We start from the raw sequence: 144,179 nt of genomic DNA, 5'->3' as shown, positions 1-144,179 counted from the left end.
GTGTTTATGAAATTTCTTACATTTTGGAGGAGGAAGAGTAAGCAAGTTGGTTTTAAGAAGTGTCAAAAAATATTCTTTGGGTAGATGGAAGGTGAGGAGCAAGAAGAAATATTTCTTTTGTGGAGAGAGGTTTTACCACTCATAAGAAGAATAAATAGATGCCTTAGACAATGGAGGCGGGAATGTAGACAAAGTAGGAGGTTGGAATCCTAAACCCTATTTAGCAAAGTCCAATGTAGGTTCAAAGGAGCCTTAATACTTTGTTCTATACACCCTAAACTATTTCCATTATATCCAAGTTTAGAAATGATTTAAAAACCAACATCATAATGTGTTTCCAACTTAAATATAGGATCAACAATACAAAAAGAACTAGTTGGTTTTCAAGCATGTGGATCCTTATTGGGTGTTGAGATGTTAGGATGAGAAGGGTTAATTTTAGATTTAAGTGGCCCATGCAAGGTGAATTTTAAAGAGCCTCAATCATATTCAAGACACGCGTTAGAAGAAGTAGTAGTAGATTTAAAAGTAGCTAGTACAAATGAAACATAAGGCTCCTTCTGGGCTTCATATGTAACTTGTGGGACTTTGTATTCTCTAGCAAAGAAGGGTGTAAAGTATAATGAGCCCCAATCATCACCTAAGAAGGCATTATCAATAGGAGACAATGTGTATTCTTTGGTTATAGAAGGAATCATAGCATTAAGGGAACATATAGCTCCTACTTCTGTTTGGACAACATTATACAAATTAGGATCAACTTCCATTATGTATAGATTATTATCATGCATGAATTTTATTGTGTGATGAAGAGTAGACAGGATTGCTTGCATAGCATGAATCCATGGTCTACCTTGAAGAAGGTTGTTTGTGAGAGTATTGGGTATGACATAGGTGTGGGTAAAGTCACAAGTCATACTATAATAGGTAATGTGGTTATACCTAATGGCTATCTACCAAAATTATCAAAGCCATGAATAGAGATAGAATCAGGTTGAATAAGGGAGGTTTCCATATTGATTTTATGCAATAGTTTAAGCTAAAAACGTGAAGTTTTGATCCATTATCAACTAGGGTATATCTAATTCCATGTTTATTAATCAGAACTATAATCATGAGGGGATCATATGTTGGATATTGTTGCTGCTAGGATATGTTATTGTCATTGATGTCAACATATTCTTGCATTTTGGTATTGCGGAGAGCTATTTTGATGATCCGGTGATTGTAGTGAGTTGATGAGGATTTGTGGTTTAGTAATGAAGTATCTCTAGTGTTGGTTCCAATGATCTAGAAGTTTACCTGATCATATCATTTGATCCGGTTTAAGGTTTGGTCTTTATGTTCGGTGATTGGTAGAGTCTCGTATTTGATCTGTTGTGCTCTGGTACGATCATATTTTTGGTTGCGGATTTGAGAGAGTATTTTGGATGTTCAAGTGTATCCTCATTTCAAATGGTTCATGATTTGGTGCTTCGCAATTTAACTTTCTAGTCTGAATTGTTGTTGTTAAGTGTTCTTGAGTGTTAGCATGTTGATCGATGAAGATTTGGATAAGTGGTGTTGGTGCAACTATTGCAGATGATTCTAATGTGCTTGTTGGTGTTTCCTAATCGTGTCCTATTTGTTTTGGTGGTCCGCGTTGATCATTGTGCATGTTATTGAAGATATTATGGGTCTGGTGATATTCTTCGTGTTATGCGGTATTTTCGGTGATGAAGTGTGTTGTGGTTGATCTTGGTGAGATTTCTAGTGGTGTTGCATGTTCGAGGATTTGATTTAGGTCCATGCTATGTCATCCATGGCATTGTATTTGTTCAGTGGTTTATTTATGTATCGTGTGATGTAATTTTATAATTAAGGGTTGAGGGTTTGGCCGACCTTGTAGTCAAGGTTGATGATTTGTATAAATAGGTGTTAGATTCATATAATTCATGTATGGTGGGTGTGTCTGCATTATTAGAGAGTGGTATATGTGATCTTAAGATAATTTATCCTTCGATATGATGTATTGAGCAGAGAATACTGAAGAGCAGACAAATGAGCTTAATTGGAACTGTCATCACGCATTAGAAGATGCTATTCTTTCAGTTCATCTTAACTGAATTGTAGTTCGAACATTGTTGTAAGGTAGTAAATGTTCCTTGAGGTTTGGAGCATTCTGGGTCATTGTATTTGAGCAATGAGCTCTAGGTAGTGTGTCTGAATGTATGTGCATTCCCCATTGCAATATTTACACATACTACTATAGATTATCATCTTATTGGGGGTAGGTTCCCACAGTGTTTTTTCCTTTACCAGGTTTTCCACGTCAAAATTCTTGGTGTTATGTGTGTTGTTGTTATTGTCTTTATCTTTATTCTTGTTGCAGTTAAGATTGGGCTGATCCGGTGAAAAATGATTCACACCCCCCCCCCCCTCTCAGTTTCCCTTCATTGTTTTTGCCAACATTATATTGATTTTGAACTTCCAAGGAAGGTAATTTATGTTGGGAGAACACGATATTTGACTTTATTGTATGCATATAATGGAACAAGGCTACTGCAACATTCAATCTTGTAGAAGGTGAAAAAAAAACTTCTATAAGGCTTCTTGGAGCATCTCATGGTATGTAGGTGAAGTTTGAATCAAATCCTAAAGGGATATCTTAGCTGGAGTAGCACAAGGCTTCTCAACAAGATCATACTCCTTACCAATGTTGTGAAAGAAGAGGGGGGAGGAAGAAAATGTTGATATGGAGGAAGAAAATTTTGATCTTGTTTATTGTTATGAGTGTTATACATGTGATAAATATGCATGATAATGAGGCACTTGTTCAATTAGCCTACTATTTTGAGTGAGTTATTTTGCATAATGTAAGTAGTAACCAAGGGGTCTAAGTGGGTTTTTAATACCTTAGACAACAATCTTTGGTTTAATTTGCAGTGGGGATTTTGGATTCCTACAACAATAATAATTGGTCTGGTTTCAGGTTGAGGACAAAGATGAACAACAATTGGAGGTTTCACATGCATATGCCCAGAAACATGAATTGTATTAACTTGACTTTGATTGAGCTCCTCATTCACTAAGGCTTCATATTTAGAAGAGAGAGCATTTGAAAATGTTGGAAGTATTGCATTGATGTGTTGATGTGGTTGTCATTAATGTCAAACTTGTTGTTCGAGGTTGGTTCAGAATGTCTATAGTAAAGAGTTATCTTGCTGTGTTGTTGATGTTGTAGTTGTTCTATTGGTTAACCCAAAAGTGCTTGGGTCTATAATCTATTGCTAGTGTTGAGTGTTGTTGTTATCTTCATTGGATATAGTTTCAGTATCATGGATATGATGGTTGGTTATGTGGTTTGGAAACATCTTTGTGTTCTTCAGGTGTTGTGGCATTGATCATTGTTGGTTGTGAGATTCTATGTTTGACCTATCCTTAGGTCCATATATCATTTGTGGGAGCATGTTTGATATGTTATGAGTCTCACCGTACTATGTGGAGATTTGAATTTGAGTTATTTGCATTGGAGAGTATGTCCTTGACCATTATTTGCTTATATGCATGTGTAGCATGTGGATATGTTGTTGGTTATGTTCTAGTGATTATGGATAGGTGAATTGATCATTGGAAGATGTGTTTTGGTCCCCTCTCTCTCCTAGAGTGGATCAATGTGTGTATTTTTGGTTCAGAAAGCGTATCTTGGTTTAGGATGACTTGGTTTAAGTTTTGATGATCTATCTTGTATATAAGGATGTGTATGATTGAGTTGTGTATATTAAGAAGAAGAGAAAGAAGTGAGAGAGAGGCAAGGGAAGAAAAGTGTGATGAATACAGATGCAAGGATAATTAGAGAGGTTCAGTAAAGAGAAGAAGAAGAGTTGTGTTCGAATGATATGCAAGTTGTGTTGAGATTGTTAGAGAGATTTGAGACAGAGTGTTGGTAGTTGAGATCAGAGTTGTGCGTGTTGATGTTGAGATCAGAGATATGAGATATTAAATCTTTTTCTTCATACCTTTCTTCATCTGATCCATCTTTGATAGCCACATAAACAACTTCCTCTGTATCAGTTTCATCTGATTTATCATCATTAGATTCCTCATCAACTATTAGGCATGTCCTCTTATCTCTTCTCCTGAAGTCTCAGTGTCCTCTGTAATGATTTTCTTTCTGTCTGTCATCTCGGTAATCTCTCTTTTCACTAGATTCTTTGTCAGGATAGTTAGAAGCCATGTGTCCAATTCTATCACAGTTAAAACATTTCAAAGGCAACTTTCCTTTGTACTTACCTTTTCCTCTCGGTAGCCTTCTGGCTAAAAGTGCTTCAAACTCTTCTTGCTTTATGATTTCCTCATAGAGTTTGTGTACCTCCTCCATGTTTTTGCGAAATCTTTTATTTGCTCCACTGTGATTCCCTTCAGAGTACTTACACTTTCTATCATTGTAATCATCAGATTCATCAAGATGAAAAGAACTAAATGCAGACTCAACTTTATTTACCGATGACCCACTGTTATCAAAGTTACTTAACTCAAATGCATGTAGCTTACCAATAGTGGCATCTAAAGAAACTGGCATATTAGGTACAAACCTCAATTCATTGATTGCAGAGACTCGGATTGCATAAGCTGGTAGAAGGGTTCTTAACAACTTACTTGTTACATCCTTTTCTTCAATAGTTCCTCCTGCTCCTTTGATTTGATTGACAATCTCCTTTAATCTTGTACTGTACTGGGTTATATTTTCACCTTCATTCATTCTCATAGATTCAAGTTGTCCTCTTAGACTATCCACTTTTGCTCTTTGAACATGTTCATCACCACCATACACAGATATGAGCTTGTTCCACATTGCCTTTGCATCATTGCAGCCTTCTAGGTCATTCAACTCTGAGTCGATCAATGCAGATGTTATTTCAATCATTGCTTGGATATGTTCTTGCTTTGCCTTTATCTCTTCCATTGTCAATGGATAGGTGCTTGGTGTGATGAAATCATTCTCCAGATAATATACAGCATATTCTCCAATTCTTGATAAATGCAGCTTCATCCTTTTCTGCCATGTAGAGAAACTTGACTTGCTCAGCTTCGGTGCATCCCTCTTATACATCTTTGGATCTTTGCCTCAAGTACCTTTAAACTTTTTTTTTCTCCTGAGTCCAAAGCTCTGATACCAATTGATAGTTCTGATACTAAATGTTTAGTACAGATGCCAAGTTAACAAGATGAGAGGGGGGTGAATCATACAAACTTAATCTTCTATAAAATCAATAGATTCGACCTCGGTAACCTTATCAGAAAAGCAGTAATACATGCAGACTCATAAACAGATAAGATCACAAAACATATAACACCAGATTTAACATGGAAACCCAAATAGGGAAAAACCACTATGGGATTTCAGACCCACTAAGAAATATACTCTTCTAGAGTATGCTCGGTTAAAAGCAAATCCTGTTAAAGATTACAAACACATTGCTAGATGTGACCCAGTTAAGGGATTTCCCTCAGATCTGTTGGGATCTTCACCTTGTTAGAAGTGACCTTGTTAAAGGATTTCAAACACTTAATCTAAATGTCACCTTGCTAGAGGGTTTTACAAATAAAACTATTAAATCCACTCGGTTAAGAGATTTTCTGTCATTTTACAAAATAACAGTAATAAAATATATCTGCAACTTCACATCTAAAAATGCTAAACCAGATTCTTATTTGCTCAATATAATCTAGTCATAGGACTTATCTTGTCCCTCTGCTGGGCTCTATACTCTGTTATCAAAATAGGTCTTCAAGCTTCAATGCTCGGTAATCACTATGTAGCATCCTTGTGCTTACACTTGCCCGCATACATTGTTTATCAATAGTTCTTTATTTATAAACAATTTGCCAACCGCTTAATCTTCTTGATCACATTTCCCATGATCAATCATAGCCATCAGATCTTCAATCTTGACCAGGTTCAATGTATCCTTCGATCTGAAAATGTTTTACCTCGCCTTGGAACTTGCATACATTTCTTGGAACTTGTGCTAAGGTATTGCGGTTCAATCTAAGCTGCAGATCTTCCTGTCGATCTTCCATTGCCATAGATTCTTAACAAACTTCATGCATGGCTTACCAATCATTTAATCAACTCCGTCTCATCAGCTTCCTTCTTTAAATAACGCATTTAATCATTTAATGCATTTTGTTACATCTCGGTTGCAACTCGGTAAATACTAAACTTCACTCGGTAGACATTCTGCCTTCATTAACCGATAGCGATAACCTTAGGGTTTACCGACTAGGTTCTTTGCTCGGTAACATAGTATAGTATTAACCTTACAAACAATAGCATATGTAGGATATCAAAACAATCTAAACATCATGATCTTATCATTGTCTAACTCGGTAATAATTGCCCATTGAATAACTTATTCTTCCCCTTATTTATCACATTTTTTCTGTGTCTTTTATCGACATCTTTATACTCATCAAATCATACGTCTTAAGATATGGCAACATCATACTGAATTAGAAAATCAATTTCTTGACATCGATGACAAAATAATAATATTAAGACAGTGAACATTATTAATCAATTATATCCATAGTCATCAACAACCTTCTTAATATCCTTATTGAAATGCCAACAATCTCCCTTGTTTGTTATAATGCCAACAATTATTATTGTCATAGAATTAACTTGTATCTCCCATGTCATAGTATTTGCTAAAACAAAATTCATTCCTTCCAAAATAAATAAATATTATATTCTCCACTTGTCATAGAATATGCTAATAATAAATTTCCTCTTCTAGCATGCCATGTGTCTTGGCCTTCCTCTTTTCTCTGACACCATGTCCTTAAATAAAAGTATATGCATTAAAATAAGTATAAATATTTATCTATTGTTTTAAATTTTAAGATTAATTCTAGTTAATATTATAATGTAAAGGATATATATATTTGTATATATGTATTTTTGGTTTCTTAGTAAAATTAGTTTTTATATATTAGTCTACTATTATATTTAATCAAGTTTATTAGATAATTTAATGCATTTATAATTTTTTGAGTTTTTGCTTGATTTATTGGTTAATTTTTAATTTATTATAAATAAATAATCGATCAATACCAACCTTATCCAAAATTAATCAAATATTATTTTTTTTGAATATTCCAAGTAAGAGGGTTATGACAATCATTCTTAGATAGCTGAGAAAATCCTAGTGGAATATGTGTGCCATTACATGGAACAAATTTGTTGTATTATAACCTGAGTGTGCCAAAATTCCTTATTAGATAGCATAAATTCCTACCCTGTCATTCTCTTTTGTGGAAATTATTTGGTCTTGTAGGGTTCCTGGGGATGTTGAGGAGTCGCCTATCTATTCCTACATCTGAGATCCATGAAACAATACTTAATATAGGAATTGGACTCTTACAAACATCAATCATTCATAACTTGAAGAAGAATGTCATTTCTTTAAACTCTAGAGTCCAACATGTAGTTGCGGACTAGCCATTTGTTGATTAGCCACATGGTATAGAAAGGTTCAACACTAATTTGATTGTTGACTAGGGAATTTAGTAAGTATACCTCAATGGTCTATTTAACATACTTATTATTTGAAACACTGTCAAAGATAAAACAAGGTTGCTTCACTTATTTCACAACAGTTATACATGATAAAACTCTTTCGTTGTGTTTAGGAATTCCAGGGAGTTCTACTTGTTATGTCTCAAAATAAGTACTCCATTTCCTAGAACACAAGTCTCGATCACAAGGCTAGAGTGTCAAAAATAAAGTGAAAATAGTTCATGAAGAGAATTATAGATGATTTTGAAACACTGTCAAAGATAAAACAAGGTTGCTTCACTTCTTTTGCAACAGTTATACATGATAAAATTATTTCCTTATGTTTAGGAATTCCAGGGAGTTCTACTTGTTATGTCTCAAAATAAGTACTCCATTTCCTAGAACACAAGTTTCGATCACAAGGCTAGAGTGTCAAAAATAAAGTGAAAACGGTTCATGAAGAGAACTGTAGACACCCAAAATTGTCCAGTCTAATTAAATAAATATTTTATTTATTTAATTATCTAAGCTTAATTCTTCTATTAATTAAATAAATCTTTATTTATTTAATTAATTCATTTATCCTCTTCTAGCCTTATTTCTCATTTAAATAAATACATTTATTTATTTAAATTATCCTTTTTCTAAATTAAATAAATATCTTTTTTATTTAATTATCCCACTTCTTCTATTAATTAAATAAATCTTTATTTATTTAATTAATTCATTAGCCTTTTCTACCCATGACACATGTCATTCATCTCTTAATTCCTACACTACCTACCCCTTTCATTATTTTATTATTTTCTTTACCTACCCTCTAATCATAGCCGACCTCTTTTTACACCTCTCAATCTTATCCCTCCATTTCATATAGTGTCTTCTATATAAGGACATGCTTCCTTCATTATCAAGGCCCCCCGTTGACTACTTGACTACATTACGCTTTGCACTTTCATATGCGATCCTACTTGCAACCACATTTCGTTCTTTGTTGAGCTCTTGTGCACATAAAATCTGAGAGCAAATATATCAAGCAAGATCAATGGAGATAGGAAGAATGGAGATCCAAACCCTATTGGACATGTGATGGTATAATCTTTGTGATTTCATTTGATTTGCATTGTCTTAGGTAATTTTCATATGTTATGGTGGATCTTTATTGTTGTTAGGCTAGGGTTTTGTGGTTGAATTCATTTAGCCTTTCAATATCATTATTATTGTTATCCATTTTCACCATATACATTTTGGCACGCCCGGTAAGACTCTTGTCCCTTTTGCATTTAACATCCTTGTTGCAAATTTTGTGTTTTGAGGTTGCAGATCTGACATTTTCGATAGCATTTTGATATTTTCGCGTCTGCGTACTTTCGAATCGCGTTTTTGATTTTTTGTCGCGTCTGTGACATCTAGAATCGCGTCTATATCCTCGACAGTATTTATTTTGCAAATTCTGAAAACCGTGTCTGTGTTCCTCAGTCACGTCTGCGGTGTTTTTAGACGTGTCTGTGTCCAGAAGTCGCGTCTAGGTTCTGGAGACGCGTTTGTGTCTCAGAGAGTCGCGTCTACGTCAGAGAGTCACGTTTGCATCAGAGAGTTGTGGCTGTGTCGAAGGTAACCGCGTCTGTGTGCATTGGTTTCATTTTTGGAGTTTATTGATTTAGTTTTTGGTCTTGCATTTAATGTTTCAAATCCGGTTTATTTTGAGCTAACATTTTTAGATCTAGCTAACGAAATTGGTGCAGCTTGTCTTGAAAGCAAAATCGTTTGGTTGAAGGCCCCTATTTTCACAAAGTCCTTTGGATTTAAAATTTACCTAACTTGTGTGCTTGCAAGAAGGGGTGATTATTTAAAACAATCCAAACTATTGATAAATCTTTGTTGCAAGTCCTTGGCAAGGGTTTTTGGATTCTTATTGTATGTCTTGTTTTCATAGACTAGCAAACACTTCAATTGGTGCACTAAAATTGAATCATTGTCTTTTGTGTCTTGAGCAATAAGCTCTTTTTGTTTAATCTTTAGAGGGCGTGTCTTCCCGTGTGGTCATTAGGACTACTAGTGAGAAGAGAACGACCCAAGTGGTAGCAAAAGAAAAGCCATCTTCTTCCAAACCACTATAAATAACTGTATTCATGGTGAAAACTATGAATAACGTGTGCTGATTAGTTCATACCGACACTATGTTTCCCCATAAACCCATTTGATCAAATTTATTTGATCAGTTGTAGGGCGTAACCCCTACCGGCTGGGAGCCTTCTGTATTTATAGAGCTGAAAGTGCCGCATGTATTGCCACACGAGCAGATGCCCTTACTAGCACCTTTTTGTTTTAGAAGCCCAAATCCTTCTAGTTGTTGGGGCAGGAGGTTGGACCTCTGGTAGCGGCCCACACACATATGGTTCTTAGTAGAGATACAAAGTTCGCCACGGGGAGTTTTCGTGGGGACTGATGCTTGGCTGACCTGAGAAGTGAGTGCCGAGGGTGGAGCCAGTGAGGTCAAGCATCTAAGTATCCACTCTGAATAGCGTAGCCTAGGGGGTAAAACCTCATGTGGGATCAACAACTATTGTCTTGGCCAGCCATAAGAATTGTGCTTGACTTATTTTAAACATTCAAGACCAAACAGCAAAACATTGTGTCTTTTGTGTCTTCAAGTGTATGCAAAACATTTTTACATCAAACAACACACTTTTCTTTGAGTCATTTTGAGTCTAGACACTTGCAAACATTGGGTCTTCATCAACATTGTGTCCTCTTGTCATGAAAAATAGTCAAACAGTCAGATTTGGTCACAACAAAAACGAATTCACAGATTGGAAAAAATTGCACAAATTTTGCAGAAATGCGTCTGTGTCTGATATAATAGCATCTGTGTTGTATAACCGCGTCTGTGAAGGGCAGAAATGCATCCATGTTTCCAGAATCAACAGTGCACTTTACAAAAATCTCAGAAGCACGTCTGTGTCAGGAAATCGCATCTGTGCAGTATACAGGCGCATCTGTGTTCAGAATTGAAAAAAAAAGCTTTACAATCCAGCAAACAAACACAGTCAGTTTCAGAATTCTTGAGCTTCCTAGGTCATTTCTCCAAGGTTCATTTAGCATTCAACCTGTCTTTGGGTCTCACACAGTCCATTATTGCTTTACATCTTGCATTACATTCACATTTGTCTAAACTTGAGTCAAAAGGTCACTTGCTTGTCCTCATCATACTTTGTCAACACACTACATACAACAACATTTTGCTAAGTGGTCCCTCATCAAGGTCTATCACCTTTCGGTCTCATTTGGTTTTACTTAGAGTCAAGGTCAACTTACCTCATCAAGAGAAACTATCCTCTCTTTGGAAGTCACACCTACTCTACTACATACATACTTGGTCTTACACTTTGGACATTGCAAGTACATCTCAGATTCATTTACATTCCATCCACTTCTTTGTCTTGCATACTTTTTCCATTTTCATCTAGTCTAACACATCTCGGTCAATACCTAGTTCATGGTTGAAACCCATCTTCAAAGATCTAGGAGAGAAACTAAAGAGGCTCAAGAGTCCGCAAACATGAGTTCTTATGAGTATGACAATGATATCTTTTTCAATTCTGATCAGACTACATTACCTGACATGGATGCCTATAGAAACATTCCAAATGTTGAGAACATCGACACTACAAACAACAATGATACATGTGGAAGAATCCATTATGGACCCCTGCTTCAATCGATTGATTGAGGAAATAATGAGGAGGGATAGACAATACTTCTTACAAATGATGGCACAAAGTGGAGCCAAGATACCTCATGATTTTGACATGTCTCAAATAATGGAACATAGACCTTTGCAACAAACTCACTCCAACATGGATCAAAGGAGACCTAATAGTGGAGGCAATAGAGGACCACATATGGTACCTGAATCACCATCATCTTTGTTTCAAAAACCAGAGGTCCCACATACACATGGTCAAGCATATGATACTCACCTTCACAGACCATTATGGAAGTCTTATGCAGAAAGATATGCTCAATCACATACCAATGCTAAGGATCAACCACCAAAGCAATTGGATATTCAAAGGCATGCTCAAAATTTGGACACAAGGAAACCCCATGTCAAATTTGGGGGTAACACATTAGAACATGACATGCCTGTAGAGTATGGTATACATGGACAAAATAGATATGGCGTTCCTCAACATGAATCTATACCAAGTGGTCCATATATGCAACATCACTATAGACCTCCTCCATATGAACATGTGTATGATCAATATCATCCATATATGCAACATGCTCCTCCTCCAGTTGGTGCCTCAAGCATGGGGTATGGTCCAAGAAGTCGATCTCCACCTAAGAGCAATTTGGAGCAACAAATCAGGGACTTACAAAAGAAAATGGAGGACATAAATACACCAAAGCCAACATACACAATGAGAGACATATGTCCTTATCCATTTTACAAGAGCATTCCAATGCCTCCTTTTCCTACACACTTTGTGACACCTAAGTTTGATAAGTACAGAGGAAAAGGGGATCCTAAGGCACACATAAGACAGTTTTTCATAGCTTGCATTGAGATAGCAGCAAAAGAGACATATTTGATGAGATTATTCCCACAAAGCCTAGGTGATCAAGCTATGGAATGGTTCTCCCAACTTCCACCTGGAATTAAGTCATGGGGTGACTTAGCAGAGGCATTTATTCAACATTTCTCCTACAACATAGAGACAGACATATCAGTCACTACTTTGTGCAACACCAAGCAAAAAGAGGGAGAGTATTTTTCATCATTTTTACAAAGATGGAGGAATCTAGCTAGCAGATGCTCTTGTGAAATTCCACAAAAACAAATGGTAGAGATGTTCACCCAAAATGTTAACAAAGACATTGGATATGATCTAAGGAAAGCTTGTTTTTCCACCTTCAAGGACGTCATTGAAAAAAGCTTAGCAATAGAGAAGGTCCTAATTGAACAAGGAGTCATTAAGATATTCAAGGAAAACAAAGATGACTTTAAAAGAAAAGATAAGCCAAGATTTTGGAACAAAAACAAGAACACAGTCAATGATGGTGTTGTTGATGCCAATACAGTGCAACCCAAATTCATTTTTTTGGGATCAAGTTCTACAAACAATCAAGTGAATACTCAAACAACTTCCAGATCACGAAGGAAGTACACTCCATTGGGAGAACCACTTGAATTAGTTTTCAAGAAGCTAGTGGCAAACAAGGTAATCACAGTTCCAGATTTTCCTCCATATGAACCAAAGGTTAAACCAAATTGGTGGAACGATGATGAATATTGTGAATTTCATAAGAGAAAGGGTCATAAGATAGGAAATTATCATCGATTGAAGAACATCATACAGGATTTCATTGATAGAGGTGACATTGAGATTAAAGGACACTCATCCAATCAAGAACATGAGATGTTTAAGGAACCATTCCCAAAACATGACAAAGGAAAAGTTAAAGCCACAGATGACCAAACCAACTATACCAGAGCAACCTATAACTATGATTCAACTATCAATCACATTTTGATGGACAATTATGTCTCTACCATTATCATCAAGGACAAAAACCCTGAGAATTCCACCTAGAGACCCAGGATTGTCCTAAAAGGTGTTGGATCTTCTTCCGAACCAACCTTTGAATGTCATGTTACAACCCGTCGAGGTAAATTCACTTTGCAAGGTGCTCCAGCCAAAAACACCGTTTCTTCATCAACCAAGCCTGAGTACGACCTTGTAGAACAGTTAGGGAAGACACCCGCGCTCATCTCCATCCTTGAGCTCTTACGCATATCCCCTGAACATAAGGCCATTCTTGACAAAGCTTTGAGAGACACTGTTGTTCCTACTGATCTGAACGTGGACCAGTTTCAAGCCATGGTGGGATACCTTTCCGTTCCACATTCCCTTACATTCACAAAAGCCGACGATGCCTCCATGAGCCAACCACATAATGCACCATTACACATTGAAGCCTTCATACACAAACATCGAATAAAATGAGTCCTGATAGATGGTTGATCTGGTCTAAACATTTGTACATTGAGCACAATTAAACAATTGGGATGTTCTAATAAAGCTGTGAATTCTACAAATAAAATCACCATCAAGGCATATTATGATGAAGAGCATTCATCCAAGGGCACAGTCACCTTACCTCTCAGAGTTGGGCCAGTTACGAAGGATGCGGTTTGTCAAGTCCTAGATCTAGATCTCACCTACAACATATTGCTACGACGTCATTGGATTCATGAAATGAGGGCAGTCCCATCTACATATCACCAATGCATTAAGTTTCCTCACAATGGAGTGGAGGTAACAGTTAACGGTGATCCTAATCCATTCATATACTGCATTAACCTGAGATAAAAAACTGAGACCATTATTCCCAGTAATCGCGAAGTTGTCCCTTCTTCGACATACATTGATCCTGAGTCATTAAAACCTTTGACATCAAAACAAGGTGAGCTTAAAGGCAAATTTCATGACAAGGGCATGGGGGAATACACTTTAAATCAGACCATGTACTTACAACAAGTCATAAGTTCACCAAAAGAATATGGAAGACCACATCCTAACAAGCAAGTATCCATCATTGTACCATACCACATCCTAACAAGCAAGTATCCATCATTGTACTCAAATGGGACCCTACTACCTTTCAAAGATGGGGCGAACTGGAAGAGGAAGACTTATACAAAATGCTTTACAAAGACATTGAAGATGATACACAAGATCACATCAGTCTACCATGTGAGAAATACAGCAAAGGTTTCAAGATCCTACAAAAATTCGGGTATGATGGAAAAAGCCCTCTTGGGTTACGAAACGAAGGCATCATTGAACCTTTACAACCTGAATTGACATTCAAAAAGGAACGCTCGAAGGGACTTGGTTTCCTGACTTCCAAGGTCCACACTCAAAGGACATAAGAAACCTTACAAATCAAAGCTGCCAAGATTCAACAAGAGGATCGCTATTCCACAGATTCCAACAAATGGGAATGGGGTTCAGACAAATCCTCCAGTGACTATGAGCTCACCGAGACATTCAGAGAGCTAGATGAACCCACGGAAGAAGAGGAATTTTATAAAAGATTCAAGGTTGGTCAAGAAACAACCCATGAGGATTCCACACAGTCCTTGTCTCTAGGTCCTAGGTTGAAATCACATAGGATGAGAACACCTGTCCCAGAATGCACTACTAGTGAGGATAATTTGGATTCGTTCACGATCAAGACTGATGAGGAGAGTGCCATCGATGACCTCGATAATTACCTTGACATACCTGAATATAACTACATCTTCACTCTTAGCCCCGCTAACTTCGAAGACATTAAAGGTCTTCCCCTTGTTCACCACCAACTCATTGACTGGGATCATGAAGGACCTGCACATTTTGACACATTCCAAAATGATGAAGCTTTTATTGACTATCTTGGCATACGAGATGATCTTCCCCCTGGGGACCATAAAGCATGATACACTATAGAACTCAATAGCGTGGCATATTTTGGTGAGGGCATCGGACCTTCCAGTCACAAAAATGTGAAAATAAGAACAAACCAAGGGTCTTATGGCGAAAACCACACTGTGGCACTGTCTGAACCCAAAAAAGTAAAAAGAAAAGACGTATCTGAGGGTGAAAACCTCTCTGAAGCACCTGAAGATGGAAGGCTTGACATTCTCCCAGCATCATATGAAGAAAAGTCATCCATGTTGGTAGACTATCAAAACAAACATTGGTAGAGAAGAGGTTCCACACAACATATTCCTGGCTCAATCGTTGACAGAGTCAGAAAGGTCAAAATTCATAAGTTTCTTCAAAGAACGACAAATCAACTTTGCCTGGTCATACGCTGATATGCCTGGATTAGATCCGGATTTGGTAATGCATTATTTGACAGTTAAACTGGGGGCAAAACCAGTGAAACAGAAATTAAGAAAGATGTATCCACAAGTCGCATTATTGGTCAAAGCAAAGCTTGAGAAATTATTGGACATCGGATTCATACGCCCAATTGATTATCCTGAATGGATCTCCAATTTAGTGCCTATCAGTAAACCAGATCACAGCATCAGAATATATACAAATTTCAGAGACATCAACAAAGCTTGTCCTAAGGATGACTTCCCATTACCAAATATTGACTTGATTGTCGATCTCACAGCAGGTCATGAAATGTTATCGTTGATGGATGGATTCTCTGGTTATAATCAAATAAAGATCACGTATGAGGATCAACACAAAACATCATTTACTTGTCCTTTGGGAACCTTTTGCTGGAATGCCATGCCCTTCGGGCTAAAAAATGCAGGTGCTACATATCAAAGAGCCATGACTACTATCTTTCAAAATCTCATGCACGTAACTGTGGAAGATTATGTCGACGACCTCTTGGGCAAATCAATAGATAGAAATACACATTTGGACATACTTTCAGTCATCTTTGATTGGTTGGAAAAATACAAAGTAAGATTAAACCCCAAGAAATGTGTCTTTGGAGTAACCTCCGGGAAGCTCCTAGGATTCATTGTATCAAAAAGAGGAATCAAAGCTAATCCAGCCAAAGTCAAGGCCATCCTGGAGATGCAACCACCAAGAAATATCAGTCAACTTTGGTCTTTGCAAGGGAGACTCCAGTCCATACGAAGATTCATAGCACAACTTGCAGATAAGTGTAATCCTTTTCAGCACTTGCTACATAAAAACATCAAATTCAAATGGGATGATAACTGTCAACAGGCTTTCCAGACACTCAAAGATTATCTTCTGAATCCGCCAGTTATGATGCCACCAGTTCCAGATCAGCCTCTGTTACTATACATATCAGCTACTCCAACAGCGCTGGGGGCACTCTTAGCACAACAAATTGCTGAGGGCAAAGAAAAAGCAGTATACTATATCAGTCACACATTGGTGGGATATGAGCTAAACTACACACCAATTGAGCGTGCATGTCTCGCCGTGGTCTTTGCTTCATAGAAATTATGACATTACATGCTCACTCATAAGACTAAGTTGGTTGCAAGAATCAATCCATTGAAATACCTTCTCAATAAAGCAACACTTACTGGGTGACTAGCCAAATGGGTAATGATCCTGAGTGAATTCGACATCGAGTATGTGGATATAAAAGTGATAAAAGGACAAGCCATTGCAGATCAATTAGTAGATGCTCCCATGATAGATGATGTTCCTCTAAGTTTAGAATTTACATATGAATCTATTTTAACAATGTCACATGCAAAGCCATGGCAGTTGTACTTCGACGGCTCATACACACAGCATGGGGCAGGATCTAGCATCCTCTTTATAAATCCTCAAGGGGATTCTATACCAAAATCATACCGCTTATCATTTCCTTGCACTAATAATATAGCGAAATATGAGGCATTAACAACTGGATTACAGATTGCAGTTCAGTGGAAGATCCAGGAACTTCGTGTTTTTGGGGACTCTCAACTTGAAATCCGTCAAGCAACTGATGATTACCAAACAAAAGATGAAAAATTAATGCCTTACAAACAAATGGTGGATGACCTGAAACAACATTTCACAAAGATAGACTTTGAGCAAATACCAAGAGAGCATAATCGAGCTGCAGATGTCGTGGCTACAATTGCTTCACTGATCGATCTACCTCCAAACGAGACCCGCTATGAGTTCTTGGTGGATAACCTTTTGGTTCATTCATATGAAATCATTCCTATTGAGATGATATGTGTCGTCGGTCCTGAGTCCCAATTATATGGTTCCATCTTCACATACCTTCGTGACAATACCCTACCTCTTGATCTATCCAATAACCAACGTTGCACTTTCATTCGCCAATCCTCTCGATATGTCATTTTAGCTGATATCCTATACCGGCGAGGTCTAGATGGCACTCTTCTTAGATTTTTAGAAAGCGACGAAGCTCATATTGCGTTATGTGAAGTACATGAAGGGATATGTGGTCCACATGCTAGTGGTCCTACCTTAGCCAAGAAACTCATCAGGACTAGATATTACTGGCCCAATATGGAAAAAGACTCATATCAGTTTGTCAAGAAATGTAAGCAATGTCAAATTGATGGAGACCTCATCCATGTGCCAGCGCAAGAACTTCAACCAATTGCGTCTCCTTGGCCCTTTTGTTAGTGGGGACTCGATCTCATAGGCAAGATTCACCCTCCTTCTTCCAATGGTCATAAATTCATTATCACTGCCACAGAGTATTTCACAAAATGGATTGAAGTCGTGCCTCTCACACAAGTCACTGGAAAACAGATTGCTACGTTCATCCTCAACTATATCGTTTGCCGGTACGGTATTCTTGTTTCCATTATCACTGATAACGGGCGTCCCTTCAAAAATCAGGATGTTCATGAACTTTGTGACCGCTTCCATATTTCCCATCGTTTCTCCACACCATATTACCCCCAAGGTAACGGTCAAGCTAAGACGTCTAATAAGATAATCTTTAAGATCCTAAAAAAAACAGTTGACGACGCTGGCCGTAATTGGCATATCCAACTTAATCCTGCACTTTGGGCATACCGCACAAGAGTCCGCACACCTACAGGAGCTACACCCTATTCACTTGTCTACGACGTTGAAGCCATCTTGCCTATTGAGGTTGAGCTACCCTCTTTATGAGTCTCTTTGCAAAACATTATCAGTGATGAAGACTATAAGGTCTCTCACTTACAAGAACTTGAACTACTGGATGAACTAAGACAAACTGCTTTTAATCATCTCAAGGCTTACCAACAACGAATGAGTCGTAGCTACAATCACAAGGTCAAGCCTCGCACATTTGAGGTAGGTGATTTGGTTCCTAGAGAAAACCCCCAAAATCAGCAAGACAGAGAGAAGAAGGGCAAGTTCGAACCAAATTGGCTTGGTCCTTACATCATTACAACAACATATGGATCTGGGGCATATTAGCTCTCAACTATAGAAGGTGAACCTTTGGAGGATCCTATCAACAACATGCACCTTCGCAGGTTTTACACATAGCTCTTCAGGGTATCCTAATTTCAAAAATACAAAAAAAAAAGCAAAAAAATTCAAAAATACAAAAAAAATTGTTACTTGGTGAAAACCTGGCAAACAGGCGGCTTGTGACACAAAAAACATTGAAAAATCGAAAAAAGTAAAGAGAAATAATTTCATCCGACGGTGAAAGCCACTTTGGTGGCGCCCTCAGCAAGTACCATGGTGAAAACCAGGTCACCAGCGCCATGCGTAGAGACATTGCTCCTCCCTCCTTCAGGATTCACTTTCATCCTTTCACTTTGCACACACTCACAACCTATTCATTCATAATAAACTTACCCATTCCCATCATGGCTTGTTATTGATCTACCCAAGATTGATTAGCCATTCATAATAAACCTCCCTTTTCACCTCCCTTTCCATCCATAATAAATCAGATCCTATCTGTGGCTAAGGCAAATCCTAGGTCTAGTGATGGGTGTGGAACTGAGAACATCACATGTTTCGAGGAGTACAGTTTCTTCCAGCTTCCTTCAGTCTATCCATGTACAATCCGCAATAAAGCAGCATCTGCATCACCAATCCGCAATAAAGTTTCATCTTCTCTGCAATAAAGTATCAGTTTCATGGATTCAGTCAGTTTCAGATGAGACACAGCAGCAACAATGGGCTTCAACAAATCAAATCTGTCAATAGACTCAGACAACATATGGTTCAGTGCTATCTATCCTTTCTGTGAAAGTAAAGATTGTGACCACAATCAAATAAGACTTATACAAGTGACAAGAGACACTAAATTTGAGGACTACAGTGGATGTTGGTGTCGAGTCTTAGTTTTCTTTTGATTTTATCTTTTTGGTGACATGTGTTTTAGCTTTTCCAGGATGTCTCGGACTAGACATTTTTATCTCCAAGATGTCTTTGACTAGAAAGGCGAGGATGGGGTATCGTCACCTATTTGTATTTTCTATCTGTGGATTGTCTCTTAGTAATGCTATGACTTGTCCAAGGATATGAGGACACTGAGAGTCTAGTATGAACTGGGGCATTGCTTGTTTGTGACTGTCTTATCTCCATGCAAACAGGTACAATGATTTTCTGGGTCAAACATATGCCTCGATTGTCATAACCTACTTGCCATAATAAAGCTCAATGATGATAATGCACAAGAAGCTCTTTCACTTTCATATCTTTTGTCTTCCATCCCCCTTTCTTGATTGACTTCCATTGTCCTTCTCGAGTCCAAGTAGCCTGCTATCACATGACTGAGTATAATGACACACCAAAAACATTTGCATTTCATGTAGTTGCACCTGCATTACCATGTATAAGCATTTCATACATACATATAGATATCACAACTGCATCACATCCTGCACACAACACCTGTTAGCACAATTTACATTTGCATTATCATATTCATATGCATTCCATACATTCATAATTACATCATGCATACACATTTTAAAACATAAAAGAACAAAAATATTGCATTTCATCATGTACATATTTGCATCCATATCATAAGCATCACATAGAAACATACATCATCGAAATACATAGAAGCATCACATAGGTATGCATGCATATAGCTGCCACAAAGAAGAATCATCTCATATATATAATCATAAGTGTCATGATACAATGATGTCAAAATCATATGGCTACAATCACCTGCAGGTGTCTACGTCATCATACAAAATGGTACAATACTGATACATAGGGAGCCCTCTATGACTATGATGAACTCCCTCCCTCGGAGCTGCCTGGTCTCGATGGAATTTGAGCCCCCGAAGGACCCGCCCCAGGATCATCCCTCTCGTCCCCTCTATCTGGTGGTGGTGGAGGACCCATAACCCCACCACTAGACGCATGTCTCCTCCGGCTCCCTCCCATAGTTGTCGTTGTCCGCGATGGTCTATGGAAGCTCCTCGCCCATTGATCAGCTGGCACCGCACCATAATAGAGATCCCGCCAGTAAGCAATCTCCTCCCCTTCCCACAGGACGTAAGCATATCCAGCCCCTGTGTCCTCTGCCACCTGCCTCCCAGCCCTCAGTGTTGTCTCAGCCTCTGTGTAGCACTGAATGGCCTGGTCCCGCTCCCACTCAGTATCTCTGAGATGCCTCCTGAGTCTATCCCTCTCCCTCTCCAGGTCCTGGATCTCATCTGTTTGTCCCTGGCAGATCTCCCTTAGCTTAGTCAGCTCATCCTCCTCCGCCTCCGCCCTCTGTGGCTCCCCCTATACGGGTGCCTGCCCCTATGCCTGTGCCTGTACTGGTGGTTGTACCTATACCTGTTCCTGTCCCTACACCTGTCTGGGACCCTGTGATGCTGGCACCTATAGCAGTAATCCACCGCGACCCCTCACCACTTGAGCCTGCTTGTCCTCTCCAATCTCCCTCCGCGGCGCCACCCTCCTCTCTCCAACTGCCTCCCTCCTCCGTCGACCTCTACCCCCATCATCTCCATCATCATCACCATCCCCACCACCATCTCCATCTAATGGCTCTCCTGGATCTGTCAGGCATGGGAATGGATGCTCGGCCCAATATGTTGTATACTCTGCATCCATGCCGGCATCCTCGATATCTAGCCATATGTCCCAGGGTAAGGGCATCATCTCCACTAGCTGTGTAACAGCCTAATCATATGATAGTAGTGGCCCAAACTGCACCTGATCCCTGACAGTCAGTGCATACATGCCTGAACCCTGTGGCATCCGTTGGATCTTGCCAAACTACTTGCCCACCCTGTCAACCAGCTGCCTCTCCAGTACATAGGGCATCCGCCCAATCAGATACCTACTCCGGAAGGCATAAGGTAGCTCTACTGCATCATCCTCCCACTGCTCACATCCTAGATACGGCCTCCATATAACCATATCAATATCATCTATAACCCGCCGCCAGTGCTCTAACCTGCCAATCCGTGGATGCGAGGTGATCATATCGTACAAATGCACGAAACTGCATCTGTCACCTCTACCCCTAAAGTGTATCAGTCGTGTCACTAGTAGATTCTCATAGGCCCGCACCTATAACAATGTGATCCCGCAGCCCAATCCCACTGACCCATGGTACACAAACTGATGTAGCTCGTAATATAAGTGCGCTAGCACGCACGGTCCCTAGGCATATCTAGTGTGTTGTGTCACCAATATCTCCAATGCACCTCCCCAGCCCACAGCCAACCCTCGTGTCGCTCTATCCGGACACAAGAACCCACTGATCGCTCCTCCTATCATTGCTGGTAGTGCCAATCCTGTCTGTGTCATGGTATCCCATGCCACATGCCCTACCCTCATCTCTAGTCCTGGGTCCTAGAACACTCGTCTCAAGGCCTCCTTGTCTCCATCTCGATCATAGGGAATCAGCTCCCCATCGATCGGTATCCTCAGGATCCGGTATACATCCTCCAGGGTGACTGTCATCTCACCCATCGACAAATGAAATGTGCAAGTCTCGGAGTGCCACCTCTCCGCCAGTGCAGTCAGCAGTCCCATGTTCGCCTGAAACTCAGGCACATACATAATATGTCTCAGACCCATAGCCTCAATAGCCACTTGGTCCTCAAAGGTCAGCTCAGGTCGCAACCTCTGAGTCGATGGGAATCTCTCCCGTGACTCCAACATAGGCAAATACTCCTGTAGTCAAGCAAATCAATCATATCAGTCATAGTGGCATTCCCTATTCATCACAAAATGCTACTTTTAATCTAAGTGCATATGGTACTCTATCCTAGTGACACTCTTTGTTCATCACAAAGTGTTGCTTCTATCCTAGTGGTACTCCCTGTTTATCACAAAATACTACGTGTTTGGCACTCACTGTTCATCACAAAGTGTTGCTCACATTTGCACTCCCCGTTCATCACAAAGTGCTCCTCACATTTGCACTCACTGTTCATCACAAAGTGTTGCTCATATTTTAGTACTCCCTATTCATCACAAAGTACTATATCTTGGTACTCACTGTTCATCACAAAGTGCCTTGATCTATCCTATCCTGGGGCCTCTACTTGAGTGAATCCTCTTGAGTAGTTTCCTAATTGGGAACGTATGTTCTATCATAGAATTGTCGATCCTAGCCCTATTTGCAATCCTAGTCTTCCTTAGAGGACTTGCTTGAGTGTATCCTCTCAGCAGCTTATCCAATCGACAACATATGTTCATCACAGAACTACCGATTTGACCTAGAAGACACAAATTCACATTTTTTTGACACAAATGCGCTTTCCTGACATAAATGCGCTTGGAGACTGCATAAACACGCTTGTTTTACACAGACACGCCTGAAGCACATAGACGCGCCTATGCTCTGCATAGACGTGCCTGGAAGACACATACGTGCCTGCCTAGCATAGACGCGCCTACACAGCGCAGACATGGCCGCATTTTGCACAGATGCGTTTTCCAGCATAGACGCGCTTGGCACAAACACAGACGCGCCTGGCACCAATGCAGACATGCCTGGACGTTTTTGACATTTTTTGGACCCTAACCTAGAGCGCATTTATTACCCTATCTAGCATGCATTAATGACAACAATAAATGCAACAAAGTACGAGGAGGTTTTGTGATACTTACCGCCTCTCCTGCCTCTGCTGGCCTCTGGAATCGACGAACGCGATTGAATATGTGAACAAAAGCCATCGTTGCTGACTGCTGCTGCTCTATTTTCGCTCTGCACTCTGCTCCCATGGATGTCTGAATGACAATGAGGATGTATTTTCCCTCGTGGTCTATCTTATAGACTACCCTAGCCCTAGCCCTCATCTCCCGAGTCAGTCTTCATTATCTCGTGACTCTGTCACTTTATCCGGTCAGTCCATTCTAGCCTTTCTTTCTCATCGAGAGATTGTATGCGATCTTTTCAGACATTTTCATCCAATCTCTTGAGGGGGTATATCATTCCCATTTTGGGGCAACTCTGTATCAGTTCATCTTATCTTCTTTGAAACAACGTGACAAGCCACATTGTCTCAAAGAGGGGCAAAAATGTAGACACCCAAAATTGTTCAGTCTAATTAAATAAATATTTTATTTATTTAATTATCTAAGCTTAATTCTTCTATCAATTAAATAAATCTTTATTTATTTAATTAATTCATTTATCCTCTTCTAGCCTTATTTCTCATTTAAATAAATACATTTATTTATTTAAATTATCCTTTTTCTAAATTAAATAAATATCTTATTTATTTAATTATCCCACTTCTTCTATTGATTAAATTAATCTTTATTTATTTAATTAATTCATTAGCCTTTTCTACCCATGACACATTTCATTCATCTCTTAATTCCTACACTACCTACCCCTTTCATTGTTTTATTATTTTCTTTACCTACCCTCTAATCATAGCCGACCTCCTTTTACACCTCTCAATCTTATCCTTCCATTTCATATAGTGTCTTCTATATAAGGAGATGTTTCCTTCATTATCAAGGCCCCCCGTTGACTACTTGACTACATTACGCTTTGCACTTTCATATGCGATCCTACTTGCAACCACATTTCATTCTTTGTTGAGCTCTTGTGCACATAAAATCTAAGAGCAAATATATCAAGCAAGATCAATGTAGATAGGAAGAATGGAGATCCAAACCCTATTGGACATGTGATGGTATAATCTTTGTGATTTCATTTGATTTGCATTGTCTTAGGTAGTCTTCATATGTTATGGTGGATCTTTGTTGTTGTTAGGCTAGGGTTTTGTGGTTGAATTCATTTAGCCTTTCAATATCGTTATTATTGTTATCCATTTTCACCATATACAAGAATTATAGATGATTTTGAGCAAAATTAACAAGAGTGGGTTTTATCTTTTGCACCTTAATCTTAGTTGAAACTCAAGAGGGTATTCCCAGGGGCATACCTAAATAGGTATTGAAATCATATAACATAAAAAATGAGTAAATAGGAATAGCTAAACCCAACTTGATTTTCTGGTTCCAAATATTGTCATTACACCAAGAACAAGTAGTTGCCTTAATAAGTCCTCTATAGCTAATTAAATTGTGTAATCATGCCCATATAAAATATATATGTTGAGTGTTCTTTTAAGAATAGTTCTCTGGTTATATTAATGGTCATGGATGCACATGAAGGACTTCCCAAATAAACCATTGATTTATTTATTTGATTTAATGTGATGATATTTAAGGATGGCTTCAGACCAGTACCTTTTCATTGGGCAACAAAGTCACAACACATTGATTGGAAAGAGAAAAAGATATCTTTAGGCATTCTCTAATCTCTAGTTTGTTCTCTACTTCCATTCTACTAAAAGTATGTGGTAAAGATATCGTTTGGAGTTCCAAATGCCAAATATGGTTGTAATACAAAAATGTATTTTAAGGTGCAAAGTATTCAGTTTGAAGGGAAGCTGAAAGTCGAATTCCTTAACATAAACCCAGGAAATGACATGAATGATAGGGAAACAATCTGACAATGAAGTAAAATAATCAACTTTCACACAATACCCACAAGAGTGTTGCGATAAATGTAACTTCGAAGTGATATAAAACCTGTCCAATCTAATAAGATTTCTATCTACACCCAATCTACAATCAATCCAAGTGAACTAGTTATGGTGATAGCTGGAAAAAAAATTGTGAAGAGGATCAATCACAACCAATGAGCTTCAACAAAAAGAGTCATTTATCAAATTCATCATTACTTAATTTTAACATGGTTATGCCAACTACAATCTGAGTCATGTTCTACCATGTTAAAATCACCACCAATCACCCAATCATCTTGGTGTAAATTATTATTCATCCATTCCCATAGTTCAAATCTTTCTCTGGCTATGTTAGGAGCATAAATAGAACAAAACCAAAAATTTGCCCATTGACAAAAAGAAAGATCCACACACAAATGTGTGACGGGTCCTCCCTTTTATTAGTGGTAAACTTATTGATCCATAAGCCTGCACCAATGCATAACCTAGGTACCATATGCTTGAATTTACATGATACATACATTTTCCCAATCCTCTTGGTTTTTATTTCCCATCCTCTGTCCTCCCAATTAACTTTTGCCCATTCAAAAAACTGAGTCTTAGATGGTATGCCTCCCAAAAAAACAAAATTATAGACCTATATTGACGCTCAACAATGTTATTAATCACATCATCAAGCAATAGAAATTATAGGGTTTTACCTTTATCTCCATTGTAGGTTGCTAACATTCCTTTGTCTTTATTCCTTTTTCGTCAAACAATTACTTCTCTACAATTGAATGCTTTATTCTTTTGCCAATTTGTCATTCGCCATTTCTCTAGCTGCCAACTGCCATTTTCCATCATCAACAAACTAGTCTCTCATTCCTCCTTTCACCTCACAAACATCATCCATTTCCATGAGTTGTTTGTCTAGTTATGTTGTTTAACTTCTCTTTGCCAGACGTGCTTCAGATTTCAGTCACATCGGTGGCTCTTTGTTCTCATTTGCATACTCTGCCACCAAAACACCACAAAAATCTAATGTTTCAACATTGTACTACCAAAAACATCCGAACACTCGGTTGTCTCAATATTCATCAATGTTGATTCCATTTGAGTCCCTCTTCATAGATCAAAATGCCCCAACATATGCTCATAGAAAACAAGTGAAAATATGTGAACTCTGAAAGTAATATTTGTTAATTTTGATGATTGCATGACAGTACATTTTTTATTCGAAGAACTAGTACAATATGTTTGATATTATTGCATTGTGAGTTGCCAATACTCTTTTTATTCGAATTACTCAATGCAGCGATAGTACCACTATATGAATATACTAATTTCTTAATATACAACCAAATCAAGTAAGAATCAGTTAAATCACCTTCATAATTAATCAAGAAAGAATCAGATAAATCATAATCAAAATTATACGGGTGTAAAATATTATATAGTAGTTAAAATGTTTTAAGTCGCACTTTTTCGAAGAGAATTGGTTGCCTATATAAATTCTTCATAGTTGCTTTATCACTTTTTCTTGCAGTCAAATGAAAAGTGTGATCTAGAAGTGCCCTTTAATCCATCTACTAAAACACAACATACTTCCCTAACAATTTCTAAAAATTTACTTAAATTGTTAGAAAATCTCACTATGGAAGCACATTGAGTGTTTTTGTGAACTCATTAGTCCGTTCATGATTTTCCTCATCAAGACCATTTATCTTGATAAAATGGAATGAAATTTTATTTTCAACCCCATTTGACCATATCCTCTGGATACCTCATTAATGTTGAGTTGAAGTTTAAGAACCTCAACAACAACATTAATTATTTTATTCTTTGCAATCATCCTTAATTTCAAGCGAATCCATTTCTATATGTGTAGCGTCCTAAAATTGCGACACTTGCAATTTCGACTGCATTTCGGTCTTCACGATGGCGACGCAACACGCAACCTGAATGGAAACCTCGAAACCTATTTTTGACACTAAAAACTGCATTTTTCAAGCACTCTGGCCTGAACCTCCTTTGCACCCTGCTGTCCCGGGAGGTGGGACCAGAGCGCCCAGCGCCCTGGTCCCCCAAGACCATGGCGCCCAGCGCCCTGGTCCCTGGGCCTATTTTGGGCCCGGCCTCCTATGGGGTCTCGGGTCTTTTTGTTTGCAAATTGGAAAATTAACTTTCCTGGTCGGCCTAAGGTCGGGAAAATCAGTCTTTTAACCCTAATTGGCAAGTATATAAACTACATTTTTCTCTCTCATTTGGACATGAGACATATATACATACATGACGGAAAAAAGCGTGGAAACTATACTCAAGCATTCAAGCATTCAAGCATTCATTCCAAGTCTCCATTCAAGGCTAAGTGTTGCATTCAAGACAAGGATTCAACCATTGAAGAAGAGATCACTTACTACATGCTACATACAACATACTACATACAACAAACAACAACATCTATACCTTCGCACATAAGGATACAAACATCCTTAGAACAAGGTATTAGTACTTGTTTTACATTACAGACATTTACATTTACAGCATTTCTCATTTCTTGGTTAATTCCAAAACTGAGGTTTGACCTAAAGGCAAACCCCTAATCCCTAACCCCCTAATCGTCTTCGCTTTTCTGTGTGTAGGTTGCAGGTACGCGGCTGAAATTGAAGATCTGGAATCCTTGTGCAGAGACGAACAGATCCCCCTTTGTTTCATGGATTTTTCGGAGGACCGTGGCGCCGGGCGCCATCGTCCCGACAACTTTTGCTCAAATTTGCAGGACAGCGCAGTATCGACATTTTATTGCTAATTCCAGGTCCGCAGCTTCATACTATATCCCTATCTCAGTTTATAAGCGAATCTTTGTCACTTTCTATGCATTCCTAGCTTAATCCTTCTATGCACATTCTTTACAAAAGAGGGTAGCCTTGTTGTCTTAACCCTTGAAACTCATTTAGCATCCAATCTTGCATTGCGTGGAATTGGATCTTGTGGGTTTCAACCCCTCTTTTGAATGTAAAGTCTCTCCTCTAAGTGAAAACCATCAACCCTAGCAACCTCCCTTCTCTCTCCTCGGAGTTGGAAGAGGGGAGTGCAACTAGGGTTCGATTGCGATTTTCCGCTTTACAATATGGTTGTTTTTTTGGGTGTACTGGTTTAACATTATCTCCTGGTTCGGTATAGGCCAAAACAATCTTTAACAAATAAATTTGTGATAAAATTGCACTGTTACAAACAAAACCTAACATTTAAAATGGTAAACAATGTTGCACAATTTCAAGCTCAAGCTCCTGCCTTGCATACTACACTATGGTGAGGCTTTAATTTTATGCTAGAGATCACATGTGAAATTGTAAAGGCCTAAAGAAGTGGGTTAAACATCAAAACAACATTATGCTTTACTCCTTTCACCCCACTACAAGGTGATGTGAAGAAATCTCATTCAAGTTAATTTTGATTGTTCACAATTAGAAGAGATAAACACAAGTTCTTGAATTCAAATATTTCAACCCTCAAACATAATAATAGAGTGACCCATACAAAAGTGTATCTAACTCGAAGCAACACACAGTTCAGACTACCAAAGTATACATGTTGACATACAAAAGTTATACTTAAATACTAGAAAATTTTTATCCATAAATTTACCTTCCAAGCCAATTCATGATAACAATGGTAAATACATCCATAAATCTAACCTTCTGAGCCGAATTCATTATAACAAAGTGGAAAATACATTAAATCAAAATAAATTCAAATTGATACTGACAACAAAGAATATGAATCAGACAAGAAACCATTAAAATTTGTGAGTTATATAGTCCACAAAATTTACATGTAATTTAGATTTGTTCTTTTCCTACAAATGGAAATAAAACTAAATTGCAGGCAACAGATCCATCTTTGGAAGCATCTCTTTCTAATAACCTAAACAACCATAAACCTATGACTTAACCCAAGTCTATCATTATTAGATAGCTAAGAAATTTCTAGTGGAATGTGTGCCAATACATGGAACAAATTTGTTGCATTATAATCTAAGTGTGCCAAAATTCCTTACCAGATAGAATAAATTTCTATGACACCTCCACGGATTAACATGAATAGATTGTTGATAACTTGTTTGTCCCAGTTCATGGTATGAGAACTTATATATCTTAACAACCCTGGTTATTACTTCCAGGTTGTGCATTGCTTTTTACTGGGTGTTCCATGTTACTTGGTGATGGCAGTGGGGGTGGTGGTCACATGTAAGAATTATTCCTCATTTCCCTTCGTCTCTCAAAGTTTCTTCGTTTGTCATTAGATCGTCTCTCATTGCAATGTGCATTGTTCCTCACCTACTCCTCATGGTACTTAGGATTATAGGGTACTGCTTGTCCATTCATGAAGGGCTCCCCTTAAGATCACATTACAATAAAAAAATAAGTCATGCCCAAGATGATCAGAGTATCAATAACTTACATAGTAAACGCATTACAAATATATTTCCACAAATTAATATAAGAGGCTAAATATGTGATAAAGTACAACAGTTAAGTGGACAATTTAAATATTTGAAGACAGTTATGACTTTGATATTCATAAAATATGCAAGATTCATCAAAGTAGCGATGAAGAACCTAAAATATAGGTACAAATGAAGTCAAAAACCTTGAATAACAAATACCCCAAGATGTTTTGTGATATTTTGCCATAATGTTCAAACTTCCAAATGTCGGTGCAAACAAGGCTCAACAATTTAAACTGCAGAAATATATGTCTTCTGCAGAAGTAATTTATACTATAGGTTATGAAAAACAACAAAAACCATATATACTATAGGCAATGAAAACAAAAAGTACAAACAAAAACCGATATTGTTAATCTACAGGAGTGTATATGTTGTATATATGCAACTTAAGATTCAACAGATTTTTAAAGAAATGAATGATGCACTACAAGAGTGTATATATTGTATATATGTAACTTAAGATTCAACAGATTTTTAAAGAAATGAATGATGCAAGTCGCAAGATGAATTGTTTAAACAAATTGTACAATCTATGACAACAGATTGCATAATTGGAATAGAATCAATAGATGAATAATAATATTGGAGACCGATCCCACCAATATTCATGATACATATTTAAACAATTCTCAACAAGTAGAGAAGACATTGGATAAGACAATGCTACGTCATTCATCATTAAATGGTATGGCTTGCCATGGGCATAAACAACCTACTCTGAGTAGCAGTGGTCCCCAGTTCACCTAGTGAAACGAACTCATAAAACATATCAAAACAACTTTGGCAAACCATTTTCATCGGTGAATTATCAACAAGTTTTCCTAGCTTTGGTATTTCTTAGTTTCATATGCCTTTTCTTGATGTTCATGATTCGACCCACTTTTGCAAATGCATTACAATATGGACTCAACTTCTCCCCATGAAGTTGTTCACGACTAATGCATCTAAAATAAAGGCTGAAAATTCAGAGGTAGTTCCAAATTAAAAATCAGATGTAAAGAAGGTAAGATGGATGAGTGAGCACATAGATGATTCCTTAAATGCTTAATGATATGGTGTAATGTCCATGGCAAAAAGGGTCGATTCTCCTATGAGGCTTTCCTTTTACATGTGACCCACATTGTATTGGCACAACACTCAATGTTGACCATGGGCTTCCTTATACTTCATGTTGGTTTTGGTTTTCTAGAAGTTGTCATTAATTGTGGTACTCATGTTGAATTTTTTCTTATTATTCATTCCCAGCCACTGTACACAACATATAAACTATTACCTGCTTCACATCCCTATTGATACCCCCAACAAAACTTAACCTGCAATCAAGTTTGTAGTCACTAACAATGTCATTTTTTGTTGTTTTATCAAAGTCAAGTAAGCTTTTCTTTCAGAATAATTACCAACTCATCATTTAGTCTACTAACGATGTTTCCAGATTGCTCCTGGATAAGGAATAATGCAAAAAGATGATCAAATTCTTGAGAATTTGATAGCTCTTGCACAAAACAGAAGAGGATGCAAGGTTGAAGCCTCGAACTAGCATGAAGAAAGAACTCTCCAACATGCCATCTAGATAGAAATGTCAATGCCACAGAACATGAAGGAAAGATAATGAATTCACAAATCCAAACACAACTTTTCAGTGGCTTACTCATGACAAAGTCGGGGCTCAATATCAAAGTGGCAAAAATCAGTGCAAAGCACGCCTTGGGAAGTGGCATACCAAATCAAGCAAAGGAGGCAAAACTTTAAGGTGGTTTGACCAGCATAAAATGGCTACTAAGTGCAAAGGATCAACACAACCCCTCCTAAGAAGGGTAAGATAACTGAATTTAGCACTAGATGAGGGTGGCAAAGCTAAGGCAGAAATGCAACCAGCAACTAGCAAAGCTTTAAATATATGTGTTGATATTTATTGGATTTTTGGCATAAAATCTCACACTGTCACCACCCACAATTGAGCATAATGAGAGTTTAAAATGTAAATAAATATCAAATTTATCTTAAAAAAAAATTCTTATCCACTCACGAGATTACAAAAACCTTGTTGTGATTGTAGTTATGCCTCTAGGTCAAAATTCCTCTCAATCATCCAAAATCCTTAGAAGAAAAAGTCAAGCCTTGCTAACAACCCCCCATACCCTATTAAAGTAATTAATGTATTATTTAATGGTCATTTAGTTATTCATTTTATTATTTAGGTAGATTCTAATTTTCTATTTATGAATATTTCTATTTTAAAAACATCATCTTGTAAATTCCTTAATATGGAGTCTTTCGTCTTAATTTACCATTTCATGGTATCGGGGCTGGTTATTTTTTGGCAAATTTTGTTTTAACACAAAATTCATGTTTATCCTGAGAATTAATTTTTCAGAAGTTTTTGATTCAGTTTTTTGTTAAAAATCAAAAGTTTGTTCTCAATAAGAATGAAAGGTTTATTTTAGACAATTGTCAAAGGCATTTTTGAGGGTTTTAAGGGAAATTTGAGGAGAATTTTTGTCTGAAATACACTTGAAATTTGCGGAGTATTTTTCCGCGGGTTTATTTCCAAGTTGCATGGGCACCCTCCATCTACAAATCCCACATCTACCCTCTGTTTGTTTTTTGGTGTATTTGTGTCGCGCGTTCTGAGATCTTTTGCATCACTTCCTTATTCATGACACCTGAAAAATCATGTCAAATTCTTATGACCGATGCTGCTCACAACAAAAACTTTTTTATCATATTCTCCCATCATGCCTCAGTTTTCCAGAATAGGACTTGAGCGCCAACTATGTTTGCACATGATTTTTTGATGGGTTTGTGTGATGTCTTCTAGAAAAACAGTGTTCCACAGAAACGTGTTTCCCCCACTCCCTTCTCCCCCCAGGCCCAAGTCTCGCCCATCCCTGAAACTTTTTCCCTTTGTCCCCCTGTCCCCCTGTCTCCCTATTCCCAACAGTCATGGAATATTATGGAAAAATCATGGGTTTCGCAACGCAGTCTTCCTTGCTTGTGGTTTTTATAAATTTTTAAAACAAAAACCATGGAATTTATCTAAAATCATGGGTTTTGTGTATTTCTCAACATTTATGCAAATTCAGCTTTGTTTAACCCGAGACTAGGGTTTCCTAGCTTTCTATTTTTTACCAGTTTTTTGAATAAAACAGAGGTTCTTTTTTTCCAATTTTCTTTCAAAATAGAAGAGTTTTTTTAAAATTTCCTGAAAATTTTCTACCTTGGGATCTGTGTACATTTTCTAGTACCTTGGGATCTGTGCCACTCAAGTTTTGACTGATTCTGACTAGGAAATCAAAATTTCAAAGTTTATTGACGCCCTTCTTTTTCACACATTGAAAAGCAAGAGGGATGGAATCATTGACCAACATCATGTTGGAAATAAGTCAACGCTTCAATGGCAAAAACTACAACACGTGAAAATAGCGCATGCTCACAATATTTTAATATTGGTGTCTAGACTAGATTGTTGTGGGTAATACTACTTGTACCTAGACAACAGGAAAATACCAAGACAAGTTCGATGAGTGCAACTGGGAAGTGTTTATGCTCATTAAGTCGTCAATCACCAACAACATGCTTCCACAAGTGCTAGCTAGCAAGACAACTGCAGAGATCTAGATGCATCTAAAAGATCTCCATGAAACGTCAGACAAGAGTAGAGCATTCTTTTTTTAAAATTTACCATTTCATACCTTGTGGAATCTCAATTATCTAACTCATTGACCATACACAATCAAGACTTCTTCCATGGGCGAAGATGAAGGTGTTAGGTTTATACAAGGAGTCCAAAACCCTTGTGGCATTGAAGTCAACCTGGATAATGGCTCTTTTAAATCTAATTTGTTATACTAGGAGGCTCTATTAGAGGAAATTGAACCAATGATTAAGTACCTTGTTGTCCTGAAAGACCACATTACCTCTTCAATTTTAAAATATCCCTCTTCTCTTAGTGGGATTTCCTTTGTTGCCTCTTATAATAAAGAATTTGTTGGAAACGACACCCCAAAACCATAGAAATTTTACAAAGGAACTAGAAAACTTCAAAAGTATTGGCATTTAGCATCAAATAAAACTTAGAGATCTAACATAACCTTCTAGGAGGATGAAGGTTAACACTTCTAAGGATTTCATACCATTTAACCTAACACCAATATGGAAGACTTTAAACAAGATGTAACCACCATAGTTAAGAAATTTTTTAGATGTCTAAATGATATCAACAATAGAGGACCTTGTGACAAGCAAACTCTTTATAACTTGTATTTGTGCCTTGTGACTAGCCCTTACATAAAGAATGAAGTATAGGTCAAGCGACCTTGTTTGTGGCAAAACGTGTTGAAAAGACTTTAGTAGAGTTGAACAAAATCAAGAAAGGATAGTTTACGACTAGAACTACTCCAACTTTGATTTTGCTAGTCATTTTTTTTGTCTCCACTTTAGATTTTGAGGAGAAGGGATACCCTGAAAGATCAATTTATGCCTATGAAGTCTATATTTGATATCTCTAATAGCAAGTTTACAACTATGTTCAATCATGACCTTTTTTAAGTGGAAAAAGGTGTTGAAAAGACTTTAGTGGAGTTGACAAAAATCAAGAAAGGATAGTTAGACTGAAACTGCCTCCAACTTTAATTTTGCTAGTCACTTTTTTTTGTCTCCACTTTAGATTTTGGGGAGAAGGGATACCCTGAAAGAAATTTGTCTACCAAGTCTTTATTTGATATCTCTAATTGAAAGTTTCTAACTATGTTCAATCACTAGTTGTTTGATGTTAGAATCCAATAAGAGTAAAGCCTTTAATAAACATGGTTAACTTTATTTTCTATTTTTTTATATAATATAAAAACTTTTTTTGCCTCTTTTTGACAAAAGGCTTAAATTATTGGCATTTTCAGTAGAAGGAGATTGTTGATATTCATTAAGGATATTGAGAAGGTTGTTGGAGATTATTGATATAACTGATAAAGGATGATAACTATCTTTATAACATTATTTTGTCATTGATGTCAAGAAATCGATTTTCTGATTCAGTATGATGTTGTCATATCTTGAGAAGATTGATTTAAAGAGAATTAAGATGTCGATAAGTGACACAGAAAGAATGTGATGAATAAGGGAAGAAATAAGTTATTCAATGGGAAACTATTACCGAGTTAGACAATGATGAGATCATGATGTTTAGATTGTTTTGATATCCTACATATGGTGTTGATTGTAAGGTTAATACTATACTATGTCACCGAGCAAAGAACCTAGTCGGTAAACCCTAAGGTTATCGATATCGGTTAATGAAGGTGGAATGTCTATTGAGTAAAGTTTAGTATTTTACTGAGTTGCAACCGAGTTATGACTGAGCGCATTGGATGAATACAAGCATTATTTAATGAAAGACAATGATGAGCTGGAGATTTATAAATGATTGGTATGTCGTGCATGAAGTTTGTTAAGGATCTATGGCAATGGAAGATCGGCAGGAAGATCTACAGCTCAGATTGAACCACAATAACCTTGTGCAAGTTCCAAGAAAGGAATGCAAGTCCCAAGGCGAGGTAAAACATTTTTTAGATCGAAGGATACATTGAACCTAGATTGAAGATCTGATGGCTAAGATTGATCATGGGAAATGTGATCAAAGGAGATTAAGCGATTAGCAAATTGTTTATAAATAAGGAATTGTTGATAAACAATGTATGCGGGCAAGTGTAAGCACAGGGATGCTACATAGTGATTACCGAGCATAGAAGCTTGAAGACCTGTTTGAATAACAGAGTAGGGAGCCTAGCAGAGGGACAAGATAAGTCCTATGACTAGATTGTTTTGAGCAAAATAGAATCTGCTTTAGCATATTAGATGTGAAGTTGCAGATACATTTACTATTGTTGTTTATTCTGAATAACAGAGAAATCTCTTAACCAAGTGGACCTAACAGTCTTATTTGTAAACCCTCTAGCAAGGCAACATTCTAAATGAGTGTTTGAAATCCTTTGACAAGGTCACTTCTAACAAAGTGAAGATCCTAACAGATCTGAGGGAAATCCCTTAACCGGGTCACATCTAGCAATGTATTTGTAATCTTTAACAGGATTTGCTTTTAGCCGAGCATACTCTAGAAGATTATATTTCTTAGTGGGTCTAAAATCCCACATTGGTTTTTCCCTATTTGGGTTTCCACGTTAAATCTGGTGTTATATGCGTTATGATGATTATGTGTTTATGAGTTTGCATGTTTAGCAGTTTTTGGTTATATTGCTAAAGTTTAAGTTACCGAGGTTGAATCTATTGATTTTATGAAAGATTAAGTTTGTATGATTCACCCCCCCCCTCTCATCTTGTTGGCTATTGGCATCAGTACTTTACATTTAGTATCAGAACTTAATAATCGGTATCAGAGCTTTGGACTCCAGAAGAAAAGTTTAAAGGTACTTGAGGAAAAGATTCAAAGATATATAAAAGGGATGCACTAAAGCTGAACAAGTCAAGTTTCTCCACATGACAGAAAAGGATGAAGCTGCACCTATCAGGAATTGGAGAATCTACAACATATTATCTGGAGAATGATTACATTGCACTGAGCACCAAACCAATGACCTTGGAAGAGATAAAGGCAAAGCAAGAACGTATTCAAGCTATGATTGAAATAACATTAGCATTGACCGACTCAGAGTTTAATGACCTAGAAGGTTGTAATTATGCAAAAGCAATGTGGACCAAGCTTATATCTGTGTATGGCGGTGATGAACATGTTCAAAGAGCAAAAGTAGATAGTCTAAGAGGACAACTTGAATCCATGAGAATGAATGAAGGTGATAACATAACACAATACAGTACAAGGTTAAAGGAGACTGTCAATCAAATTAAAGGAGCAGGAGGAACTATTGAAGAAAAGGATATAACAAGTAAGTTGTTGAGAACCCTTCTACCTACTTATGCCATTCGAGTCTCTGCAATCAATGAATTGAGGTTTGTACCTAACATGTCAGTTTCTTTGGATGGTACTTTTGGTAAGCTACATGCATTTGAATTAAGTAATTTTGATAACAGTGGGTCTTCGGTAAATAAAGTAGAATCTGCATTCAATTCTTTTCATATTGGTGAATCTGATGATTACAATGATAGAATGAGAAAGTACTCTGAAGGGAATCACAGTGGAGCAAGTGAAAGATTTCGCAAGAACATGAAAGAAGTGCACAAACTGTATGAGGAAATCAAGAAGCAAGAAGAGTTTGAAGCATTATTAGCTAGAAGGTTACCGAGAGGAAAAGGTAAGTATAAAGGAAAGCTACCTTTAAAATGTTTCAACTGTGATAAAATAGGACATATGGCTTCTAACTGTCCTGACAAAGAATCTAGTGAAAAGAGAGAATACTGAGATAACAGGCAGAAAGACAACAAATACAGAGGACACCAAGACTTCAGAAGGAGAGACAGAAAGACATGCCTAGTAGCTGATGAGGAATCCAACGATGATAAATCTGATGAAACTGATAAAGAGGAAGTTGTTTATGTGGCTATTAAAGATGGATCTAAAGAAGAAAGGTATGAAGAAAAAGCCCTAGTATCTCACATAAATAATAATGATTCTTGGATCATAGACAATGGATGCTCACATCACATGACAGGTGATAAACACAAGTTTGTTAAATTAGAAGACTATGATAGAGGCTATGTAAGATTTGGTAATGATGCACCATGTTCGGCGAAAGGTAAAGGATCTATAACACTTCTTGACAATGCTAAATGTGATGATGTATACTGGGTTGAAGGTTTGAAATATAATTTGTTGAGTGTAGCATAGCTAAACAATGTAGGATACCGAATAGAATTTCAGAAAAGAATTGTCAAAGTTCATGACAAGCATGGAAAGTTAGCTGCTACCGGGACACAAACAAAAGGTAATACATTTCATCTTGACTCAACTCAGAACAAGTGTCTTTATGCAAAGATAGATGATACCTAGTTATGGCATAAAAGGTTTTGTCATGTAAATTTTGATAATCTAATCAAAATAAGCAAGAAGCACCGAGTAAGAGGTCTACCGAGTCTGGAAAAACCTAAGAATGTTGTGCCGAGGATGCCAGATGGGTAAGATGACAAGATCAAGCTTTACAAGTAAGTCCTACACTTCTAAAGGAATTTTAGATCTAGTACGTACTGATCTTTGTGGTCCTATGAAAGTTCAAAGTTATTATGGTGATAAATATTTTATATTATTTGTGGATGATTTACTCAAGGATGATGTCAGTTATGTTTTTAAAAGAAAAATCAGAAGCTTTTCAAATGTTTAAATAGTACAAGGCAAGAGTTGAAAATGAAACAAGAAGACAGCTAAAATGTCTTAGATCTGATAGAGGAGGAGAGTTCACCTCTAATGAATTTAACTTATTCTACAATGATCATGGTATACAAAGGCTGGTATCTACACCGAGAACACCTCAGCAAAATGGGATAGCCAAGAGAAGAAACATATCAATTGTGGATTGTGCCAGAACCCTGATGATAGAAAAGAGGGTACCTCAAACATTTTGGAGAGAAGCAATCAGCACTGCAGTTTATACCCTGAACCAAGTTCAAGTGAAGAAAGGATCTATGAAGACGCCATATGAGATCTGGTATGACAAGAAACCTAATGTAAGTTATTTTAAAATCTTTGGAAGTAGATGCTATGTTCACAAAGATGACAGAAATGGAAAGTTTGATCAGAAAAGTGAAGAAGGAACATTTCTTGGTTATTCTTCTAGAAGTAAAGCATTTAAATGTCTGATCAAATCATCTAACAAAATAGTAGAAAGTGCAAATGTGAAAATTGATGAATATGTAGAAAGAAATGATGAAGGAAATTCCAAAGAACTAGAAGATTATGAAGAATTTGTTTATGTTCAACCGAGAAGTCCTACCAAGAAAGTTGCTGAAGAAAATGAAGATAATGTCCAGTTACCGAGTGATGAAGAAGATCATATAGAACCTACTAAGCCTATATTAGCCAAATATGTCAAAAGACATCATGCATCAAGTCAGATTATAGGAGATAAGGATGATGCAGTGATGACAAGGAACAAACTAAGACAGAACACATGTTTGATATCTGAATTTGAATCGAGAATAGTAAAAGAGGCATTTAACAGTGAAGATTAGGTAAATGCTATGACAGAAGAGATTGATCAAATCAAGAAGAATGACACGTGGACACTGATCCCAAGATCGAAGGACAAAAATGTAATCGGTACTAAGTGGATTTTCAGAAACAAGCTAAATGAAAAAGGTGAGGTCATTCACAACAAAGCAAGACTAGTTTGCAAAGGTTATGCTCAAGAAGAAGGAATAGATTATGGTGAAACCTTTGCACCTGTGGCTACACTTGAGGGGGTAAAAACATTGTTGGTATATGCTGCTTTCAAAAATTTCAAGGTATATCAAATGGATGTTAAATCTGCATTTTTGAATGGTATACTAGAAGAAGAAGTTTGCATTGAACAACCTGAAGGATTTGTTGAAGACAAGAGTAAAGATCAAGTATGTAGACTAAACAAAGCTTTATATGGTCTGAAACAAGCACCTAGAGCATGGTATGAGAGACTGCACTCTTATTTGATCAAAATTGGTTTTATAAGGACAAGTGAAAACAACAACATGTATATGAAGAGTGATGAGGACAATGGAATACTGATCTCAGCCATACTTGTTGATGATATTATATTTTGTGGTCATGACTCCTTATGCAAAAAATTTGGAAATGAAATGAGCAAAGAATTTGAGATGTCACTAATCAGTGAGATAAAGTATTTTATAGGTTTACAAATACTGCAAATGAAAGATGAGATTTTCATTACTCAATCCAAGTACATAAAGGAAATCTTGAAGAAATTTAGAATGGAGGATTCTAAACTAGTAAGTAATCCTATGACTACTAACTATAAACTATCAAAGAATGATGAATCTGCATCTGTTGATGAGACACTTTACCGATATATGATTGGGAAGTTGCAATATGTTGTGCATAGTAGACCGGATATAGCACATACAGTAGGTATTGTTGCAAGATTTTACGCAGATCCCAAGGAAACCCATATGACAACAATCAAGAGAATTTTTCAGATACCTGAGAGGCACTGAAGATTATGGCTTAGTATATGAAAACAGGAATGATTTTGATTTAAAAGTTTATACTGATGCTGATTGGGCAGGCAACATAGATGACAGGAAAAGCACAAGTGGTGGAGCTTTCTTTTTGGGAGAAAGACTAGTAAGTTGGCTTAGCAAGAAACAAGGATGTATCTCATAGTCAACAATAGAAGCTGAATATGTTGTTGTAGCATTGAATTGTACGAATATAGCATGGATTAAACAACTGTTGGAAGGTATAAATGAAAAAGTTACCGAGCCAGTAACTATATTATGTGATAATACTAGTGCCATTAACATTTCAAAGAATCTGGTAATGCACTCCAAGACAAAACATATCTCTATAAAGTATCATTATCTCAGAGAAGAAGTTCAAGAGAAGAAAGTTGTACTGGAATATATCAGTTCAAAGGGGCAAATTGCAGACATCTTCACAAAGCTACTGCCAAGGGACACTTTTGAGTATCTCAAAAGCAAGTTAGGGGTCCTACCTCTATCTTCTACTCACTGACAGAGTTCGGTGAAAGCATCAATTCGATGAATCTACATAATATTATGTGTGGATTGATGTTGATTTACACTTTAGAAGGTTTTCTAAAGGTGTGCAGAAATAGTGAATAGAGACAAGTTGCTCTAACTGAGACTGAGATGATACCCAACAAAGCAAATCACTTCACAGAGGAAGAAATCATGACTTAGTTCTTTTACTTTTTGGCATTGTTGTCAAAGGGGGAGAAGACTAAATGGTAAAATCCTAAATGAAGAAGAAGAATAATGATAGGGGGAGAAGACTTTCAGAAGAAGTCTACAGCTCAAGGATAACAGGAGAAGTCTAATAGCGATTTGAATCTGAATCAATTTGAATATCTTGTTTGTATTACCATATAATTGTTGGTGTTACAATCAATGCCAAAGGGGGAAATTGTTGGCATTTTTAGTAGAAGGAGATTGTTGATATTCATTAAGGATATTAAGAAGGTTCTTGGAGATTATTGATATAACTGAAAAAGGATGATAACTATCTTTATAACATTATTTTGTCATTGATGTCAAAAAATTGATTTTCTGATTCAGTATGATGTTGCCATATCTTGAGAAGATTGATTTAAAGAGAATTAAGATGTCGGTAAGTGACATAGAAAGAATGTGATGAATAAGGGAAGAAATAAGTTATTCAATGGGCAACTATTACCGAGTTAGACAATGATGAGATCATGATGTTTAGATTGTTTTGATATCCTACATATGTTGTTGATTGTAAGGTTAATACTATACTATGTCACCGAGCAAAGAACCTAGTCGGTAAACCCAAGGAACCTAGTCAGTAAACCCTAAGGAACCTAGTCGGTAAACCCTAAGGTTATCGATATCGGTTAATGAACGTAGAATATCTACCGAGTAAAGTTTAGTATTTACCGAGTTGCAACCGAGTTATGACAGAGCGCATTGGATGAATACAAGCATTATTTAATGAAAGACAATGATGAGCTGGAGATGTATAAATGATTGGTATGTCATGCATGAAGTTTGTTAAGGATCTATGGCAATGGAAGATCGATAGGAAGATCTACAACTCAGATTGAACCACAATAACCTTGTGCAAGTTCCAAGAAAGGAATGCAAGTCCCAAGGCGAGGCAAAACATTTTTCAGATCGAAGGATACATTGAACCTAGTCAAGATTGAAGATTTGATGGCTAAGATTGATCATGGGAAATGTGATCAAAGGAGATTAAGTGGTTAGCAAATTGTTTATAAATAAGGAATTGTTGATAAACAATGTATGTGGGCAATTGCAAGCACAGGGATGCTACATAGTGATTACAGAGCACAGAAGCTTGAAGACCTGTTTGAATAATAGAGTAGGGAGCCCAGCAGAGGGACAAGATAAGTCCTATGACTAGATTGTTTTGAGCAAAATAGAATCTACTTTAGCATATTGTAAAGCGGAAAATCGCAATCGAACCCTAGTTGCGCTCCCCTCTTCCAACTCCGAGGAGAGAGAAGGGAGGTTCGCTAGGGTTGATGGTTTTCACTTAAGGGAGAGACTTTACATTCAAAAGAGGGGTTGAAACTCACAAGATCCAATCCCATACAATGCAAGATTGAATGCTAAATGAGTTTCAAGGGTCAAGACAGCAAGGTTACCCTCTTTTGTAAAGAATGTGCATAGGAGAATTAAGCTAGGCATGCATAGAAAGTGAGAAAGATTCGCTTATAAACTGAGTTAGGGATATAGGATGAAGTTGCGGACCTGGAATTAGCAGTGAAATGTCGATACGGCGCTGTCCTGCAAATTTGAGCAAAAGTTGTCGAGACGATGGCGCCCGGCGCCACGGTCCTCCGAAAAATCCGCGAAACGAAGGGGGATCTGTTCGTCTCTGCACAAGGATTCCAGATCTTCAATTTCAGCCGCGTACCTGCAACCTACACACAGAAAAGCGAAGACGATTGGGGGGTTAGGGATTAGGGGTTTGCCTTTAGGTCAAACCCCGATTTTTGGAATTAACCAAGAAATGAGAAATTGTTGTAAATGTAAATGTCTGTAATGTAAAACAAGTACTAATACCTTGTTCTAAGGATGTTTGTATCCTTATGTGCGAAGGTATATATGTTGTATGTTGTTGTATGTTGTGTGTTGTAAGTGATCTCCTCTTCAATGGTTGAATCCTTGTCTTGAATGCAACACTTAGCCTTGAATGGAGACTTAGAAGGAATGCTTGAATGCTTGAATGCTTGAATGCTTGAGTATAGTTTCCACGCTTGTACACATATCCTCTTCATGCCAAATGAGAGAGAAAAATGTAGTTTATATACTTGCCAATTAGGGTTAATAGACTGATTTTCCTGACCTTAGGCCGACCAGGGAAGTTAATTTCCAATTTGCAAACAAAAAGACCCGAAGTCCCCTTAGGAGACTGGGCCCAAAATAGGCCCAGGGACCAGGGCGCTGGGCACCATGGTCCTGGGGGACCAGGGCGCTGGGTGCCATGGTCCTGGGGGACCAAGGCGCTGGGCGCTCTGGTCCCACCTCCCGGGACAGCGGGGTGCAAGGAGGTTCAGGCCAGGGTGCAGTTTTTGGTGTCGTAAACAGGTTTCGAGGTCTCCATTCAGGTTGCGTGTTGCGTTGCCATCGTGAAGACCGAAATGCAGTCGAAATTGCAAGTGTCGCAATTTTAGGACGCTACACATATTAGATGTGAAGTTGCGGATATATTTACTACTGTTGTTTATTCTAAATAATAGAGAAATCTCTTAATCGAGTGGACCTAACAGTCTTATTTGTAAACCCTCTAGCAAGGTAACATTCTAAATGAGTGTTTGAAATCCTTTGACAAGGTCACTTCTAACAAAGTGAAGATCCTAACAGATCTGAGGGAAATCCCTTAACCGGGTCACATCTAGCAATGTGTTTGTAATCTTTAACAGGATTTTCTTTTAACCGAGCATACTCTAGAATAGTATATTTCTTAGTGCATCCGAAATCTCACAGCGGTTTTTCCCTATTTGGGTTTCCACGTTAAATCTGGTGTTATATGTGTTATGATGATTATGTGTTTATGAGTTTGCATGTTTAGCAGTTTTTGGTTATATTGCTGAAATTTAAGTTACCGAGGTTGAATCTGTTGATTTTATGGAAGATTAGGTTTGTATGATTCACCCCCCCTCTCATCTTGTTAGCTATTGGCATCAGTACTTTACATTTAGTATCAAAACTTAACATAAACCCCAATACATAATTTAAATGTAGTATCTTATATAATTGTACACACCTTTATTGTTGTGTTAAATGGAAGATAGGCTCTTCTAATCCACAGGCATTAATGTTTGCAAATATGGATGCAATATCAATTAGTTAATCACTTCCACTACAAATCATTAACTTTGTATCCATCCTAGAGTATACAATTCTATTAAAATTACTCAAACATTTAATGTCTTTATTTGTAAAAATCTAGAAACCAAAGCATACCCATATATGGTAGATATAAAGCTTTGCAATATCCAGCATAGAGGATATCTTTTGATAAATTGCTAAGATGGCCAGTTTTAAAAACTTAGGCACTACTAGAATATCTTAACCATGGTCATACATTGTAAGGTACAAACCTAAAATAAACTCCATGGAATTGACTCCCAAAGCTCTTGTTGGTGCTAGCAAGGGAGTGTACAACCCATGTTTCTTTCTTTTGCTTATGTCAAAAGTCATACAACCTCACATATATTTGGTAACATCAACTTCAAGATTAAACCTAAGTTGTTAAATTGGAATTGAGTGCAGTTATATGGGAATGAATGTGTGGGTATCCATATAATACATAAGTACAACCAAAAAATTTATGGTTGGGTACATTTTGAGTACATTCTATAGACACCTAAAGTTGTCCACACCTAATTGTGCCAAACTTATAATATTCCACACATTAATTAAAAAAATATTAATCGTTTATTTAATTCGCTCATCTATTATCTCTATTCCTTACATTTATTTAATTAAATCCAATCCTCTTAGAACTAAATAAATGTAAACCATTTATGTATCCTCGCATGTGTGAGAGGACACTTGCCATAGGTTATTCTTTCCTATGTGTCTTCACACATGCGAAAGGATGCTTTGCATAGGTCCATCTTCCATATGTATGTGTGAGAGAATACTTGTCACAAGTCTCTCTTCCCCGGGCATCGTCTAACACATGTTAGAGGACTCAATCTCTTCCTTTGGATTTGGTCAAACCATTCCTAGCCCTTGATGTCTTAGTCCTCCCCAAATGTATTCAATCAAATGTGCCACTTGGTGATCTCTTATACCGTAATCTCTCATGAATCTTCCATCATTGATCTATAAATCAAATCTCAACCATCCATCCTCCATCCTCAACATCTATAAATCAAACTCTCTCCAAGCCATATCATTAACACATTCCATTGCAAATTCATTCTATCAAATAGGAAAGAAACCACATCATAACTATGCATTATCAACTCTCTTAAGAGCATAACAAGAGGATTCTTGGAAAGCCATTGTAGACTTCTCTAGGTTTTGGGCACACATTCATCTTCTTCTCACTCAAACGAAGGTATGATAGAAGGCAAGGTATAAGTCTTAGGATCTGAAAGGATGAATATCCCAAAATACCTAATGCATATTAATAGAATTAAAACTGTGAATGTAAATGATACAAGATCAAAATAAAAACACATAGCTAGCCTCCAAGAAAGAACTACAAAAGCTAAAGAAGCAAAATAGGATTAGAAGAATACAAAAGCAAAATTTTTAGAATGCAATAGAATGGAATACCAAAACTATTTAGGAGTGAGCATATATAGAAAATGAGACGGGAGAGGTGGCAAATACTTTTTAGACATGGACTAGCTAGGACTCGAACCTAGGACCTTCCATACGATGCTAGAGTGCTCTACCACTGAGCTACTGGCCCCTCTTGGACCAGTCCATCATCAGTTTGGGTGTGGCTTATTTCCAACACCAACACTCCCCCATTAAGCCACACCTCTCATTTTCTTGGGGCTCCTATCCTATACCTGGTACTGATAACATGTTGAGACATGGACCGGCTAGGACTTGAACCTAGGACCTTCCATATGTTGTTGGAGTGCTCTACCACAAAGCTATTGGCCCCTCTTGGACCAGCCCATTGTCCGTCTTCCGTGAATCAAGTATATGAGACTACCAACAAGATGTTGATACAAAGTGTCATCCACCAAAGGTGAAGAACACTTAGCCTCAAGTTTGATCCCAAACATAAATGGAGTCGATGCAAGCTTATAGTCAGCTATGCAAAAACTAGAGTGAAAATCAAGAGCATACTTAGGTTGTGCAAGGAATATCACTAAATAATACTTAAGTGATCTCAATCCCCAAAAAGTAGTTCAAAGGCCTACATCAAACATCAAGAAACGATCATGAAGGGAAGTCTTCACTGCCTAAATGGTGGATGAGTGACTCCTTATAATCAAGTCATCAAGATAGAGAACCAAAAATGTGAGACTATCATCATGCTACAAAATGTAGACATTCAGATCAGAATGGCAGCAAGTGAACCAAACTGTCAAATGGATTTCATATCAGCATACCAGGCTCGATGGGCCTATTTAAGACCATAGACTTTTGAAAATGGCAAACAAGTGAAGGATCCTCAATGAGCCACTATACTCGCTCCATGTATTTATCCTCTTGAAGGTTACCTTAAATAAAAGCACTCTTTCAATCCATCTAATGACCTTCCCGTCTATGAGTTGTAGCAATAGAAATGACAAGTCAGATGTAATTCATTTTGGCGAATGGTGCAAACGTCTCAGAGTAATAAATCTTAGGAACCCAAGAGAGCCCTTCGGCAAAAAAGAAAGGCTTATATTTATCAACAAATCCATCTAAAGAAAATTTTGTCTAATAGATCCATTTGCATCAAACAAGTTTTCTTCCCTTAACAAGAGGGACAAGATCCCAAGTGTGGTTCATCCCCAAGGAACTAAATTCTTATTCCATGTCTACATCCCACTTGTGAATACCTAAAGCTTCCTGAAATGACTATGGATCTAAAACTGAAGCAATAAAGAGATGTGGAGCCTACTGAAATCATGACCTTGTTCATATAGTATCTAAAGAATTACCAGCCCAATCACCTCTTGACTCTAGTGTCTGACGAGCCCAAAGATGTCCTACGACTAGAGAATCTGAGGGAGAATCATCATCCTCTGAATGATGACTATGGGAGGAATGTGAATCCTCGTCATCATTATCACCATCTAAAGTGGAGAGAGAAGAATTTTATCGAAAGCAAGAGGATTAAAATCATTTGAAGAACTATCATCATGAGGTAATGTCTCCAAAGTGATAGTGGATGGAGAAATGCTAGGAGAAGAGATCGCATGACAATCCTCAAAATGAACACTCTCAATGAACTCATGAGTGATAGGATGAAGAAGCTTGTAGCCTTTAACATCATTTGGATATCCAACAAATATGCAAGTCTTACTTTGTGAATCCATGACCTTGCATTTCTTTGTTGGAATGTGGGCCCAAGCATGAGAACCAAACACTTGAAAGAGCTTAACTGGGAGTTTCTGACCAATCCATGCTTCAAATGGAGTTACCCACTTCATATTTGTGTAAGGGACTTGATTTTGGATATAACACACAATTAATGGCTTCTACCCAATTTGGTGGTGCCAAAGATTTGGAGAGTATCATACAGTTGGCCATTTCTTTTAGAGACCAATTTTTCCATTCTGCAACTCCATTTTACTAAGAACTTTAGGGAACTATATGCTACAATTCAATGCCCTTAGAGTCACAAAACTACTCAAACTTGCTATTGGCATAATCCCCCCCATCATCTAGATGTATAACTTTAATAAATTTCCCAAATTGTTTCTCTACAAATTCTTTGAAGTTCAAAAATGAATCAAAGACTTTAGAATTTTGTTTGAGAAAATATGCAAAGGTATATCTGGAAAAATCTTCAATAAATGTCAAAACATATCGCACTCTACTAAAAGACGGATGTGGAAATGGTCCAGCCAAATCATTATGTAACAACTCCAAAAGTTGTGAAGCTCTCCAAGCTTTGCCTTTGTCAAACTTCTCCTTTAGATGCTTTTCAATAATGCATCCTTAACAAACACCATCCGAAAAAAGAATTGGAGGCAATCCTATAACCATGTCATGTTGGTTGAGCTATTGCAAGTAACGGTAGTTTAAGTGGCCAAACCATTGATGCCACAAGTTACTATTCACCATTTGATGAAGCCATGTCATGCAAGGCACCCAGATCAAAAACCCAAGAGGATGGTGGTGAAGTAAATGCTACAAGGGCCTCACCCTTTCCTTTTCCCTTGTTGTTTTATTTAGCTTTGTTAGACACCTCACTTGAACTCTACTTTACTAATTCAAGAACACTGATATTGTTTTTTTCAAGAATGTGTCAAGTGATCAATTTGTTTCTTCAGACATTTATGCTCATGATGAGGTCTTTTATAATAGGCACATTTGACCTTCTCTTTCTTAGGCTTGCCACCATTAGAAGATTAGGTCTCATTAGCTGCTTTTGGGTTAGCTTGTTTTTAAACTCTCATTGCTATTCTTTTGTTTCTCATTCTTATTAATACTACTTTTTCCTTTTTTGTTCTTTTGTCCCTTGGAAAACCAGGGCATGGGACTTAGAGTTTTTTAGAGTGCCCATCTGGATTAGCTTATCTTTCTCTTGTGTGAGAGAAATAGCAAACTCAATCTCAACAAAAACTTGAGAATCCCAAAATATGTGACTCGACAAAAATGCGGCAACTTAAAAAATTGCTTAAATTTCATTAAAAACACTTTTTTTTTGTTTTATATAATTCATGACAAGATGTATCCAATAAGTCCATAAATGAGTACTAAAGTGTTTTCTATTAAATTTGATTGATTTGAATGCAAATTAAGTACAAAACACACCCTCATGTGGAATCCTAATACAATAGTTAGCTGCCAACTATCATGAATTTATGATCATTGCCTTTGAACACCATCATGATTCAACATAATTTATAAATTGCATATTACAACATTTTACATCTTCCTCTTCCTTGGTCCAGTTAAAACTTTGAGAGCTTCTAAATTTCTAATAATCACTTGAATCTTGGATATTGATAGTAAGATATTTCATCATTGATCAATGATATTGTGATAGTGATAAAATTAGTTGTATCGATTCTTGATTTTGTTCTCCATTCCTAGACCCCCTCATTGTAATCAAATTTCTTATATGACAATAGATCCCACTAACTAGTGTGGGGTTAAAGTCTATGCCCCCAAAACAAAATTAAAATTTTTTTTTTTTTGAATCTTGAGCCTTTTTTTATGCAACCGAGTTTTTTCCATAGAATCACCAAACAAACAAACCAAAAGTTTCATATGTTTCATCACATCTATTAAACCACTTAAGCTTTTCTACATCTATAGTGGGTTCAATTTCCAATCCCATTGTTATCCTTTCTCACAAAACAAGGTTTTAACTTCTAATTTGATTTTTGTAATATCTATTCATTAAATAAAAACCATAACAAAAACCCAAAGATACTTTTGCGCAATAAACAAAACCTAGAAAACATTGTTAATCTAAGCAGAAGATGAAAAGATGAATTAAATTCAACCTTCAACCAACTAAAAAATGGTCAGACAACACCTTTTGTCAAATCTGCTCAAAATCTAACAAATACCTAGATGGTTTTTTAGGGTTGATAATAGAACTCAAAATCCGGTATTTTTATTTGACAAGGTGAAAGACACAAATCTTATGCAAAAATTAGAACACCTTCAATCATTCTTTGATTTTCTATGTTTTAATTTTGGTGAAATGAAAGCCAAATCTTGACTTTTTTTAGCATTCTAAATGGCTATTGAAGAGCTAGAAAAGCTACCCAAATTACTAAAATGTTGCAGACACCCAAATTTTGCGAAATATTTGCACTAAAAACCCCAGAGATTGAAAGTCTCCCTCAAACTTTTTTGATTCTCAAGTTCATATGGAAATGTAAGAGAATAACATATTGGATTTTAGGACATTGCTGAAAACTTATTAGCAACACACATATTTGCATTTGAAATACTAATATTTATTTAGTACTATAATATTTCATTTATTTGCTTATCTTTATATGGAACTAAACAAAATACCATTTTGATTCATGTAAAATAAATAAAAAATCTTTTTAAATTGATAATAAATAGAATGGGAAGAATAAGATAAGTGTAAATATCTTTTTGTTATCTTTTCTTGATTTTTATATTGTTTTATTTTATAAAGCATAATTTTAATTAAAAAGAAAAATAAGAAATATTATATAACAAGATATCATTGGTTTTTTTATTATTATTATTTTAATGTTAGAAGAATTTTATTTTATTTTGTTAGAAGAAATTTCTACAGCAACACATTCACAAATTTAAAGTTGGAAGAAATTTCTAAAAAGAAATGTATTCACAAATGTTAAAGGAAATTCTTACAGAGAAACATATTGAAATTTAATGTTGAAATAAATTTCTACAAAGAAATGTACTGACAGATTTATTCAGGCACTTCATTTTTTTTCGTTTTTCTCAACTTAATAATTTTTGTAACATTTAATATATACCCAAGTAAATCTAAACTAGTCTCTTCGAGTTTCCAAATGTATTTGTATTCAATAATCGTCCTCAAAATACCCGAAATAAAATTTACATGCATTCAGATCTAACTCAACGTGTAATGGATTCAAATAATCCCCTCAAAAATACCAAAGGAAACTGCATGCATTCGAAGAAAATTTACTTGCATTCAGATTGTATTCAAACAAACACAGATTTATTTTAACACTTTTAACAAAATGATAATACTGGCATTTGAAAATATACAAAAGAAATAACTTAGATTCACAAAAGAGATCAAATCCTTCTCTATTGAACCATGCTCCTCCTTCCAACTTCCTTTCTTCAAATTTATTCCTGCAACAATTTTGATAGCAATCTCCCCCCTCAAAAGTAGCACCTATATTCTAGATAAATTTCATCAAAGAATCTGCTTCCAATATTCAACCCATATTCCATGCTCACAAAACTTCTTCTAAACTATAACTATTCATAAAAGTGAAACTCAATAACATCTCTCGGAAAGGAGGACCTGTAAAATACACCCAACAGCCTCCTAATTTATAGATTTTGAAAATGTAAATAACTCACCATGCAGTACCCCTACCCTAATCAGTTTTTAAAACTGGTTTGACCTTGGTTGACATTTTAAGTGGCCTTCTTGGATGGTTGATGTACCATGATGTAATGTTATAGTTAGATATTTTGATTATTGTGTGTATCTATAAATGTTGTTTTCGCATCAATTCTTATGTAATTTTATTTGTTCTTTTGATTCGTGTTATTAATCTTAGGCTAACACTTTCATTAAATATATATGTATGCATGTGTGGTTCATGGTTGTAGGAGATTGCAGGTACAGTATCGCATAGGTATGAGGTTCATCTCCACCTGGATTCGCAGGTTTGAGTGTACCTTATCGACCCTAAGGAATTGGATTAGGTAGTCGTAAGACCCTCGTTTTACCCTATCCGTTCTCAAGTGAGTGTCACCAGTCGTCCGTCAGTTTCCCCTTTGGTTGGGTATGCGGGTCATGTATTTGTTTGGCTTTCTTGGGTTATGTGTGGTAAAATTGATTATTTCATTCTAATTATTTAATTAGATTGACTGTGTTTTTACACATTAGTAAAGTAAGGTACTAAATTAAATAGGACCCCTTTGTGTGATTAATCAATAATCAGATTGCTAAATTCATGTTTGTAGCAAGTTTGATTAAATGGTTATTTTTAAATGATGAATTAATTAAGTACATGCATTTTGAAAGGAAAGGTTAAATAGTATTTGAAAATAGAAATATTTTACCCTCTTTGGCATTTTGAAATAGAAATGTTAGTTTTAATTAAATTAAGAAAATCAATTTTAGAAGAAAAAGAAAGTTTTGCATATTTGAATTGTTTGGGAAAAATGATTTTCATTTTTATTTGGAGGAAAATATTTTAAATCGAAAAAAATATTTTTTGGTCAAACAATTTCCCTTTTAACCTAGGTTTTGAAAAATATTTTGGAGAGAATTATTTTTGGAATGGAAATTTTGGGCATTTGTGGGAGAAGGATTTTCTTGAGCTTGCAGGTTGGGTTCTTCATCAAATCATTCCCAGGATTGTTGAATAATGTTGGATTCTTGTTTATCTCTTTGGTGTTATTGTTTAAAAGAGATTATTTAGATTTAGAAGAAATCTGGTTGTGCTTGTTGAAAATCTCATATATTTTGTGGAATATGGAAGAGTTGTAGTTAAATCTCAAATTTAAACCCTCCTTGCTTTCATTCCCAAACTCTAGATCAAATTTTGTTTGCTCAAATTGATTTCAAAATTAAAAATTGGGGTTGGTTGTTCATAATAAAATTTTGTTAAAACTCCAAATGAATGCATTCAGATTCAAGTTTTAAATTGGGAAATTAGTTTGTGTTTGGCAAATTAGTTGGATGAATGTGTGTAAATTAATTCTATTTATCCAAATATGGTATTTGGTTGGAGAAATTTGCCCAGTTTTATCTTTCTGGGACTGGTTATTCAAAAAAAATTAATATTTTGGGAACCATTGTTATTCTGGAATTTATTTCTTTTTTTTGGTCTTTGTTTGAGACTCTACAGAAAATTGGGGTTTTTCTTCTTTAAAGAAATAAAAACTAAAAAAGAAAAAAGAAAAAATTTACCACCCACGTGGCAGGGTATACTACATCACGTGGGATGGTAGCAGTGCTACCAAGGGTAGTGAATTGCTACCATATGGTAGCAGTGGAAGGGTATACTACACCACGTGGGATGGTAGCAGTGCTACCAAGGGTAGTGAATTGCTACCATATGGTAGCAGTGCTACCCAAGGTAGCGGCCTGCTACCAAGGGTAGTGAATTGCTACCATATAGTAACAGCGCTACCCAAGGCAGCAGCCTGCAGCGCTACCAATGGTAGCATCTGTCGCCAAAGCGGGGGGCCCACATGGGTGTGCCCCATAATATTTGCTTTTTTGTTGTTTTTTTAACAAAAAAATAATAATATATTTTAAAATAAAGTTTGTTTTTTAAATATTATTTAATTCATAGATTATTAAATAGTATTTGGTTTTAATTAATTATTAATAATGTATATAATAAGATATATGTTAATTAATATTTAAGATTGTTTTTTATTTTTTATGCAAGGAAATTTTGTTTCTTTGGGAAAAAGATTGTCAATTTTAGTTTCCTTTTAAATGTATATTTCCGTTTTTGGAAAGTATATATTTGTTTGCGAAGATGAGAATAGTTTATTTATTTTGAAAAAGAATGAGAATGATGTTTTATTTTGAAAAATAAATATCATATTTTAGTTGATTAATGTATGTTTGATTATATCTTTGTGTGTTCAACATATAATTATAATTATATTAATGTGATTTTGGTTTGAAAACTCATGATGAAGTATTTATATTATTTTATGATGCAAAATGAATTATAGTGAGTTAGTAAACCATGAGTGACATGTACCTAGACAAGGTAGACAAATTGCAATCTACTTAGATCTATTAGAAAACTGGATCGATTGTAATGTTTAAACGATATGGAAGAAGATTGTCATTTCCAATTTATGTCTATGCATGTTTAATTTTTTGTATTCGCATTTGATTAAGAAATGGCAAGTCCTTGATTGTGATTGGTGGATATTGTCATATGTTTATTTTGGTATCTGCTTAGGTCCTTGATCTCAAGTTTTTGATTGTTTTCATGTGATTGTTTGTATCTAGTCATATCCTTATATGCGAGTGTTGGGTGTCGTCATGTGTTTGACTGTAGCTGGTCATGTCTCTAGCTAGAGAACCGTCAATCAGTATACCTCATATGAAGACTTGTTTGGCCAAGTGGGTATTCCCACCATATTGAACTATGTATGTTTGTCCTGGTGTATTCCTTGGTTTAGGAGTTCGTTTGATTATGGTCTAGTGTCATATGGGAGAGTGGCTTTCGAGTGGGGCCACGCCCAAAGTGGTTGCAGGGTAACCCATCGAAAGTGTGTCTAAATAAATGATAACCTAATAGCATATTAGAGAGTTTAGTTAATGAAAACACTAAGTAAGATAATTGTGCCTCACGCATGAGATGAGGGCTAGTACAGACTCGGCATGCAGTGAGAAGGCCTGAAATGGAAAACCAACAACCTTGTCTTCACGAAAGGATGTGTTGGGTTCACATGAGACTTGGATGGATCGAAGGTTTGGGAAAGGTTTCCAGGGTAACCCAGTAGATGGGGTCAGGACCTATGGAGGCCTACCAAGATAACCATACCAAGTTATGTGATGACACTTGTCCCTTATGTTCACTAGTGTGCAGTTTGTGTTGTCTTTGCTAGGAGCACTTTTGTGGAGTCATATTGGTTGTTTATGCCTTTGGGAGTACCTGATATTCATGTTAGACCATGGGTTGCTTATGATGGGTTGTGAGGACCTAGTCTCATAGGTGCTCTAGTTGTTCTTTTATATTTGATTCTTATCATGTTCAGATGGATCTTTTTCCTTTTTCTGGGATCATTCATGTATCTATTGGACCGATATGGTCGTATGTATTATTTGTTTATGTACGCCTACATGGCAGGATGTAAATGATGTGAACCTTATGTATTCTTCACCCTATTATTTATCAAAGGGGTCTTGCAGTTGAGTAGACTTGGAGATTTAGCCCACTAGGGGTGAACTCCAATATCATTTTGGTGTTATGTGGTGTTTGTGTACTTCTATTTAGCCCACCAAGTTATGTGATGACACTTGTCCCTTATGTTCACCTAGTGTGCAGTTTGTGTTGTCTTTGCTAGGAGCACTTTTGTGGAGTCATATTTGGTTGTTTATGCCTTTAGGAGTACCTGATATTCATGTTAGACCATGGGTTGCTTATGATGGGTTGCGAGAACCTAGTCTCGTAGGTGCTCTAGTTGTTCTTTTATATTTGATTCTTATCATGTTCATATGGATCTTTTTCCTTTTTCTGGGATCATTCATGTATCTATTGGACTAATATGGTCATATGTATTATTTGTTTATGTACGCCTAGATGGCAGGATGTAAATGATGTGAACCTTATGTATTCTTCACCCTATTATTTATCAGAAGGGTCTTGCAGTTGAGAAGACCCAGAGATTTAGCCCACTAAGGGTGAACTCCGATATCATTTTGGTGTTATGTGGTGTTTGTGTACTTCTATTTCCTTTTTGTACGGATGGCATTATGGTTAATGTAGACACCTAAAATTGTTCAATCTAATTAAATAAATATTTTATTTATTTAATTATTTTATCCTAATTCTTCTATTAATTAAATAAATCTTTATTTATTTAATTAATTCATTTATCCTCTACTAGCCTTATTTCTCATTTAAATAAATACTTTTATTTATTTAAATTATCCTTTTCTAAAATTAAATAAATATTTTATTTATTTAATTGATCCCACTTCTTCTATTAATTAAATGAATCTTTATTTATTTAATTAATTTATTAACCTTTTCTACCCATGACACATGTCATTCATCTCTTAATTCCTACACTACCTACCCTTTCATTATTTTATTATTTTATTTACCTACCCTCTAATCATAGCCAACCTCCTTTTACACCTCTCAATCTTATCCCTCCATTTCATATTGTGTCTTCTATATAAGGAGATGCTTCCTTCATTATCAAACCCTAACTAATACCTAACTATTTGATCAATTGACTACTTGGCATATGAGATCCTACTTGCAACCACACTCCGTTCTTTGTTGAGCTCTTGTGCACACAAAATCTGAGAGCAAATAGATCAAGCAAGATCAATGGAGATAGGAAGAATGGAGATCAAAACCCTATTAAACATGTGATGGTATAATCTTTGTGATTTCATTTGATTTGCATTGTCTTAGGTGATCTTCATATGTTATGGTGGATCTTTGTTGTTGTTAGGCTAGGGTTTTGTGGTTGAATTCATTTAGTCTTTCAACATTGTTGTATCCATTTTCACCATATACATTTTGGCACGCCCGGTGGGACTCTTGTCCCTTTTGCATTTAACATCCTTGTTGCAGATATTGTGTTTTGAAGTTGCAGATCTGACATTTTCGACGGCATTTTGATATTTTCGCGTCTGTGTACTTTCGGATCGCATTTTTGGTCCCGTGTCACGTCTGCGACATCTAGGATTGTGTCTGCGTCTTCAACATTATTTCACTTTTTTGTAAATTGCAGGGTCGCGTCTGTGAACCTCAGAACCGCGTCTGTGTCTAGAAGTCGTGTCTGCGTTCTAAAACCGTGTCTGTGTTTCACAGAAGCGAGTCTGCGTCAGAAAGTCGCGTCTGTGTTTGGGGTAACCGCGTCTGTGTGCATTGATTTCATTTTGGAGTTTTATTGATTTGGTTTTTAGTCATTCGATTTTTAGATTTGGATTATTTTGAGCTAACATTTGCAAATCTAGCTAACGAAATTGGTGCAGCTTGTCTTGAAAACAAAATCATTTTGGTGAAGGCCCCTATTTTCACAAAGTCTTTTGGGTTTAAAATTTGTCTAACATGTGTGCTTGCAGGAAGGGGTGATTATTTCAAACAATCCAAACTACTAACAAATCTTTATTGCAGGACTTTGGCAAGGGTTTTTTATCTTTATTGTGTGCCTTGTTTTCATAGATTAGCAAACACTTCAATTGGTGCACTAAAATTGAACCATTATCTTTTATGTCTTGAGCAATAGGCTCTTTTTGTTTAATCTTTAGAGGGTCTGTCTCCCTGTGTGGTCATTAGGACTACTAGTGAGGAGAGAACGACCCAAGTGGTAGCGAGGAAAACCCACCTCTTCCGGACCACTATAAACAACTGTATTCATGGTGAAAACTATGGATAACGTGTGTTGATTAGTTCATACCGACACTATGTCTCCCCATAAACCCGTTTGATCAAACTTATTTGATCATTTGTAGGGCGTAACCCCTACTAGCTGGGAGCCTTTTGTATTTACAGAGCTGAAAGTGCCACATGTATGGCCACACGAGCGGATGCCTTTACTAGCACATTTTTGTCTTAGAAGCCCAAATCCTTCTAGTTGTTGGGGCAGGAGGTCAGACCTCTGGCAGCGGCCCACACACATACGGTTCTTACTAGAGATACAAAGTTCACCACGGGGAGTTTTCGTGGGGACTGATGCTTGGCTGACCCGAGAAGTGAGTGTCGAGGGTGGAGCCAGTGAGGTCAAGCATCTAAGTATCTGCTCTAAATATCGTAGCCTCGGGGGTAAAACCTCATGTGGGATCAACAACTATTGTCTTGGCCAGCCATAAGAATTGTGCTCGACTTATTTTGAACAATCAAACATTCAAGACCAAACAGCAAAACATTGTGTCTTTTGTGTCTTCAAGTGTATGCAAAATGATTTTACATCAAACAACACACTTTTCTTTGAGTCATTTTGTCTAGACACTTGCAAACATTGAGTCTTCATCAACACTATGTCCTCTTGTCACGAAAAACAGTCAAACATTCAGATTTGGTCACAAAATAACTTCACAGATTGGAAAAAAATTGCACAAATTTTACAGAAACGCGTTTGTGTCTGATATAACCGTGTCTGTGTCGTATAAGCGCGTCTGTGAAGAGCAGAAACACATCTGTGTTCTCAGAAATAACATTGCATTGACAAAATCTCAGACTCGCATCTGTGTTAAACAGAACCACGTCTGTGTAAGTGAATCGCGTTTGTGCAGTATACAGGTGCGTTTGTGTTCAAAATTGAAAAACTTTTATAGTCCAGCAAACAAACACAGTCAGTTTCAGAGTTCTTGAGCTTCCTAGGTTATCTCTTCAGGTTTTCATCAAGCATTCAACCTATCTTTGGGTCTCACAAAGTCCATCATTGTTTTACACCTTACATTACATTCACATTTGTCTAAACTTGAGTCAAAAGGTCACTTGCTTGTCCTCATCATACTTTGTCAACACACTACATACAACAACATTTTGCTAAGTGGTCCCTCATCAAGGTCTATCACCTTTGGGTCTCATTTGGTCTTACTTAGAGTCAAGGTCAACTTACCTCATCAAGAGAAACTATCCTCTCTTTGGAAGCCACACCTACTCTACTATATACATACTTAGTCTTACACTTTGGACATTGCAAGTACACCTCAGATTCATTTACATTCCATCCAACTCTTGGACTTCCATACTCTTTCCATTTTCATCTAGTCTCACACATATTGGTCAATACCTAGTTCATGGTTGAAACTCGTTCTCAAAAATCTAGGAGAGAAACTAAAGAGGCTCAAGAGTCCACAAACATGAGTTCCTATGAGTATGACAATGATATCTTTTTCAATTCTAATCATACTACATTACCTGACATAGATGCTTATAGAAACATTCCAAATGTTGAGCACATGGACACTACAAACAACAATGATACACACAATGACAATATGGACAACATTTCAGTTTATTCAGCAGAAGTGGAAGACACCATTATGAATCCTCATTTCAATCGATTGGTTGAGAAAATAATGAGGAGAGATAGACAATACTTCTTACAAGTGATGGCACAAAGTGAAGCCAAGATCCCTCATGATTTTGACATATCTCAAATAATGGAACATAGACCTTTGCAACAATCTCACTCCAACATGGATCAAAGGAGGCCTAATAGTGGAGGCAATAGAGGACCACATATGGTGCCTAAATCACCATCATCTTTGTTTCAAAAACCAGAGGTCCCATACACATATGGTCAAGCATATGATACTCACCTTCGCAGACCATCATGGAAGTCTTATGCAGAGAAATATGCTCAACCACATACCAATGCTAAGGATCAACCACCAAAGCAATTGGATATCCAAAGGCATGCTCAAAATTTGGACACAAGGAAACCTCGTGTCAAATTTGGGGGCAACACACTAGAATAAACCCATGACATGCCTATAGAGTATGGTATACATGGACAAAGCAGATATTTCGTTCCTCAACATGAATCTATACCAAGTGGTCCATATATGCAGCATCATTATAGACCTCCTCTGTATGAACATGTGTATAATCAATATCATCCATATATGCAACATGCTCCTCCTTCAATTGGTGCCTCAAGCATGGGGTATAGTCTAAGGAGTCGATCTCCACCTAAGAACAATTTGGAGCAACAAATCAGGGAATTACAAAAGAAAATGGAGGACATAAATACACCGAAGCCAACATACACAATGAAAGACATATGTCCTTATCCATTTGACAAGAGCATTCCAATGCCTCCTTTTCCTACACACTTTGTGATGCCTAAATTTGATAAGTACAGAAGCAAAGGGGATCCTAAGGCACACATAAGATAGTTTTTCACAGCTTGCGTTAAGGTAGCAGCAGAAGAGACATATTTGATGAGATTATTCCCACAGAGTTTAGGTGATCAAGCTATGGAATGGTTCTCCCAACTTCCACCTGGAATTAAGTCATGAGGTGACTTAGCAAAGGCATTTATTCAACATTTATCCTACAACATAGAGACAAACATATCAGTCACTACTTTGTGCAACACCAAGCAAAAGAGGGGGAGTCTTTTGCATCATTTTTACAAAGACGGAGGAATCTAGCCAGTAGATGCTCTTGCGAGATTCCACAAAAACAAATGGTAGAGATGTTCACCCAAAATGTTAACAAAGACATTGGTTATGATCTAAGAAAAGCTTGTTTGTCTACCTTCAAGGACGTCATTGAAAAAGGCTTAGCGACAAAAAAGGTCCTAATTGAACAAGGAGTCATTAAGATATTCAAGGAAAACAAAGATGACTTTAAAGGAAAAGATAAGCCAAGATTTTGGAATAAAACCAAGAACACAGTCAACGATGGTGTTGTTGATGCCAATACAGTGCGACCCAAATTCATTTTTTTGGGATCAAGTTCTACAAACAATCAAGTGAATACTCAAACAATTTCCAAATCATGAAGGAAGTACACTCCATTGGGAGAACCACTCGAGTCAGTTTTCAAAAAGCTAGTGGCAAACAAAGTAATCACAATTCCAAATTTTCCTCCATATGAGCCAAAGGTCAAACCAAATTGGTGGAATGATGACGAGTATTGTGAGTTTCATAAGAGCAAAGGTCATAAGACAGGAAATTGTCATCGACTAAAGAACATCATACAGGATCTCATTGATAGAGGTGACATTGAGATTGCAGGGCATTCATCCAATCAAGAACATGAGATGTTTAAGGAACCATTCCCAAAACATGACAAGGGAAAAGTTAAAGCCACAAATGATCAGACCAACTATACCAGAGCATCCTACAACTATGATTCAACTATCAATCACATCTCGATGGACAATTATGTCTCTACCATTATCATCAAGGACAAAACCCCTGAGAATTCTACCCAGAGACCCAAGATCGTTCTAAAAGGCGTTGGATCTTCTTCCAAACCTACCTCTAAATGTCATGTTACAACTCGTCAAGGTAAATTCACTTTGCAAGGTGCTCCAGCCAAAAACATTGCTTCCTCGTCAACCAAGCCTGAGTATGACCTTGTAGAACAGATAGGGAAGACACCCGCGCTCATCTCCATTCTTGAGCTCCTATGCATATCCCCCGCACATAAATCCATTCTTGACAAAATCTTGAGAGAAACTGCTCTTCCTACTGATCTGAACATGGACCAGTTTCAAGCCATGGTGGGATACCTTTCCATTCCAAACTACCTTACATTCATAGAAGTCGATGACGCCTCCGTAAGTCAGCCACATAATGCACCATTACACATTGAAGCCTTCATACACAAACATAGAATCAAACGAGTCCTGATAGATGGAGGAGAAGGTCTAAACATTTGTACATTGAGCACTGTTAAAAAATTGGGATATTCCGACAAAGTTGTGAATTCTACAAACAAAATACCATCAAAGCATATGATGATGAAGAGCGTTCATCCAAGGGCACAGTCACCTTACCTCTCAAAGTTGGGTTAGTTACAAAGGATGTGGTTTGTCAAGTACTTGATCTTGATCTCACATACAACATATTGCTAGTACGTCCTTGGATTCATGAAATGAGGGTAGTCCCGTCTACATATCACCAATGTATCAAGTTTCCTCACAATGGAGTTGAAATAACAATTAATGGTGATCCTAATCCATTCATATATTGCAATAACTTGAGACCAAAAACTAAGACCATCATTCCCAGTAATCACGAAGTTGTTCCTTCTTCTGCATAAATTGATCCTGAGTCATTAAAACCTTTGACATCAAAACAAGGTGAACTTAAGGGCAAATTTCAGGACAAAGGCATGGGTGAATACACTTTGAATCAGACCATGTACTTACAACAAGTCATGAGTTCACCAAAAGAATATGGAAGACCACATCCTAATAAGCAGGAATCTATCATTATACTCAAATGGGACCCTACTATCTTTCAAAGATGGGGTGAACTGGAAGAGGAAGATCTATACAAAATGCCTTACAAAGACCTTGAAGATGATACACAAGCTCACATCAGTATACCATGTCAGAAGTATGGCAAAGGGTTCAAGATTCTACAAAAATTTGGGTATGATGGCAAAAGCCCTCTTGGGTTAAGAAAGGAAGGCATCATTGAACCTTTACAACCTGAATTGACATTCAAAAAGGAATGCTCGAAGGGACTTGGTTTCATGACTCAAAAGACAGAAGAAGCATTACAAATCAAAGATGCCAAAATTCAACAAGAAAATCGCTATTCTACAGATTCCCAAACAAATCCTCTAGTGACTATGAGCTCACCGAGATATTCAGAGAACCAAGTGACCCAACAGAAGAAGAGGAATTTAATAGGAAATTCAAAGTTGGTCAAGAAACAACCCCTAAGGATTCCACACAGTCCTTGTCTCTAGGTTCTAGGTTGAAATCACATAGAATGAGAACACCTGTCCCAAAATGCACTACTAGTGATAATAATTTGGATTCGTTCACAATCGAGACTGATGAGGAGAGTGCCAACGATGACCTCGATAATTACCTTGACATACCTGAATATAACTGCATCTTCACTCTTATCCCCGCTAACTTCGAAGACATTAAAGGCCTTCCCCTTGTTCATCACCAACTTATTGACTGGGATCATGAAGGACTTGCACAGCTTGACACATTCCCAAATGATGAAGCTTTTATTGAGTATCTTGGCATACGAGATGATCTTCCCCCTGGGGACCATAAAGCGGGATACACTATACAACTCAATAGCGTGGCATATTTCGGTGAGGGTGTCGGGCCTTCTAGTCGCAAAAATATAAAAATAAAAACAAACCAAGGGTCTTATGGCAAAAACCACATTGTGGCGCTGTCTGACCCCAAAAATGTAAAAAGAAAGGACGTATTTGAGGGCAAAAACCTCTCTGAGGCACTTGAAGATGGAAGGCTCGACATTCTCCGAGCATCATATGAGGAAAAGTCATCCATGTTGGTAGAGGAGACTATCAAAACAAATATTGGTACGGAAGAAGTTCCACACAATATATTCCTGGCTCAATCTTTGACAGAGTCAGAAAGGTCAAAATTCATAAGTTTCTTCACAGAGCGACAAATCAACTTTGCATGGTCATACTCCAATATGCCTGGCTTGGATCCCGATTTGGTAATGCATCATTTGACAGTTAAACCGAGGGCAAAACCAGTGAAATAGAAATTAAGAAAGATGCATCCACAAGTGGCATTACTAGTCAAAGCAGAACTTGAGAAATTATTGGATGTTGGATTCATACGCCCAATTGATTATCCTAAATGGATCTCCAACTTAGTGCCTATCAGTAAACCAGATCATTGTATCAGAATATGTACAGATTTCAAAGACATCAACAAAGCTTGTCCTAAGGATGATTTTGTAAGGAAGTTAAGTAGCGGAAACAACTTCCTACACTAACCTTGAGAGGAGGGTAATGCAAAAATCTAATAGATCATTACAACAGTTACAGAAAATAGAAATAGATATAATAGCAATCATACCACAACACGATGATTTACGTGGGGAAAACCCTTTCAGGAGAAAAACCCCACCCTCCAAAAGCAGCTCAATATTTTATTCAGCAATCAAAACAGATTACAAAATACTTGCAGAGCAAGCTCTTCGCAGGAGTAGCACTAATTAGAGATTCAGAGGCAACTCAATAGCCATAAGACTCTTACACACAACCTCTATCTCACACACCTCATAAATAGGAGATACAATACAAGAAACCATCAAACGGTATTACAAAACCATGGGCTAAAACCACCCAATAAGGTGTAGCCGACCTTATCTCCCTTCTAGATGCCCTATGACATGTTAAAGCACACATCAACACGTGTCGCTCCCTTTTACAGCTCATTTATGTATTCGATACAAATTATTTTTTCTATTTCAGGATTACAAACTTCCGGAGGCCATAACTTGAGAACCGGGTGTCCGATTGACGAACCGTTTAAAGCGCCGGAAAGCTCGTGAAGTGCTCTATCACCTCGTAACCCGCTTCGCCGGTTACGGCCACTTTTCAGGGCGTTTCGGAGCCTCTAAAGTCCCCAAAATTAAGTTTAAATATTTTATTGCACCCCTCCAAGACGAAAACTTTAATATCTTCAAAACTAGCTGTGACCTTGCGACGAAACTTTACCGGAATGCTTATCTAGCCAACCAGAAGCTTCAGGGAGAGTTTCGCACTATTTCGTGCTCAAATAAAAACTTACTATAAATAGTAACCTCGCATAAATGCAAGGTTGAGACACCATTTTTCCCAACAAATCTCCCACTTGTCGAACACCTTGCATGAGCGGAAGGGAATGTCAACACAATGAATCAATTGCTAGGGGCCATAAGGCCCATAGACTCTGAACACCATCTGAACTTCTCTGTGCTCACAGCCTTAGTTAAAGCATCTGCAACATTCATCAAAGTGTCCACCTTAACCAGCTTCACCCTACCATCTTCGACCATATCTCTAACAAAATGATACTGAATATCAATATGTTTGGTCCGGGCATGAAATGTCGGGTTCTTAGCTAGGCTAATTGCACTCTGACTGTCACAGTAAACTGTCACTGTACCTTGTTTTATTCCAATATCCGAACACAGTCTCTTAAGCCAAATGGCCTCTTTACAAGCATGAGTAGCTGCCATATACTCTGCTTCAGTAGTGGATAAAGCAACCACAGCCTGTCGCTTACTCATCCAACTAATTGCACCACCAAACAAAGTAAACACATAAGCACTGGTGGATCTTCTGCTATCAATATCACCTGCCCAATCTGAATCCACATAACCATGGATATCAAGGGAAGTCATGTCTCCAACTGAATTACCATGATAACACAAAGAATACTCTGAAGTACCCTTCAAATATCTGAAGACTCTTTTGACTGCATCCCAATGAACTCTACCAGGATTAGACATATATCTAGAAAGTACTCCCACTGCTTAGGCAATGTCTGGTCTAGTACAGACCATAGCATACATCAAGCTTCCAACCGCACTTTGGTAAGGCACTCTGCTCATGTCTTCCATCTCCAATGGGGATGTAGGACAATCTAAAACAGATAGTTTCGTTCCAACTGTAAAAGGAACACTCAATGGTCTACAATTCTGCATGTTGAACCTCTGTAACACTGAATTCACATACTTACTCTGGCCTAGCCATAACTTTCTGTTCGCCCTATCTCTTCTAATTTCCATCCCAAGAATGTGCTTTGCTGCACCAAGATCTTTCATTTCAAATTTAGCAGCGAGCTGAGACTTCAGTTCTGAAATCATACCTTTCCCTTTACCAATGAATAACATATCATCAACATACAATGCAATGAATAAGAAATGATCACCATAAGATTTATAATAAACACAATGATCTGATTTAGAACGTTCAAATCCTAAACTCAACACATATGTATCAAATTTCTGGTACCACATCCTAGGACTTTGTTTGAGGCCATACAAAGATTTCTTCAATTTACAGACCAAATTACTTTTGCCTTTCACCACATAGTGCTCCGGCTGTGTCATATAAATATCTTCCTCCAAATCACCATGAAGGAAAGCAGTTTTCACATCCATTTGCTCAACCTCTAAATCATAAGCAGTAGCAATAGAAAGCAAAAATCTAATGGACGTCATTTTTGCAACAGGAGAAAATATCTCACCGTAATCAACACCCTCAACCTGAGAGTAGCCTTTTGCAACTAACCTTGCTTTATACTTTTCAATGCTTCCATCTGAACCAATCTTTTTCTTGAACACCCATTTACAACCAACAGGTTTTCATCCTTCAGGCAATGGTATAAGATCCCATGTATCATTCTTTTTCAAAGCTGCCATTTCTTCCTCCATAGCAATCTTCCAGGATTCTGCATCATTCATACCTAATGCCTCTTCTACAGATTTCGGTTCATCCACACTAGTATTCAGAGCAAAAATACATCTCCAATCATCAGGTGAATACCTTTCAGGTGGTTGTCTATGTCTTGTAGACCTTCGAACAAGCTGAGTTGGAGGTTCTTCCTCCTCTTCTGAAGATTCAGAGCTAGACGAGCTCTCCTCAAATTCTTGCCTATCTAGGGGTCTTGATTCAACTCTTTCAGGTGTAGAAGGAAGTTGAATTACATCTTCTTTTTTAGTCTGTTCTGGCTGCAATGTAACAGAAGGAGACTTAATTTCTCTAAAAATAACACTTCTACTGTGAATTACCTTTTGTGCAACAGGGTCCCAAAGCTTGTATCCTTTCACACCATAACTATACCCGATGAAGATACATTTCACAGCCTTGTTCTCCAACTTTGTTCGCTTCTCCTTTGGCACATGTGCATATGCCTCGCAACCAAAAACTCTAAGATGTCTCAATGAAGGCTTGTGACCTGACCATGCTTCCATAGGCATTTTATCAACAAGAGCTGATGTAGGAGACCTGTTAATCAGGTAGCAAGCAGTGGCAACAGCTTCAGCCCAAAACTTTTGTTCAAGACCAGCACCACTCAACATACTCCTAGCCTTTTCCATCAGTGTCCTGTTCATTCTTTCTGCAACTCCATTCTGCTGTGGAGAATACGGAGTTGTCTTCTGCCTGTTAATTCCACAGTCTTTACACAATCTATCAAAATCATTAGAGCAAAACTCACCGCCATTATCAGTTCTCAAACATTTTATTTTCTTTCCAGTCTGCAACTCAACCATTGCTTTAAATTCTTTAAAACGACTAAAAACTTCAGATTTACTCTTTAGAAAATATACCCATGTCCTTCTACTAAAATCATCAATAAATGAAACATAATATGTGGATTTTCCAATTGAAGAGACATCTACTGGACCAAACACATCAGAATGGATAAGATCCAAAACACCACAAGTTTTATGAGAACTCGAGTAAAACTGAACGCGGTTTTGTTTTCCATAAATGCAATGCTCACAGAAATCAAAGTCAAGGTTACAATCATTCAAACCTTCAACAAGATTTTTATTTTTCAAGGTCCTTAGACCCTTTTCTCCAATGTGGCCAAGTCTCTGGTGCCATAACATAGTCTTCTCTGCAGGTAACTTTGCTTCAGACGAAAGTGCACCCTTAGGTACCCAAAAACCATTTCCATCTGCTGAAGGTGAAACCTTCAAATCTTCCAGTGAGGTATCCACAGATTTACTTTTTACAGAAGTGCTATTACACTCAACAGTGTATGCTTCAAGCTTATACAAAGTGCCAAACCTGACACCTCTAGCAACTACCATAGCACCCTTAATCATCTTACATCCTATTTCAGAAAAGACTACCTGCACACCTGCATCTATTAGTTTGCTCACAGATAACAGGTTTCGTTTTAATCCAGGGATATGCAACACACCATTAATCCTTTTTATTCTACCATCAGAAAACCTGATTCTAACTTTACCTCGACCAACAATGTCTAGATGTGAATCATCACCCAAGTACACCTTACCTCCATTAAATCCTTCATATTCAGAAAACCAATCTTTATTGGAAGTCATATGAAAAGATGCACCTGAGTCAATTAGCCAGGCATCATTACCTGCATGAGTCGCCAAAGCCGCAATAAAGGCATCGCCATCTTCCTTGTCGGACTCAGAATCAGAATCGAACTTTTTCTTTTTCTTCTTCTTTTCTTCTTTGCAGTCCTTACGGATGTGACCCGGTTTACCGCAATTCCAGCAAATGACTTTGGACTTTCCAGGAGATTTCGATCTCCCTTTGGATTTGGACTTGCCACGCTTCTCATTCTTCTTGCCTTTCTCCTTAGGTCTTCCACGAACGGTTAGGGCTTCCTTTGAACTGATGGATACCTTCCTTCGCATCTCTTCACCGAGTAGGGCACCCACCACGTCTTCAGATTTCAAAACAACAGAAGTACTACCGATAGCCATAACAAGAGAATCCCACGAATCAGGCAAAGAACAAAGCAAGATCTGACATTTCTCCTCCTCGTCCATCTTAACACCGACGGATACTAATTGAGCCACAATCATATTGAATGCTTCTAGGTGGTCTGCAATTCGTCCACCCTCTTCCATCTTTAAGGAATACAATTTCTTTCTTAAGAAAATTTGATTTAATAAAGATTTCACTTGATACATCTCACCAAGCTTAGTCCATAGCTTCTTTGCAGAGTTCTCTTCATGGACATTGATTAGAACAGAGTCTGCCAGGCACAGTCTGATTAGACCCTTGGCTTTTCGGTCCATAACATCATACTGAGCTGCCGCAGTAGGATCTGAGGGCCTTTGGACATTCGCATCAACAGCATCCCAAAGATCTCGATCTATTAGCAGATCTTCCATCTTCAGCTTCCACATCTCAAAATTACTTCCATTAAATTTCTCCACCTCTATTCTCCCTGACGAACTCGCCATCTGAATATTCCTGCAACAAGATCAAAAAGTGTCTTCTGCACAAGCTCCCACTCAAATCTGGATTAGTTCAAAAAACCCAACTGCCCACAATTGAAACCAAAGGTGATCAGGCTCTGATACCACTTGTAAGGAAGTTAAGTAGCGGAAACAACTTCCTACACTAACCTTGAGAGGAGGGTAATGCAAAAATCTAATAGATCATTACAACAGTTACAGAAAATAGAAATAGATATAATAGCAATCATACCACAACACAATGATTTACGTGGGGAAAACCCTTTCGGGAGAAAAACCCCACCCTCCAAAAGCAGCTCAATATTTTATTCAGCAATCAAAACAGATTACAAAATACTTGCAGAGCAAGCTCTTCGCAGGAGTAGCACTAATCAGAGATTCAGAGACAACTCAATAGCCATAAGACTCTTACACACAACCTCTATCTCACACACCTCATAAATAGGAGATACAATACAAGAAACCATCAAACGGTATTACAAAACCATGGGCTAAAACCACCCAATAAGGTGTAGCCGACCTTATCTCCCTTCTAGATGCCCTATGACATGTTAAAGCACACATCAACACGTGTCGCTCCCTTTTACAGCTCATTTATGTATTCGATACAAATTATTTTTTCTATTTCAGGAGTACAAACTTTCGGAGGCCATAACTTGAGAACCGGGTGTCCAATTGACGAACCGTTTGAAGCGCCGGAAAACTCGTGAAGTGCTCTATCACCTCGTAACCCGCTTCGCCGGTTACGGCCACTTTTCAGGGCGTTTCGGAGCCTCTAAAGTCCCCAAAATTAAGTTTAAATATTTTATTGCACCCCTCCAAGACGAAAACTTTAATATCTTCAAAACTAGCTGTGACCTTGCGACGAAACTTTACCGGAATGCTTATCTAGCCAACCAGAAGCTTCAGGGAGAGTTTCGCACTATTTCGTGCTCAAATAAAAACTTACTATAAATAGTAACCTCGCATAAATGCAAGGTTGAGACACCATTTTTCCCAACAGATTTTCCATTACCAAATATTGACTTGATTGTTGATCTCACAGCATGTCGTGCGATGTTATCTTTGATGGATGGATTCTCTAGTTATAATCAAATAAAGATCGCATCTGAGGATCAACACAAAACGGCATTTACTTGTCCTTAGGGAACCTTCTGCTAGAATGTCATGCCCTTTGGGCTAAAAAATGCAGGCGCTACAAATCAAAGAGCCATGACTACTATCTTTCATGATCTCATGGACGCTACTGTGGAAGATTATGTGGACGACCTCTTGGGCAAATCAGTAGATAGAGATACACATTTGGACATACTTTCGATCATCTTTCATCGGTTGGAAAAATACAAAGTAAGATTAAACCCCAAGAAATGTGTTTTTGGAGTAACCTCCGGGAAGCTCCTAGGATTCATTGTATCAAAAAGAGGAATCGAAGCCGATCCAGCAAAAGTCAAAGCCATCCTAGAGATGCAACCACCATGAAACATCAGTCAACTTTGATCTTTACAAGGGAGACTTCAGTCCATACGAAGATTCATAGCCCAACTTGCAGATAAGTGTAATCCTTTTCAGCACTTGCTACATAAAAACATCAAATTTAAATGGGACGATAACTGTCAACAGGCTTTCCAGATACTCAAAGATTATCTTCTAAATCCACCAGTTTTGATGCCACCAATTCTAGATCAGCCTTTATTATTGTACATATCAGCTACTTCAACAGCACTGGGGGCACTCTTAGCACAACAAGATGCTGAAGGCAGAGAAAAGGCAATATACCATATCAGTCGCACATTGGTAGGATATGAGCTAAACTACACACCAATTGAGCGTGTATGTCTCGCCATGGTCTTTGCTTCACAGAAATTATGACATTACATGTTAACTCATAAGACTAAGTTGGTTGCAAGGATCGACACATTGAAATACCTTCTCAATAAAGCAACGCTTACTGGGCAACTAGCTAAATGGGTAATGATCCTGAGTGAATTTGACATCGAGTATGTGGACAGAAAAGCAATAAAAGGACAAGCCATTGCAAATCAATTAGCAGATGCTCCCATGATAGATGATGTTCCTCTAATTTCAGAATTTCCAGATGAATCCATTTTAATAGTGTCACATGCAAAACCATGGCAATTATACTTTGACGGCTCATACACAACATGGGGCAGGAGCTGGCATCCTCTTTATAACTCCTCAAGGGGATTCTATACCAAAATCATACCGCTTATCATTTCCTTGCACTAATAACATAGCGGAATATGAGGCATTAACAACAGGATTACAGATTGCAGTTCAGTGGAAGATCCAAAAACTTTGTGTTTTTGGGGACTCTCAACTTGTAATTCATCAAGCAACTGATGATTACCAAACAAAGGATGAGAAATTAATGCCTTACAAAAGAATGGTGGATGACCTGAAACAACATTTCACAAAGATAAACTTTGAGCAAATACCAAGAGAGCAGAATCGAGCCGCAGATGCCATGGCTACAATTGCTTCACTAATCAATCTACCTCCGAATGAGACCCGCTATGAGTTCTTGGTGGATAACCTTTTGGTTCCTTCGTATGAAATCACTCTTACTGAGATGATATGTGTCGTTGGTCCCGAGTCCCAGTTATATGGTTCCATTTTCATATACCTTCGTGATAATACTCTACCTCCTAATCTATCCAATAACTAACGTCGCACTTTCATTCGCCAATCTTCTCGATATGTCATTTTAGCCGATATCCTATACCATCGAGGTATAGATGGCACTCTTCTTAGATGTTTGGAAAGTGATGAAGCTCAGATTGTGTTACGTGAAGTACATGAAGGGATATGTGGTCCACATTCTAGTGGTCCTACCTTAACCAAGAAACTCATCAGGACTGGATATTACTGGCCCAGTATGGAAAAAGACTCATATCAGTTTGTCAGAAAATGTAAGCAATGTCAACTTCATGGAGACCTCATCCATGCGCCAGCGCAAGAACTTCAACCAATTGTGACTCCTTGGCCATTTTGTCAGTGGGGACTTGATCTCATAGGCAAGATTCACCCTCCTTCCTCCAACGGACATAAATTCATTATCACTGCCACAGAGTATTTCACAAAATGGATCGAAGTCGTGCCTCTCATGCAAGTCACTGGAAAACAAATTGTTACATTCATTCTCAACTATATCATTTGTCGATACGGTATTCATGTTTCCATTATTACCGATAACGGGCGTCCTTTCAAAAATCAGGATGTTCGTGAACTCTGTGATCGCTTCCATATTTCCCATCGTTTCTCCACACCTTATTACCCTCAAGGTAATGGTCAAGTTGAGGCGTCTAATAAAACAATCCTTAAAATCATAAAAAAGACAGTCGACGATGCTGGTCGTAATTGGCATGTCCAACTTAATCCTGCACTTTAGGCATATTGCACAAGTGTTCGCACACCTACAGGAGCTACACCCTATTCACTTGTCTACAGAACTGAAGCTATCTTGCCTATTGAGGTCGAGTTGCCTTCTTTATGAGTCTCTTTACGACACATTATCAGTGATGAAGACTACAGGGTCTCTCGCTTACAAGAACTTGAACTATTGGATGAACGAAGGCAAACTGCTTTTAATCATCTTAAGGCTTATCAACAACGAATGAGTCGCAGCTACAATCATAAAATCAAGCCTCGCACATTTGAGGTAGGTGATTTGGTTCTCACAGAAAACCCCAAAAATCAGCAAGACAGAGAGAAGAAGGGCAAATTCAAACCAAACTGGTTTGGTCCTTACATCATTACAGCAGCATATAGATCTGGTGCATATCAGCTCTCAACCATAGAGGGTGAACCTTTAGAGGATTTTATCAACAGCATGCACCTTCGCAGGTTTTACACATAGCTTTTCGGAATATCCTAACTCAAAAATACAAAAAAAAAATCATAAAACAAAAAAATGGTTACTTGGTGAAAACCTGGCAAACAAGTGCCTTGTGACAACAAAAAAAACAAAAAAATCAAAATTGAAAAATAGAAAAATATTTTCACCCAACGGTGAAAACCACTTCGATGGCGCCCTGGGCAAGTACCATGGTGAAAACTAGGTCACCAGCGCCATGCGTAGAGACATTGTTCCTCTCTCCTTCAGGATTCACTTTCATCCTTTCACTTTGCACACACTCACAACCTATTCATCCATGATAAACTTACCCATTCCCATCATGGCTTGTTATTGATCTACCCAAGGTTGGTTAGCCATTCATAATAAACCTCTCTTTTAGCCCCTTTCCATTCATAATAAATCAGCTCCTATATGTGGCTAAGGAAAATCCTACGTCTAGTGATGGATGTGGAACTGAGAGCATCATCTGTTTCGAGGAGTATAGTTTCTTCCAGTTTTCTTCAGTCTATCAGCGCACAATCCGCAATAAAGCAACATCTGCATCGCCGATCCACAATAAAGTTTCGTCTTCTCCGCAATAAAGTATCGGTTTCATGGATTCAATCAGTTTCAGATGAGACACATCAGCAACAATGAGCTTCAACAAATCAAATCTTTCAATAGACGCGGACAACATATGGTTCAGTGCTATCTATCATTTTTGTGAAAGTAAACATTGTGACCACAATCAAATAAACTTATACAAGTGACAGGAGACACTAAACTTGAGGACTCTAGTGAATGTTGGTGTCGAGTCTTGGTTTTCTTTTGATTTTATCTTTTGGTGACATGTCTTTTAGCTTTTCCAAGATGTCTCTGACTAGAGATTCTATCTCAAAGATGTCTTTGACTAGAAAGGCGAGGATGGGGTATCGTCACCTGTTTTTCTTTGTTGTCTGTAGATTGTCTCTTAGTAATGTTATGACTTGTTCAAGGATATGAGGACACTGTGAGTCTAGTATGAACTGGGGCATTCATTGTTTGAGACTGTCTTATCTCCATGCAAACAGGTACTTGTCATAACCCATCTTGCCATAATAAAGCTCAATGATGATAACGCACAAGAACCTCTTTCACTTTCATATCTTCTGTCTTCCATCATCCTTCATGAGTCCATGTAGCCCGCTATCATATGGCTGAGTATAATGACACACCAAAAACATTTGCATCTCATGTAGTTTCACCTGCATTACCACATATAAGCATTTCATACATACATATAGATATCATAATTGCATCACATCCTGCACCCAACACATGTTAGCACATCTTACATTTTCATCACAGTTATCTATATTATCATATTCATCTGCATTTCATACATTCACAATTGTATTTGCATAACATATTCAAAACATAAAAGAACAAAAATATTGCATTTCATCATATATATATTTGCATCCATATCATAAGCATCACATAAGAACATCTCATCACATAGATACACATGCAAATAGTTGCCGCAAAGATGAATCATCTCATATATATATAATCATAAGTGTCATGATACAATGATGTCAAAATCATATGGCTACAATCACCCGAAGGTGTCTACATCATCATACAAAAATAGTACAATACTGATACATAGGGAGCCCTCTACGGCTATGATGAACTCCCTCCCTCAGAGCCGCCTGGCCTCGACGGAATCTGAGCTTTGGAAGGACCTGCCCTAGGATCATCCTTCCTGTCCCCCCTATCTGGTGGTGGTGGAGGACCCATAACCCCACCACTAGATGCATGTCTCCTCTGGCTCCCTCCCGTAGCTGTCGCTCTCCGCAATGGTCTACGGAAGCTCCTCACCCGTTGATCTGGTGGCACTGCACCATAATATAGATCCCACCAATAGCCTATCTCCTCTCTTGCCCGTAGCACATAGGCATATCTAGCCCCTATGTCCTCTGCCACCTATCTACCAGCCCTCAGTGATGTCTCAGCCTCTGTGTAGCACTGAATGGCATGATCCCGCTCCCGCTCAGTATCTCTGAGCCGCCTCCTGAGACTATCCCTCTCCCTCTCTAGCTCCTGGATCTCATCTGCCTATCCCTGGCAGATCTCCCTCAGCTCAACTAGCTCATCCTCCTCCTCCTCATCCCCCTGTGCCTCTGCCTGTGGCTCATCCTATATGGGTGCCTGTCACTATGCCTGTGCCTATACTGGTGGTTGTACATATACCTGCCTTTGTCCCTATCCCTGCACCTGTCTGGGACCCTGTGTTGCTGGCACCTGTAGCAGCAATCCACCATGACCCCTCACAATCTGAGCCTGTCTGTCCTCTCCACCCTCCCTCCGCGGTGCCACCCTCCTCTCTCCAACTACACCCTGCCTCCTCCGTCGGCCTCTACCCCCATCATCTCCATCATCATCACCATCCCCACCACCATCTCCGTCTAGCAGCTCTCCTGGATCTGTCAGGCGTGGGAATGGATGCTCGGCCTAATACGCTGTGTACTCTACATCCATGTCGGCATCCTCAATCTCTGGCCACATATCCCAGGGTAAGGGCATCATCTCCACTAGCTGTGTAACAACCTGATCATATGATAGCAATGGCCCAAAGTGCGCTTGATCCCTGACTGTCCGTGCATACATGCCTAAACCCCGTGGCATCCGCTGGATCCTGCCAAACTGTCTACCAACCCTGTCAACTAGCTGCCTCTCTAGTACATAAGGTGTCCGCCCAATCAGATACCTACTTCAAAAGGTGTAGGGCAGCTCTACTACATCATCCTCCCACTACTCACATCCTAGGTACGGCCTCCATATAACCATATCAATCTCATCAATAACCCGCCGCCAATACTCCAACCTGTCAATCCGTTGTTGTGAGGTGATCATATCATACAAATGCACAAAATTGCATCCATGGCCCCCACCCCTGAAGTGTATCGGTTGTGTCACTAGCAGATGCTCATATGCCCACACCTATAGCAATGTCACTCCGCAGCCCAGTCCCACTGATCTGTGGTACACAAACTGATGCAACTCATAGTATAAATGTGCCAGCACGCACAGACCCCGGGCATATCTGGTGTGCTGAGTAACTAGTGTCTCCAGTGCACCTCCCCAGCCCACAGCCAACCCTCGTGTCGCTCTATCCAAACACAAGAACCCACTAATCACTCCTCCCAATACAACTGGTAGTGTTAACCCTGTCACTGCCATGGTATCCCTAGCAACATGTCTAGCCCTCATCTCCAATGCCGGATCCTAGAACACTCGTCTCAGGGCATCCCTGTCTCCGTCTCGATCGTACAGAATTAGCTCCCCATCGATCGATATCCGTAGAATCCTGTATACATCCTCCAAGGTGACTATCATCTCACCCATCGGCAAATGAAAAGTGCAAGTCTCAGAGTGCCACCTCTCCGCCAGTGCAGTCAGCAATCCCATGTTCGCCCGAAACTCAAGCACATACAGAACATGTCTCAATCCCATAGCCTCAATCGCAGCTCGGTCCTCAGCTGTCAACTCAGGTCGCAACCTCTGAGTCGATGGGAATCTCTCCCGTGACTCGAACATAAGCAAATACCCCTGCAGTCAAGCAAATCAATCATATCAGTCCTAGTGGCATTCACTGTTCATCACAAAATGCTACTTTTTTATCTAAGTGCGTATGATGCTCTATCCTAGTGGCACTCATTGTTCATCACAAAGTGTTGCTTCTATCCTAGTGGTACTCCATGTTCATCACAAAGTACTACGTGTTTGCACTCCCTGTTCATCACAAAGTTCTGCTTACATTTGCACTCCCTGTTCATCACAAAGTGCTGCCCATATTTTGGTACTCCCTGTTCATCACAAAGTACTATGTCTTGGTACTCACTATTCATCACAAAGTGCTTTGATCTATCTTATCCTAGGGTCTTTGCTTGAGTGAATCCTCTTGAGTAGTTTCCTAATTGGCAATGTATGTTCTATCACAGAATTGTCAATCTTAGCCCTATTTGCTATCCTATTCTTCCCTAGAGGACCTGTTTGAGTGTATTCTCTCAGCGGCTTATCCAATCGACAGTGTATGTTCATCACAGAACTGCAGATTTGACCTAGAAGACACAAATGCACATTTTTGGACACAAACGCACTTAGAGACTGCATAAACGCGCCTGCCTAGCACAGACGCACCTAAAAAACATAGACGTGCCTATGCTCTGCACAGACGCGCCTACATTCCACAGACGTGCTTGGATTTCACAGATGCGCCTGCATGACACAGATGTGACCGCATTCTACACAGACGCTTTTCCTAACATAGACGCGCTTGGCACCAACACAGACGCGCCTAGCGAGCATAGACGCGCCTGGCACCAATGCAGACGCACCTACACGTTTTTGACATTTTTTGGGACCCTATTCTAAGTGCATTTATTGCACTACCTAGCATGCATTAATGACAACAATTAATACAACAAAGTACAAGGAGGTTTTGCGGTACTTACCGGCTCTCCTGCCTCTGCTAGCCTCTGAAATCGATGAATGCGATCGAATCTGTGAACCATTGCCATCGCTGCTAATTGTTGTTGCTCTATTTCGCTCTGCACTCTGATCTCTTGGATGTGTGGATGACAATGAGGATGTATTTCCCTCGTGGTCTATCTTATAGACTACCCTAGCCCTTGTTTCCCGAGTCATTCTTCATTATCCCATGACTTTGTCACTTTATCCGGTCAGTCCATTCTAGCCTTTCTTTCTTATCGAGAGATTGTCTGCGATCTTTTCAGACATTTTTCATCCAATCTCTCGAGGGGCATATCATTCCCATCTTGGGGCAACTTTGTATCAGTTCATATTATCTTCTTTGAAACAACGCGACAAGCCGCATTGTCTCAAAGAGGGGCAAAATGTAGACACCTAAAATTGTCCAGTCTAATTAAATAAATATTTTATTTATTTAATTATTTTATCCTAATTCTTCTATTAATTAAATAAATCTTTATTTATTTAATTAATTCATTTATCCTCTGCTAGCCTTATTTCTCATTTAAATAAATACTTTTATTTATTTAAATTATCCTTTTCTTATATTAAATAAATAAATGATCCCACTTCTTCTATTAATTAAATGAATCTTTATTTATTTAATTAATTCATTAACATTTTCTACCCATGACACATGTCATTCATCTCTTAATTCCTACACTACCTACCCTTTCATTATTTTATTATTTTCTTTACCTACCCTCTAATCATAGCCGACCTCCTTTTACACCTTTCAATATTATCCCTCCATTTCATATTGTGTCTTTTATATAAGGAGATGCTTCCTTTATTATCAAACCCTAACTAACTACCTAACTATTTGATCAATTGACTACTTGGCATATGAGATCCTACTTGCAACCACATTCCGTTCTTTGTTGAGCTCTTGTGCACACAAAATCTAAGAGCAAATATATCAAGCAAGATAAATGGAGATAGGAAGAATGGAGATCAAAACCCTATTGGACATGTGATGGTATAATCTTTGTGATTTCATTTGATTTGCATTGTCTTAGGTAATCTTCATATGTTATGGTGGATCTTTGTTGTTGTTAGGCTAGGGTTTTGTGGTTGAATTCATTTAGTCCTTCAACATTGTTGTATCCATTTTCACCATATACAGTTAAAATGTATAATGTGTATTAGATGATGTTAATCTTAAATGCATGTATGTAGTTATCTTATTAAATGCAGTAATATGGATCATGAAGAATGTAGGTTGGTATAATGGAAAGTATTCATTAGTTTTTTTTAATGCAATTAAAGTATGTAAGGAAATTAGATGCATGACATATGTTTTAAATGTAAGATTGAACGTAATGTATGGTTAAATTATAATAGATAAACTTAATCATGTTATCTATATTTTTAACTTACCGAACGATTTTATCCTTGTTTAAAGTATTAACATGTCATTAAGTTAATCAACTGAATTGGATTAATTAGTGTGAAGTTGAGTTAAGTGTTGAATCAAGTAATCACGTTGGGAAACTCTTTAGGTGCTAATTAAGTCTTCCATAGTGTAATCTGATCTTAATGTTAACTCAATGTATCTTTGATTCTATTTTAACTTCTTTTTTTAAAATATTTGCACTCTAATCTTGTGTTTTAGCTTTATCCCTTCGGGGTTTCTGGGCGGGGCATTACACACCATCTATAAAAATAATTTTCAAAATAGGGAGATTCTTCAATTAATATTTGTAAGAGCATATGCCAAAAATAAAATTGTAACTCCCGTGTTGTCAATTTATTTATTTCTTTCGTTTTATCAAAAATCATTTTTGTAACTCCCTTGTCATAAAAATGCCATGAATAGATATATTCTTGTCATAGTATTAATTCGTATCTCCCGTGTCATAGTATTTGCTAAAATAAAATTCATTCCTTCCAAAATAAATAAATATTATATTCTCCATTTGTCATAGAATATGCTAATAATAAATTTCCTCTTCTAGCATGCCATGTGTCTTGGCCTTCCTTTTTTCTCCTACACCATGCTCTTAAATAAAAATATATGCATTAAAATAAGTATAAGTATTTATCTATTTCTTGACTCTAAATTTTACTCTGAAAGCAAACAGCCTTATGGGAAATTCAGTGATGGGGGACCAATTGCACGAGACTCATTGAATGACCTCCGGGTTTGAGAAGCCAGCTCTTCCTTATGGTTTTGAGAAAAGGGGAAGAAGGGAAAACTCAAAACAACAAGATCTAAACTACTGAGGCGATATGCTAGAGAATTTTTCAAAAAATATTATCACCATATAAAACCCAAAGACATATAGTTTTAAAGCCCATTCAACAATCTACATGTCCGGACATGACCACAACTAAGATACAATCAAAATTCCTTTGCAACATAAAGAAATATCAATCATGCATCTACCAGATAACAAGTGCAAAACATAGTTTAATCGGCAGGGTCTTAGATATATATTTCCAAAGTTATCAGAATCACAATAGAAAGCACAAAAAACCATCAGAGCATGTTGAAAAGAGGCATCACAAAGGCCACAGGCACAATTTGATTAACCTTCTTCAGAAAGCAGTAATAGCTAAAAGGCCAAAATTCTAACTAAGAAAACTTAATTGTTTATTTTAAAAGTTATGAACCCCCATAAAAAGGAAAACACAAGCATAAATAGAGCCCATGGCTCTGCTAACAACCCAAACATCTGCCAACCGAGCACAACCACCCCTGAAACAAAAAAGACATGTCGTGGCACTCTGCAGGAACACACCCACCAAAATGGCCTCTAATGTTGTTAATCTCATCTAGCCACGACGATCTTCCTACCCGCCTGAACAGAAAAAACTATGTCGTGGCACTCCGCAGGAAAACACAATGAAGGACATGCAGAAGAACAAAGGAAACTCTATAGAAGAGCCTCCCAACCAAAAAAACTACCAACAGCGGGGAGAGGCTAGGTGTCTCCATTTTTCAAACCACAAGGCGGGGCCCAAAAGAAAAGCCAAGCCACCAGAACCGATACATCTGTCACCTCCGCGCTCTTTGAGACTTCGAAACGTAAAATATGCGTCGTCGGGGCAACGCCGAGATGAATCTTGGCACGTACATCAAGCACGGATGGAAAGCTAAAGAAAAAAAAGAAGCAACCTGATCAAAAAAATCACCCACTGACTTTAACTGAAAACAATGTGAACATTTCTTAGCGACTAAAAGGGGGAATTCTGCCTATGGAATACGAGAACCCAAAATTGTTGGTTTGGAGACTAGACTTCATGCTAGAACGGGGCGGAGTAGATCATAGACCTGTTGCAAGGGGGTCCAATATTCTTCAAAGGGCAACACTTGCAACTCCAGATTCTGATAATGTTGATTCAGGCAGATAATTTCATCAAAAGGCAGGCCAACTGGCTCATCATGGACCAACTTCAGGAGCACGTAGAGCTGAGCTAAGGGGTGCAGGAGACGTTCAACCTCCTCCATGGAGATGGGATTACTCAAGCGCTAGATGAAAGATCTATCCTGCTGCAAATGCTCGACGTAACTTAATACTTGTTCAACCCCTAGTACAGAACCATCCGGAGGGAACGGAGAAAGGAGGCCTAATGAGACAAACCTCTCTATACATTGTTTGATATTTGGGATGGAGATTTGCAAGGGTTCAAGTGTCGCTACTACATGCATGATCACACTATGATGATTGATGAAAATATGTGTCTTCTTGATCAGTTGTCGGTGGTCTTCTATCCCCTTTGCTCTTAATTCTTCATCTTGGGCTGCGTATAACATTTGGATTAGGTCCTGAGCCATGGGGATCTTAGGACCGAGGATGACCAGAGAGTTCTTGACAAGGGCTCCTACCTCAGCACAGAGGGATTACACTTCCTGAATGAATCTCAGCACAAGCTGCAGTGAGGGGCTATACTACTTAATGCTTTCCCAATGGGAAACATACAATTCGATTAGAATTGATGAAAAATCTTGAGAAACCTGCGTGGGGCGAGGAGTATTTAGCAACTACAAAACCTCTTCGCTCTTGGAAGCTACCTCGTGTTGCAACTCTTTGCACCTATTTTGCTCAATGATCACCTGGCTTTCCAGAGCGAGGATCCTGGCGCTTCCGTCTAGTACTTTCTATTGGAGCTACACTGTACGATCACGTTCTTGCTGCAACAAAACTTCTATGTCTAGGAATTTCCTTTCAGATGATTCTAGACTATCTTCCCTGCTCTGGAGCTCTGCTTCAAACCTCGTTTTCTTCTCAAAGAGCATAATTTGTGCATCACTCAGTTGTCAGGCGTACTCTTCTTTTAGACGGACTTCTTCACACTACTGAACTTGTATTTGGGTGGCATCTCTCGAAGCTGGCCTTAGATGTTAAATCTCTAGGTATTTCTCCTGCAATTATTTTAAGGCCGCACTCCTTGTCACTTCCTGGCCTTTCAATTGGATGCTCACGCTATTAAGGGTTGACTGTAGCTTTCCCTTCTGTGAATTGTCTTGCGTCAACAAACCCTGCAAGCGATTAATTTCTGAGCTTCGTGCCTTGTCTTCCTTCCTCTGTTGGGTCAGGGATTCTCGGAGATGCTCGTTCTCCGCTTGTATTTTTTCCAGGCGATGGGTCTTCGTGATGAAATTTGAAGATACGGCCTTTGAAGTTTCTTCCATCATCTCCACCTTGTCAGACGTCATAGCATTTTGAAGGCTGACGCTAATAGCATGCAAGGCGTAGTCATTTGGTCTCATTTGGGACACTGGCTTGTTGATTTTGGGAAAAAGGTTTGCAAAGAAAAGACAATCTTTATCTTCGTTAAAATGTGTTTGCAAGTGCGGACGGGCTGGAGGGGCACCTTCCTTTTCTTTTTGCTTTCCCGTCTTACCGATGCGAGTAGTCATGGAATAGACAACTTGTTGTTGGAAATCATCTAGGTTATCGATAGCCTGGTCGGCAAAAGCGGTGCTTGGGCGAGTGCGAAGGGAAACAGGGAAATAGGCCCGCCGAAAGTGGTCTGAATAGGTTGGGCAATGGTCGATAGGGAAAACAATGGGATGAAAACAGAGGCTCCAGATGGAAAAGGAATCGTGGATGCTGACCCCATGATTTGGGGGGGAGTAGACTCTCCAAAACCAAGCCTACGTGACATGGAGGTTTCTTTAGACATCTGCGTGGAAAAAGTTGCGAGGATGAAGATAGGGGTCAGGAAAGGGATGGAATCTTGCAGGAATATATCTTGGGGCTCAAACGGTGTCCCTGCGGGTGCTAATGTAAGGGCAGTAGGTACCTGGGTCTGCATTGTGGCAAGAGGAACAGCAGAGGAAACAGCTTGAGGAGGAGACAAAGATAAAGAGGGACCTACCTGAGCCGTGGAAGTCACCGACCGCTGCAAATCTAGGGGCACTCCTGGAGTTTGAGAAGGCGGACTCCTCCTTGCTGAACTCGGATGTTGCCTTTTCCTTGGAGGGGAGTTGCGCGACTGCTTCTCGGCCTATCTTTTACCAGCCCGGGAATGGGGCCTGTGGGCGAAACTAGTTAGAGGGAGAAGGATTTGAGGCTCTAGATCTTGCTCTGCAATACTTATAACCTCTACCTCCTGTCGTGGGGCCACCTTGGGGGATGAGTTCCCACGTCGGGAATTTTCACTTGTCTCTTCATCGGATTTATTTAGCTGACACCATTCTCGCTCGAAGCACTTGTCGCGAGGGGCATTTCCAATATTAGTTCTAGGCTAGCTTACTTCTTGCTGATAAATCCAAAAGTCTTCCCTCTTTTTCCTGGGCTAGGCTTCCGCTTTCATACTTTCTAACATCGTCTGAGGAATAGGCTTTGCAGGGTTGTACCTCTACAAGACTAAATAGAAACTCAACCACAAGGGGTGCTTAAGGACCTGGTAATCAGCAAGACCCACATACAAACCTGGGTCATCAACCTGAGGGTTTGTGCGCCCCTCCCATGAGCTCTGCAACTCATGCTTTACTGCATTCTTTCTCTTACTGAGGCAACCATCAAGGTCGTATCTCCAGGAGTCATTGATCGCTACCAGCCCAAGTTGTGCTAGCTCAGAAGTCAAGACCTCTTCTGCAATGTTTCTCCTTACCAGAGTGATCAGACCGATGGCTTTGTGGTCTTCAGTAATGGAGGTATCATGCTTTCGCTCTCCTATAGCCCTCTCAATTCTTACCAATTGTCTCTCAATCTCTAGAGCAAGGGTCCTCTCAGTAACATAGATGGGCATACGAAAAGGCTCCTCGGAGAAACCATGCACTCGAACAAACAAAAAATCGCAACCTATGAACCAATCACGGGGAGGGTGCTCTTTCTGCATCTAGTTCATCTAGACTTGGGAGAAACGGGCTAACGGTTCATTAGGGATTGAACCAAAATATTTGAGCATCGAAGTCAAGAGAGGTCAGAAAAATGGTACACATCGAAAGAAACTAGTAGCAGGGGTGTCCAAGCCGACACCGGCATCCTATTTCCTAACTCATCGCAATTTGCCAACCGTATGCGCTGGCTGAAGAAGGCCTCATTCTGATGCAGGAGCAAGTAGACTAAGACTGAGGAAAACCTGAAGTGTCACGACTCCTGAAATTCTGATAATTGCTTCACCATGGCCTCTATTATGGCGATGGAGAAGTCAAGGTGAAAAGGCTCTCTCTGCTTCCTGCACTTAAAAGAAACCCATCATTGCGATTGTAATGTCCCGGTCGTTATTGTAACCACATAGCCAGGCGAGGGTAGAAGAGATATCCTTGAGGTCATCATGCTTCAGATCGTTGTATGACCGTGGGAACTTCGGAAGCCCGAAAGACAGACTTTGGTTAAGTGTGCTTTGGCAAAAGGTCAATGCATTTGCTCCTGGTATTCCAAAACTCTTCCATTGAATTCTCTGAAAATACCTCTATCCCTTCAAAGATAGGGCAACACATCATATTCCTAACAGCCTCTGGAGAGATTACCACCTTCAAGGAAGAGCCACTGATAGAACAAGTGGTAGGGTTGAAAACATCGGCGCAAACCGATATGGGTTCTGGGAAATGTAGAACTATGGGGACCACAAATTGGGGCGTGCCACCACCCTAGAAATTAACTGCCATTGCTTGTGGTTCCACTCTATGGTGAAGTATTTTGTTGCATGCGGCCTCTCTGAGGTTCTTGGGTTGCTTGCGGACCTCTGGCTTGAAAATGATTTCTAAGGAATCCAGCACAGCGGATGTATTTCGAGTGACCATCTTTGCCTTGGCTTTCGTTCTTGGGTACTCCACTTTGGGAGGGGTTGCATGTGAAGAATACGAGAGTTCTCTGAAAACATCCACCCAGAATCCTCCATGGGCAGAGCCTAAGGATGTTGCTTCGGCCTCCATTATAGGCTGTGACTTTACTTCTGTCAAACTTCTCAACAATCTGAGAGAGAGAAAAGCACTTAGATTAAAAAAATATAATGAGATGAAAAAGAGAGGTTACCTTCACTCTTTAAATGCACTGCATGCCTAGATTTTCGCAAAAGCAAATGCTTAATGGCAAGCGCCCGCCTACACGTGTGCCAGCTCATTTTGCAGCTGCAATAAACTCCTGAGGAGGACGAGCACCGCCATTCCTGCTTCCCAAGAAAAAATTTAGTTAACCCGCCATAACTTGAATCCGCTTGAGGGAAAAGGCATGCTCGGACAAATCTTTTCTTTAATCGAGAGAATCGGCAGGCAGTGAAGCTTGCACAAGTTGAGACAGTCCTACGGAGGTTGAGTTAAAAATGCGATGTACCTGCACATACGTGTGGCATCTGCTTACATAGACTCCTTCTTCGAGGTACCTGGCAAGACATTGCCAACTCTGAATCCAGGGTCATTCCCTTGAGTGAATTAATGAAAAAATGACAGGAGCATTGAAGTTTGTGAAGGTTGGGGCTTCAAGCATTCATCATCTCGAGCTGTAATTTTCTATAAATATGTCTTTTCAGACATTCCTTTTGTATAGTGCAAGATTCAACGACTAAGTTTCTACAACCATGGATACTTCGGTTAGGCTTGTCAGCAGCAAAGTGCAGGTCACTTTCCTTGGGAATATCTCTAATCGGAGATTGCAATTGATGACGTGGCGGAAAAATCCACAGATAATAGTTTCTATCAAGTGGGTGCTTGGAGAGGACTTCATCGATAATGTGGATCGGTACCGGGTGAACACAGACATCTGCTCACGCTTCATAGCTTCTTTACCGGATTGTGGTCAGGTTGGGCTATTAGCTTTGCAATTGACCAGGGCTCTCTTTTCCCAAGACTACTTGGGCGAACTGGAGGATGTGGTTGCATATCATGTCCCTTTCTGAGGGCTCCTGCTACCATCTGGCTTGGAAAGGTTTGTCACTCACAATGAGGAAGTGGCTTGGCATCCACTCGTTAGTGGGTTGAAGACAATAACACTGTCTTCTCATCGGTTTTGTGTCGAGCTTGCTGCAGAATTCCTTCTGCGCATTCATATGATAGTCCACGTCCCTGAAGATACTGAATGGTATACTGACTTTAGGGACCATATCTTCCCTCGGGTTCTAACACCGCATAAACGGTCAAACCTGGTTGTTGTCTTCCTGCCTAGGGAGCCTGGAAGTGATTCTGACCACGAGTGGTCAGAGGGAGGGAACACTCCTGATGATAGTGAGGATTCAAACTTCCTAATAGATGAAGATGAGGACATGAGAGACCAATGAACCAGTGATGACCCGCCTTTGTTGACTGTTGCCTTATCATTTTGTAAAAAGGAGGGGCCATAAGCCTACTCTATACATGTAACAGAAATACAAAAATGCTTAATACAACAAACTTTCTTTTTTTGCTCAATCTTGGCATATTTTGTAATTTATTTTACCTTGTTGGAACTAGCTTGGGGAATAAATGAAATAAATTATGCACTCAAAAGAACTATTCACAATATATACAATATATGCACTAAACGAAAGGAGAAAGCTTAGTGAAATGTCTTGAGGTGGAAACCATTAACCAGAATCCAGAGGGGGTCTCCATTCATGTTTTTGAGTTCGAATGCGTTAACACCCCTACAGTTTAGAATACGGAAAGGCCCTTCCCACAAGCAATCGAACTTGGCATGTTGGTCGGGCTTCATCGCCGTTTCATTGTACTTCAGCACAAGGTCCCCAGGTTTTAAAACTGGATTAGAGCTCTTTTTAATGTCGAACCACCTTTTGATGGTTTCCTGCCTATCTTGGAGAGTTGCAAAGGTTGTCTCTCTTGCCTCTTCTAACTCCATAATCTCTGCTAATCTAGCCATGGGGCCGTTCTCCGCCACCTACATAGACCTAAGTAGTTGTAGGGTTGGGCTCACTAAAGACGTGGGGAAAAGTGCATCTTTTCCATATACCAGCTTATATGGGGAGTTTTTTAGGATTTGTTTGGGTGTTATGCAGTCTGCCCATAATGCGCTTCTCAAATGACGGTGTCACTCCCTCTTATATTCAGAACCTATCCTTTTAATAAGCCTGATCAAGTTCTTGTTAGTAGACTCGGCAAGTCCATTCCTCTGAGGATAGTAATTAGAAGAGTTTTAAGATAGATAACTTTGTCAAGGGCAAATTGGATAATTCGCGAGTCGGTGAATGCGCGTGCATTATCTGATATGATGGTTTTAGGAGAACCGTATTGGCATGACAGGTCTTCTAGGAAAGCCGACACTTCACTTTCTAATGAGTTCCTCAAAGGGATGGCTTTGAACCATCTGGTGAGATAGTCGGTGCCGGTCACGATCCACTTGTGTCCAGCTGAATTGGGGGGACTGATCATTCCGATAAAATCGAGAGCCCACTGGGCGAAAGGCTCTTCTACTGACACAGGCCTGAGGGGCATTGTTGTTCTTCTACTTCTGCCAGTATAATATTGGTACTCCTTGCATCCCCTTATCAGATTGTGCACGTCCTTGAACATAGAAGGCCAAAAATATCCGGCTTGGGTAATTTTGATAGTAGTTGTAGGTGCAGAGAAATGGCCTCCCGAGGAGTCGTAGTGTAATTCATGTAGGATTTTATCCACTTGGCTTCGATCTACACAGCGAAGCAGGATTCCATCAAAATTCTTTTTTAACAGGACTTCATCTATCAAGCGGAAACCGTTGTTTTGGAATCTATCGTACCTTCTCTTTTCGGGGGGGAGATCCTCAGGAAAAACCCTGGTCTTCATGAATTGCTTCCTGGCCTCCATCCAGCATGCTTTTGGAAAATCGGGTGAAAGCATAACGACCTCTTCTGCAGCATTTTGACTTTGCGGGGTTCATACCCCTGAACTATGTACTCACATATGCCCTTGTACTCACCCTCCATGATGTATTCTCGGACTACATGATGAGCTACATACACCGTGGTTTTATTGTAGGCAATGAAATGCCTGAATTTCTTGAGTCCCTTTACCGCGACCAAGCCCTGTTTTTCAACAAAGTTATATTTGGCCTCATATTCCTTGAGGATCTTTGAATGGAAGGCCATAGGATGTTCACTCCCCTTTTCGACGTCTATATGGGTCAACACCATGGCAATACTATATTGACTAGAAAAAACATATATTATGAAATCTATAGACATATCCGGGTTAGACAAAACAGGGGCTAAACAGATAGCGTCTTTGATTCCATAAAAAGCTCTTTTGGCCTCTAGAGTCCATTTGAAGTGTGTATCTTTCTTGAGCATTAGGGTGATGGGCCTTATGATTCCGGCAAAATCAGAAATAAAACGGCTGACAAAATTGACCTTTCCTAGAAAGAATTGGACTCCCTTTTTATTAACCAGAAGGGGGAGGTCTTTTATGGCCTTGACTCTATCTGGGTCAATGGAAACACCTTCTTTGGACACTATATGTCTGAGCAACTTGCCTTGAGGGACACCGAAAATGCATTTCTTTAGGTTTAAGGAAATCCCAAATTCAAGGCATTTTTGGAAAACCAGTTCGAGATTATCAAAATGATCCTCTCGGTCTTTGGAAAACACTGTCATGGCATTCAAGTATATCAAAATAATCTTATTTATGAGTTCTTTGAAGGCTAGATCCATAGCTCTTTGAAAAGTTGCTCTGGTGTTTGACAACCCAAAAGGCATCTTCTGGTATGCGAACGTTCTCCATTTGGCGGTGAACGTTGTCTTATTTTGATCTTCTCGATTTACTAGGACTTGGTTGTATCTCGAGAAGCTGTCGAGCATTGAGAACATCTTTGACCCCGCCACCGTGCTCAGTAGCTACTCCATTGACGGCAAGGGGTAGTGGTCTTTGAGAAATGCTTGATTTAGATCTCGGAAATATACACAGAGCCGAATATCTCCATTCTTTTTCCTTACAAGAACCAGATTGGATACCCATGTGCTATGTTTTATAGGGTAAACGATCCTTGATTTGATCATCTTCCTTAACTCTTGAGTCATGAGGGACTCGATCTTTGGGTTGACCGGCCTTTGCTTCTGTCGAACTGGCTTAGCTTCGTTACTGAGCTCAATGGTATGTTGAATGATGTTGAGATCATAACCTTTTAAATCATCATAAGACCAAACTAGGACATGGACGTATTCATCATAGTATTGGGCCAATCTCTTCTGGTCCTTAGGAGAAACGCCTTTTCCTACTTTGAGTAATCTCCCATTTCCTACCGACATCTCGGTATAATCTCCTTTACTGGTTGTAAGCTTCCGCTTATCATTTTTCATTTCATCATGGTCGAACAGATTCTCCAAAGTAATCAGACCATTAGGAAGCTTATTGGATTTCAACTGGATGATCTGATCTTTGTAAACCTCTTTCACCTTAGGTTGCAGTTGATCTGCAAATTCTCCTGAGCTTTGGATGAATAATGCGATCTACTCGTTGCTCTCGAAAACCTGTCAGTGGGTATCATTATCGGGGATAGTCGGTCAAACAACTATAGAGATTGCTCGGGGGCCGGTGAGTAAATCTGTGGTGGGATCAAACTGTGATCCGATCGTGGCCATCCGGTCAACAACAGCATTTAGTTTTCGGGGGATGCTCACAATATTTAAAGCGTCAAAGCTTTCGATTAAATCCCACGTTCTGGCGTGACAAGATCTCATGCGGACATGCTTGGCACTGGACACCCCTCAAACTTGATGGACCACCAGCTCGGAGTCACCCAAGACCCTCAACTTTTTAATGCCCATTCTTTCCGCCAAGATCAGACCCTCGATCAATCCCTCGTACTCTACTTCTTTATTAGAACATACAAATTGTAAACGGAAAGACTTCAAGACGTGCTCGCCTGAGGGTGGGGTGAGGCAGATTCCAGCCCTGGAGCCTATCTTGCATTTTGCGCTATCGAAATGCAATGTCCATAATGTTGAAGATAACTGCTCTTCATAAAACGATCCTTTAGTAAGCTTTGGGATGGCCTGGTTTTAGTCAAAGATGCACTAGGTACCTAGACCAGTGGCGTGGTAGTTGGAGTAGGGATCAGATTTTATGAATTTGTTCAGGAAATCCTCTTGTTCGGGTGAAATCTCCCCTGTTACTTCTTCGTCTTCCAGGAGTTCTACAACTTTCCTTTCCTCATTTGAAATAGAAGTGTGAGCGGGCTCGAAATTAATCATGGCCTCGTCCACTACGTGTTCGGCATGGAGGGTTTTTGAGAGAATTTTTAGCTTGGTGCCACACTGAGTGCGAAGGATGAGGTGGGACCAATCTAAAGACGGGTAACCTCATATTTTTGCAGTGAAGTCTCGAGAAAGGCAGAGCCTGAAAATAGGCGGGATGTCAATGACCACTACTTCTCGGGATACCGTAACACTGGTACATGCAAACAAAGTCAGAGGGAGACTTCTGATAAGACCTATGATCTGGACCTTGTTCCCATCAAGTTCCGTAACCCTCCTATTTAAAGGTTCATACTTGATATTCAAAACTTCGGCAATTTGTTTAGGCATGGCGGTGGTGCTAGCTCTAGAATCTATCATAGAATTATGCAAGAGTTTATCCCCAACTATAAGGGTAAGATAAAATGGGTTCTGCTTGGGCTTACCTTCTAGTTGAGATTTGGGAGATGAAACCTCATTGGTCAACATGGTCGGAGAGCATGACTTGTCAGCAACGGGTTGGAAAATATTTCGTTGGTCCATGGAGCTTTGGTGGCACCCTCGCTTGCATCTCTCCCACTCGTAGACAGGGCTTCCTTCAACCAGTTCTTCTACTCAAGGATACTCGGGAGATCCCACAGGGAAACATCGGTCGGAGCTTTCTTCAGATGCTCCACAACATCTACTATTGTGGGTGTGGGAACCTTCAGCTCTTTCGACTTATAAGGGATGAATTCTTTCCTTGGATAAGCGGGGCTAATCACCGGTTGTTTGGGAGTTGTATCTGTGGGAGCTCGTCCTGAAGTGTTGGCATTCTCCCCGATGAAACTCCTCTTGGAGTGGATATTATAATCCGATTGCACAAAGGGGGCTCCCTCCCTTGAAGTGGATGTAATGTTGGTGAACATTGCACCCTCGTCCTCCATCCAAGAAAATAGTGCATGATCTGGGGCAATCTCTGCCTCTTGTTGCAATGACATGCCTTGCATTTGAGCAACAAGAGACGCGTTATCCATACCTGGAGATGTATAAATAGACTCGTCCAGCGCCATGCCTAGACTCCTTTGCTCGGCAACTTTCTGCTGCAAATTTCCTCTCGGGCAATTCCTCAGAGCATGAGCGTTGTTACATGGGAAGCACCAGGAATTGGTATCATCTGCAAGGTTATTTTAACCCACTGCCATCTCCTTACCAGTGTTTGGATAGGTAGTTTGCAATGGATTCGGGACTGGGACTATTTGGCCATTCGGTTGAGCGGGCTTGTCAGTACAGTGATTGGCATGCTGGTTATGTTGGTATGGAGGTCAGTTCCCTTGGAAGTTTTGCTGGAAAGGGGGTCTGGTGGGTGGAACTTGGGCTTTCTTTAGATTGACAATCTCATTGGAGAAGGATCTCAAGAAGTTCTTCATATCGCTAACTTCAACGGCCAAGGATGATAGCGGGGGAACGGGATACAAGTACATAGATTGTGGGGTAGATGTGCTAGGAGAGGTTTCTTCGGGAATTTGAAGGGATATCTCAGGAAAGACTGTCATGGTGGGGCGGGAGGCGAGCTTTCCGGCATCAATCAAATTATTTTCTGCTTGGACTGCTATGTCGAATGCTTGTGGGAGAGTATTGCCTCCTATGGATTGAATCATCACTGATATATCGGAATTGAAAGCTTTTAAGTAGAATACAAATGCCATATCCACAGGAGGGTGGGTGGATAAAGGTATCCTCTGTCAGGTCCTCTGAAATCTTAGATTGAAATCAATTAGTGCTTCCTGAGGGGCTCTCTTTATTGTGATCAATTGATGCATCAAGGATGATCTGTCAGCCTTATCAGAGAATCTTTGGAAAAAACAGTCGCCCAACTGATCCCAATCTCCTATAGTATCAGGACCTAAAGATCCGAACCAATCCAAAGCTCTTCCCTTGAAAGAAGCTATGAGCAATCTCAAGGCCACATTTTGTTCAGTAATGCCACAGACAGTGGCTACATCTTGTAAATGTTCCCCAGGGGTTTTATGACATTCTCCAGTGAACTTGGGCACGCCTTTCAATGCGACTATAGGGATGGGTCCCCATACCACGAGCGGGGTTGGGGGAATGAGAGGGCTCTCGTTATCCCAAGTCATGAAATTCCTAGGGGGAATATGTGTCATTGCTACGAAGGAGACTGCGAGGAAGACGAGTAAACTCTGTGAGGATGAAGATAAGGACGAATGAATGGTCACTAGGGGTGGTAAGAGTAGACTGGGATTCGAGGTTGTTTGACTCCTGGTAAAAGGCTTGCGACTCATAAACTGGCTCAGAGTTTTACTTGAACTTCAGGTCCCACGGGGTGTGCCAGAAAAAGAATTGTTGACTCTAAATTTCTCTGAAAGCAAACAGCCTTATGGGAAATTCAGTGATGGGGGACCAATTGCGCAAGACTCGCTAAATGACCTCCGGGTTTGAGAAGTCAGCTCTTCCTTATGATTTTGAGAAAAAGGGAAGAAGGAAAAACTCAAAACAAGAAGATCTAAACTACTGAGGTGATACGCCAGAGCATTTTTCTAAAAATATTATCACCATATAAAACCCAAAGACATGTAGTTTTAAAGCCCATTCAATAATCTACATGTTCGAACAGATCCACAACTAAGATACAATCAAAATTCCTTTGCAACATAAACAAATATCAATCATGCATCTCCCAGATAACAAGTGCAAAACATAGTTTAATCGGCAGAGTCTTAGATATATATTTCCAAAGTTATCAGAATCACAATAGAAAACATAGACAACCATCAGAGCATGCTGAAAAAAGGCATCACAAAGGCCGCATGAACAATTTGATTAACCTTCTTCAGAAAGCAGTAACAGCTAAAAGGCCAAAATTCTAACTAATAAAACTTAATTATTTCTTTTAAAAATTCTGAACCCCCATAATAGAGAAAAAACAAGCATAAATAGAGCCCATGGCTTTGCTAACAGCCCAAACATCCGCCAACCGAGAAAAACCACCCCTGAAACAGAAAAGACATGTCGTGGCACTCTGCAAGAACACACCCAGCAAAACGACCTTCGAAGTTGTTAATCTCACCTAGTCGCGACGATCTTCCTACTTGCCTGAACAAAAAAAAACATGTCGTGCAACTCCGCAGGAAAACACACTGAAGGACACGCGGAAGAACAGAGGAAACTCTACAGAAGAGCCTCCCAACCGAAAAACTACAAACAACACTGAGAGGCCAGGTGTCTCCATTTTTCAAACCATGAGGCGAGGCCCAAAAGCAAAGCCAAGTCATCAGAATCGATCCATCTGTCACCTCCGCGCTCTTTGAGACTTCAAAACATAAAATACGAGTCGTCGGGGCGACATCGAGATGACACTTGGCTCGTACGTCGAGCACGGCTGGAAAGCTAAAGAAAGAAAAGAAGCAACCTTATCAAAAAAATCGTCCGCTGACTTTAACCGAAAACAATGTGAACATTATTGTTTTAAATTTTTAAATCAATTACTTGCATCTAGTTAATATTATAATGAAAATGATATATATATTTATATATATGTATTTTTGGTTTCTTAGTAAAATTAGTTTTTTATATATTAGTCTACTATTATATTTAATCAAGTTTATTATATAATTTAATGCATTTACAAAATTTTGAGTTTTTGCTTGATTTATTGGTTACTTTTTAATTTATTATAAATAAAGAATCGATCAATTCCAACCTTATCCAAAATTAATCAAATATTTTTTTTCGAATATCCCGAGTAAGAGGGTTATGACAATCATTCTTAGATAACTAAGAAATTCCTAATGGGATATGTGTGCCAATGCATGGAACAAATTCGTTGCATTATAACCTGAGTGTGCCAAAATTCCTTACCAAATAGCATAAATTCCTTACCTATCATTCTCTTTTGTGGAAATTATTTGGTCTTGTAGGGTTCCTGCAGATGTTGACGAATCGCCTATCTATTCCTACATTTGAGATCCATGAAACAATACTTAATATAGGAATTGGACTCTTACAAACATCAATCATTCATAACTTGAAGAAGAATGTCATTTCTTGAAACTCTAGAGACCAACATGTAGTTGTGGACTAGCCATTTGTTGATTAGCCACATGGTATAGAAAGGTTCAACACTAATTTGATTGTTGACTAGGAATTTAGTAAGTATACCTCAATGGTCTATTTGATTGTTGACTAGGAATTTAGTAAGTATACCTCAATGGTCTATTTAACATACTTACTATTTGAAACACTATCAAAGATAAAACAAGGTTGCTTCATTTCTTTTGCAACAGTTATACATGATAAAACTCTTTCCTTATGTTTAGGAATTCTAGGGAGTTCTACTTGTTATGTCTCAAAATAAGTACTGCATTTCCTAGAATACAACTATCATTCACAAGGCTAGAGTGTCACAAATAAACTGAAAACAGTTCATGAAGAGAACTATAGATGATTTTGAGAAAAATTAACAAGACTGGGTTTTATCTTTTGCACCTTATCTTAGTTGAAACTCAAGAGGGTATTCCCAGGGGCATACCTAAATAGGTATTGAAATCATATAAAATAAAAAATGATTAAATAGGAATAGCTAAACCCAACTTGATTTTTTGGTTTCAAATATTGTCATTGCACCAAGAACAAGCAATTGCCTTAATAAGCCCTATATAAATAATTAAATTGTGTAAGCATGGCCCATATAAAATATATATGTTGAGTGTTCTCATTCTCTAGTTATATTAATGGTCATGGATGCACATGAAGGACTTCCCAAATAAACTACCGATTTATTTATTTGATTTAATGTGATGATATTTAAGGATGGCTTTACACCAATACCTTTTCATTGGGCAACAAAGTCACAACAAATTGATTGGAAAGAAAAAAATGGTATCTTTAGGCATTCTCTAATCTCTAGTTTGTTCTCTACTTCCATTCTACGAAAAGTATGTGCTAAAGATATCATTTGGAGTTCCAAGTGTCAAATATGGTTGTAATACAAAATTGTATTTTAACGTGCAAAGTATTCATTTGAAGGGAAGCTATGAAAGTCAAGTTCCTTAACATCAATCCACGAAATGACACGGATGATAGGAAAACAATCTGACAATGAAGTAAAAAATTCAACTTTCACACAATACCCACAAGAGCGTTGCGATAAATGCAACTTGGGAGAGATATAATACGTGTCCAATCTACTAAGATTTCTATCCACACCCAATCTACAATCAATCCAAGTGAACTAGTTATGGTGATAGCTGGAAAAAGAATTGTGAATAGGATCAATCACAACCAATGAGCTTCAACAAAAAAAGTCATTTATCAAATTCCTTATTACTTAATTTTAACATGGTTATGCCAACTACGATCTGAGTCATGTTCTACCATGTTAAAATCGCCACCAGTCACCCAATCATCTTGGTGTAAATTATTATTCATCAATTCCCATAGTTCAAATTTTTCTCTAGCTATGTTAGGAGCATAAATAGAACAAAACCAAAAATTTGCCCATTGATAAAAAGAAAGATCCACACACAAATGTGTGACGGGTCCTCCCTTTTATTAGTGGTAAACTTATTGATACATACATTTTTCCCAATCCTCTTAGTTTTGATTTCCCATCCTCTGTCCTCCCAATTAACTTTTGCTCATTCAAAAAACTCAGTCTTCGATGACCTATATTGATACTCAATAATGCTATTAATCACATCATCAAGCAATAGAAATTCTAGGGTTGTACCTGTATCTCCATTGTAGGTTGCTAACATTCCATTGTCTTCATTTCTTTTTCCTCAAACAGTTACTTCTCTACAATGAATGCTTTTTCTTTTGCCAATTTGTCATCCGCCATTTCTCTAGCTGCCATTTTGCATCCTTAAAAGACTAGTCACTCATTCCTCCTTTCACCTCAAAAACATCATCCATTTCCACGAGTTGTTTGTCTAATTTTGTTGTTGAACTTCTCTTTGCCAGACGTGCTGGCTCTTTGTTCTCATTTGCATACTCTGCCACCAAAACACCACAAAAATTTGATGTTTAAACGCTCCACTACCGAAAACATCCCAACACTCGACTGTCTCAATATTCATCAATATTGATTCCATTTGAGTCCATGTTCATAGATCAAAACGGCCCAACATATGCTCTTAGCAAACAAGTGAAAATATGTTAACTCTGAAAGTAATACTTGTTAACTTTGATGATTGGATGATAGTACATTTTTTATTAAAAGAACTAGTACAATATGTTTGATATTATTGCATTGTCAATTGACAATACTCTTTTTATTCAAATTACTCAATGCAGCAAAAAGTACCACTATATGAATGTACTAATTTCTCAATATACAACCAAATCAAGTAAGAATCAAATAAATCACCTTCATAATTAATCAAGAAAGAATCAAATAAATCATAATCAAAATTATATTGGGGTGTAAAATATCATAAAATCTTCGTAGTTACTTTATCGCTTTGTGATCTAGAAGTGCCCTTTAATCCATCTTGTAGAACACAACACATTTCCCTAACAATTTCTAAAAACTTACTTAAATTGTTGGAAAACCTCACTATGAAAGCACATTGAGTGTTTCAAGACGACCATTTATCATGATTTTCCTCATCACGACCATTTATCTTGATAAAATGGAATGAAATTTTATTTACCTCATGAATGTTGAGTTGAAGTTTAAGAACCTCAATAACAACATTAATTATTTTATTCTTTGCAATCATCCTTAATTTCAAGCAAACCCATTTCTATATGGTTTTTTTTGGGGGGGTGTACTAGTTTAACATCATCTACAAACCTAACATTTAAAATGGTAATTGCATGCTACACTATGGCGAGGCTTTAATTTTATGCTAGAGACACGTGAAATTTTAAAGGCCTAAAAAGTGAGTTTATTTTGATTGTTCACAATTAGAAGAGATAAACACAAGTTCTTGAATTCAAATATTTCAGCCCTCAAACATAACAAGAGAGTGACCCATACAAAAGTGTATATAACTCGAAGTAACACACAAATCACACTACCAAAGCATAGTGACCCATACAAAAGTGTATCTAACTCGAAGCAACACACAGTTCACACTACCAAAGTATACATGTTGACATACAAAAATTATACTTAAATACTAGAAAACTTTTATCCATAAATTTACCTTCCAAGCCAATTCATGATAACAATGGTAAATACATCCATAAATCTAACCTTATGAGCCAAATTCATTATAACAAAGTGGAAAATACATTCCACAAAAATAAATTCAAACAGTCCATAGAATTTACATGTAATTTAGATTTGTTATTTTCCTAGATAATTCCTAGTGGAATATGTTGCCAATACATGGAATAAATTTGTTGCATTATAAGCTAAGTGTTCCAAAATTCTTAAACAGATAGCATAAATTTCCATGACACCTCCACAGATTAACATGAATAGATTGTTTATAAGTTGTTTATAAGTTGTTTATAAGTTGTTGATTCTATATCTTAATCACCTTTCTTATTACTTCCACTTCCAGGTTGTGCATTGCTTTGTATTGGGTGTTCCATGTTACTTGGTGATGGCGGTGGGGGTGGTGGCCGCTGGTAAGCATTATTCCTCATTTCCCTTCGTCTCTCAAAATTCCTCGACCGATCAAAGTTTCTTGGTCTGTCATTAGATCGTCTCTCATTGCAACGTGCATTGTTCCTCACCCACTCCTCATGGTACTTAGGATCATAGGGTACTGCTTGTCCATTAATGAAGGGCTCCCCTAATGATCACATTACAATAAAAAAATAAGCCACGCCCGATATAATCAGAGTATCAATAACTTACATAGTAAACACATTAAAAAAATATTTCCACAAATTTATATAAGAGGCTAAATATGTGATAAAGTACAACAATTAAGTAGACAATTTAAATATTTAAAGACAGTAATGACTTTGATATTCATAAAATATGCAAGATTCATCAAAAAATTAGAGATGAAGAACCTAAAATATAGGTACAAATCAAATCAAAAACCTTGAATAACAAATACCCCAAGATGTTTTGTGATAGCTTGCCACAATGTTCAAACTTCCAAATGTGTATATGTTGTATATACATAACTTATAAATGTTTGCATGTTTCATAAGTACTCATAAATGTTTTGAGAGCTATACTTTTACATCCCATCTAATATGAAGTGTATGTTTTAGATTGCTAAGATCCTTTCTACAAACATGAGTCCCACACTCATAATAACATAAGGACAACATAGAGATTATTGAATACAACAATAGTAATAAAACCTAGAGCAAGGAATAACGTGTGATGGTACAATGGCTCCAACCATGAAATGATATTAAGCAACTTGTTGAGTATAGTAAGTTTGCTTATAGATTGTCATAAAGGGAGATAATATATATGATAAAATAACAAACAAAGGTACGTTGACCAGTTCAAAAGATACCGTGGCCAATAAAACTCATATTTGGAATAGCTAGTAAACACATCTGGACAAAAATAAGAAAATCATAATTTGAAAAGACTACTTACAAAATGACTCTGTGAAGAGATATGTTTGTGAATTGATACGATTTACTTCAAACATGTGTTGCAATTCCTTAAAGAAAGGATACGACTATATTAAAAAGGTCATTCACTTCTAAAACAATTGAAATTGCTATACTAGGATATAACAACAAAATTAGTAAATAAGTTAAGATTTATTAACTCAGTAAAATCAGTTTAGTATATTCTTAATAGGGGATTAATTCTAGTTAAAACTTGCCTAAACCTAGTAGGGGACATTACACATCTATGCTCCATGCCTTATGTATATTACCTTATGTTTCCATGCGTACTATTTCATACTTTATGTATATACTTAGGGGTTTGCGCTACATGTCTGGTTAAAACTTGCCTAAACCTAGTAGGGGACATTACACATCTATGCTCCATGCCTTACGTATATTACCTTATGTTTCCATGCGTACTATTTCATACTTTATGTATATACTTAGGGGTTTGTGCTACATGTCTGATATGTATTTAAGTGAATTGCTTCATGCTTTAAGTGTATTCGCATGCCTTATGTATGTTTCTCTTAAATATATATATACTCTTCATGTGATTGAATTCAGGTTAAGATGGTTATGTCTCCTAGTCAATGTAGTTTAAGTCATAAGTATGTTAAGATGGATTGATTCTGGTTAAAACTTGCCTAAACCTAGTAGGGGACATTACATATCTATGCTCCGTGCCTTATGTATATTACCTTATGTTTACATGCGTACTATTTCATACTTTATGTTTATACTTAGGTGTTTGCGCCACATGTCTGAAATGTATTTAAGTGTATTTGTGTGCCTTATGTATGTTTCTCTTAAATATATATATACTCTTCTTAATTTGTGGATAATTATGTGTCTACTATGTCTTCAATATGTTTGCTCCATTGTATGCGTACATGTATACTTGTATTGTATTGTATGTGATTGCTCCATGTTCGTCACATTTTCAGCATGACTGTGTCACGCACACACCTTCCTAACACATGCTTTATGTCTTGAATATGCTTTGCATCATGATTGATATGTTTTCAACGTGTTATTCCATGTGCAATTTATATTCCTTTCACAAATGCTTCATATCTTAAACATAATTACTTCATGATTGATGTTTTTTCAGAATGTTGACCTCATGTGCATTCTCTAAGTATAGATCTCAAGTATACTTTACATGCAATTGCTTCCTATCTAGAGTATGCTTGTTATACATAAGTGTCTCTCTTATAACCACATACATTCACATATATGCTTCGTGACTTAAGAGAATTTGTGTGCATGCTTCATACTTTATGGGCTTCATAACTTATGTACTACATGATTCATGTGTTACATGTATTTCACTTGTATGTTGCATGCCTTAATCGTATTCACTATGCTTCACACCTTGTGTATATTCATGCGTATACTCCATGTTTTATGTAGATGCTTCTTGCCTTATGTGCTTTGTGTTTACATCTTATGTGTATCCATATGTATGAATGAGGTCTTATGTATTCATGTGTATGCTTGATGTATTGGGTTTGTGCATGGAGTGTTTATACATGCTTTGCACCCCCATGTGATGTGTACACTTCATATCTTATGAGTATTTGTGAATATTACTACAAGCATTACTTTTGTCTATGCTTCAAGACTTCCATGTATACTTCAAGCCTTTGCATGTATTTACATGACTTCGTGTGTATTACTTCATACCCTCCATGTCTTACATACTTTTAATGCCTCATGCTTCACTCCTTGCATGTATTCTTGCATACTAAATATATTGTGTGTATACTTCATGTGTGCTTCATGTCATTATACATATGTATACCTTGTACTTTATTAGGAGATGTCTCAGTTGAGAGAGAATTATCAATTGCTTGAGGACAAGCAATTTCAAGAAGGGTGGACTGTCATGTCCCCTCCTTGATCATCATAGATACATATACTAAATTAAGTAATTATTAATATTATTTAATATATATAATACCAACAAATAATTATTTATTTAATTAAATATTATTATCAATATTTATTACTAATAATATCTTTCAAATAGTCAAATAAAATAAACACTAACCGATGATCGATATTCTCAAGATATATTATGGATGCATAAGCATGATCATAGAACAAAGACTAAGACATAACAATAAGCCTAAGAGAGCAATCGGAGGCTTGGAACGGATCTCTACTCTTTCAGGGGATTATCAAAATATTAACAGGGCATGATCCAAAGCATAGTGCAACATGCTAAGGAACAATGACGCACACCTCTATTCGGGAATTTGATAAACTGTGACAAACAACATACAAGGGAAACATCACGTAGTCCGATCAGTTCATAAAGTATGAGAAGCTGTGACTACATACAATCAGCAATTGTTTGGGAAATAAGACGATGAAGACTAGTCAACCACATCTATCAATTTCTATGCCTCGGACAACAATGACATAAGTACAATTAGTTATCTATAATAATTTATCAAGCCTAAACGACTATGATTAGATGGCAGCAGTTGAATAATTATTCAATTATCAATAAGAAAGGATTGATATTATTGAGGCATCGATTTAATTGAATCAATAATTCGAAATGGCACAAGGGTTATTACAATCAAACAATAGTTATTAATGATAATTGGCAGCGATTGCACTACTAACTAAATCGATAAACCAAAAGGCATGATCTGTTATGAAGAAGGTGTCTCATCGCATGTGAAGAAGTGCGTCCCTTTCTACTTGCAAGATACAAGAAGGCCATCAATCCACTCCGTCAAAAAAGGGGTACGAATATGCAGGACATGCAGACAATTGGGCATTAGTATAGTTAATCTCATCAGATCAGTTCAGAACTGTTATGAAGTTCCAGCCAGTTACATCTTGGTTCTAGGTGGTATGCATAGAGGATGTGACGATACGTATGCCTAATATATGAAACCCGATACGATGTCTGTATGCAGAATTTAATAGTAATACGTATGAGTTACATTTCAAATTATATACATATGGGCAGACCAGATCTGACACATGTCAGATCTGTCTGTCTTTACCAACCATTAAATATATCATTAATAATTAATATTTTAAAAGCAGTAGTAATATTAATAATCTATAGAATAAGTAATTAACAAATACATAAATTATTGGTATAATTAATTCATTTATTTATTTATAAATATATATATATACTCAAATCTGATAAGAATTAAGGAAGGGTGTATAAATATGGATATTGATACAATAGTAGATATTAATATAATAATTATAATTAATAAAATATCTTTAGAAACTACTCTACAGTAAAACCACAAAATGTAATACTATCTGAACTTAAATATATATATTTATATAGCAACAGTAATTTGAATGAACAAATAAATGTGAGATTATAAATTTGATTGAATTATCAATTTCATATCAAGAAGAAGATTATGTTATTGAATTCCGGTTATAGTCAATAAGTATGTGGGGATGGATTAATTATGGTTAAAATGGGCTTAAATCTAAGAGGGGACATTACACTAACACTACTAAATGGTTATCAAAAATGGCAAAAGATAGGGTTTAGAGAAGTTCTAAACTATCCTAAGAACTAATGGATGAAGAATGACACAAGTAAAACTTAACTAGTTATAGCATTGCCATACATGAATAACTCCACTAGAACTAGTGCAATCTTCTACGGATGTTTGGAAATTTTCAAATTACTACTAATCATAGACACCAGTAGTTGAATGCATGTCAATGGTTGAGCAATAATCGAACTTAAACAAATTTAAGAGTTCTAGTTGACCACACAAGGCTCACTTACACTCAGCAAGAAGCTAGTGGTATGGATAACGAGTTTCACAATACATCAAGTGCAACATGCTATCATTCAATCTAAACACTAAAACTAACATCAAAGATAGGCTTAAGAAGATAAAAGAACCATGCAATAGGCTTCAAGGATTGAGCAAAAACACCATAACTTCAATGTTTTATTGATCCAATAGCCAAACAACAACAATTCTTCAAGTCTTTCTCTTGCCACTATTCTAGCACGATTACTCTCTCTTCTATTCTATTGCTATTACTATTGCTATCATTGCTTATTAACCATTACAAATGAAATGAGTGGAGTTTATATAAGACTCTCAAATACAATGAAGGGTCGAGATCGAATAAAGATAAAAGACCAAGATCTTGCTATCGAAACCCTAATCAAGGTTTGATACAAATGAAAACCCTATCAAGATAATCATCATCCTAAATCAACCAATGAGAAGATAACATGTGCCAACATGGAAAATGAGGAAGCATCCTCCAATGGGAAAATAGAACGCCAAGTGGGATCATAACAAACTTTCTTCTAGAATCCGATTCTCTTTCTCACGTTCCTTTCTAGCATATTCAATGAATCTAGACATCATACTCTCCACTTCAGAAATTGGAATCTCAGGTAGATTCTTCATCCATTCCTCTAGGTGGACTACTTCATCAAAGGCTGCAAGAAGTTTTATCCCCATCCATGCTCAAGTTCTTTTGTCTTATCAATAAGGAACATAGTGGTATGCATATGATCCAACTATTTTTCTGTGATCGATCCACCTTCTCCCTGAAAGATGACTTTTATCCTGTCCTCTAATTCTTGAATGTCCACATCTGCTTCAATTTCTGCCCTTTTAACAAGTATGATGCACATCACCTCAATTATCTTGTCATGAATAGGATGGACGATATCTTCAACTTGATTACATTTGTTACTAATATCTTCAAAAAGGAGTTTCTTCATTTGAAGCAAAGTAGACCACTGTAACAAATTAGGAGTCGATTCCTTCCTAATTACACATTCTTGTGCCAGCATTTGTCTAGGTACTTTCCTTATTGCTTGCAATACTGGGATGGTGACATCTTTGGTATGAGTGAAGGCATCAACTGTCACCATGAGGTTATGAACTATCTCAAGAACATGAATGGCTCTACCAAGTATTTTCATCATATTTATCACAAATTCATTAACCATTGTGAAAGATTTATTGACCCATGTATCTAGAAGTTGTGTTGAGTTTGCTATCTTCTCCATATGATTTTATCGATTCATGAGGAAGCATTGGTGGACGTGTGATTGTTGGATCATGTTGTCTTAGTGGTTCCTTGAAATGATCGAAATAACTCCTCCATGCATTTACCTCTTTTTCTAACCTTTTGTTCTTCTCTATTTTAGCCTTTAGCTTCTCATTGACTACCTTCACTAAATCGATTGCTTCCTCCATGGCTTGCTCAGAAAAAAGTGGACTTAAGTCAAATGTCTCCAAATCATATTCATCTACCATTATCTCATCCTCATATTTATCTACTGCCGGAGTGGCAATTTGTATCTTCCTGGAGCCTGTATCATCTCTTATTACTTCAGACATCTTTGAAGCTTTCTTCTTCTCAATGACTTCTTGAGGTCCATTTAGAAGAGACTCCAAACCAAATGCGTGTTCTTCTTCTTCCACTATTGCCTCCTTGGCAAGTCTTTCCTTGAGCCAGTCAAGGATAGAAGACCTCCCTTCTTTTACTTGCACTTCTTCCGGCAATGGCTCATTCCTAGGAGAAGTTACTTCAGTATTATCTCCTTGTTCCTCATCATCACAAATTTGGATATGAAGGGCCGGATTTGAAGATTCTTGAGGCCTTTTTCCCTTATCTTGTCTATCATTCCAATCATTTTGTATTGTTGACTCCATTGATTCATCTACTTCATGGACCATGCCTTCATCTATCCTTTGATCCTTGCCTTGATTTATCTCTCTCATGCCTAGAAGAAGCACTAAGAGGCTAATCAAAATTTGTCTTTTGCTTCTTCTTGGGTGTTTGGGCGTCTCCTCCTTTCTCTGTTCATTCTTCCTCTTTGATCCTTTGGAATGAGAAGTGCTCTCACTTACACTTGCCCTTTCTTCTTCTTCAATCCTTGTCTCCAAATTGAATGTCATTGTCACATCTTGCTCGTCCAATTTTTGATGTTGAATATCTACCCATCTACGTGCACAAGTTAAAACTTGATTCATCAATTCCCTCAAATCCATGACTTCCTTTTCATCCCAATTAATCTTTATTCCTTTTTCTTCCATCTCATAGGTAGATTGGATATACCTACCACTATCTTGTGCTTGATCGACCACTCTATAGACTTTGCATTTCCTGATGAGATCAAGAGGCATTTGGGAGTGCATCTTCTTCTTTATCTCTAAGTCATCTTGTGCATTCATCCAAAAGTCTTCTACTTAAAACACATGCTTATGTTTTCTTCCAACCATTTCTTCTACATTACCATAGGGATCAAATTTATCTCTAGAAGCAAATGGTGTAAACGAATAGAGAGATAACTCTAGCTCGGCACATTCAACTACTTGAAGGGAGGGGCAAACTTCTATTGAATTCCCAAGTGAGATAGAATTAGTAATGACACCTCCATGTTTATACCTTAATGCCTTGGTACATGATAACAATTGTCTTATCATCTCAAGTAGTACTATCCGGTTTGTTGGATAACTCAGCAAAGCATGGTGATCAAATCCCTGAATTCTTCTTGGAAGTCAATTCCATGTGGCCCATTAGGTATCTTGTTTAGGCGAGGTCTACTCTTTTGATGATTGATAAGCATGCATCGGGATCATATTCATATATTGTTTTAACTTATAGCTCTTTCTGATAGGTAAGCAGGAACGGTTCCATCCTCCACCACAATTGTCCTTGAATGTGAATCATAGTGCTTGGCACACTCAATCATTAATTCATGACATCTAATTGTAGGAGGAAAGTCGACTACATTGAAGTTCCCCAGGTTTGTATCTCCAATGTTGCTCCACCAGGATGTAATTTTGGTCTCCAAGTCATCATTCTTCTGATCTTCTTTGATGAGACCCTATCGGGAGGTAGATCCACTTGCCTTGCGTGCTGCCATCATTCAACTATTAAAAGTGTTCAAGTTAAGGTCTTGGTAAGGTTATGAAAATTATAGACTTTTAGGCTTGCAAAACCTTAGAATGAAGATGAAATACTAATGAAATACTAGTTTAAACCAATCCGACACTTTAAGGACTCTAATCAAATGCTCAATAAGACTGATCTAACTCTATACATGCATCCTAACTTGAGTGAACTATGATATTCTGCCTCCAATCAGACCTAATTTTTTATCTTGAATGCAATCCTTACTTCTGATTTTGATGATTTGCTTAACTAATGAATTCACTATTTGGAATGCAATTCTGATGTCTAAAGCAAATCTGGGCTGTCCAAGGTGAATTCGCTGTATGGTAGGCTCCTAGCTGAATAAATTTGCTTCAACCTGATCTTCAAATGATAAATTCGCCTTTTTTTTAAAAGACCAAACCTGCATTCAATGATGAAATTCGTCCTTTATAATTGCTGATGCTTGATGAAGTTCGTTGTTCAATTGGAGAAGTGCGTTGTTCAATTGGAGAAATTCGCTGATCTGCTGGCAAAATTCGCTTTTAGAGAGAGGAATTGTGTTTCGAATTGATGTTAAAATGATTAATTTGATCCCCTTTATATATGTGATTAGGGTAGAGTCGTGACTCTAGTGTTTTAGGCTGACTTGGTTTAATAAAAACAAAAAATAAATTGCTTCCTTAATGCTGGCCGACTTAACAGATTAGAACTTTCCCTCTTGGTAATTATAATTTCAATAAGTTTATGTCGCCAAAATGCTTCTCTTTGGGAATTTCGCTTTAGGTCCTTGGCAAGGACATGAATCTTGAAATCAGTTCGCTCAATGTCCTTTGGAAGGACAAGGTCAAGGTAAAAAGTTCGCTCTATGTACTTTGGAAGGACATGACCTGAAGGTAATTTTCGCTCTTGAACCTTAGGAAGGTACGCCATCTTGAAACAAGTTCGCTCTAGGTCCTTTGGAAGGACAAGGTCAAGTTCGCTTTAGGACCTTAGCAAGGACAAGGTCAAGGTAAAAAGTTTGCTCCATGTCCTTAGAAAGGACAAGACTCTATGATAAGTATTTCGCTCTAGGTCCTTTCCAAGGACGGGACTCAAAATTGAAATTCGCTGTGTTCTTTACAAGGACATGACTTGGATAAAAAATTTGCTCCATGTCCTTTCTAAGGTACGTGACCTTGTATTGCAATTTGCTCCAAGACCTTCAAGAGGTACATCAATTGGAAATAATTCGCTCTAGCACCTTGGTAGGGACAAGGTGAAATTCGCTCTCTGACCTCGGCAAGGACAAGACCTAAAATAAAATCTTGCTCCATAACCCTTGGAAGGACATGAGCTTGGTAAAGATTTTTGCTCTATGTCCTTTGGAAGGACATGACCTTGAAGATAAAAATCGCTCTTGGACCTTGGCAAGGACAAGACTTGGAGGTGAAATTCGCTCTTGATTTTCACTTGGATTGTTGGTGTTGGAAATTAGCCACACTCGAACCGACGATGGACTAGTCCAAGAGGGGCAGCAGTGTATGGAAGGTCCTATGTTCGAGTCCTATCTGGTCCATGTCTCAACATGGTATCAAAGCCAGGTCCAAGCTAGGAGCTCCAAGCACACAAGAGGTGTGGCTTAAGGGGGGTGTTGGTGTTGGAAATAAGCCACACCCGAACCGACGATGGACTAGTCCAAGAGGGGCCAATAGCTCAGTGGTAGAGCACTCCAGCAGCATATGGAAGGTCCTAGGTTCGATTCCTAGCTGGTCCATGTCTCAACATGGTGTCAGAGCCAGGTCCAGGCTAGAAGCTCCAAGCACACAAGAGGTGTGGCTTAAGGGGGGGTGTTGGTGTTGGAAATAAGCCACACCCAGACCAACGATGGACTAGTCCAAGAGGGGCCAGTAGCTCAATGGTAGAGCACTCCAACAGCATATGGAAGGTCCTAGGTTCGAGTCCTAGCTGGTCCATGTCTCAACATGGACAAATTCACTCTTGATCTTCTACAAGGTACATCATATGAAGAAGGATTCGCTCTGGATGCTTAGCAAGGACATGACCTTTGAGTTCGCTCTAGGGCCTCTCCAAGTACAAGACTTAAAAATCGCTCTTTCACTTGGTTGATTTTGACCTTGATTTTTCCAACATGTCCATATGAAAACATTATCAATCCGACCATTAAAAACACCTATGGAGGAAATTCGCTCTAGGACCTTAGCAATGACATGACCTTGGTGAAATTTTTTCGCTCTAGAACCCCAACAAGGTACAGGGTCAAGTTACTTAGGCAGATTCTCTCCAATGAGTGAGCAAGGTACATGGTCTTAACAAAATTTTGCTCTCAAATTGGGACAAGGTATGCAACCTTATGAATGACTCTTCACTTAGCTATTTCACATGACTTTACTTAGCTTGTTCAATCTTGAGTCCTCCATCTTCAAATCATTCTTGCAACACTTGATGACCTACTCCACTCCATTCACTAGAAAAGAGCAAAGAGAGACTACTCCTAGAGGAGGCAAAACCTTAAAAAAAGGGGGGGTCCCCATCTTGATGGGGCAATGTGTGATGTGGTTATCCACTTGGAAATAGAGGATGATTCCAAAGTGGTTATCGATGTCGTGTGAAAGAAATATACTCTGAGTTGGCATCTACAAGCCATCTTAGATGAACCCCTACTTAGTCTTAATCAAATTTCTATGTACATCGTCGACCATGTCTAAAAGGAAGCCAACTCGGATGCAAACTTGTTATCCAACTTTGGAGCAAATGGTGTAGCATCATCATTTTCAATATTCCCAAATTAATTGGGCAAGTAGATTGTTGTACTCATCATTAGCTTTCAAAACCTACCTTTGGCATGGTTACTTTGTCATTCCCAAGGCTTATGTATAGATTTCCTTGCCTCTCACTACCAATTCAAGCAAGTCTCTACAAGACTACGTCCTTCCTAGACACTCGATACATTTCAAAAGGTGACATGTGTTTGGTACTGCCAACACCCAATTTAACCCAAGTCATGTCAAAGCCAACTATCGAGTATGTATTAAATTTATCTAGATTGTATGTACTTCGATGTGATTTTCTTTAATTTGAAGTGATATTTCTTTCAAGTGTTCATCGCTCTAGTTCAACTAGTTCGAGGGTATGAATCTTTAATCGTCTAAAAAAAGGCCAAGAGGTGTCTTTTTAGGCATCTAAATTCTAAACTTTGATAAGACAAGTTTGGGAACAGAAATGGACACCCCTGTAAGGTTGGTGAGTGCTCACCCTCAGATGGCTTTTCTTGGGAAGGTAACAAATCGGTGCCTCAATGCAGTTTTTTTGGCACCTAGCAATCTTATGCTAAAGGCTATTAAAATGGTTCTCCGTGAGGGATTTTTAATTGCAAAGGATAGGTGACGTGTAAACATGGATATATTTTGCTTTGCGACTTCCTTGCTAGATTTGAGAGAACCTGAGGGCCAAATTCTAGAATTGTTTAGCATGCTAATGCATACAAATTTTCTTGGTGATCTAGAGATTGTTTTGGCAACGAGATGATCGTTAACTAACAAAAGTTGTAGTGGTTTGGCATCCCTTTGTGAGAAACTTCAAATCCCTCACCATTCTGCAACATCATCATCGTGTTCTTGAGGGATGTTTGTTTCTTAAAAGGATTACTAACATAGAGCCGACCACAGACTCCAAGTGAATGACAAAATTCATAAACAAGATGAAAGAGCAACAAGCAACGACCTCGATTGAAGAGCCGACACCAAGCTAAGGATGAGAATGAGGGTTAAAACCCTCTGTCAAATGGTCTTTTTGTTGTTTTTTTGGCTTTAATGTAATGATACGTCTAGTATTAGGATATAGATTTAGTACTCTTACGAACTTTCATGGTTGAAATGTTTTTTCATTATACTCATTGATGGAGCTAGTTTTGAGTTCAATTTACAATCTATAAATATGGATATTCAATACAAAGACTTGGAAATAGATTTAGTACTCTTACGAACTTTCATGGTTGAAATGTTTTTTCATTCTACTCATTGATTTTTGAGTTCAATTTACAATCTATAAATATGGATACTCAATACAAAGACTTGAATATCAATCCGTATGTAATATTTTTCCTATTACTAATATTAAAAATCAGCTTATCTATGCAAAAAAATTACATGCGTTTCACTTTACATTTTGTTTTTTTAAGTAGGCTTAAATTTTCTATTTTTAGAAGTTAAAAATCTTTTTTTTAATTTCTAATGAATGGGCTATTGAGACCCATTTTGTCTCCAACACAGTTATCTTAAAACAACTTGTGAGAGTTTGAAAGTCACTCTTTAACATGGTCATCAAATCAAATTGTTATATATGAAGTCAATCTAGCACATTTTGAATATGATCCATTATATCAACATGTATAGCCTTATTTGGGAGAGATATGTGATGGCTTTGACTCAATGGTTGAGAAGACAAAGGCGATCATAAATGTAAAAGAGTTTGATCGTAAAGAAACTCTCTGAACAACTACACAAAATTATTGAAGAGAGATGAAATGCTATGTATACCTTGCTACATCTTCTCGCCTTTGTATTGGGTGGGTCAAAAAATTTACTGTTGAGATTCTTTTTGTGTTGAAAAAGATTACCCCATATAAAGATCTTGAAGTCAACCAAGGCTACAAGCTAGAGCTTTGTATACTCTTCATTAATCTGGATATGTGAGATGCAATTAGACTCATGTTCATGTATTTTGTACACTACAATGGCATATCGATATTCTTCAAGACAAGTTTAATGTTAATTTCATGACCAATCATTCACATGCCTGCAACCTCTTGCAATCAAAAACTTTATCACAAGTTTTAGAAAAGATATTTTTTTATCTTTTAAGTTTCAATTTATGATTTAATTTATTTTTTTTTTATACCCTCTAATTTTGACTTAACAAGTTGCCAATTCATTTTCAATAAAGATACCCAACTACCCTCAAAAAAGGCAAAGGATTTACTGTGTGTGCATTCCAACTTGCACCTCCTTTCACACAAAGTGGCTAGAAGGGGCCATAAGGAAGTGGGATATCACACCAAAGCATGATGACTTAGATGCACCACTCCCCAGCTTGTTGCACTTAATGTTGGGGACAATAGCTAACATGCATGACAGTGTCGGTACCAATGGCACCATTTGTGATTCTTCTAATATTCTAGAACCTTCACCATCTAATATGGATGGTGATCATGATATTTCAAAAGACCCACATGGCACTGATGCCTGATCAATGATGGATAGTTGTTGACACTTGACATTATTACTTTTAATTTTAATATATAACATGACATTCGAGTTTGACTAATTGACATTGCAGTATTTTTTAATTTTATTTTATGGTGGTTTTATCTATTATATGATGTTATGTAGTTTTATAAGCTAAACTTAATTACTGATGCAAATTTGTGTGTATATTTCAGATTTTTATACATTTTTGTATGGAGTAACCTAGGACAAACTCAAACCCAAAAAAAAGGTGACAATACCCGCATATCAGAAGCTAAACCAATTCTAGGCTCAATAACTTAATAAAAGAATCAAAGATATTTCTAGAGTTCCTTAAAATTATTCTAAGTTTATTCCAATTCCACTTCTTATTTTTCCTACTCTAATGTTTTTTCCTATAAAATCGAAACCATTTAGAAAAGTATTGAGCATTGGTTGCTTCCTTGAAGCCTTCAATTGATTTTCTTTTTGACCAATACAACCAAGTATTTGCTGCCTCCACCACTATGGCATTGGACATACTCTATCTAGTATTTAAGATGTACCATGGTGCATGCCTGGCTGAATATTTAGTCAACATATGCATGGATGAGGAACATAATCACAATCACTGCATACCTAACACGTTATGCTTGCAGTCCTGCTGCTATGATCAATCCTTCCATTCTTATGCCCTCATTTATGTTCTCATTCCTTGCAACTTACAAAACAACTTATTCACAAATCCCTATAATTATATACTTTAATTCACTCGTATAATTTTATTTTATTTGTCTTTTAGTAATTAAATTTCAAATAAGTGCTATGTTCCAGGACATTTTGAGGACAGGTATGGTGGGACGGCAGGGGATGCATTTCAGGGACAGCAGTCCAAGGGCCATTTGTTGGGGGCAACGGGGTGACACCTATATATATATAGATAAATAGACGGAGCGAGAGAGAATCAAATTTCCACAAGTTAATAGAAAGCAGTATAATAGCAGCAACATAACTGACACTATTAAAATGATGCTGAACAATGTCCGCAGAAACCTGCACACCAACCACATTCCCAAAAAACTGTTTGTCTGCACTTCTCACACAATACCGTACTGTACCAGACCATGACCATTGCACCTGTAATCTCTTTTACAACTAACAATAATAACTGCCTCTATTACCATATAGAAAATTTTGAAGTTTGAGACTTTGAGTTTAGAGTTTGAAAATGAAATCACAAATTCAAATTATTGTTATCAGTGTGTCATTAACTGTTGTATAACTTATATAATTAGCTATGAATCTGAACCATAATATATTTATTGTTGTTATACTACTGTCGGTGCTGTCAATTCTGTGAGGCAAGATCAAATCTCACAATTTGTGCAAGACCAATATATTGGAATACTAAAACACTTATACAGCATCTAGTGAGAGGCAAATTTATTAGAAATTGGGATTTCTTTGATTGCATTTGTTTTGCTTCCTTCTATATGATGAACTAGACATAGTTTCTATCAAATATATGACTACAGGACTTTTCTGCTGTTATTCATTGCCCAGGGGAGACAAACTCCTCTTATAAACTTGGAATTGTTATTAGTGCAGAAGAAAAATGTCAAGAGATAAATGGTCTTGAAAAGCTACAGGCTAACGTGCTCGCAGTTCTCTCGGCCAAAGTAGGGCATGTTGATAGGATTCCAGACGGGTCTCCTACAAGACTGTCTTAAGGATAAGAGAGCTCAGCTTGAAGCCCTGCAGGAAATTACAGTTTGCTTTCAATATATGACTGTAGGACTTGTTTCTGCTGTAATTCATTGCACAGAGGAGACACAAACTCCTCTTATAAACTTGGAACCAGTGTTCCACGGGTGTTGGGGACAGGGGGACGCAGGGACGTGTTTCCGGGAGGGGAGACCAAGGGCCTAAGTTTGGGGACGGCGGGGGACGGCGTCGAGGGGTGGTGGGGTGGTGGTGCTGATATAGTTATACATATACATATACATATAGTACTTGAAAAACTAGTTTTGAAAAGATGTATGACAGTATTACAGTATAAGAATTACATTTCAAATGGGACTTATAGGAAATTTGAAATACTAAATCTAAATACCAAGATTTCTAAGTTGTGTTGTTATATGGAGCCTAATCAGACTCGGAGGTTAGATTTTCCCTACTTCTATCGACGCGGTTTCCCCCTATATTTTTCAACGGGTGTTTGGGGGCAGCGCCCCCAAGTTGGGGTCAAAGGGCATCGCCCCTTGCGTGTTCTAGTCTCCCCATTGCATATACGTGAAGGCGACAAGAGATGTCATGGCGTCTCCCCATCCCTTGAGAGACGTTTGAATGCCTCTCGAAGGACAGGGAGACGCCCCAACATCTCCCAAGGAGACGTGGAGGCATCTCCATGTCTCCTTGGGAAACACGGAGACGTCTCCAACGGCACTTGGGTGGCGGTGGCGGGACAGCGGGGAACATCGCATCCCCATCCCCCGTCCCGGAGATGTCCCCGTCTCGGAGATGCGGCCAAAAAAGGGGGGGGACGCGTCCCCGTGGAAGACTGCTTGGAACTGTTATCAAAGTGGGAAAAAAGCATCAAGAGGCAAATGGTCTTGAAAAGTGTGATCGGAGGCCATGTGATGGATTGAACATGCTCTTCATGATGCCCCCATAATACATCCCGAATGTTGGATGGCTAGTGCCATCAAATACAAATCACCAGTGGATTAAAGCTTAAAAAATACAAATATTATGCATTCAAATCGTTGCAGCGGACTGCACGAAAAGAAGTTCCACCATGAGAACCATTACCTAAACAAAGTTAAAAAAGATATACTTTTGTAATCAAGGGTTCTAAGAATATAAGCCATTAGTGGTTGGGAAGGTCCAGAACTCAGAAATGGAAGGAAATTCAAAAGAAATGGAGCAAGAATCTGTTACAGCGATTGAAATGGAGAGAGATTCAAAAGAAATAGAGCAAAAATCTGTTACACCAAGTAAAGGAATGAGAGAATCGAGAGAGTTGAAAGAAATAGAGCAGGAATCTATTACAACAATTGAAAGAGATGGAGAGGAGTGTAGTATATCTAAGCTGCCTCAGGAAATGAAGGAGATGATATTTGCAATGCTTCCATTTGAATCAATTTGCAGCTCTTTGACAGTATGTAAGGAATGGAATTGTATTTTGTCTTCTCAGGGCTTTCTGTCTTCATTGCCAACCCAAAATCCATGGCTTCTTATCTGTGGTCGAGAAGAGAATGGGAATTGGAACTGTGTGGCCTATTGCTTCCCCACGCTAAAATGGAGAGAGCTCTCTCTCTCTTTTCTCCCAGATCCTCAATTATTTGCTTTGAAACACTACAACACAGAAATAGAAGACTCTACCCCCCTCATTTCTTTAAGAGATTTATCAATGGCAGGGCAGGGGTTAATGCTCTTTCGAGAAACTCCAATGGGACAATTAAATGTTTGCAATCCACTTCTGAGATCTTACGCAGAGATAGATATGGATTTGACTAACAAATTTGTCCATATTGTGCAAGGAAAAAACAAAGAGCCCTATTTGGTAGTTTGGTCAAACTCTGCAAAATTTTCTTTCGATATCTATCACTATTTTCAACATTCATGGACGACTAAGTTTCAGTTTGCAGGAGAAAGAGATCTGATATATTTGATAATGAAATGATTGAATGCAATGGTGTTCTTTTCTGGAAGGGAATAACGCCTGCGAGTATAATCGGTTATAAAATCCAAGATGAGGGTTTCATTAGCTCTGTTACAGTAGCTCCATTACCCATCCAAATGGTTCATGAAATGCATCTGTATAATCTATCTATTTTTCAAAATCTGTATTTGCACTATTTTTCTATGGTTTCATATGGATCGTCCGTTCTTGTGGTGACAACCTTTCAGGAGGAGCCGTCTGCAGTCAACATCCCTGGAGCCTGGAGTAGCCAAGCTCAACCATGGTATGCTGGAAATCATCCTTTGGCAATGGCAATGGCAATGCCGCCAGTGCCAGCAATGTTTAATAATTGGAAATCATCAGTTGGCCAGAAGGGTATTGTTATCTGGGAGTTGTTTCCGGACGAGGAAGATGAGTTGATTTGGAACTGGAAAGAATTTGCAAGAATACGTCCATACTCGCTCCCTCAATATTTTGATGAAATGATTTGTTCTCATTTGAAGTGTATTTGTGTGGGGGATTACCTGTGCTTCAGCGGTCTGTTACCAGCTGGAAGTCCACCGGTGTTTGCATTAAATTTAAGAGAAGGGTTTTGGCAACGCCTTCCTCCCTCTAACATTAAACAGACGGTGGAGTTCGTGAAGCTGATGTCGTTCGCACCCAAGTTCAATTATCAGTTTTTTCAAAAATAGAAGTGAGATATAGCATTATTATGGTGATGAGTATGGAAATCATTTTGACTTGGGAAGTATTATCCTCTGCAAAATTGTTAGTTGAACTCTCAATATATAAATTTTCAGCAATGTCATTGTTTCTTATGCTATAAAAAAGAAAAAAAAAATTACCTAAACAAAGTTAAACCCAATCCACATAATACTACATGAGCCAATCAATGAGCCAATCAAGCATTCAACATCAAAATCATTGGAAAATATTCCAAATGCACCATGTGTCTAGGAAGATCTATAATAAGTCACCATTACACATGATTAAAGAGTAAGTCGTCGACCACAATATAAACCTTACAGTTTTGGACAACATTCTTACCTCCATACGACTTGATACGTGGATCCAAGTAAGAATCAGGCAACACCCAGCGAACATTAGGAAGAGCTGCAATTAAAGACAAAAACTCATTAAAATTTACATTGGGTAACTAAAATAGATTTTAAAAAAAAACATAGCTACTATTATACAAGAACTACGCATACGCTTAATCTTGAAGGACAGTTCCTCTGAAACCAGGCAGCCAAAAGCAAAATAATGCTTTGTTGAAACCGAGTACATTTTCATCCTAGCTTCCTCCTCGCTGTAAAATCAAAACAATCAGAAACCATTTTAAATCAAATTAATGCCCCATTTTATCTTGCACTTACACAAACAAACCTATGCTTGTTTCTCAATACCCAAGAATTTATCTTTGCTGCACTTCTGCACCTACATAGCCAGAACTATGGAGATTCCCAACACCGAAGATTTTATCTTTGCTGCAATTACATAGTCAAACCTATGCTTGTTCCCCAATACCCAAGATAAAACATGACAAGCATAAATGCCTCAAACACTAAATCGAAAACCCCCTCTGCACATAATAAACAAAAATTAAAATAGCAATTCTATCTGTTTTGGGAAAGAAAAAACAGTAAAATTAGAGGTCCTCACCTTCCCACGACCTGTGCAAGCGTCTTGATATAGCTATCAATAATCTCATCTCTGGTGGGGTTACCCTCGGGGGGATCCATGACAATGAGCCAGTGCTCGTAATCGCAGCCGTCGAGTAGAATCGTCTCCTTCGGAGGACGATTGCTCCAGTTGGGCGACGGATCGTTCACAGACGATGTAGTGGGTATTGTTGCATAGCGTCTCAGTGCCGGTAGAATGACAGGTTGCGGGATTGTTACCCCTCCAAGAAAGCGTCCATTGCGAAACCCTACAGATGGATGTGAAGAAATCCTTAAGCCCCTGAGGCTTACACCTCTGTTTGTTAACAGCGAAACCCTGTTATAAGAACAGAGATTGAGACTTGCTCTCAATGACAGGGCTGCCCGCACCAGTACCACCATTTTCTCTGTAGGAAAACTGAGTTGCAAAGTAGCTACAACAGACTAAAACCCTACACAGGCATGCATGCAGAAGAACAATATTTATGGATGAGGGTTTAAGAGGGTCGATCATAAAAATACTTTATCATTCGAAATATATTCTAGAATTCTCTCTGTTTTGAATATTGCTGAATTTAGGGTTATTAGCTTTCTTTTGTTTTATAATTGGTTCATTTGTCTATGATTATTGGGATATTTGTACAAGGAATTCGCAATTTTAAGTGCACGGATATTAAGTGCACGGATATTAGGGCATCTTTAAGTGTATGATTATTGGGATATTATGTACACGGATATTAGGGCATCTTTAAGTGTATGATTATTGGGATATTAAGTGCACGTAAATTAGGGTATCTTTAAGTGTAAGATTATTGGGATATTAAGTGCACGGATATTAGGGCATCTTTAGGGTATCTTTAAGTGTAAGATTATTGGGATATTAAGTCGGATATTAGGGCATCTTTAGGTAAGTATCAAGCAAAACTTTGAAATGTGTAAGTTTTTACTCTTGTGCTATCCAAAATTAAAGAGTAATATTATTTAGATGCATACAACATGGACTTTGTCATTAAATAAGAAAAGTATTGAATATACAAAATATTTTGAGCATAAACTTAAAGCTTATGGAAGTATCAAAATATTTTTAAAATATTACTCATTAGTTTGTAAATTTTATTTAAAAAATAGTATTGATTATTTGAATTGTAGGACATGTTTTTATAATGATTTGTATTAAAATCAAATTAATACTAGATTTTCAATGGTAATTTTGTAATTTCACATCATTATATTATTTGTCTATCTTTTAGAGATATTATTTGTCCATCTTCTATAGATATTATCCATCAATTGTCTAATCTCTTACATATCTATATAGAAATGTGAAAAAATTATTTAAGTTGTATAGATGTTTGAAATAAACCTATCTAAAAAATGTCAAGAGATATCAATTTAGAGGTATTTTAACTACCTAGAAGTTATTTTTTTAATTTACTTTGCAACTATTTTATTTACTACATAAATGGAGATTTGAATTAAATGTGTTGTTTATTCTCTTGAAAGATTATGTTTATTGTTAAATATTAATATTTTGACATCTAAATAGATACCAAATTTAAGATAAAAGATGTGATTTTTTGTTAACATATTCAACTCATTATGTTATATCCTTTATTGTCATTGTAGAATGTCTCTCGACAATAATTAGGGGTTCAATTAGAATAATAATTTAAAGTTAACCAAGTTAGAACAATTAAGTGGATGATGACAATCTTTCATTCAAGATATTAAAGTCCTATTTGTTAAGCCCTATAGACAAAAGATTTTTTTAGGTTTTTTATTTTATTTTAAAAAATATTGTCAATCTTTTTAGCCTTTAGTATAGGAATTTTTTAACATTTAGGGAGGTTTTGTCCTAAGAGGGGCAATTAGGATGAGTTATTTTGTATTTATTAGACTATTTTATACTTCATTTGTCTTTCACTAAGATTGTTTCAAGTTTGGCCTATTAATGGGCATATTCAGGTTAATCTGAAGGATTATCAAAAGAAGGTGGTGGAGTGGACTAAACCAAGGGAAGGTTGGTATAAGATAAACTTTGACAAGGCCTCAAAAGGCAACCCAAGATTGTTGGGGATTGGGTTGTGGCGAGAGATTGGGAGGACAACATTGTAGCTTTTAGTTCCTTGAAGCTTGTTGAGGGAATGAATGCGGTGCCTCTCCCTGATTCATGCTTTATGATAGGATGTGATAGATACTTATGGACTTGTTCATGTCCTTGATGCCTCTTGTTTCATTCTTTATATTGATATTCTCTTTGACATTAGTGGATTCATTGTGATTACTATGGCAATGCTAACTCTATGCTTTGGTTTAATTATTGAAGTTAGGTTTATAATTAGCCTTGTGAGTATTTCGCCATTTAGGACATGTGGTTCATGTTTATTTCTTATAACGATTTATCTTGTGCTAGACATTTCATATTGACAACTAATACATTATGGTTTTATGTGGATGATGATATCATGTTATGTGTTAACCCTACTTCATGCTCATATTGGATATGTTGAGGTTATTAGTGATGTTGTGGTTGCCATGATTGTATTACTATTGTGAACTTGAAAGTGATGATGTTATACCACTTATTTATGAGTAGGGTATGATGTCACAACTCTCTTTCACCTATTTGATTATCTATGATATATGCAAGTATATATGTTATTGTATAGACATGTGGTGTTTCGCAAGATGCAAGTACTAGACATCAACTCCACCTAGTTTCATAGGTCTGAGTGTGTCTCTAATCCTAGTGGCAAGTTGATTGGAGATGGCATAAGGTCTTATCACACCCTAGGCTTAGTTGATGTCTTGTCAGTTTTAGTGTTTAAGTCTTGGTTGTCTTGTTGGGTCCTTTTGTGCTCCTCGTTTGATTGTTAATTTATGATTGAGGTGATAGTATATATTGTTGTGCATAGCTTTGTGTGTGAGTAATTAATTATTCATGTGGGAAGATTGCAAGTCCTATATTATTAAGGTAATGGTATTATTTCATGGATTATTATATTGTAAAAATATTATATTATATTTGTATGTGGGAGATATTAATGGTATTGAGTTTAAATTATATTATTCAAGTATTTATGATTATATATGAATTTGATTATTTATTTTATTGGTTATTTGGAGTTGTAAAAATGTATTAATTATTATGTATAACTCATTGTTGTGAATTATTAAATGATGGTAGATATGAATAAATATAAATATATATTTATTTTGGGAGACTTATAATTAATTGATGATTATTCGATGAAATTATATTGATTAAGTATTTATGCTTATTTGTGCATTTATGGTTTTATTTATTTATTGTTTACTTATTGTTGGTTTATTTATTTATTATTTATTTATTGTTTATTTAATTATTTATTGTTTTGATTATTTGATTATTTGCTTTATTGTTTATCTATGTGTTTAATTGTTTACTTACTTACCCCTCATTATGATTGGTCATTTTGGGACTTTTGATTGTAAGATAATATTATTCAATTATTTATTCATTTGTTTATTTATTTATTTACTTACTCCATTTTACTATTGGTCTTTGGGAATTGTAATTGGAGATTATTGTTTATTTTAATTATTTTCTCTCGATTATTGTGAAAGAGTTGGTAACGATAATATTATTTTTATCATTTTAATTTTGGTTGTGAGGAGATATCATTATTATGATTATTTTAAATAGAGATTTTTTTATATTGTTGTATGGTTCTCGTGGTTGGAAATTATTGTATTTTCTAAACTTGGTTTTCAGATGGATTTTTCTGTGAATGCTTGAGGATTGGAGCTTGGTTTTGGATTTTCTTTGTTGATGTGTTGCATGGGGAGAGTTTGTTGGATTTTGGTTGGCAACTTCAGAATTCTCTTTCAATTTTCCTTTGTCCATTTCTTCATTTCTAGGTCAGTGATCTCAACTTTCTTATGCATTTTGATTTTGAAAAGATTGTCTTCATTGTGTCTATGGAAAGGAATTTTATGGTTGTTGTGTGTTGTGAGATTGTTCCTATGCATAATACAGTTGTTGTGGATCTTTATTTATGTGGCTTTGGTTACCTTATTTTGGGTTGTTGGTAATGAAACCTTTAGTTTATTATTGTCATATATTGCCTTGATCTTTTGGCTAGGATATTTTGGATTCGCTTTCTTGATGGATATTAGTTGTATTGAACTCCTATGTATGATTCTCGTTATTGGTGTTGTCATGAGTAAGTTTTTGTGCAGTGTCGGGAAGTTGTTTATTTGTCTTGATATATTGATATTTATCTTATGTTGTACTCTCTCATTTTGGATTGAATTACACCCTTGAAACCTCATGTTGATGTCATATTTGCTTTTGAGTTGATTTTGGACTTTTCATTTACTTTTCTTTGCATCTGAGACAATATTTTATCCTTTGTTGTAAATGTGGTACCCTGGTTATCGAATGTGCTAAACTATTTGTTATATGCGCTATTATACTTTGTTATGCACTACTGTATTTTGTATATGTGCTAAATTGGGCATCGTATGCCCCATCCTATTGTTTATATGTGTTGTATTGTCCTATGAATGCCCTGGTCTGTTATCTAGATGCACTAAATTGGGTAAGATATGCACTAAATTATTGTTTAAATGTGTCGTTTTAGTTAATTTATGCGTCAAAGTTTGGTGTAAAGGTGCCACAGTTTTGTGTATAGATTTTGTACTGTTGATGATTTTTTGAGTCATTTTCACAATCTATATTTATGGCTTTTGGAGAAATTGTGTATCTCGCAGTGATTGTTGGTAATCGTATTTGGAATTATACCTTAAATAAGGTTTATGGCTCTTGGTTGGATGTTTGTTACATGATAATACTTCATTATGGTATTATGAATCAGATGTGTTTATGGTTCTATTCAGATATGGATCCTTTGGATGGATATTATGTGATTTCTTTGGAATAGTCGTATTTGCATGAATATTGTATGTTATTCCCAAGGTTTACGAACATGATAGGGGGAGTGGGCTTCCAAGTGGGTGTTGAGGTTGTGAGAGAGAGATCACCAAGAAATCCCTTGTGTTGGGTGTCGGGGTCTAGACCGCCAAGAAACCTCATTAGAAGTTATTTTGTAAAGAAGTGATAATCTTAAATAATTAATCTAGATGGGCTGGGTAGTAGGTTTTCACATTAATAAGATAATGAAATGATTTTTGGTGCCCCACTCATGGCCTAGAGTGGTAGTATAGGCTTGGGATGAGATTGGGAAGGCCTTAGGTAGGCATGACCGGACTCCCTTGATTCTCTAAAAGGTTTCAAGACGATTTTGTATGGGTATCAAGGGTGTCGAAGCAAGAGACCCCAGGAACTCCCATTTCTATTGTGATAGCATGTAATGACACTCTCCCTTATATGTGTCCTGGTACCTTAAGCTTTTCTTGATGGTAGTCCCTAGTGTCTTTGTGCTTTATGTTTGAGCCTTATGTTGTGGATTTGGATATGTTTTGTGGCTAGTCTTCAGTTATGTTTATGTCATTTGGTTGTTAGATGTCAGCCTAGGCTTAGAGTGTGTGTAGGACCTCGTGTCATTCTTTGAAGCATGGGGGATGGACCTTATTGGTTCTACATGGTTGGGTGCTTTGATGCCTTCTTCCTTTGGGATTTTCTCTTCGTTGGATGTTCATGTGCATGGTTGAAGATTCTTTATCTTGTTCTTGGATTCTTTGAGCAGTTTATCATGTATCTATGTGATTGGAAAATGTCATTATAATCTCTTGTACTTTAGATATTAATAATGTATCTTGAGGCTCTGATTCATTATTGGAATAGATATTGTATATAGGTTATGATCCTTTGAGTAAGACATGTTATGTAATTGGGATAATGATTCCTGTAATTAGAGATTATGGTTTCATGTAGGAGTAATTGATGTTATTTGTATTAATTATAATAGGAGTTACATAATATGTAAGGATTGATGTGGTTGTCTCTATTGAGAAATGGTTAATGATAATGCTTAGAGTTGTTATGGATGTCTAATGGTTGAGATTATTGAGTAGGAACATTAAAATGAACCTTTCTTATTAGTAGCATTACTACATCTTAAATTCATGAGCAAGTGATAGCATGGGAAATGGATATTGTTAATGGGTTATATTTCACGAGAGCATAATGGTTTAGTTAAATGGTTACTTTCCTATTATCTTAGTAGAAATGAATATTATGATTAATGTAGGAAAATATGTGGTAGTTATATGATGTTGTTTATGTTCTTAATGTTATGTTAAGTAATGACATCGGATACCCTATGGAATGTGAATCTATGTGATTTAAGTTATTTTTGCTTGTGTATTTATGTTCATATAGTCATACTTAACTAATTGTACATGTTTCTTTAATTACATGTGTTGTATTAGTTACTTAAAAATAAAAATGTGTCTCTATTTCTTTGTTTAGTTGGTTAGTTTCTCTAGGGTATTTTGGCAGGCTTTACAATGAACAACAAAGCTAAGGCTTAGGCAGTTATTGAAGCTCTGAAAATGGGGGAAAAAAGAAGCCTTTAAAAAATTTACCTAGAGGGAGATTCATTTATTATTATAAATGATTTAAAGAAAGGTGAAATAAATGCTTGGAAGTTGAACAAATTTATACCCATTACTGAGCAAAATTTAGAAACCATTGAATATTTTAAAATTGGGCATGTGAGGAGATTAGGGAACGATGTGACAAATAGGTTGTCTAAATGGGTAGTGCAAGATGATGGGATGAAGTGTACAGTGGAAGATCTTCATAATCTGGAGCTTGATTTGTGAGATGAGGTGGTACGCCGCCATTTTAAAAAGATTTTACTAGAAAGAAGTGGCAATGAATTGATATAACAAGGGTTGAGTAGGTAATAAAACATGTAGATGGTTATTTGGAGCCCACATTTGAGGATGGGTGGTCAAGGCAAGTCACGATGGAGGCTATCTTTTCCTTCATGACACCTCGACAAGAATTAGCATTTATGGGTAAAATTAATGAGAAAAGAATGAATAACCTCTTCAAATTCAATGATGATGTCTTCATACGGATTATGGAAGTACTTCTTGATGAAGATTTCATGGAGATAAAGCACAAATATTGGACGAATGTTGATATCGTTGCAATGGTGGCGGCTTGGGGATTAGAGGTTGGGTAGAAGGAAGATGTAGATTGGGCTTTGAAGGGGTCTATGGCAAAAGACTAGTTGTGTGGACTTCAATTTGTGTTGGACATGGATGTCACTAATACATTTCGCCTCAAATTCTGACGAAGGTTTTTGACAGACAAGGCATTTTGTGATCAAATTTTTTTTTTTTTAAAAGCTCGATAACGTCAAAATGCCAACAACGTTTTCTGACAAAGCCCGTGTTAGTCGAAATTCAGATGCCCACGGGCATTATTTAAAAAAAAAAAAAAGTGCGGGTTCATTTGAAAACTGCTCACAATGGATTGAATTAACTCTCGACTTCCTCCACCTCTGCCTCTGTAAATCGGGTTTGACGTGTCCTTCTCCCTTTAACTCTCGACTTCCTAATTAACAACAACAGATTTATAGCCAAGTGTTTTGTTATCTTTAAATCCTAGCAAGGATATCGAAGGATTTAGTTTTAACTTGATCCTGAACAAGACTACCACTTCAAGGGCATCTATATGAATTATCTTTTCCTGGTTTGGTTATCTTTTCTTGGTTTAAAATTGGGTTGTCTAGCAAGTGATATTGAAGGATTGAGTAGCTAGTTCGAAGGGTATCAAACTATTGGAGATGGCGAAATTCCTGTAGATTTTTGCATGCCTGTAAATTCCTATGGACTTGTAGGTTGTGTGTTTGAATCATGTAAAGTTGGTTGTAGACAAGTTCATTTCAGAGTGTGTGTCTCATAAATTTGAGCTTGTCATCCTATCGATATGTTCTCATTTATATGTTTTTCTTTACTAAATCCTAATGTTGCAGTTCCTAGTTATTGAAAAGTCTTTCAATTATCGATTATGTTAGATAAAGGCTAAAAGTATTGTATAAAAATTAAAAAATAAGTAAACCCTATTTTCTGTACCAAAATCGGGACATAAGCAGCAGTGATGTCCACATATTTATCTAAGTATTGTTACAAAATAGGCTTCAACTTCCAAGTTTTGTCAAATCCACTGAAAAAGCTTTTAAAATCAAATAAGTTGATAAGCATTTGAATCTTCCATAGTTCAATTTGGCACCGGTTGTAGAGTGTGTTGGGATTCAATCCAACAGTTGGAATTTTTACTCGAATCCCCCCTAATGTATATAGCCTTATTTTGCCCATCATATGTAATAGATTTGAGAAATCTTTAAATGGATCTCCCTCGGTCAAATTTGTCTAGGTGTCGTTCCTCTTCATTTCACCTGCTATTATCATATGTTGAAAGTTGCAAAAGCCCAAAAAAAATCTTTGTCTAGGAAGGTTTTGGTCATTTTTCTCACTTTTTGTGGAGTTGCAGACTTTTTGTTGACTACTGTCAGTCCCACGTGGAATCTCTGCTAAGTATATTGGGTTTTTCTTCTCTTCATCTATTTTTGTTTCCTCCTTTTGAGGGTTTTTAACAAACAGCTGGACTTTTGTCTCTTTGTCCCAATATTACACTCTCTTTTGCCCCTAATAACCTATTTGAGGTTGTAGAATGAAGAGTTATCTTTAATTCAAGACAGGTTCGAAGGTCAGCCATGGATTATAAAGAAAGTTCTAATGGTTTTTGTCAAAACTATTATAAAACCCTTGTTGACAGGGTTGCAACAAAAGAATTGATTATAACTCTTAAATAACTAGTTCTAAGATGACTTTCATACTTGCGATATCCTTTTGCGTAGTTTGTGAAGCTTATGCACCGAAGTTTTGATAGCCCGATTTTTTTGCGTGTGAAGAAAGACCGTGTCATAAAATACCAACGAAGAATAAAATAAGGAGACAATTGCTAGATTGTGGTATAACTTGAAAAGAAAAGGTGATGGAAAGTGTTATTGTCCCTACAAAATGTTTATGACATGGTCTTTCTTTACACGCAAAAAATGCCCAATAACATCGAAATGCTAACGGTGTTTTCTGACGAAGCCCATGTTAGTTGGAATTTGGATGACCACAGGCATTATTAAAAAGAAAAGAAAAGCACGGGCTCATTTCAAAACTGTGTGCGACGAATTGAATTAACTCTCGACTTCCTCTGCCTTTGCCAATTCCTTTGTTTCTTTTGCCTCTTCCTCTGCCTCTACCTTTGCGAATTGAGTTTGATGTGTCCTTCTCCCTTTAACTCTCGACTTCCTGATTAACAATAAAAAAATTATAGTCGAGTGTTTTGTTATCTTTAAAGCCTAGCAGGGATATCGAAGGATTCAATTTTAACTTGCTCTTGAACAAGACTATCACTTCAAGAGCATCTATATGAATTGTCTTTTCCTGGTTTAAAACTAGGTTGTCTAGCAGGTGATATCGAAGGATTGAGTAGCTAGTTTGGAGGGTATCGAACTATTGGAGATGGCAAAATTCTTGTAGATTTTTGCATGCCTATAAATTCCTATGGACTTGTAGGTTGTGTGTTTGAATCATGTAAAGTTGGTTGTAGGTTGTGTGTTTGAATCATGTAAAGTTGGTTGTAGACAAGTTCATTTAAGAGTGTGTGTCTCATAAATTTGAGCTTGTCATCCTACCGATATGTTCTCATTTATATGTTTTTCTTTACTAAATCCTAATGTTGCAGTTCCTAGTTATTGAAAAGTTTTCCAATTATCGATTATGTTAGATAAAGGCTAAAAGTATTGTATAAAAATTTAAAAATAAGTAAACCCTATTTACTGTACCAGAATCAGGACATAAGCAGCAGTGATGTCCACATATTTATCTAAGTATTGTTACAAAATAGGCTTCAACTTCCAAGTTTTGTCAAATCCACTGAAAAAGCTTTTAAAATCAAATAAGGTGATAAGCATTTGAATCTTCCATAGTTCATTTTGGCACCAGTTGTAGAGTGTGTTGGGATTCAATCCAATAGTTGGAATTTTTACTTGAATCCCCCCTTGTGTATATAGCCTTATTTTGCCCATCATATATAATAGATTTGAGAAATCTTTAAATGGATCTCCCTCGGTCAAATTTGTCTAGATGTTGTTCCTCTTCATTTCACCTACTATTATCATATGTTGAAAGTTGCAAAAGTCCAAAAAAATTCTCTGTCCAGGAAGGTTTTGGTCATTTTTCTCACTTTTTGTGGAGTTGCAGACTTTTTGTTGACTACTGTCAATCCCACGTGGAAGCTTTGCTAAGTATATTGGGTTTTTCTTCTCTTCATCTATTTTTGTTTCCTCCTTTTGAGGGTTTTTAACAAACAAATGGACTTTTGTCTCTTTGTCACAATATTCCATTCTCTTATGCCCCTAGTAACCTATTTGAGGTTGTAGAATGAAGAGTTATCTTTAATTCAAGACAGGTTCGAAGGTCAACCATGGATTATAAAGAAAGTTATAATGATTTTTGTCAAAACTGTCATAAAACCCTTGTTGACAGGGTTGCAACAAAATAATTGATTAGAAAACCTAAATCGGGGAGCGGCAATGGGGGAAGGAGCAAGCAGCGGCAATGGGGGAATTCAGAATTCAAACTCTCTGCAAGGTGGGAATTCTAGTTCCAATGATGGGAGTGGCTAGATTGTAACTGGTCCCATAGGAGAGAAGGATAAGCCTCCGAACTTTCTGGAAGTTGCTGCTATTCAGTAGACTGGTGGTACTCTGCCAGAGAAGATGGAGGGTTCCTCTGGGCCCTTGGGGGAAGGGACCAGCGGGGGGCCCATTCCACATGATGGCTCCAGGGAGAGCGGAAAAGAATAAAAAAAATGGTCTTCCCTATTTGGAACTAGACCAACTGGTAAATCCTCATTTCCTCCTGTCAAGAATATATATGATCCTTCTAGAGGTAAGTTCGCTATCTCTATCCTTGATCTGGTTTTGGATCACAATATAAATAGTATGTCGAACTCTTTCGTAGGCAAATTTATGGGACTGCGTCCTAACATTGAAGTTGTTAGGGCCTATGTCAAACAAAAATGGGCCCTTAAGGGTAATGTTGAAATTCCGGTCCTACCCAAGGGCCTCTTGTCCTTTTCTTTCTCTTGTGAAGAAGACAAACTCATTATTCTTTATGGAAGTCCCTGGATGGTAGGAAAGACAGCCTTGGTTCTTCGTAAATGGCAACTGAATCTGAATATGAAAGACTCTCTCTTAACACAAGTTCTAGTTTGGGTAAAGCTGCCAGGCTTGCCTCTAGAATATTGGGCTGAAAGTATCTTCTTTGGAATTGCAAACTCTTTTGGTGAACTGCTCTCTATAGACCCAGTAACAGCTTCAAAAAGGAGACTCACTCATGCCAGGTTTTGCGTAGGGGTAGCCTATGATGCAGATATGCCAGATCAGATAGATTTAGTTTCAAAGCTGGGAACATGGAAGCAACATATTGAATATGAATCTATTCCCTTTGCCTGCTTCCATTGTAAAAAAGCAGGGCACTAGGTGAAGTCCTATCCCACCAAACCCAAGGCAGAATCCAGGCAGCCTAAGCCCCATTTTGAGAACCAAAGGGCACCAGAAAAAAAGGTATGGCAAGTTAAAAACTCAGATAGTAAAGAAGAAAACTCAAATCATTTTAATCCCTTGGGGGAGAGGAAGGAAGTGCCCTTAGCCTCTATCTTCAGTCCTACAACCCAAGAAGCTCTGAGAAATGATCCAACCAAAGTCAACCTCCCGATTACTTCTCAAACAGGGGAGCAGAAAGATCAAACTGATTACCCAAATTATATAGTTGAAGTGGTAGCTGATACCTATGAAGGAAATGAACTGCAAGAGAAAAATGATCAACCAGAGGAAGGGGAAATCCCTGTTTCCCGAGAAGAAAAGACTGATTCCTCTTTGCTCGTGCCTAGTCTTGAAATACAAGAAGCCCAAAAATGTTCAATTTTGGGCTTGAACCTCTCAGACTCAGTCTGGAGTTCAAAATCAACTAACAGTGATTTAAATGATTCAAATGCTTCTAGAACCCCTAACTGGGGAAATGAAGAAGAAATTTCCAAAATCCTAAACAACCCGGTAGCGGCTCCTGAGATAGACGCTAAATGGAAAATACCAAAGCAAAGGAATAAGAAAGGAACTACTCCCTTGACTTCTCTTCTTAGGAAATCTAACAGAACAGCTCAAGTGGATGTCGGGTATACCTCCTCCTCCCCAGGTCGTCCCTCTAATCACATAGTTAGAATCAAGGAGGCCAACAAGAACATTGTAGATGGAACCCAGAAGACTCTTAAGGAGTTAGGAATTGGTCAGTATCTATGAAGATTATTTCTTGGAATATTAGGGGACTTAATAACCCCCATAAGCATGACATTATCACGAATATAATAAGGGATAGTAAACCTGATATCTTTCTAATTCAAGAAACCAAATTGAGTAAAGAGAAAGTTGAATCTTTAAAGTTTTTCAAAAATGGAAATGTCAGTGGCGGTAGCTCTGAAGGTGCTTCGAGAGGCATAGCAACCATTTGTAATCTTAATTCTGTCAAAGGGCAAGTTATCATCCAGGACAACAATTTCTCGTGTATCAAATTTGAGCACCTAAAAGATGGTACTTCATGGGTCCTCACCAACATTTATGCTCCCAACACCTTAAAGGCTAGAAATTCCTTTTGGAAAAAACTTATTCAAGCTAGGGACAGCTTCAGGAATCTTAGCTGGCTGGTTATGGGAGACTTCAATACTCCTTTGAGAGAGGAGGAAAAATATGGAGGAAGCCCCCCTCAGCTGGAAAGCAGGTTGGCCCTTATGGATTTCATTAACTCTCAGACCCTCAATGACTTGGAAATACAGGGATGTAATTATACTTGGACTAACAGGAGAACTGGTACTAATCTTATCCAAGTTCATCTTGATAGGACTCTCATTTCCGATGACTGGTTTAGTCATTATTTTTGCTCTTTGTCGGCCCACATTCAGGTTGGTTCAGATCATTTTCCCATCACCTCTATTGCTAACTCCATCAATAGAAGGAGAAACTTCCCCTTCATATTTGAAAAAAAGTGGACCCTCCACCTAGACATCAAAAGTAATATCCAGAAATGGTGGAGCATTCAAGTTGAGGGAACTGCTATGTATAGAGTTGTTAAGAAGCTTGAGAGTGTAAAGGACAACATAAGAATCTGGAATAAATCCAGCTTTGGGAACATTTTTTAGGCCAAAAGAAAAGTCTGGGAAGACCTCAAAGAAATACAAACTCAAATCTAGAAAGATGGTTTCAGAACTGTGTCCATTGCTGATGAAAATGAGACTCTCAAAAAATATCATGATATCATTGCCACAGAGGAATTCTTTTGGAAGTAGAGATCAAGATGCATCTGGCTTAAGGAAGGAGATAGGAACACAAGATTCTTCCACATGTCGACTATCAAGCATAAAGCAGTTAATAGGGTTACCAAACTCGTGGTGGCTAGAGCGGAGATTATTAAGGAGGAGGAAATTAGAAAGGAAGCTAAAACTTTTTTTTCAGAACTGCTAATGAGGGATAATAGATTGGATGTTGAAGCTCAATCTTCTTTTCTTCTTAACATCCCTTGTCTCATTGATGATCATAAGAATGCCTCCCTTTCTTCCATTCCTTCTAATCAGAAAATCAAAAATGTTGTCTTCTCCTTTGATGGTAACAAAGAGCCGGGCCCGGATGGTTTTCCAATGTTCTTTTTTCAAGATTTATGGGACATTGTCAGGAAAGATGTTAAATATGGAGTCAAGGATTTTTTGGGGGCTAGGAAACTTTTGAAAGAAATCAATGGCACATTTATGGCTCTCATTCCCAAATCTCAAGGCGCTGACTCTATGGACAAATTTAGACCTATCAGTCTTTGCAATTCCTTTTATAAGATTATCTCTAAGGTTCTTACTTCTAGATTGCTTTATGTCCTTCCTGCTCTTATTAATCACTAGCAAAATGGTTTTGTCCCTGGTCATCAAATTCTTGACTCTATTATTACTGTCCATGAGAACATTCACTCTCTTGTTAAAGCTAAGAAGCAGGGTCTCATCCTTAAGCTTGATCTCTCCAAAGCCTATGATAGGGTTGACTGGTCTTTTAACTTGAAGGTTCTCATGTCTTTTTGTTTCTCACCCAGAGTTTTGGATCTCATCACCCAACTTATCACCTCTGCTTCTTTTGTTGTCATTATCAATGGTTCACCTTCTCCTTTTTTCCAAGCTTCTAGAGGTCTTAGGCAAGGGGATCCTATTTCCCCCATCCTCTTCATTATTATGGCAGAATGTTTTGGAAGGAGTATGAAAATTTTGGTTTTGCAAGGCTCCTTTAAGGGCCTCCACCCTTCCTATGTGGATCTTGTTTGTTCTCATCAACAATTTGTCGATGATACTATTATCATGGGGGAATCTAGTATTTTTGAAGCTAAAATTTTGAAGAGTACTCTTTGTAAATTTGCCTGTGCATCGGGTCAGCTTATCAGCTGGACTAAAAGTGAAGTTTTTTTCATCAATACCCCAGAGAGAAGACAACAGAGAATTAGTAGAATCTTGGAGTGTAGGATTGCTGATCTTCCTGCAAACTACCTTGGTCTCCCTATGGGCACTGCTCCTCCTGAATCCTTCTGGAGTTCTCTTGTGGACAAATTCCAAAAAAAGTTAGCTGGATAGAAAGGAGCCCTCCTAAGTCAAGCTGGAAAGCTCCAACTTCTTAAAGCTTCTCTTCTAAGTATTTCGATATATGCTCTTAGCCTTTTCAGAATTCCAGTTAAGTATGTTGATGCTATCGAGAAAATCCAAAGAAGATTCCTTTGGTCTGGGGTTGAGGACAAGAAAAGAATGTCCTTGTTGGCTTGAGACTAGGTCTGTAAACCGAAGAGCCATGGCGGTCTGGGCTTGAGGAGGATCTGAACCCTAAATGAAGCTCTTCTATCCAAACAAGTCTGGAGAATGTTTCAACTTGATACCGAATGGTGTAAAATTTGGCGAAGTAAGTACACTCTCAAGTGCTCTTCCCTTTCTTCTTTTATCAATTCAGATATTAGTATTAATGGTTCCCACATATGGAATTATGCCTCTAAATGTAAAGAAAGTATAGCTAAAAGAGTGATCTGGAAAGTTGGAAATGGTAGGAAAGTTAAATTTTGGGAGGATCCCTAGCTTTTTGATAAACCTTTGATAAAAATCAATGAATGGGCCCCCACCTTTGCTCCCTCTTGTATAAGATCTTTTGGCTCCTTAGTTGCTGAGTACCGGAGTGGTAACGAATGGCAGAATATTGAAAGCATCCACCTAAGCCTCTCTAAGCTCAAGATCCATTTGTCTGCAGTTTGGTTGAACAAAGAGGTTGACTCCCTAGTCTAGAAACATGATCCCAAAGGTACCCTTACTATTTCCTCTATGTATTGTGTTATGTCCCTTGATCCTTTAGGTAATCCCTTCTGGTCTAAAGTCTGGATTAGAGGCCTTACCCCCAAGATCAATTCCTTCTTCTGGACTGTCCTCCATAATAAAATCTTGACCCTTGACAACCTGAAATGCAGAGGCTTTGCTATCCCTAATAGATGTGCTCTATGCCTTCAGGAAGAAGAGTTTGTGGACCACCTTGCCATTCACTGCCCCTTCTCAGCCTCAATATGGGAAAGATTCCTCAATAGTTTTAGCATTGCATGGGTGTTTCCCAACACCATCACAAATATGTTTTCCTCCTGGAACATAAAATGGACTAATTCTTTTTTGAGATCTTTGTGGTAGCTCTCGCTTCCTCACCTCCTATGGGGACTATGGAAAGAAAGAAATACTCGAATCTTCAAGGACATTTCCCTCAATCAGGATACTGTGTTCCAAAAAATCCAATGGGCGATTTAGGAAAATATAGAGATCATTGAGGGTCCTTGTTTTTTGAACAATACACTGTAAGCAAATATTTTAAGGGTGTGGAACATGAAGAGTACCGACAATCCAAACCTCAATCATAATAAAAGGATTGAAGCCAAATGGCAAACCCCCCCTCACGGTTGGTTCAAAGTTAATTGTGACGGTGCTGCCAAAGGTAACTCGGGTCCTTCAGGTTGTGGAGCTGTTCTAAGAGATGACAAAGGAATGTACAAGGAAATGGTTGTTGTCCCTATTGGAATTCAAACTAATCATAAAGTCGAAGTTATGGCTACTCTCCAAGGTATCCTCCTAGCAAAAAAATGGAATTGTCCCCACCTATGGATTGAAGGGGACTCAAACAATATTATAAATTGTCTTAAGGGGGTCTCAAAACCTTCATGGTCGATCAACAACATTATCATCTCTCCTAGAGACCTTATTAGTACCTTTTTAAAAAGCTACATTTCCCACATTTACTGGGAGGCCAATGGCTCTACTAACTGGGCTGCCACTGTGACGGTTAACAAGGAAGCAATTACCATGTGGACGGGAGAACAAGGACTCCCTGAAGATGTCAGGAAAATCATTTGCTATGATCGTTATAGAAGTACTCCTAAGATATTTGATGGACAAGATAATTATGAAAAGAACTGACTTGAGTACTTCGAGTCATTATAATAATGAGAGACTCATTTATTATATTACCAATGCCATAAGTTCCCATGCTTTATGGGTGACTTTGATAGTTCTGAAAAGCTCACCGGCTAATCTGCTTTGCAAGTTTCAAATTTGGTGTTGAAAAGCGACAATATGGGTGGTAACAAGAGGCGATATGAACCAAGTAGCTGTAAAGAATGGAAACAGAAGGAGGAGCTTTGGGGTATTTTGCAGAAGGGTGGCTTCTCGAAATTCATGGAGAGACTCCATGGTCAAGACGACATGGTCACCATTTTTTCTGTAAAAATTAGAAAAAGGGCATGCTGAAAATGGGAGACCAAACTGTAGAAATCGATGAAGATTTAATTGCTCAAGCTACGGGGCTCACTAGAGAAGGGTGCAACTTCTACAGAGATAGGAAAGCCAGTAGGGAAGCTATTGAAAGATACCCGGACACTGAGAAAGAGAAGAAACGACTAGTAAAGTTGAGCAAAACCTACTACCCGCCCAGGGCTTTTGCCAAACCCTGGTGGGAAGTCCTCTTTGTTTTAATGTGATACATCACTTTAGATGGTAGGTTCACTAAAGTTTATGGTTATCACATTGTTCTACTGAATCACTTTAGGCACAATGATAAGGTTAACTTCCCTTATTTTTTGCTCTGTTCGATGAATGCGTCCCTCAAGGCCTACAAAGAGAACCCACGGGGTAATACGGCCATGCACCAAGGCCTTATGGTACTAATCTACGACCATTTTAAGGCCAACCAAATTGCTCGGATGCAGCCCTCTGTAGATTTTGAGGATGAGGGGTCTGACCCTGCCTTCTCAGAGGAAGAGAAGTCTGAAAGTGACCCTTCAACTGATACTGAGGACAACATGGATGTCTTGGATTATGAAAGTAGGAAGAAGAGGAAATACATCAAAACGAGACCCTCATCCTCTAAGGGCAAAAGACCTAAAGGTAGACCCCTAATTAGCATTTCTTCGGAAGAGGAGACTTCGGACGACTCTGAGGAGGAGTACCCTCAAGAACGACTGAAGAAGAAGACAAAAGCTCACACCCAGGCTAGGGAAATGCACAAGAAGAAAGAGGAGACTGTTAAGGAACCAGAAGCCCACAAGCACGTAAGGGCCCTGGAAGATGATCAGAATCTGGAAAAGGAGACCATGGAAGAGGCTCTTAGGGCTGTTAACACAACCATCCAACACACCCCTAAAGAGGAAAAGGCAACCCCTGGAAAAGTTGACCCCCCCTCTAACCCTCCCCTCGAGGGTTTGCAAGGTTTCATGGAAACTATGGAGTGGCTCATCAATGGTTACAAGAAAGCTATGGATGAAAATAAAAAACTCTGTAACAGAATCTTGATCTTGGAAACCATCAATACAGGGGAAGGGAAGACCATGGCCAACTTCATAGAGGACCTAAAAAGTACCATCACCAAAGTTGAAGACATAAGAGATGCTTTCAACCCTAGGTTTGAAAAAATTGAGAAGGATTTGTTGGAAGGAAAGAATCTTGCTGACACTAACGACCACACTCTCATGGATATTGTCAGCAAAATTGGTAAAATTGAGGAGTGTCTGAAGAACATTGCTAAACAGAGCCTTAGCAGCCTGAAGATTTCAGCCAACAACACCAATACTCTCATCAGCAAACTGGATGATGAAAAGGAAATCCTGGACATTCATCCGGAAATGAAAGGAACAAGGGAAGCTCAAGGCCCCAGAACCCGCACCATAGGCAAAAAGAAGGACAAAAAACCTAACAAGGATATGGAAGACCTTAAAGTTGTCAGGGCTACTTACGACGAACTGGTGACAAAGGCGGAGGACTTGTTGAAGAAAATTTCTGTGTAGTGCCTTCTTAGTTTCTTTGTTGTTGTTAGTTTTGCTGTCCTTTTGGTTCACTAGCTTTTTGCCATTTTTTTGTATGCGGTTCTTAAGCACTGATCTTTTTGGTGTCTTATCTTAATATCTTTTGTTAAAGGTTTCGGGTCCTGAAAACCTATTTTTTTAATTAATCAGAATAAAAGATTTGATTATAACTCTTAATGTAACCGCTTAAGCTTCTTCATATTTTGGATTCTAATATTCAATTCAATTATTTTTTATATGAAGTTGGTTTCATGTTGATTGGTTGTATAAATTATAAGAAATCTTATGCCCTAGCAGGATAAATATGGAATGAGCCTAAATGCCATTGACTCAAAACCACATTATGAATGATAAAACCTTAAAATTCTCAAATTAAAACCTTAATACATTATGAATGACTTGATTGACTTCTTTATAAATTCATCATTCCTAAGTTGATTCTATTAGATGACACAATAAAAAGGTTTCTCTTTTTTTTATACTCAAATATTTTTCATCAACTTGCCAAAATCAAGCTTCTTTTTTAGCCAAGAAAACTATCTAAATAAAATAGTCTTCATAATTGAAGAGAGTCTAAGTTTAAGTAACATTTCAACTTCTATATAACTAGTTCTAAGAAGACTTTTATACTTGCAATATCATTTTGCATAGTTTGTGAAGGTTATGCACCGAAGTTTTGATAGCCCGATTTTTTTGTGTGTGAAGAAAGACCATGTCAAAAAATATCAACGAAGAACGAAATAAGGAGACAATTGCTAGATTGTGGTCTAACTTGAAAAGAAAAGGTGATGGAAAATGTTATTGTCCCTGTGAAATTTTGTAAGGGCTTAAAGACTAGAAGACTTCTAATCAAAACAACTAAGAAATATTGTAGGCAACATGGTCACATTGAAGGGGCATGATTATCATCCATTGGTAAGTTGTTCATTATATCGTTATAACAATTTATATACATAAGAAATCACTTCATGATGAGATCATGATCATGGTTTATTTATGTTGATCGTTTTTATATAGGTTGAGCTCTGCAGGCACATGATATGGACCAACACAACCCGGAGAATATGTTTTTTGAAGTGGAGGAACATGGAGGTGTGAATATTGAAGCTGAAGATAATGATCCCATGGAAGATGATGATCGTGTGCCAGAAAACACAATTGAAGATGATGGTGCAAATACATTGATCAATGACATATTTAGTACTAGCGCAGCCGATCATGATGATCAAGATGACTTTAATGTTGTTCATGATTTACTATACTTGAGAAGGCATACAAGCCCCTTTATGAAGGCTCCAAAACAACCCTTCTCTCCATTGTATTGTTGTTGGTGAACTTCAAGGTTATGAATGGTTTATCCAACATATCAATCTCACGTATGTTAAGGTATGGCGTATATGTCATTATAGTTAATAAAGGGTGAATCACATGCCATTAATATTCTTTATATTAACAAATTAATATTTTGTAGATTGATAGGTGAGTTTTTGTTACCACCATCAAATATTCTACCTTGCTTATACCAAGAATTATCTTCCATTGTGAAATATATTGAAATGGAGTATCAAGCAATAGATGCTTATCCCAATGATCATATTATATATCATAAACAACTTGAATTTGCAACAGAATGTCCTGAATGTCATATCAATAGATATCGAACAGATCAAATAACAAAAAAGGTGCCTCGCAAGGTTCTTCGTTATATTCCCATTATTCCACGTATGCGATGATTATTTAGGAACACTAGCTTGGCACAATTTATGGACTATCATGCATGCAATAGAAGTCGAGATAACATTATTCAAATGCCTGCAGATGGTTCAACATTTATGGACATAGAGTAAAAGTGGCCACACTTTAAAGAAGAACCTCGTAATCTCAAGCTTTCATTGACAGTGGACGATGTCAATCCATTTGGAGAGATGAGATCTGTTTACTTGGTTTGGCCATTTTTTGTTATCAACAATAACATTCCTCCATGGATGTCAATAAAGAGGGAGCACATAATGTTGGTGATGATTGTTCCAGGTATTTTATCATTTAATAGTCATCTACATTTAATTATAAATATTGCAGTAAAATGATCATAATAATTATGTAATGTTTTTGTTCATTCAACTATGCAAGTACCAAGTTAAAGATATGAATGTATATATTGAGCCTCTTATCGACGAGTTGTTGGATTTATGGAATGGTGTCACTATGTATGATGTCTCTAGACCAATAGGACAAAGACAATTTCAATTCCATGCAATGCTTGTATGGACAATACATGATGCCCTAGGGCTAACACATTTTTGTGGTATGTTATAGTGTTCAAGTTGCACATTATAATTATAATTATAAAAATTAACACATTTAATCCAATTATACATTATCATGTAGGTCTTCAAACAAAGGGAAAATTTGCATGTCTAGTTTGTGGTCCGAAGATGAAATCCCGTCATTCAAAAGTTTAGGAAAGTAGGTGTTTGATGAGTATAGGTACTTCCTCCACAAAAATCACAAGTCTCGAAATACTAAAAAAACATCTTTTCAATGGGAAAAAAGAGACTACATGAAAGCCACGAAGAATGACACCTTTCCTATAGAAGTTAGAATACAATAGAATTAATCATCAAGGTAATGTCATTCCATCTAATGGTTTATGTTTGGAATTTGTATTTTTCTATTGTGTTTTGTTTATTGATGATGTAATTGATGATCGTGAAGGTCGTCAAGGCATTAATGACCACCTTCCAAAGGGACTAAAAGGTTCTCCATGACAATTTAGTAGGCTGCCTACTACGAGTAGCTACAAATTGTGCATTGATACTATGCATATTGGAAAGAATACAACAGAGACATTATGGAAAATATTGGAGGGAAGGCGTGACAAATAAAAAATTGCCAAAATCTGTAGTGACATTCGGGAATCTAATAATGCAATGAAAAATGTCATTCAATCAAATAGCATTAGAGACCAGATTAATATAAGTGTCCTTCCTTGGTTATTAACGGACCAGCAAAGCAATTCTATAAAAGAAGTCATACAAAGAATTCGAATTCCCATGGGATTTGTTGCGCACATAAACAATCTCATATCAAAGAAAAGTAAATTTGGGCTAGGGATGAAAACACATGATTGGCATACCTTTATTAAGGTAATTCATGTTCTTGTGTATTTACTAAATATTTGTATACTACTCATGTAGTTTTCATTGTATTATGTTAGAAAACAATGAAAAGATCATTTGATAATTGTTGCAGTACGTTCTACCTCTATCTCTCCCAGACAACTTTGATAATAATGTCAAGCAAGTCATATATGATCTTGGAAAATACACGAGGTAAGTAGTTATCTTTGTTCAATTTGTTGTATAGATAATATATTTGTGATTTGTTTTACTTGTTATGTAATATATTCTATATTATTTTGTAAAGTCTCGTTTATATATTTTTGTGTCTTGAATCTCGTCTAGGTGGTTGTCATCTAAAGAAATTCATAAAGAAGATATAAAATATTGGAAGAGAAAAATTCCTCACTTAATGTGTGACATACAAAAGTGTCTACCTTCAACTTTTTTCAATGCACAAGAACACTACCTCATACACCAAGTCGAGGAGATTGAATTGTGTGGACCTGTACGCACTAGGTCAATGTGGATGGTTGAGAGGCACTTGAAATTTTTGAAGGCTTTGGTTCGACAAAGAGCACATCCTAAGGGTTCTGTGGTGGAGGGATATATGGTATACCAGACTATGGTGTACATTGTCGAATATCTTCCTAAGTTTGCAACAGAGATCCACGTAGATCACATTTGGGATCCCAACCCCATTAACAAATTCAAAGGGGAGTACTTGATGGGGAAAGGTAGATTGAGGAAAGTGAGAGGTAATTATAAGATGTTATTGTAGTTAATTAATTCTTATTCTTCCAAGTAAAACAGTTGTAAGTCGTCTATTAATTATTTGTACAATTGGTTGGGAGTGGGATGCGCTACATTTGTATATTGCAAACAATCTTGATTGGATGATGATGTGGATTGAATGATGTTAACATTTTGGTCGCAGATTAACATGGGAAGGTGTGGATTCATTGGTTAAAGTAGATCATCGTAATGAAGACTCCAATGTTATGCAAAGGGAAATTGATTTAGCATATGGTTTAAGAGATAAACAGGTATGTATAATTTTATTAATCACTCGTATGTTTATCAACTCCCGATGCAATAATTTTAACATGTTAGACATATTGTAGGTCAAACACCACAAGGCTATGTGCTGCAATGGTCATAAATTTTGCATCAAAAAGTTAGATGACACAAAGAAAACTTGTGATTCTAGAATAACTGCAGTCTTTGAGGTGACTAATATTTCATCTAGAAATGACATACATCCTCAAGAGTCTCAAAATCAATACTATGACATTTTGGATGATATCCTTCAACTTAGTTTTGTTCGTCTTCAAATGGTATAGGCTACGACTGAATAAAAATGATCTTGATAGAATTGTTATTGAACATGATAATGGATTTATAATGGTTAATACAGGGTCATTTGAGCCAGTTGGGGATGAGCCCTATGTTCTTCCAAGCCAGTGTGAGCAGGTATTTTACTCAGAGGTTCCACATAAACCAGGTTGGTCATTTGTTGTTAGACATGATCCAAGAGGAAGGCCGATAAAGTATAATGAGATGGAAGAAGAAGATACCGAAGAAGTAGAAGATGATGTAGATGATGATGGTGATGATGATGTCATTGTTGTTACTGCTGCTAATGATGATGATGGTGGTGATGGTGATGATGGTGATGATGATGACGATGATGATGACGATGACAATGATGACAACAATGACGATGACAATGATGACGATGACGATGACGACGATGATAATGATGACGATGATGATGATGATGATGATGATGATGATGATGATGATGATGATGATGACGATGAGTTGGATGAAGAAGAAGATCAATGACATGAATGAAATGTGATGATGATGATGATGATGATGATGATGATGATGATGATGATGATGATGGTGGTGATGATGATGATGATGATGATGATGATGGTGATGATGGTGATGATGATGATGATGATGATGATGATGATGATGACGATGAGTTGGATGAAGAAGAAGATCAATGCCATGAATGAAATGTATGACATTTTTTGAACTTTATGTTTATTTATGGATTTTGGACTGTTTATTAGCTATATGATGGATGATGATTTAAAACACATATATGATGGATTACATGTTTATGATGATACATTTGACATTTTTTGAACTTTGTGTTTATTTATGGAACATTGACTGTCTATTAGCTATGTGATGCATGGTGATTTATGATACATATGTGATAGATTACATGTATATGATGATACATATGTGATGCCTATGATGCTTGATTATATATATGATGATACATATGTGATGCTTATGATGCTCATGATACATATGTATTTATTATTTATCAAATTACAAATATAATGCTTATGATGCTCAATTGTTGGTGTTGATTTCATGTATATATTTTGTGTGATGCTGCCACCCTTGGTGTAAACAGGTAATTGATTATAGACATCATCAACCCTTTAGTTGAGGATCCTGCACAGTCTACATAAAGTAAAGGTAAGGAATAAAAAAATATACAATGATTATGATGATTGCATATTGTTCATGTTGTGTACTATGTAATTTTTAGTATACGTATCATGTAATTTTTAGCTAACATAACATAATTGAATTACATATGCAGGTACCTAAAACCCTTTGACGAGGATCCTGCACAGCCTCATGGATCGCCAGGTATAAGTCAATACACCCTATAGAAATAGTTTATTTTTAAAAAATTACTAGGAAAACAAACTTCCTAAGTTCTTCAAACCTCGACATTAGCAGCAAATATAATACAGTTATCAACACTTGAGGCCCTAGTTGGACTTATTCAATTTTTAATCTCAACGTCAACTTCAGGATCGACTTTTTCATCAACATTACCCTCATTTGCAAAATATCTCTCTCATTACCGACTAACTCACTCATTTGATGGAGTGCAGGTACCACCAAATAGGTATTTGTTAGATGTGTCTTCCTCGAGTGAGGGAAATGTAGGAATAGTCGACGAAAGTGAGACATTTAGTAGGTCTAAAATAGGGACATCAACCAGTGGTCAAAAGTTTAGAAGAAAATTAAATAAACGCATGGAATTTTTCCTTGCTCAAGGGGGGTCATGTTCTTATAATGATGAGACCAAAGGTGACATCGAGGTGCCCTTGAGGTACAAACATCTACAAACATCTACAGAAACAATGGGTACCCAAGGAACTTCCTCCAATAAACACTGATTTTTGTGTTAATGAGAGGATATATCTCATAGGACCTTCGTCGTTACATGGTTTGGGCCTATTTTTTATGGATGACATAAAGGTATGTTACAACAAAGTTGTTGAATTGATGGAGTATGTCAGACCTTGTTACAATTACAAAAATTGGATGCAGATTATTTGATATAAAAAAAGTATGTGTAGGTATGCACTGTCAACAAATTATACACAACAAGAGATAAAGATCAAAGTAAACGAGTGGCTATATACATTGATGGAAGGCCAAAAGCAACAGGGAATATTGTAGGTTTTATAAATAGTACGCGACCTGGGTCAACTAATAAGCAACCCAATTGCATATTCGAGGTGAGCGAAGGAAATCGTGTATTCATATGTGGGATAAAATCAATAAGTGCAGGGGAAAAGCTGCTAATCGATTACAATTTGAATCGTATAGATACAAACAAAGTTACCAACGTGGGGGTCGTACGTACTATATACCATTTAAACCAACCTCCAATTAATGACTCCAATATACCATCTTATTATTAAGTTTTTTTGCTAAGTCTATTGGTTTCATTTCGCCAACGTGTTTATATTTTTTCTTTGTCATAGGGCGACCTGGATCTGTCACATAGCACAGGCAAGGATGTAGGTCCCGACACTTCTACCGAGCAGGTAAACCTCATTGTAATTGTACAAATTAGATAGAAGCAAACAGTTACATTATTATATTATTTTATTGAGTGTTTTGGAGTAATTTTGATAGTGTTAATAATATTCTTGTCATAGACGGATGTTAGGGGAAAGGGAAAGGAACCTCCCTTACATCAACACCTCAACACAGTACTAAGCGATGAGGACTACGCAATTTCTACAAACCCTGTAGAAGTGATAAAAATGTTTATCACAAAAATTAATAAAGAGATTGTTGCTTTGGTATGCATGACCCCTCAGACTAATGAGATAAAAGATAGGCTGAATCAATTGATGCAAGCGGCAGAAAACATGCGAGTAAGCAATAATGAAAGCTTTAATTATAACAAAAGTTCAATAATGGTTTATATTTTATACTCTTTTATGTCACTAACTAAAACATGTACATGTTGTTTTTACATATTTTCATGTGTCATCATCAACCTAGTGGACATGATCAGGGTATTGCAGGTGATGACCATGTTCTATACATTAAAATTACTCCTTCTTTGGACTTGTAAACTTCCTTTTTTAATGCTAGTGTTATTTACACAGGCCTTTCCCTATCTATACTATTGCTCTCTCTTTAGAGTGAATAATAATAAGTTTTGTGTGTATATATGATTGTAATAATAGTTTATTAAACTGTTAATAAATTATTTAGTTGCACAATTAGAAGTTCTCATTTGATATGATCTAATCACTTGTATTTTAATTTACTATTATTAAATTATATTTCAAAGTAGGGACATTACAAAGACCAATAAGACAGCGTGAAGTTTGACAACATGAGATAGCACATTGAAGCAATCTAAATAAATAGATTCCATGGACTATCTTTTGTAAGGACTATACTAGTTTATCACGTACACTGCCCTCTTGTCACAAATTTCCATACCTTTGTCCTGCATCAAAACCTACCTTCCTTATTCTCCTTCATACTGTTGTATCATTAAGATTGGCATCGAACACTTAATAAAGGTTCATATTTCTTTACAACTCTTAATAAAGGTTCATCCTTGTTTACAATTCTTGCAGTTTTCATATATTTAATGTATTATTCTTCAGGTACTGCCAATGTTCTTGTGGAAGGGCCACCTCATTTGAGGTTATCCCCATTTGTATTGCTGATTGCATTGTCGCCAACAAGCAGCATGTAGACATCCTCTACTTCTCATCATGTTGACTTGCCCACTATTAGTAGATCCCTCTTTTTCTCTCTCTTTTTTTATGTGTTTATTTCCCTTGAAGTGTTCTTTCATGGGGGTATTTCATAATGGATTCATTTTTACAGTAGGGGATGCACATGAGGATGCACTAGAGGCGAATACTAGTGATAACATACCATCATTTCCTGGATCTTCCCATATTGCTAGTACAGGAACGTTGCAAACCACATTGGTGGTGAGAGATGAAGAATTGTTTCCCTTGAAGATACAAAAGGTTCCAGGTACTTTAAAATTATTATTATATAGTGTAATTGCAATTTACTTACTGATCACTTGTTTTGGACTAATGATCCCATGATTTTTTTGTAGGAAATGATATTTTTTAATTAAAATCTTAATGACATTACATTGCAGATGTTTGGGCCCACCATACGTAAAAGGTGGAACATCATATGTGAACTAACCCTAATCCACTATTTTTATTTCACATCATTTCCAAAATAGTTTTCCTTTGATCCATTTCTTGAACTATATTAAAGGTAGCTTCAATTCATTTCTAAATCTAATAGGTTTTTTTTTGCTTAAAAGGTGGAATGACCAAGAAAACAGGTTAAAAGACGAACTCACAAACCATATGGTTGAGTTGTTCGAAAATGACACATTTGACAAAACCAAGCTCCTTGAAAAATTTGGCACATATCTAAAGTATGCGAGGGACCTATAAAGGACACATTTAGAGAAGAATGTAAAGTATGAGCGTCCCCCCATGATTCCAGAGAGGGAGTGGAAGGACCTGATTTTGGATGCGAAGCAGAGAATTGAAAGGAAAAAAGGAAATACACCACCACACGCCAGAAGAAGGTATGTGATACTATTAAGAATGTAATTATGTACTAATTACTCCTTACACTTATATAATCTAACATATTTCAAACTTTTTATAGACTGAGTGACACGTCAAAGGCAACTAAGGCAAGATAAGAAAAGCATAGGCAACACAGACTCGGTTGTGGTGGTTATATGAAACTTGTCGCATGAATTGTAAGTATCGGTAAATGAAACATCGAACGAAAATATTTATAAATTGCAAACAATTTTTTTTTATCAAACAATACAAGCAAAATTCATAATACTAAGCAAAAATGCAGGGCTCTGAATTCAATAGAGCACCTGCTCAAGATGACATGAGAATTTTCTACTAGCAAGGCTATATAGCCATGGCTGAATGGCTACGAGAATTGAGTGGGAAAAAATGAGATTCTGGTGCATCCGTCACACAGGTAAATGAGCTATATGAAAATAATTTTAAATTGAATACTTTACCAATAATCTATTTGATGTTAAGTTCCAACATAAAGTGAATTTATTTGTTTTAATTAAGCAAGCAATTATAATAATCGCATGAGATTGGAATGCAACCTGATAATCGTGGAACACAACCTCCACATGAAGGTCCGGATGTGCATCCTAGTAGTGGATGTATTCATTTGCTATTCAATTTTTTTTTTTATGTAATTATTAATACAAATAAACACATTAAATTGTAATTGGTGTAAAATTTTATGTAACCTTTTTTGTTAATATTTTAGAGCATGGAGTCGGTGGTGACCAAGTGGAGCATGATCCGGGTAGACAACATCAGGAATGTGATGTTCCCCAGTTAGGTAAAGAGGACCACTGTTATTCCTTTAGACATATTTAATTGCAATTGGTGTATTAATTAATGTAACCTTTCGTATTTCAACTCCAGAGGATCTAGAGGATGTTCAGCATGTTGAGGTTGAGGCTAGACAAAATGATTTTGAAGATGATGTGGCCCCATCAGGTAAAGAGCCCCACAGTTATGTTCTTTAAATTAATGAAAAATTTATAACAAAAATAAAAAATGATTTGAATTTAACCCATTTCTTTGTTATTGCAAAGGACCCCCCTTTGCATTGGTGTCCTCATCCTCAGAAGAGGACTAGGCATACATCGAGATCACGAGCAGAGGGCAGAACAACTGAAGAGGGGGGAAATGATGAAGAAAACAATGCTCCACTTAGACTTTAAACATAGCTTCAAAATAAAATAAAATAAACAAATGATTGTAATCTACATTATTTGATAATGACTGATTTTTATGTGTTAATGAATGTAATTATGTGCTAATGAATGTTCATGAATGATATGTGTTAATTAATATTGATGAATGTTGCGTGTTAATGAGTGTTAATGAATGTTATGTGTTATTGAACGTTATGTGATAATGAATGAATGTTATATTTTATTAATGAATGAAACAATGATTGAATGTTAGATGTTAACGGGGAATTTAGAGTGATGTTAGGGGGGGGAGGGGCCAAATGAGCTTCCACCTTCACGTGCTTGGCCCTGTTAAGTAGAGAATATTAAAATATTCTCAAAACCAAGCAAAGCTCAATAAGATAACACACTTTTCAATATTTCATTATGTTGCACGGTTAATCTTATTGAATAATGTATATTGAATCTTAATTGCAAGGTCCAACAGAGCCAACACGAACAACAACACCACAAGTAAGTGGTTTGTTTTTTTTAATTTTTTTTTCATGATAATCTGGGAAGGTTCATCTACAGTGTTATGTGTAATTGTCAAGGTGAGAAAATTATATTTTTTGTGTTCTGACATTTATTTTTTCTTACAGGTGGATGACTTGGAAGAGGTCAGTGATTAGTATCAAAATAGGGGTCGCTTTGATGAACTCATATCCCTATTTGTGATGAGCAACAACACTAGAAGGAACTTACATATTTATATATTCAAGATGATGAATATGATAATGCCGCCACTACTATCATGAACCATTCTCCAGAGGCATGGGATCATATGCAATTCAAAGATGTTGTAGTTAAAGTGGCCAATGTTGAATTGTACTACAAAGTTGTACACTTTTATTTGCAAGAACACCCAGATCTTATTAATGACCTCTTGAATGTCCTTGCCCTTAGGGTAGATCATACATGAGTGGTTGATATCGAGCGTAAGGTATGAATCTCAACTCTTTTATTCTGTTACTGTTTTTAGGATTATCGAAATGTATTTCACTTAGGTATTAAGTTTTTCTAGATGTTCTCTTTAGCAGCTATTTGGTTTGGAAAAATTTCATGAGTATCTTTTGTTTTGTTGTATTTGTTATCCACGTTGGTCATCTTCGTCTTGTGAAGCCATACATGGTTGCGGTACAGAGAAACAATGTAGTTATTGTTAATGATGCTTTGAATGAAATTTCTGTAGAAGAGGAATATTATGATAGGCTTTGAGAATCTATAGATATGCATGATAACTTTGATCAGATAGGGCTTTCTCAAAGGGTGAGAGGAACTTCTCTATTGGTTCTTTAATTTAAGTTAAAGTGGGATGTAATTTAGCATTTGAATAGTTTTCTAATGATCTTCAATTTCAATTAGGTTGAGAAACACGAACTTCTTGAATTCCGGTTAAAGGCTTTTCTATAGCGAATTTTCAAAAAACTAGTGACCCTTTGAGGAGGCAAATGATTCTTGAATTTTGTCTGGTTATATA

At 37.5% G+C, this 144,179-nt stretch overlaps 1 protein-coding gene across 2 annotated transcripts; it reads right to left on the bottom strand.

Moving 5' to 3' along the window:
- Nucleotides 1-29,107: 29,107 nt before the first annotated feature.
- On the bottom strand, nucleotides 29,108-114,604 carry LOC131052100 (multiple organellar RNA editing factor 8, chloroplastic/mitochondrial). Of its 2 annotated transcripts, XM_059211093.1 has the most exons (5): nucleotides 114,036-114,604; nucleotides 113,585-113,682; nucleotides 113,421-113,486; nucleotides 95,480-95,752; nucleotides 29,108-29,136 (listed from the first exon to the last, which is right to left on the bottom strand). In XM_059211093.1, the coding sequence occupies exons 1-4, from the start codon at nucleotides 114,434-114,436 to the stop codon at nucleotides 95,487-95,489; spliced, it is 831 nt and encodes a 276-aa protein (XP_059067076.1). In that variant the 5' UTR covers nucleotides 114,437-114,604; the 3' UTR covers nucleotides 29,108-29,136; nucleotides 95,480-95,486. The 2 variants fall into 2 exon arrangements, with proteins under 2 accessions (XP_059067076.1, XP_057842672.2); XM_057986689.2 differs by lacking the exon at nucleotides 29,108-29,136 and having other exon boundaries at nucleotides 95,196-95,752.
- Between the last annotated feature and the right edge of the window lie 29,575 nt (nucleotides 114,605-144,179).

The sequence above is a fragment of the Cryptomeria japonica genome, chromosome 9 (genome assembly GCF_030272615.1).
Source record: "Cryptomeria japonica chromosome 9, Sugi_1.0, whole genome shotgun sequence".
NCBI classification, from domain to species: domain Eukaryota; kingdom Viridiplantae; phylum Streptophyta; class Pinopsida; order Cupressales; family Cupressaceae; genus Cryptomeria; species Cryptomeria japonica.
The sequence above is the reverse complement of the archived record's forward strand: the minus strand, read 5'-3'. Positions and strand labels throughout refer to the sequence as shown.

What these genes read in the sequence shown, in the direction of transcription:
- LOC131052100 (XM_059211093.1), bottom strand. Translation starts at nt 114,436, where the DNA reads ATGGTGGTACTGGTGCGGGCAGCCCTGTCATTGAGAGCAAGTCTCAAT. An exon ending in CTTGCACAGGTCGTGGGAAG is followed by an intron (nt 113,683 to 114,035) that starts GTGAGGACCTCT and finishes TTGATTTTACAG; the next exon opens with CGAGGAGGAAGCTAGGATGA. An exon ending in ACGTATCAAGTCGTATGGAG is followed by an intron (nt 95,753 to 113,420) that starts GTAAGAATGTTG and finishes TGTGATCATTAG; the next exon opens with GGGAGCCCTTCATTAATGGA.